Source organism: Dendrobates tinctorius, unplaced genomic scaffold (assembly GCF_039654945.1).
Source record: "Dendrobates tinctorius isolate UK_male_01 unplaced genomic scaffold, ASM3965494v1 ptg000250l, whole genome shotgun sequence".
NCBI lineage: Eukaryota > Metazoa > Chordata > Amphibia > Anura > Dendrobatidae > Dendrobates > Dendrobates tinctorius.
The window spans coordinates 20,114,164-20,258,342 of record NW_027361917.1 but is presented as its reverse complement, the minus strand read 5'-3'; the positions used below and the strand labels follow the sequence as shown (position 1 = coordinate 20,258,342).

Here is a 144,179-nt window from a genome sequence, read left to right as displayed (position 1 = left end):
TTTTTTTCCCCACTGTAAGTATCATGAGATAAGCCTAGCCTGTGTATGTAAGCTCACCATATCTGATACTTTGTCATTGCATCTAAGTTAATGAAAACGTTTAGGACTCCACTCTTTCCAGCTTATCCAAGCCTGTGATGTGTGATATTGTGTCTACTGAGCCTATGGTGTACATTTGTACGCAATAACTGACGACTTTGTCTGTAAGGCTACTTTCACACATCCGGTGTGTGGGGTCCGGCGGCGTGCGGCGAAAAGCCGGGCCGCCGGATCCAGCCTGCAGCCGTGAGACCGGATGTGTGTGCGGTGTCTGATACGGCTCGGACGTGATTTAAAGGAGCCGCAGGAGGAGGTGGACAGAGGCAGCCGCTGAGAGAGACAGCTGCTGAAAGGGAGGTGAGGAGAGGAGAGGAGAGGAGAGAGACATGTGGGGTTAACACTCAGTGTCCAGGCGAGAGAATCTCTCTCTCTTGCCGGGCACTTGTGGGGTTAACCCCACAGAGAGATCTCTCTCTCTCACCCAGACACTGTGAGTGTTAACCCCACAAGTGCCCGGCGAGAGAGATCGCTCACAAGTGTCCGGGTGACAGAGAGAGATCTCTCTCGCCGGGCACTTATGGGGTTAACATTCACAGAGTCCGGGCATGCGCTGTGGAAAAAGCCGGTCCGGCACTGACAAAAAACGTTGCAGAGAACGTTTTTCGCAGATGCCGGACGGCTAATATTTGCCGTGTCCGGCAACAACCGGACACGACGCATAACCATCCGGCACAATGCGGCGACCATGAAAGCTTATGGGACAAAACCAGATCTGGTGCTGGATCCGGTTATGAAAAATTTCGCCGCATTGTGCCGGATTACAAAAACCGGATGTGTGAAAGAGGCCTAACGCACAGCATTTTTAAGAAGTCGGTGAAGCCTAGCAGAAGGGGTGGAAGAGTTGTGAACAGTTCAGAATTTCCAGGATAATATGTAAAAATAGGTTACTTTTTTCTCCTGTCTGTGAAAAAAAATTTGATGTATCCAGTGTTTTGCTTTTAAGCTGGAAAAGCTTATCCAAATTACTGATAGTAATTATCCTTTCACAGTAAACAGTGAATGCAGTTAAGATCTTCCTATCAGAATTATACATCTTAGATATGTATCACTTGATGTATCAAAATCTTAATGAGTACTGTGTTTTTCGGACTACAAGAAGCAATGGACCACAAGACACACCCCAAATTTTGGGGTGGAAAATAGCAAAAAAAAGATTTTTATATCTGAATTTAAGGTATCTTACCTGAGGGCCGGTGGTGGTAGAGTGGGGTCACAGGAGGCATGGTCCCTTCCTCAGGAAACCGGCGGTGGCAGAAGTGGGGCAATGCTGCAGTCCCAGGGTATCCCAGCATTGCGATGCTGCAGATCTGGTGTCGGCAGTGAGGCAGAGAAGAGTGCATTGCTTGGAGCAGGATGCCAGTGGCTGAAATGTGGCGATGCTGCGGCCTGGTGTTCACGGTGAGCAGAGCCCTCGGCTTCAGGAAAATGGCCACTGAGATCTCAATCTGCGCATGTGTGGTGTAACGAATGGAAGCGGAGACAGAGATGGTGAAGTTCACAATCGTTTTTTATTTTTAAAGTGGAACCTCGGGACCACGGTCCGGGGGGCTCCGAAGGGGGCGTGACTAGTGAGCCCCGGGTACCCATAGTAAAGTCCCTCAGACAGGACCAGAAAGGAATACCCGGAGGACACAGGTGCTACCTCCAGTTAGACCCCGGACACGTGGCAGCTGTCCCAGCGGGACCAAAAGAGATAACAGAAACAATAGCAGAGTCCATAATGAGGTGGGTCCTGGATCCGGGTAGTTGGTAGATAGCAGGCTCCAGTAACCTTGTCACAGTCCATGGACTCGGAAGGCTGTTGGCGGAACGAGATGGCTTTTGCACAGATAATTGCAGAGATAGCCAGGGTTATCAGGATACTGATAATCTGTGGAGACAGATAGTATGAGAGAATGCATAGAGACTGCATCAGGCACAGAACCGGATGTAGCAATGATAGATACTCATTGCTCCGACGCTCTCCCTATGGAGGAGAGACCAGAAACAGCAGCCAGTGCGCTGCCATTGGATAATTACCAGATTTGAAAAATGCACACTGTCCCTTTAAGAAGCCAGGGGAACGCATGCGCGTGCTCTGATAGTTTTGCCTGGAGACCTGCTGGCCGGACGCCAGGAGCTGGAGCTGGAGGAGGGGGAGGGAACAGGACGCCGAGGAGCAGCAAGGAGCAGGCAAGGAGAACGCTGCTGTACAGGGACACCGTGCAGGGCATCTAGGTAAGTGGCCTGAACAGGGTGCAGAGCCAGCACGAGGACCGGGTGTAACATGTGTCCTCCGGTGGCCATTTTCCTGAAGCAGAAGGCCGTTGAGATCTCAATCTGCGTAAGTGCGGCCTCCAGCGGTCATTTTCCTGAAGCCTACAGCCTCAGGAAAATGGAGCTCTTGAGGCCCAGCTGAGATCTCAATCCACGCATGCGCCTTCTCCGGCGGCCCACGGCTTCAGGAAGATGGCCGCAGGAAAACCAATGATGCACTCCGCACTGCTCACCGCCGACACCGAGCTTCAGCATCGCCACACTTCTGAGGAAGGGACACTGCTACACCACTGCCCAAACCTGCCTGGTAAGCCTGTGTTCAGACTTTAAGACGCACCCCCCATTTTCCTCAAATTTTTTGGGGAAAAAGAGCGTCTTATAGTATGAAAAATATGGTAATTATGGTTTTTGTGTGTTCATTAAAAAAAAATGTTGGCTGTGCAGAAATCCTAAAAAACAAACAAGTTAGCACCTCAGAGACAGGGCCACACATACCCATATACAATTACTGTACAAAAATGCCAGAAAGCAAAAAAGTGGGGGAAATAAGTATTTAATGCAAACTAATTGTGTAAAAATTATACAATGTGATTTCTGGAAAAAAATTTTAAGATTCTGTTTCTCACAGTTGAAGTCTACCTACGATAAAAATTACAGACCTCCCCATTCTTTGTAGGTGGGAAAACGTGCCATACTGGCAGTGTATCAAATACTTATTTTCCCCACTGTATATTATACAGCAAATGTTTGCCAGTCTATTGCTGGCTGAAATTTGTAATTCGGGAACACCTATCCAGAGGTATGGTCTCCTAATAAATTAGATGGATCGTACACCAACATGCTTTTTTATGAAGACTGACACAAAGTCCTCTAGCTTTAATAAACATCCTGCTATGTATTTAATCAGATCACATGAGACACAGTACTGCTGAGTTGCCTACATGGTCACCATATCAGTCTCTGACTATATATCCAAGACAAAAGTGGGACTCATGGCTGAAGAGGATAGAACTCCATTCCAGCCTCCATTACCATCTTGCTCTGCACTATGATAGCTTTAGGAGACATGAGGTTAATGGAGCACATGTCTGGCTTGTAGCCCATTGTTGTGCAAACATCTTCGGACTTCTTGTATAGATACAATTTGAGCCTTCAGGCTTGGTTTATGGCCTCTAATTTCATTTGCAGTACAAAAGGGATCACTATGTGCCATTCTTCTAATCTGAGGAGACCAAGGGCTTCATATGGTAATGTCACACTGACTATGTAAAACATCTCCATATAGGATTAGATAATCCCATTAATTTAAATGTTAAGACAGCATATTTATGTGATTAGGCCAATCAGTAATCAGCTCAATATCACATGCATTATATATCTTAACCCCTTAGTGACAGAGCCTATTTTTTAAATTCTGACCAATGTCACTTTATGTGGTGATAACTCTGGAACGCTTCAACAAATCCCATTGATTTTTAGACTGTTTTTTTGTGGCACATTATAATTTATGATAATGGTAAATTTAGGTCGATAAATGTTGTGTTTATTTATAAAAAGTCAGAAATTTGACAAAAATGTAAAAAAAAATTGCAATTTTCAAAAGTTGAATGATTATCCCTTTAATCCAAATAGTCATATCACACAAAAACATTAATAAATAACATTTCCCTTATGCCTGCTTTACATCAGCAACATTTTTAAAATGCTAGTTTATTTTATTAGCGTTTTTAGGAGGTTTAATATTGTAGCAGCAATTTTTCATTTTTTCGAGGAAATGTACAAAATTTATTTTTTTGGAGGGAAAAATCCAGGTTTGAAGTGACTTTGGGGATTATATATATATTGGACGATCCCAAATGTGATACCATTTTAAAAACAGCACACTGCTGTCAAATAGTTTATTAACCCTTCAGGTGATTTTCAGGAATTAATGCAAAGTGGTAAAGCCAGAATGAAAAAGCGTTTGTTTACCACCTAAATGTCGCTAACTTCTGAACTGACTCTAAAGGTACTGTCACACTTAGCGATGTACCAGCGATCCCGACCAGCGATATGACGCGGTCAGGATCGCTGGTACATCGCTAAGTGGTCGCTAGTGAGCTGCCACATAGGCAGATCTCACTAGCGACATCGCTGGGGACGGGGGTCACTACTTACCTGTCACACCAGGCGATCCTGCGTCCTCCCGCCCGGCTCCACGCGTCGCTCGTCCTCACAGCAGGAAGCGCCACAGGAAGCTGACGACGAGAAACGGTCCTGGACGTTCTCGCGCGATCAGCGATAACCAGCGGGGGAGCCGGTCGTAGGTAAGTATCAGACACAGAGATATCGCTAGCAATATCGCTATAACGTCACAAGTCATGATCTCGGTGTGTCAATTAGATTAAAGCAGAAGCCCCCACAATCTATTAACCATTTATTAGATGTTGTCACTTTTGACAGCAGCAACTAAGGGGCTAAACAGATCTGAATGGTGCGAACACTGATCGTTTGTGATACAGCAGGTTGTCAGCTATAATGTACAGCTATCAGCTTCTGGATTGTCACCTGTGTGGGGATGCTATTCTCTTATATCTCAGGTCAGTAAACAGATGTATTGGCTGTCATTAAGGGGTCAATGTGTGTGCAGAATTTAAACAAAAATGGAGGTACATACAGTTTACATGATTTGTATTATACAGAAAAGTAGAGACTACAACGTGCACAGTAATTGGTGTGTGTTTCTAGATACGAGGAGGACATTACAAATATCAAAATAATGACTGTCACTTCCAAACAGAAAGTCAAATGTGAACAGGTGCAAGTTAAGAGAGCACCTATATATGCAACTAACAAATTAAAACTGCACTCTGTTAAACGCTATGGTATGCAGACATTGTATATATGAAATTGGAATTGCATTACTGCTATAGAAAAGTTAAATTCAGGTACATCGCGCATAAACTGGCCAATTCATGTGAGCCCAAAAGTCAATGACAAGGCGACTCCCTATACTGGGAGCCTAACATAGTATGATACCTCTCCCAGGCTAACAGAGTCTTTAACAGAGTGCAGCTTTAAGTTTCTTGCTACTAGTGATGAGGGAACGTGCTCAGATATGGGGTTATCAGAGCATGCTGGGTGCTGATCGAGTATCTTCGACATGCTCAAAAAGTATGTTCCGCGTTCCCGCGGCTGCATGTTTCTTGGCTGTTCGACAGTCACAACACATGCAGGGATTCCGTTTGTAAGACAATCCCTCCATGTGCTGAGGCTGTTGAACAGTCACAAGACATGCAGCCACAGGGACTCGAACATAATATTCGAGCACGCTGATGTCACTCGGTTAGCACTCGAGCATGCTCCAATAGCACCTCATCTGTGCACATTGGCTTATACTATTAGTTACATATAGAGTGGCTCTCTTAGCTTGCACCTGTTCACATTTGACTTTGGAAGTGACGGGGAGTCTTTTGATAATAGTAATACAAGCTTTCTGAATGAGAACTCCACCCATCAGCCTATGGTGGTTTTAAATAGAGCTTGATCCTACCTGCCCATATAATAGTACAGGAAAAATATATATCTTTCTACCGTGTTAGCCATAAACCCCTTCTTGACCGGAGGTATTTTCATTTTTGCGTTTTCTTTTTTTGCTCCCTTCTTCCCAGAGCCATAACTTTTTTATTTTTTGGTCAATATGGCCATGTGAGGGCTCGTGCTTTGTGAGACAAGTTGTAGTTTTGAACGACACCATTGGTTTTAACATATCGTGTACTGGAAAACGGGAAACAAATTCCAAGTGTGGTGAAGCTGCAAAAAAAGTGCAATTCCGCAGTTGTTTTTACCATATTCACTAACTGCTAAACTGACCTGCCATTATCATTTTCCAGATCATTACGAGTTCACAGACATCAAACATGTTTAGGTTCTTTTTTGTTTAAGTGGTAAAAAAAAGTCTAAACTTTGGTATTAAAAAAAAAAGCAATATTCCGAGACCTGTAGTGTCTCCACTTTTCATGATCATGGGTTGGGTGAGGGCTTTTTTTTGCGCACGGAGCAGACTTTTTTAATACCATTTTGGTGCAGATATGATCTTTTCACCACCCTTTATTGCATTTTATTGCAATGTAGCGACAACCAAAAAAAAACGTAATTCTGGCTTTTTTTTATTGTTTTATTTTGAATGGGGCAAAAGGGGGGTGATTTGAACTTTAATTTTTTTTTTTTTTGCATGCTTCAATAGTCTCCATGGGAGACTATAAGCTGCAGCTGTCTGATCGCCTTTGCTACACACAGGCGATGATCAGATCGGGATTCCACACGCGGCAGATAGAGGCATATGTCAGCTGTTCAAAACAGCTGACGTGTCGGAAAAGATGTGGGCTCTCTGCCGGAGTTCACGTCAAAGGGAGGAATTCTGACATGGGCGTATTATTACGCCCGTCAGGAAGGGGTTTAAAGGTATCAACCACTGAGGACGCTCAAACTGTGCAAATGTTAATCATTTTCATATAACTGTAGGTTTGTAGCCCAGGAGAGGCATCATGTCAGGTCAGAGTCCGAAAAGAAGGCGTCGCCTTGTCATTGGCTGTTGGGCACATATGAATTGGCTAATTTAAGCATTTTTTTAAACTTATTTTCTATAGCAGTGATGCAATTCCAATTTCACATGTTCAGTGTGCACATATTATAGCGTTTCATCAGAGTGCAGCTTTAGTTTGTTAGTTATATATGAGGGACTACTTCTGTTACTACTCAGGTGATGACTATGTGGTTATGCAGATAGATGACACATGGCATCAGTAGTGCAGAGCAGAGTTTGACATTTCACCACTGATGCCACAGTATGAGGCGGGGGTACAAGGACGCTGCTCACAGAAGGGCCTGGAGTGGACATCCACAAGTTGTTGCCTGGATCACACTTCCGTTTTTTAAAATCCGCCTAAATCCGTCGATTTCCGTTAAAAAACGGATCTGTCATTTTTTTCGAGGATCCGTTTTTTGTCCCATAGACTTCCATTAGCGGCTACCGTGGATCTGTCAAAAAAACGGATCCGCTTGCATCCGTTTGCGGCAAAACGGAAACGGATCTGTTTTTTCACACTTTGACGAATGCATGCGGATGCCAAAAAAACGGATGTGTGAAACAGGGCTAAGGCTGGTTTAACACTTGCCATATTTTTGCTGGCCATTTTTGTGGCGCTAATAGATTTCTATGGGGCCGCAAAATCGGGGAGCAAAAATTTGTAACTAGTAGGAGATTCGTGCTCCGTATGGCCGTATTTGTGGCCGTGAAAAAATATTGAGCTTGCTCAATATTTTTCATGGCTTACGGACACGGCCGCAATGCATTTCAATGGTACCGCAAAAACGTTTGCTTGTTTTTGCGGTGCACCGTATTTGCGGATTGCCGTTTATTCCCCTGCTATTTGCTATAACAGGGAAAAATGGCGATCCGTGAAGGTTTTCTTTGACCCGTTTTTGCGGGATACCGCAGAAATAACGGCCATACGGCCCACAAAAAAGGACCGCAAAAAACATGGCAAGTGTAAAACCAGCCTAAGAGAAGGAGAGTTGTAGAAGCTGCTGTCATTTTAAGTTGCCATGAAAAATTATGAAACACGGTGTGAAGAATATGGGAGGGATTAATGGAAACTTACAATCCTCCTTCAGCACGGGTAGCTGTAACAGGTGGTCCAGCCACACCAGCTAGTATCCAAGTTCATACAAGATGACCTCCTGAGGAGCACTTGCTGTGTAACTGATTTATCCAGTCAGAGCAGGAATTTCATAGAGATTTCAGATGAATATTGAGTTATCATACATCCTAGACACACCGGTGACATTTTCGAGATCTATGGAACGGGCTGAACGTCTTCCAGGGTCTTGATCTGTTCTATCACTCAAGGGTAGGGAGTACACAGAATTGCTAGTAGAAGCCAGGTAGCAAAACCACGTTTGGTCTCCAAGCAAAATAGGGGCCCGGCTGGATCCGCTGGCGTTGGAACTGCCACCCTATGACCTTACATTGACAAGTTATGATCGTTCATAGACTTTGGGAGTTTTGGCTTACAACACCCAGGGAAACAGGATAAGGCCCTTCCTGGGGTTAGAACAGGCAGTAACCCAACCAAGGGGTTAAATGCTTGTGCAAAGCCATGTGAACTCTCTCTCTCTCTTTGTCATGCTTGATGTTCACATCTAAAGGGGGGCCAAGTCCTTTAACATGGTGAAAGGAACTGAATTAGCTGGCAGCCCATGCCTTCATGTGGTCCAGCTCACATGATCAAACATCAAACTGGTAATTGACAGGATTCAGCTGCTTATAACTTATGTATCACCTGTATCTGCATATCTGACCATTGTATATGTATAACCATTGTGTATATAGTGAATTGTCTAGTGTGCCCTTAAGACAATTAAATATATCATTGAACCTTGGGCTGCTCTTTTATCTCAATCCACAAGTCCATGTTCTGCTTTATGCTACTGGGGCTGGTTTCTGGCCAGATATAATCCTGTTAACGGACTGGGCTTATATCGGACGAGGAACCGATGGCAGGCCGACCGGGCTGATAAGGTTCTGTTAAACTGCGGCTAGTGAAAGTAGCCTCTTAGGGTTGTGAGTGTGGTGCCACATCAGCAGCTGCGTGGACCACATCCTCGCACTCCCCATGCCTCCCTGGGCCGTGTGGACAGGGGAATGTGTGTGTAAACTGTGCCAAGATGACCTTACGTGGCGCCAGGGATGCAGAACGTCCCGTTGGTGTAAGGGAGTAAACTGGACCACGTGATCCCTCCGACATAATAGTGACGTGCAGGTTCGTCACATGGGGTCGCAGCGGTGAGATTCTACGTGATCTCTCCGGTGTCATCAATCACACATGGGACCGGCATAGCAAATCAGAGTTTGTCACTGCAAGCGGATTCTACAGTGCTGTGCAAATTAATTGGGACAAAGCTTTTTTTTTTTCAAGTAAAATCGTAAGTTGGTTACCAGTCAGTGATTCAAACCAGTAGTAACTGCTTTGAACAGGCACTCACACCTGTTCAAAGCAGTTAAAACTGGTTTGAATCACTGACTGGTAACCAACTTACGATTTTACTTAAAAAAAAAAAAAAAAAAAAAAAAAAGCTTTGTCCCAATTAATTTGCACAGCACTGTATGTGTCCTACTCCTCTGCTAACTCACAGGATAGTAGAGACAGCAGCCAGCCTGCCCTAAGCAGTGGGACCTTGAGCTAAATTGTGAGATCTTAATATTTAGAAGTGAGAGCATGTTAAGATCTGGGGAGTGACTTAGAACAGAAACTTTTTCCACAAAGTCAGATTTGCATGCCATGCAAGCAGACATGGCAGAATATGTAAATAATTTTGTGTAATATTTTTAAAAAATTAATTGTATTTAAAGTTTCTCTTTATTTACCTAAATTAATAAAAAAAACAAAATGGGGTTGTAAACTAATGCTACTGATGTATGTTTATTTTCCATCACATGGATAACTGCAAGAAACTGATATTTGGAACTTGATGAAGCCAAAATGTTTAGGTTCAGACAATACATTAATCTCGAGCTTTCATCACATAAAATTGTTTTATTTTAAACATGTGACAAAAGGAGAGCAAAAGAATAAAAAATGAAAAAAAAAATCCTAATAAAAAAAATCTACAAAAGTACATATTAGATGAGACACACTTTGTCAAGGTCATTCCAAACCAACGGTGGGTTATGGCATATAGGTTATATCATAATATGATCCTGTATTGAGACAAGGCCAGTCTCAAATATAGAGCATGTTCTATGACCCCCAATTACATGTCTCACTACTGCTGCTTTACAGCAGTGAAGTCAGTGGAGTGTTTAAAATAAACAGATTAAGTTAGCAATACTGACATCTAGTGGAAAATAAAGGAATTTGTTGGAAATATAATGTTGACTATAAAATATGATCTGACAATTCTCGGCTCTCAGAATCACATTTTGCTTACTATAGGCTAACATGAGAATTTGGAGACATCTGGATAGGGGCAAGTATCTGTGCTTTAGCATATTAGGAAAGTGGTCAAAATATGAGAGACAGAGTGAGAGAGAATTGTTCAGCCAATTTACATATTATAGCATGGAAACTAAAATCAACCGTCAGTACAAATACAAGAAGCCTGAACGTCACTTCAAACAGAACAAGTGCCAACTAAGGGCCCCGTCACACATAGCGATGCACCAGCGATCCCGACAACGATATGACCTTGTTAGGATTGCTGGTGTGTCGCTACATGATCGCTGGTGAGCTGCCAAACAGGCAGCTTCACCAGCAATCAGCACCAGCGACAGGAGGGTAACAAGCGACGCACGTCGCTTAGTTACCCACTGTGTACCTTAGTTACCAGCGAGCTGGTGCAGGGAGCTGGTAACCAAGGTACACATCGGGTTTCTAAGCGGCACGCGGCACTTAGAAACCCGATGTGTACCTTGGTTACCAGCTCCCTGCACCAGGGCGCTGGTAACTAAGGTACACAGTGGGTAACTAAGGGCTGCGCGCCGCTTAGAAACCTGATGTGTACCTTGATTATCAGCTCCCTGCACAAGCGCGCTGGTAACTAAGGTACACATCGGGTTTCTAAGCGCTGCGCGCCGCTTAGAAACCCGGCATTTACCTTAGTTACCAGCGCGCTGATCGCTGGTCTCCCGCCTGCCACACGCAGCGATGCGTGCTGGCCAGTGGGAAACCAGCGATCAAAAAAATGTCCTGGCCATTCCAGGACGATCAGCAATAACCGGCAGGGGGGCGGTCGCTGGTAAGTGTCACGCACAGCGATCTCGCTGGTGAGATCGCTGTTGCGTCACAAAACTTGTGACTCAGCAGCGATATCGCTAGCAAGATCGCTATGTGTGACGGGGGCTTAAGAGTAGACATCTCCTTACATAACTAACAAAGCTGCACTCTGTAATGCTACAGTATGTTACCAAGAAATATATGACATTAGAATTGCATTACTGCTCAAGATAATAGAAACAAATGAACTTTTTTTCCCTATTTTTAGAGCAGTAATGCAATTCCAATTTCATATATTTTATGCTTACATGCTATAGCATTACAGAGTGCAGCTTTGTTAGTTAAAATCACCGATTAGTCTCCGAAAGGAAATCTGAATCAAGGTAAATTAATTGCTTGCAGATCTATGAGACTAAAAACCATACAAAACTGTGGTATGTGCTGTACCAGAGCAAGTATAACATCTGCCTGGATACAGCCGCATTCACTGCAGTTGGTGTGAATAATAAAAATCATATTTTATTTTTCACACAAAATAAGCTCAGCTTTACGACAAACAGATAGAAATATAAACAAAGATTTATACAGGGAGAAACACAAAAACAGAACCCTGCTGCCCTATGTACAGGATGATGTTGAACTTGCAACTAGAATTATATCCAGTAGCTGTTGACCATGTGCGCCAAACTTCTGTTTAACTCTTCCATGTAAAGATCAGCACTTAGCAGATTGTATTCCTTTTGACTGCTGAGATTGACAGAAACCGGTCTCAGGATATGGGAGTGCTGCTTAAGGTTGCAGACCATCAACTGGATTTATAAAGAGAAAATTGCACATCCCAATTTCTTGGATAAAAAGATTCAAATTTTACTCCAGCTTGATTAAAAGAACAGCATACCACAGTACTGCATAAACACTATAAAAAAAGCACTGACACGTTTCTACATGCCAGAAATATGTCACATGTTCTGTTGGGCCATTTTGGTGTTGATTTCCTGGAGCTTCTCCCGGATGTCTACACTGACGAAGAGTGTCCGAACACAAGGTTATCTATTTTAACATGAGAATGAGAAAAAAAGTGGGCAAGCAGCCCTAGCGAGATCACCAACCACCACCGAAGCAGGGAACTGGAGTCCAGACCTGGACATGCAGTAACAAAAAGATGACGGCGTTCCAGCTTCTAAAAGAATTACTTTATTTGTAGAAAAAATAAAAACTTGACAGGCAGGTGTACTCCTCAATAGTATAATGGATGCGTTAGCACAGCATAGGGTAAGCAGCAACGCGTTTCGACCCTACAGTGGGTCTTTATCACAGCTGAATACTAATGATTACCCATAATACTTATAGCTTTGTAGGACCAATGAATTTGTCTTTACTTGTCACATGATCTATTCCAAAAGGTCCTGAATCGACAGAATATATATTGCGGCAAATACTATAGTAATCTATATATGCAACCATTATATTGAGAAAAATGAAAATAAAATAAATATAATTAAATAAGACAGACAATATAATAAAAACAAGAATAACCTAATAATGGTACATAATTTCATTTCTTTTATTTAAGCCCTTCATATGTCTAGTGCCCAAATTGAAGATCCAAAATGCCTCCCTGGTAAGGAGGCATCTTTTGGTATCTTCTCCCCGTTTTGGGTTTTTTAAATGTACAAATATACAAAATTTGCTGCAATGAGTGTAATTTAATTTATATAGGTTGCACTACTAGACAATTGAAAGTATGTCTCTCTGAACACCTTCGTGACATAGAAAATAATAATGTAGAAATTAGGAATATATCCATGGCCTCAAGGCATTTTATTACTCATCATCAAGGCGATTTAAAATCCTTGCAAATTTCTGGTATTGAGCATTTAAAAAACCCAAAACGGTGAGGAGATACCAAAAGATGCCTCCTTACCAGGGAGGCATTTTGGATCTTCAATTTGGGCACTAGACATCTGAAGGGCTTAAATAAAAGAAATGAAATTATGTACCATTATTAGGTTATTCTTGTTTTTATTATATTGTCTGTCTTATTTAATTATATTTATTTTATTTTCATTTTTCTCAATATAATGGTTGCATATATAGATTACTATAGTATTTGCCGCAATATATATTCTGTCGAATCAGGACCTTTTGGAACAGATCATGTGACAAGTAAAGACAAATTCAATGGTCCTACAAAGCTATAAGTATTATGGGTAATCATTAGTATTCAGCTGTGATAAAACACCACTGTAGGGTCGAAACGCGTTGCTGCTTACCCTATGCTGTGCTAACGCATCCATTATACTACTGAGACGTTATGTATGTAGGTCTCCAATATAATCAAACCTTTGTTGAATAGAATACACATTGGACACACACAATAACACTACTGCCCTCCACAAAGATAGGGGCAGAAGGGGTTAGATGGGGACCTAGAGGGCCTCATTCATTTCTCACACTGCGCTGATAAAATCAGAGCTGATTGGTTCCTATGGACTACGTGGAATCCATCCCTCTCAAAAAATGGGCTAATTTTTATTGCAATCAAGAAATCGTGTTTGAGATATACACTAGTAACAATTTCATAAATTTCAAATAGCAGCCCCGGTGCTTAGAAACCAGGAATGCCTGGTGCAGTATGGCGGTGCGACGCCCTTACAGGCAGATGTCGCACCGCAATACTGCACCAGGCATTCCTGGTTTCCAAGCACAAGGGCTGCTATTTGAAATATAATAATAATCATAATAAAAATAATATTTATTTTTATATAGCGCTAACATATTCCGCAGCGCTTTACAGTTTGTACATATTTTCATCACTGTCCCTGATGGGGCTCACAATCTAAATTCCCTATCAGTATGTCTTTGGAGTGTGGGAGGAAACCAGAGTGCCCGGAGGAAACCCACGCAAACACGGGGAGAACATACAAACTCCTTGCAGATGTTGTCCTTGGTGGGATTCGAACCCAGGACTCCAGCTAACCACTGAGCCACCGTGCTGCCCAAATTTAATTAACTGGAGTCTAATCTTCAGACATTTATGAAATTATATGTTACTAGTGTTGATGAAGGTCATCTAGACCGAAACGTTATATATTGATACACTATTTCTTGATTGCAATAAAAATTAGCGCATTTTTTGAGCGTGCCAGATTCCACATATTTTATATTGTAAGGGCTGGAACCCCATGCATGCACCTCCTCCTTTTTGTCTAATGAGTGCAGTTCTTTTTTCTAATTTGGTTCCCATGAACAACAAAGACAGCTTTGATGGGGCGTGGCTATGTAGCCAAGGAAGGAGGCACACAGAGAGCTCCTGAAAATCCTGCTTACATCCTGCGTCTGTGGCCTCATAATTGCAACGCACCTGTCAGCATTCGTGACATCTGGATGCCGGGGACCCCGGTGGACCCCGCTGGGAGACGTGAGGTAGCTCTGGTGAGCTGAAAGCCGGGGGGGCCGGAGCGGGCGGCAGGGCCTGCACGGGGCGGTGGCCATCTTAAGACGCGCGCTCTATCAGTAAGAGCTGCGGCGTCCAGCTTCCATTGCCACAATGCTACTGGACGGTGACTCACGTCCTGAGGACACAAGGGACTCGCGGTGAGTTCCCTGAAAAATTGGGCCCTGCGTTCCTCCCTTTCATTAATAGATTAACTGTGCCGCTGGCGCTACTTCTGTGGGGACTTCTGTACCCCCCACTGCTGCTGTCTCTGCGGGGGCTGTAGTCTCTATCCCCCCCCGGCTGTGACAAACCTCGCTGCTGCAGCACCAGACACTGCCCTTCCTGATCCATGTGACTCCACCCCTACATAGGAGTTGCTTCTGTGATATATCTCTTTTTACAAGCCCTGCTGTGCATATAATTGGGGGAAAGTCCCCAGAGCCTGCACCTCTGGTTGTCCTGTGGCGCTGCACTGTCACTGAATATGAGTCGATCTAAAGGATCAGCTGCAGCAGAAAAATTAAAAGAATATGCCAGACCCAACCCCTCTGAAAGTGTACGGGTTCCCAAAAATAATCCTTCACAAGCTCAGCGAAAAAGCCGTCCCCCTGGGGGCGAGGAGGAGAATGAGCAGGAAGAACTGACCCTCAAACAGGCGTCTGAACAGCTAATGCAAGCCATCTCCTTAACCAGGACTTCTCTGACGGAGAAGATAGAAGACATGTACACTGAGGTGGGGCGACTCCGACACGACATGCAAGCTATGCGAGGACACATTACGGAAGTAGAGACGAGAGTATCCCAGGTAGAAGACACCATCGCACCTATGGAGGTCAAGTTGACAAAGGTGGCAGGCTCTATGAACGCCTGGAAGCATTGGACTTCCGGAGCGTTCAGAGGGTCAACATCCTGAGCAATTTCTGGAAGGCTGGCTTAAGGCCTCTCTGGGGGATGAATTTTCTCCAGTATTCGCCGTTGAAAGAGCGCATAGGGTTCCTACAAAACCCCTTCCTCCGGGAGCCCCACCTAGACCTTTCTTGACGCGTCTCCTCAACTGTAAAGACAGAGACACCATTCTGCGTCTCACACGGCAAAAGGAGATTTTTGTGTACTCACCGTAAAATCTCTTTCTCTTAGCCTTTAATTGGGGGACACAGAACCTTGGGTGTTATGCTGCTGTCCACTAGGAGGCGACACTATGCATAATCTGAAAAAGATTAACTTTGGCTCCTCCTCTGCAGTATACACCCCTGGACGGCGTCAGCCTTCTCCAGTTTTGTGCCAAAGCATAAGGAGGAACGTAACCAAATAACATAACCATGCCTGTAAGAAGGCTACTATGTACGAGCTCAAAGAACAATATGAGAACTCAACAGGAAACAACGGCCCGTAAGGGCAACAGGGTGGGAGCTGTGTCCCCCAATTAAAGGCTAAGAGAAAGATTTTACGGTGAGTACACAAAAATCTCCTTTACTCTGTCGCCTAATTGGGGGACACAGAACCTTGGGACGTCCCAAAGCAGTCCCTGGGTGGGAAGCAGTGGACGAATATTGTGCTGACAGTCCCCTAGACTTGGGGTACTGCCGCCTGCAGAACCAGTCTACCCAGGCTCGCATCCGCTGAGGACTGGGTATGAACACTGTAGTGTTTCGTAAACGTGTGTAGGCTAGTCCAAGTGGCCGCCTTGCACACTTGTTGTGCCGAAGCCTGGTGCCGAATGGCCCAGGAGGCCCCTACTGCCCGTGTAGAGTGTGCCGTGATACTGGCCGGAAGAGGGGAACTGTTAAGTCGGTAGGCCTCATGTATGGTGGACTTGATCCACCTGGCAAGGGTAGCCTTGGAAGCCGGCAACCCCTTGCGACTACCTTCCGGAAGAATGAAGAGGGAATCAGATTTCCGGAAAGGTGCAGTCCTGGACACGTAAATCCGCAATGCTCTGACGAGGTCAAGCGTATGCAGAGCCTTCTCCACTCTATGGACCGGAACCGGGCAAAGGGAAGGCAGTGAAATCTCTTCATTAAGGTGAAATTTGGACACAACCTTCGGAAGGAAGGATGGTACCGTGCGGAGAACCAGCTTGTCCTGGTGAAAGGCTAGGAAAGGTCGTCTGCAGGAAAGTGCTGACAATTCCGACACTCTGCGTAACGAGGTGATAGCCACTAGAAAAACCACTTTCTGAGACAGAATGGAGAGTGGAACTCCTCTAAGAGGTTTGAAGGGTGGAGCTTGCAATGCTGTCAGGACCAGATTGAGGTCCCACGTATCCAGCGGACGTTTGTAGGGAGGAACCAATCGGGAAACTCCCTGGATGAAAGTCCTTACTTGCGGTTTAATAGCAATGCGCTTTTGAAAAAGGACTGAAAGCGCCGACACCTGACTCTTAAGCGAACTTAAGGATAGCTTGGCATCTAGGCCCGATTGAAGAAAACCTAGTACCTTCGGGAGGGAATAAGGGAGTGGGACTTCTCCGTGAGATTCGCACCAAGAAAAGAAAGCTCTCCAGGTACGATAATAGAGCTTGGCGGAGGCAGGCTTCCTTGCCCTGATCATAGTTGCAATGACGGCCGGTAAAAAACCTGCCTGGGTTAGAATCCAGGTTTCAAGGGCCATGCCGTCAAATTGAGAGCCCCTGAATTCTGGTGGAAGAACGGACCTTGAGACAGAAGGTCGTGACGGTCGGGCAGACGCCAGGGGGCGTCTGCCGTAAGTTGGACGATGTCGGCGTACCAAGTACGTCTGGGCCAGTCTGGCGCGATGAGGATGGTCGGAACTCCCTCTTGCTTGATCTTCCTCACGACCCTGGCGATTAGGGGGAGGGGTGGAAAAATGTACAGGAGTCGAAACTGGGACCAGTCCTGGACCAGGGCATCCGCTCCGAGCGACCGCGGGTCGTGTGTCCTGGCCATGAAATTGGGAACCTTGGTATTGAGATGGGATGCCATTAGGTCCACATCCGGGGTTCCCCAGCGTTGACAGATCTGGTAAAAAAATCTCGGGATGGAGAGACCACTCCCCCGAGTCCATTCCTTGCCTGCTGAGGAAGTCAGCTTCCCAGTTTTCCACACCCGGAATGTGTACCGCAGAAAGTACCGACCTTGTGTCTTCCGCCCAGCGGAGGATATGTGCCACTTCTCTCATCGCCTGGGCGCTGCGGGTCCCGCCTTGGTGGTTCACGTATGCCACAGCATACTGTATCCGTATGTGCGAGGCTGCAAGCAAGTGATGAAATGCTCTCAGTGCCAAGAGAATGGCCCTGATTTCCAGAACATTGATAGGCAATGTCACTTCCCTCGGTGACCACTTGCCCTGTGATGTAGGTGCACCGCTCCCCAGCCTGTCAGGCTTGCATCGGTAGTCAGGATCTTCCATTGTCCTGAGAGGAATGGCTTCCCTCGTGTAAGCGAGTTTGGTTTGAGCCACCAATGCAGGGACCTCCTGGTTGATGACTTCAACCTGAACTCCCTGTCGAGGGAGAAGGGGTTCCTGTCCCAAGATCTGAGTATGGCTAGTTGAAGGACCCTGAGGTGAAACTGGGCAAATGGCACTGCCTCTATTGCTGCTGCCATCCTGCCGAGGATTCTCATGGCAAACCGGAGAGATCGAGGAGGACTGCGAAGGAGTGTGTGAACTCCCAGACGGATGGCCAGTGTCTTGTCCTTGGGAAGGAGCACCAGGCCCCTGGCGGTGTCGAATACCATACCCAGGAATGTTAGAGTCCGAGTTGGGATGGTCGACGATTTCTGTAGGTTGACTAGCCATCCCAGGCGACTCAGAGTGTCTAGAGTGATTGAGACACTGACCTCGCAGTCTTTGAAAGTGGGAGACTTGACGAGGAGGTCGTCCAGGTACAGGACGACTAGGATGCCTCTTGAGTGCAGGACGTCCATGGTGGCCGCCATGACTTTGGTGAACGTTCTTGGAGCCGTGGTGAGTCCGAACGGAAGGGCGACAAACTGGTAGTGGTTTTGGTTGACCGCGAACCTGAGAAACCTTTGGTGGGCGGGAGCAATTGGTATGTGGAGATAGACATACAGGATGCGTATGGAGGCGAGGTATTCTCCCTGCTCCATGGATGCAATGATGGACCGGAGGGACTCCATGCGGAAATGACGGACCCGTACGTAATTGTTGAGCTGTTTTAGGTCCAGTATGGGTCGGACGCTGCCTCCTTTCTTGGGGACTACGAACAAATTTGAGTAGAATCCTCGGAATCTCTCGTTCGCGGGAACCGGCACCACAACTCCTGATTGAAGGAGAGAGGAAACCGCTTGGTGGAAAACACGAGCCTTTTCTGGTGGAGTTGGAGGAACAGAAAGGAAGAACCGGTTCGGTGGAACGGAAGTGAACTCTATCTTGTATCCGGAAGACACTATTTCCCTGACCCACCTGTCTTCTGTAATAGGCAGCCAGACTTGCTGAAAGAGTAAAAGTCGGCCGCCTACTGGTGGGGTGTCTTCCGGAGGTCTCGAGTCATGATGAAGTGAAGTTCTGAGGTTTTCCTCCCTTGGGTTTCGCTTGGCCTGCTTTCGACTGCCAAGCCCTGTCCGGTCGCTGCTGCGTCCGTGGGTTGTCTCTGCGTGGAGAACGGTTGCGGTTTTGCACTGGGCGCGAAACGGACCAGCCCGAGGAATTCCGAAAGGATCGGAATCGCGTCTGGTTTCTTCGTTTAAACGTGCGTTTCGGTTTTAGTTGAGGGAGAGGGGTACTCTTACCCCCAGTGGCATTGGCTATCATGGTGTCCAACTTTTCGCCGAAAAGTCTTCCAGTAAAATACGTAAGTCGCGTGAGGGACTTCTTTGAGGCCGCATCCGCTTTCCATTCTCGCAGCCAGAGGATGCGTCGGATCGTGATGGCGTTTGATGCTATTCCCGCTACACCTCTGGCGGAATCCAGGGCTGCCTGAATCATGTAGTCTGCTACCACTGCCATCTGGACCGCTTGGTCCGAGAGTTCAGGATTTGAAGCCTGAAGACCCTCCTGTAGTTTTTTGGCCGAAGCCAGGATGGCCTTGGCTGCCCAAACTGAAGTAAACGCAGGGCCCAGAGAGGCGCCTGCCGCTTCGAAAATAGAACGAGCCATGCGTTCTACTTGCCGGTCTGCTGCGTCCCTGAGGGTTGAGCTATCCGGCAGAGAGAGTAAAGTCTGCGCTGCTAGCCTAGAAACCGGAGGGTCCACTTCAGGTGGATCTGTCCATTGTTTGGTGTCTTTCTGTGGGAAGGGGTACTTCGCTTCCAAATATTTGCGATTAGCGAATTTTTTGTCAGGCTGCGCAAACTGTTTGGTAAGTATTTTCTCAAACTCATCGTGATTAGGGAAGACCTTAGGTGGTTTTTGAACACTTTCGAAGCAAATCCTATGTTTTGGGACTTCCGGGGGCGACTCTGGAATTTTTAGCACCCGATGAATGGCAGAAATTATGTCCTCAACTAGCGCTGTATTGCTAGGGGGAGAAGGTACCACGGACCTGACCGTTTCATTATCTGAGTCGGAGTCACAGATGCCCTCCGAATCCTGTGCCTCGCTAAGGTGATCCCTGGAGGGCGACCTGGGGCGGGGGTCTTCTGTGGTGGGGGATCCCTGTGGTAAACTGCACTGTCTGTCTGTGGCAGGGGACTGCCCAGGAGACCTGGAATGACGCTGTCTCTCCCTAGAGGGGGACGACCTTGTGCTATAGTGCGACTCAGGTGATCGAGATCTGTGGGTCCGCTTACGTCTGTGAGAGGCGGAAGCAGCATGTTCCTGAGACAAGCTGTCCGTTTGCTGTGTACCGTCCATAGCCAGGGCCCGACTCTGCAGAGCTTGCAGTAATGTAGCAGTTAGGTTGTCTATGGACTGTGACATAGACTGAGACATCTGAGTTGCCCATTCCGGCGTGGCCTGTGACACTGAAGCGTCAGTAGGGACTCCCTGGGGTTCTGACCCAGAGTTCTGGATACAGTCCCGGCAGTGCGGATACGTGCTGCCACTAGGGAGCGTGGCTTTGCAGGCTGTGCAGAATGCATAGAAACATTCCTGCCTGGTTCTCTTCCTTGAGCCCGGCATAGTGCACAGAGGCCGGCTATAAGGGATCGTACAGGGGTGGCTACGCAGAGGGAACCCACAGAAAGCCTTATAGGAAGTATAGATTCACAGCTGAGTAATGAGAACCCAGCTGTGAGCTTACCCCACCGGTGTGCCCCTAGGTCCAGCGCCGACAGATCCAAGTTCTGTGCCCCCCAGAGACCGCTGTGATGCTCCTCTCCTGGATCTCATCCAGAAAAAATGGCCACCGGGGCTCTGAGGAGAGGGAGGAGGGGGCGGAGAGCTGAAAAGGGCGCGCTGGGCTGTGTAAAAACGCACCCTTTCTGCCTCAATCCGCCCCTTCTATGACACTCCAGTGTGTCATTTTGGTCATCCGGGGGCGGGCCGGGGGCGGGGAAAAGGCGGCGGCTTCAGCTAGGCCAAAGCCGCGGCCTAAATTTGAAGCCTGATGCCCAGGGGGGGGCGGATTTGTACCAGACCCCCCCAGAATGGTCGACTGGATAGCGGTGGGGGTAGCAGGAGTAGCGGTTTTTGTATGGGGGGCCCCTGAAGCGCTATGGAGCCGCTGCTGCTGCAGAGACAGGAGCGCAGAAAAAGCCCTGTCTCTGATGTGCCATCCAGTCTGCACCCTCCCCCGGCCCCAACAGGATCCCTCAGCCAGCCTGGGGTCCCTGGAAGCTGCGAAATGCTGCCTGATCTCCGACCCTACCTGAGGCGTCTTAACCTAATACCCCCTGCGGGGGATTAGGGAGGGTGCGTCTGTCACCGTCAGGGGGTCTTCATCCTCGCCTCAACCTCAACCCAGACCCCTTAAAGGGGTTGGGGAAGGAGGGGGGTCTCGACCTCGAACCAGGACCCGAGGGACTGGGGAGGGAGCGACATGGGGAAAAACCACCTCGACCTCAACCGGGTACCCCTAATAGGGGACCGAGGAGGGAGCCATGCCGGGAGTATCGATGGAGACCCACTTTTCTTCATCTGTATTTCCGTGAAAAAAAAGGAAAAAAAACGGAAGAAAAAAGGTGTGCCTCCTTGCGACACTAAGCAAAAACTGGAGAAGGCTGACGCCGTCCAGGGGTGTATACTGCAGAGGAGGAGCCAAAGTTAATCTTTTTCAGATTATGCATAGTGTCGCCTCCTAGTGGACAGCAGCATAACACCCAAGGTTCTGTGTCCCCCAATTAGGCGACAGAGTAAAAGCCCCATCAAATTTGATAATGCTGTGATTTCCATTTTCCCGGATTTTTCCATGGAACTTCAGAAGCAAAGGGCACAATTCATCGAAATTAAGAGGCGGCTCAGAGAGAGGAACATCGTGTATTCCATGATCTACCCGGCCCGTCTCCGGGTTGTACACGGGGGCTCATCTGTTTTTTACGGATCCAGCGGAGGCGACTGAGTGGCTGTGGTCCCATGGGGGATCCCCTGCAAAGAAATCCTAATGTACTCGCTGCCAGTTTGAATCCTTCAATAAGAGGCCCACTTGGGGCTTCCTCGGCGGGTATCCAGTTTAACAGCAATACCGGACACTGAGTTCAGTGATGGTATCCCCTTATTCTTTTTTCAATAGGGGCGTGGGACTCTGCTCCTATACTACGGGACTAATGTTTTGTTTTTTTTCTTTAATAGTTTCAGTTTTAATAGTTTTTTAGGTAGTAGTCGCAGTCAGTGGCAACCCTGTCTTGTGTGTGATGTTTCCAATCTCTGCTCGGGTACTAGCATACGCCATACTCGGACTGACAAAAATGGGGTCTGAAAAAATATGTATGACCTGGAATGTTAGGGGCATTAAGACCCCCCGAAAGAAAATCAGGGTATTCTCGCAGATCAGGCAATGCTGTCCACACATTGTGGCCTTGGTGGAGACGCACCTGACCAGGGATACTGCTGTGTGTGTGCAGAAACCGTGGGCACAATGGTATATCCACTCATTTCATACCAGTTATTCAAGGGGGGTCTCGCTATTGATACACAAGGACGTTAGATGGGAGGCCAGGGAGGCTCGAAGGGATCCTGAGGGACGTTTTGTATTTGTGCATGCACTTATTAATTCCAGACAATATGTTATTCTATGTATTTACAACCCCCCTCCAGCCAATATGTCTATTCTCCAGAAGGCGATGGGTTTCGCCCTGAACTATCCAGACGCAGATGTAATATGCATGGGGGATTTCAACCAGGTCATGAATAACCGTCTTGACAGGCTGAGACTGAGTGATGAAGGGCAGGGGGAGTCTCTCCCACAGGTTATATCCCAACTATCGCGGTTCATGGAGTGCAGTGGATGGCTGGATTTATGGAGAATGCGACATCCCGAGAAGAGGGAATATACTTACCATTCATCCACTAAGCACTCCTTGTCACGTATAGATTACATATTTGGATCTAGTGGTCTAGTAACATGGGTAGATAGTATAGAACATGGCAGTAGGGGGATTTCCGATCATAGCCCTGTCGTTCTTAAACTTAAATATGAACCACTCCACAACAAGATGGCTTGGAAATTAAACCCTTTTTGGCTGAAATTGATAGAATCACCCGATCGATCGTTCTATCAATTACATTGCTTCATTTCGTCCCACCCTGAACCTCGGAATGTTAACTTATTTTGGGATGCCCTTAAGGCATATTTGAGGGGCTGCTTATCCTCTACGATCTCTTATATAAAATGGGTGACATCGAGGGAGGATGATGAGGTGGAGCAGCGATTGAGAGACTCGGAGGCCACTTACATATCTGGTCAGACTAGTGGCAATAGGGTGGAGTGGCTGGCTGCTCAAAGATTATATACTCAACACAGACACCAGGTCCAATCGTAAATTATTTTTTGCCCGTCAATCTTATTTTGAGCTGGGGAACCAGGCAAGTAAATTCTTGGCCTATTTGGTACGTCAGCACAACACTACTAACACAATATTACAGATCAGTAGCTCAGATGGTACTCTGGTGTCTTCAACTGAAGAAATACTGAGCTGCTTCCATAACTATTATAGATCACTGTACAACTCTAGAAGTGATGTTGATAGTCAGGGGTGTTTGGAATACCTGTCGGATATCACATTTCCCACTCTGGAGCCCTTCCCAGCGGACCTTTATGGATGCTAAATTTACTATGGAGGAAATAGAGAATGCCATAACGGACATGGCATCTGGGAAGGCCCCTGGACCTGATGGGTTTCCCATTGAATTATATAGGAAATTAGCGCCTCTGTTGTTGATGGTGTTCCAAGGGATTTGGGAGGGAGGGTCTATGCCAGAGTCCTTCTATGAAGCTAACATAATAGTACTTAAAAAAGAGGGGAAGGACCCATTAGACTGTGGATCTTATCGTCCCATATCATTAGTGAATGTGGACTATATGATTTTTACGAAAATTTTGGCTACCAGGTTGAATTCGATTATATTAGAACTTATACATCCTGATCAAACTGGCTTTATGCCTGGTAAAAGCACTTCTATTAATTTTAGACGAGTCTTCGGTGGTCCAATATAGCTCCCTGGTACCAGATAATCAATGGGCATTGGCATCGCTGGATGCGGCCAAGGCTTTTGACTCCCTTGAGTGGCCCATCCTATGTGCATGTTTACAGAAATATGGGTTTGGCGACAGGTTTATAAAATGGGTTAGTACATTATATATGAAACCTAAGGCTCGTGTCATTGTAAATAGTTCTGAGTCCTTTTCATTACATAGGGGAACCCGTCAGGGTTGTCCCCCTTCTCCGGCCCTTTTTTCCCTGGCGATCGAGGCAACTCAGCTACTCTCTTCAGCACAGTGCTGTGGTAGTACCCCGATCCTTCTTTGCAAATTTGAACTCTCAAATTACATCTTTTATATGGGGAAAAGCTAGGCCCAAACTCAGGCTGTCCACTCTGCAAAGACCAAAAAGAGAAGGTGGGGCAGCGCTACCAGTCGTATTTCTATATTATCTGGCCGGACAGTCCAAAGCCATATGCAAGTGGATGCCTGATGATCACCTCCCTAACTCTGAAAGCCACTTGTTCCACGTCGCACGAGTTAGCTGTCCGCTGGGCTTCTTAGAATTGGAAAAAATAAATGTCCACCGTTTGCTGCCCCTGCTTTGCCTGGCACGATCAGTGTGGAGGCAGATTAAGAGAGTAATTGGATTTGGATACATAGTGGCTGAAATGCCCCTGTGGAATAATGGTTATTGCTTGAACACCCGTCTGCCGAGTTCTGGACTCAACACAATGTTTCCTCGGTATGCAATTTGCACGATCATGGAACCTTGGTGTCTTTTGAACAATTACAGGTCAAATGTAACGTCCCAAGATCCCAATTTTTCCGTTATCTACAATTGAGGTCGGCCTTTCAATCACACATGAGAAATATGGGGGTAAACAAAGCTATATCGTCTCTGCCCTTGATAGGCATCCTTAAATCGCAAGGTCCCCAGGGATCTCATCTCCACTTTGTACACATATATGCTATCGGTAGGGGCGGAATTCGCCATAAGCTCGGTTAAAGGGAAGTGGGAGAGGCTCATCCCCGATGCACAGGGAGAGGAATGGGGAGAAATTCTGGAATCTCCGATCGGGGTGTCTCCGTCTATCAATAACAGAATGACACAATTATATATTATAAATCAATCATATCTGACCCCGACCCGACTATTCAGAATGGGCAGATTCCAATCATCGGAATGCTTGAGATGTCACTCATTGGATGCAGACTTTATACACATGATTTGGCAATGCCCTATTATTGCACAATATTGTAAGGAGGTGACGTCATTATTAACTTCCCTGGTACAAGCTCCGGTTCCTCTTGAGCCGCTGGTTTGCCTGTTTGGGGTGTGGGATGATGAATCTTGGGGTCATTATATCGGGATTTTTTTACGGGAAATGTTATTTATGGCACGAAAGGTTCTGGCACTGCGTTGGATGGGGAGCTCATGTCCCTCCCTCAGGATTTGGATCGAATTGGTGAATGCGGTTATTCCATATGAGCGTACGCTGTATCAAAATAGAGGGTGCCCGGGCAAATTCTAAAAGATCTGGGAGAGGTGGAATTCCTCTCACCTTACCTTGTCGGAGGGAGACATCGCATAATAATTGGCTAATTATGTAGAACTAGGCTGCGAACTGGTAGTTATAGTTTGGTTTAGGAAGTTAAAAAGACTTTATTGATCGAATAACAATATAAAAGCTTGCATGGTTTACCTGACACTACATTTTATTCCATGTGTAAACTGACATATGCATTTTGTTTTATATCAATACTGTGGAAAGTGTATATGCTTTATGCAATGCTTATCACAAATAAATGTGTATGTTGTTTGTCTTGTTTATGGTTAATAAACGAATTTAAAAAAATAAAAAGACAGTTTTGATGAGTAGGAGCCAATAAGCGTTATCCTGCATGACCCACGTAAAGGAAACATGCCTCTTTTTTGTGTCCCATCCTATGTAATCAGTACAATGAAGAATGGTCTACAATTGTGCAATCATAATTTACAACATCCCAAACTGTAAAGTAGTAATTCATTCTTTAATACTCATGGACTGTTACAAAATACAAATAGAATTTACCGTATATAAAATCTTCTTTGTAGCACTTCTAGCAAATACGTTTCCATGTACAGTATTTAAGTGTCCAACAGTTTTTCCCATACAGTAAATCTTTATCACTATTGATAATAGCCAACGCGAAAAACAAAGTGGCTCCGAGTTGGGTCCAGCTACATTTGTAGTGCATTAAACCGTCTGCGTAGTTGAACAATTTTTATTAGATTAATCTTTAACACTATTATCAAAAATTGGACAAACATTTTTAATGGATTTTGAAAAATTCTATAGTTGCAGGCAATTTGAAATACATTAGTTAACTATTTATTGTGAAATTATTGTTATTTATAAAATGCACTTTAAAAGAAAAAGGGGTATGACTGGAGGCAGGTCTTGTCCACATAGTGCCATTTCTTATGCCTTTTGGGGTGGCTTCAAAACGGTAAAGTATAAATCCCTCCTTTATGTTTTTTCCTCTTTTATGGATCCACCGATAGTATTGGCTTAAAAATTGTATCACCAACTATACTGTGTGAATTTAGCTGGACTGAATAGTCCCATATTGGGGTGAACTGAAGATCAAAAGAAAATGTGACAATAACAAGTGGTCAATAAGGCACAAAGTAGATTTTCCAAATTGTAGGAAAATACTCTAGAAATTAACAGAATAGAAAAAGTTTGCTGTTTGTCTATAATTGCCAGGTTCTGCAAACTTTTGTAGCCAGATTTACCAATGATCTAATCTGTACGGGTGCCTCCTGACTGTCTGGATAGGGTATGTGGTTTTCAACATGTAGATAAGCTGCTAATACACGTAGAAATAAGCATGCATTTGTGTTTAACAGCTTTATCAAGTGTATGACCTTCTGGAACGTCATAGACTAGTACTGGAGGGGTTTTTAATATATAATATAAATGTGATAAAACATATCTGGAATTTTTTTCTTCTGCAGCCTGCCTGTATTACAATACACTGCAAGCTGCTCAATTCCATGTAGTTTCAAACCAGACAGTGCGCATTCACTCTGTCATGTCAGTCTCTGTTCCTTCTCACTCCAGAGCTCTCATTCAGGCTAAAATCTGATTTGAGATTATATAATTATATTGGAGCTTAGATAAGCATTTAGGAGAGGAGACTGCTATCAGGACTGAATCTGACTGGAACAGAGTAGCTTGCAGGATATTGTAATACATGCCGGCTTGAAAAAAAAAAATTAACAAAAAAATATATATTTTCTGTCTTCCTGTACATGATGGCACCTAAATTAATCAAGCCAGCTATGAACCTTCACTGTGCCCATCTTGGGTGCCAGCAGAATTTGCGGATTGCACACACTTATGATCAACCACAAATAACTATTACATTTTAGCTTCTCAATTTGAAATTCCAGTTTTTGCATCTCAGTTGGGTTGAATTAAGCATAAAAAAATATATGAATGTATACACTCTTAAATACATGTAGTAACAAGATGTACTCGAGGATGCGTCCCAATAAAATAAGCAGTTTAGGAACCTCAAAGACGACACAGGTATTAAAAATTGAATTCCAGTAGAAAATAACCATCTGCAAGGAAAATAATCCTGTTCTCAGGTATGGCAAATGTTTAAGCAGCATTTGGTAAAGTCCACGTACAGTTTACTTAGTGTAAAAAGTTCTGCTATTTCTCAGAGTCATAGCTAAGAATGGGACCAAGCCATTTTTCAACTTCTTCCACTGATAAATGTTTCCTGTGTGAGTAATCTTCAACCTAAAACAAATGAAGAATACATGTGATTGTTCAAGAATTAAATAATGTTCGAGATTAGCAATTCCCAGATTGCCAAGAGGAAGAAATACTTGTGAATAAGAGGACCAACCTCTATTAATAAGGAATAACTTAACAGAAAGGACATATAAGTGACATGGCTATTTTAAAGAGCTAGTCCGGGACTTTAACACTGACGGTAGTTGGAGGATGTGAAGTAACCGGCCACTTTACAGGCAGTGGAGCTGTGCTGTGCAACTCCATAACTGAGAAGTTCCAGCCGACACGAAGAGGTGATCGGCTGGGGGTGTCATGTGCCACACACCCACAAATCAGACATTAGACTATCTTTAGGATATGTCCTCATCAATGCTAAAGACCTGGACAACTACTTTAAGTAGTTCTTTGTTTAGTATGTGGAGTTCAATTTCAAGCAGTAGCAAAGAGACATGAGAAATGTAGAATGCAGCAAAGCAGATTAGCAGAGATACAAAACCTACCAACCATGACTGACCTCACCCCTATAAAGCAGTAAATATATAAAATACTAGATTATGATCCTTTTTAAAGCAAAACCTGTAACAAATCAAGGCTACCAACTCTATTCTGCACTGCACTATATTCAGCCCTAAAGTCTCCTATCCCACAGAAAAGGATCAGGTCATCAGGTTTCTTTTGTAATAGAAATCAATTAATTCAAACACAGGTATTCACAAACATATTGTATGAAAAGATTAGTTCAAGTCCCCAGCCACAGTGGCTTTTGCATGGAAAACAATGTAGGAACATATGATTATTAGTGATGAGCGAACATGCCCAATTAGGGTGTTATCCGAGCATGCTTTAGTGCTAACCAGGAGTCTTCAGCGTGCTCGAATAATATGTTTGAGCCCCTGCAGCCGCAACACATGTAGTGACTGCTTAAACAGGAAATCCCTGTATGTGAACAGCCGTGAGATGTGCAGGGGACGCAAACATATTTTTAAAGTACGCCGAAGACGCTCGGTTAGCACAAGAGAGAGAGCTCGAATAACATCTTACCCGAGCAAGCTTGCTAATCATTTATCATTATAAGTAGCACAATATATGCATTTCCAGCATACCTGATCTTTAGAAATTTTTCCAACTGCAAAATATTTTGACATTGGACTAGAAAAAATCAACCCGGACACTGCGGCAGCCGGCGACATTGCCAGTGATTCCGTCAACTTTATTCCTATATGGACAAGATACAAAGGGTTTTATTACACAATTCAAAAATACATTAAATATAAAAAAAGAAAACATTAAAAAGCAAATATACAATTACGGTAAATTATTTGCTCAACAGTTAATAAGATATAGGGTAGTGCGTAAATCTGATCACAACTTTTTGCAAATATAGTTACAATAAAATTAATATGTACATACAATTAAAATTTGTTCTACTTTTTAACCCCTTCATGACCTGAGCTTTTTTCGGCTTTGCGTTTTCCGCTCCCCTTCTTTCCAGAGCCATAACTTTATTTTTCAGTCAATATGGCCATGTGAGGGCTTAATTTTTGCGGGATGAGTTATACTTTTGAACGATACCATTGGTTTTACCATGTCGTGTAACAGAAAATGGGAAAAAAATTCCAAGAGTGGTGAAATTGCAAAAAAAAAAAAATGCAATAAAAAAAATTGCGTCATTTTCCGAGACCTGTAGCGTCTCAATTTTTCGTCATCTCGGGTTGGGTGAGGGCTTATTTTTTGCAGTTTTTAAATTATACCATTATTGTGCAAATACGATCTTTTGATCGCCCGTTATTGCATTTTAATGCAATGTCACGGCGACCGAAAAAACCCGAAATTCTGGCGTTTTGATTTTTTTACTCGCTACGCCGTTGAGCGAACAGGTTACTCCTTTTATTATTGATAGATCAGGCTGTCTATGTTTGATTTTATTTTTATTGTTTTATTTTGAATGGGGCGAAAGGGGGGTGATTTGAACTTTTATATTTTTTTTTATTGTTTTTCATATTTAACAACTTTTTTTTGTTACTTTTGGCATGCTTCAAAAGCCTCCATGGGAGGCTAGAAGCTGCCACAACTTGATCGGCTCTGCTACATAGAGGCGATGCTCAGATTTCCTCTATGTAGCTGAATTGCAGACTTGCTATGAGTGCCGACCACAGGGTGGTGCTCACAGGAATCCAGCATCAACAACAATAGAGGTCTCAAGGAGACCTCTGGTTGTCATGCAGACACATCAGTGACCTGCGTTCACGTGACGCAGGTCACCGATGTGCGTCTTTCCGGCCGAATGGCCGGAAACGCTTGTTAAATGCCGCTGTCAAGAGTTTGACAGCGGCATTTAACTAGTTAATAGCCATGGGCAGATAGCAATTCCGCCCGCGGCTATTGCGGGCACATGTCAGCTGCTCAAAACAGCTGACATGTCCCGACTTTGAGGTGGGCTCACCAACGGAGCCCACATCAAAGCGATGGATACTGACATTGGCGTAATAGTACATCTGATGTCAGTAAGGGGTTAATGAAACAGCCTTAATATAGAAGCAATTTATGCCCTTAACTCGTCTCAGCTAGTCGAATGGTAGAATTCAGACAAAGTTATTAACTGAATATAAAAAAAAAAATCTTATCAAGTGATTAGGACAGGCTGCATAGTCACATCCAGGTGGCCAGCAGCGGTGCTGTACAGGAAAATATTATTGAAATAATGGGGTCTTGGAGATCGGATCTCCACTGATCATATACTAGTAGCATTGCATGGTGTTATGCCATCAGAAAATGAAATGGGAAACATTTGCCTCTGTGCAAAACACTCATATCCAAAAACGGCAGCACCTGTTGCCTCCTCTATGTCTGCCAGCTTCCACATGGTGGTTTTCTCTGTGTGATCAGGCTGGCTGGGATATCCTGGAGCTGGGCGAATGCCTTCATAGCGAATCCTGCGCAGGTCAGCAACATTCAGGGCCTCCTCACTGCAGTAACCCCATAAGTCCTTCCTTATTCTTTCGTGGATTTCTTCAGCGAACGCCTTGTTAAATTAAATGGAGAGAATATTCTCTGAGCATGGAAAAAAATGACATTACCAAGTGCAGACTGATGAACCAAGAACAGGAGTCTCATACATACAGTATGTAAAGAGGCTGAAAGACGCCATAATATTTCCTGCCAGCTGAGCGCACCTACCATCATCCCACACAGGACCAGATTAAACATGGCCCAGAGCAGCCAACGTGATCAGGGAGCCACCAAGACACAACATAGGCGTGACCCCAAAACTGCCCACAGGTGTACCTCGGCTAGTCTGTCTCCAAGGGCTTTCACCATGATACTGTTGTAGTCATCTCCTTTATTCTGATAACCTTTGCTAAGGTCTTCCACTCCAAAAATGGCAACCGCAAATATACCAAGGTAGTCACGCACTCCAGATTTCAGAGGGGCTATAAAGTCAGACAGGCAGTAGTAGGGGTCTGTAGATGCAGAGTCTTTCTCAGCCTGAAGAATACAAAACATGAGGTTGGAATTTGCTCTCCATAATTTTACACCTAAGAGCAGGCAAACTGCTTGACATATATCAAATCTGTACCCATTTTGAAGGACATATTTTATAGCTTAGCTTTTATTAATTTCATGTTGGGAAGGGAATGCCATTGTCTTTTGTACCTCTATTCTATTTTTTACAATGCATGTACCATAAGCCTGAAGCAGCAATCCTTTGATCCCTTTTAAAGGAGCTTTAGTATGTCCGGTATTCCAACATTAATGTGACAAGCAGCTCATTAGGCCGTACTACTGGCCAACAGAGGCCTAACAAAGGCTTCCAGACAGATGGGATGGCAGGCCTCGGGGCCATTTTAAGGCCCTTGTGGCCCATGATAACATATTGTATCTCTGTAATTGGGCTGCACAGTGATGATAGCCTGACAGAAGGAGTCCTCTCCCTCTGAGATGCCACTATTGGTTGTGGCATCTAAAGGGTTACACTGCAGTGTTCAAGGATATTTCCAATTCCTTCAGTTGACACATAAAGATGTGTACTGCAACTGCATTGATAGTTAGGCCATGTTCATATGTTCAGTATTTTACATCAGTATTTGTCAGACAAAATCAGGAGAGGAACAATCAGAGGAAAAGTAGAATAGAAACACGAGAACCAGTGAATACATTGAGAGCGGAGTTGATGGAATACCTTTATAACCTGATGTATTCTTCGACAGTGATTAGGAATAAGAATGATAGTTGTGGCACACGTCAACGTAAAATCCTAGCTATGCACTGCTGTTAATAAGTGCACCCGCTATTCGGCCCCTCCAAGGCACAGACATTAAGATACAGGCATGGAGAATAAGTCCATCTCAGGTGCCTTGTGCCTCCTTCACGTTTCGCACACCAAGGATATAGTGTGCATTTCCATTGACAAAGGTGAGGCAGGACACATTCAGCCACTTTCTCCAGATACATTGTACAAAATAAATAAATTACCTGTTGCCTCAGGCCATAAAAAGTTGCGATAGGTGAAGAAGAATGCGGGTCCTGCTCCTCCGAATATAACAAAATGTCATCTTGCACACTCTGAGCTGGCCAGATGCCGACAATCCCTCGGGCCCGAAATTTTTTTTGTCGTATTAGGACTTCTAGCAATTTTTGTGCATCATCATAAACTTTTTTTGCTTCTTCCCCTTAAATAAAAGTTAATGGTGAGAAATGATGGTTTTCCCCAGGAAGGGTTCCAGTATTTAGTTATGGTTGGTTTAGGTCAAAGTGCTATGCTTATACGTCTGTACAGGATGTGACGACAGCGAGATACATATTGATTACCGACCCTACAAACACTACACACAGAAGCCATAAGGGAAAGAGAGGGCCATTAAGGTCTCCGCTATTTCAACAGGACAACAACTGAAATCAAGGGTGCAAAGTGGTTGCCCACACAAATAGGAATTTGGCTTTGCATGAAAATAAGCTACAGATTGTTAAATTCACCCTTCTATAGAAGGAACAGAATTTTGCACCTTGGAGTATCCATCACCAGACTGGGGCAGCACTTTTCATTTAATGGAAGAGCGGACAATTTCAGATTGGTGATATTACTAAATATCTCTGGAGCACTGGGGGTCCCACAGACCAGAACTGCAGCGATCAGCACATTTTACCCTATCCAGGGGGCTAACTGGATTTTGTTTTGTAGGTGAGGGGGGAAATAACTTCAGCCAAACTCAAAGTCTGTGCATATCATCATCTGCAACAACAGAGTTAAATGTATTTTTTTGCAGTTTGTTTTTCTTTCTTACCAACTGTTTTATCATTAAAGATTTTTGGAAATCCTCTGTTGGGGTATTTTCCTCGGAGCTGCCACACATCAAAGAAAGGCTTCCAGTCAATATACTGAGAAAGCTTCTCCAGGTCATAGTTTTGGAACACCCGTGTGCCTAAAAATTTTGGTTTTACTAGGTAAAAAAAAATAAAATCAAAAAAGGTTAAAAACTAGGAAATCATTAACACACAGTTAAAAGGGCTGCATTAGTTTATAAAGGTTTGTGACAACACAAAGCAAAAAGATTTGGCCAATTACAGAATGCCAATGACTAAAGATACTCCAAATCCTTTTTTTTTTAACTAACAAATAAGTAAAAAGGCTTTTATATTCTCCTTGCATTAATTCACCTACAATGTAGAGAAATCAATGACAAGCCTAACATTTACATTGGTGATCTGAGGGTGACTTGTACGTAAACCAGACCTTTAAATGGAAATGCTGTGCAATCTATGGCAATCATGTGAAATTCAGCAAATTAATGTTAATGTTTAGATTCGTGTGACAAGATATAGTTTGCATTTGATTACTTAACACCGACATATTCTGGGCTTAGGAGACAAGGAGGTGATCCGAATCAGTGACAGCCTTCTAGGTAGAAGTGTGTAAAAAAAGGGATCGCTGTCAATTGCAAATCCTGCAAACCCATATCTAGTTTGTGGATTTTACATTTAGTAAATACAAGAAAACCTAATATGCTCAATAGTAAACCAACCAATAAACCATGCACAATTTTTGTGCTTTTCTAATAGTATAATCATATTCCAATAATATGTTTTATCTTTGGCGAAGAATATGAGGTAATCTCACCGGGAACTGGATGAGAATGCCAGTCAATATGGAACCCCTTCTCTCTCGCTTTCTGTAGAGGCAGATATCTCCTTTCCTAGAACATGATAAAAATACATATTTCTTTTTCTTCTTTCACAAGGAGAACACTTCTGGTAAATTAAGGCTAGTTTCACACTAGCGTTACAGGGCGCAGCGCACGGCCGCCGCTAAGCTCCACCCCCGGCCGCGCCCCTTCGGTAAGCTCCTCCTCTGATTGCACGACGCTGCATGCGATCAGCGTCCCCTATATTTAGCGTTGGGTACGCTGGTCCACTTTTGCCTGCGCATCCGCCCTTTTGGCGCTGCGCCGACGTGCGCCAAACGGACTGTGCTGCATTTTTGTGCACTCAGCGCAGCGCCAAGTGCGGATGCGCCGGCAAAAGTGTGCCAGCGCGCAACCAGCGTACCCAAACGCTAAATATAGGGTATGCTGATCGCATGCAGCGTCATGCGATCAGAGGAGGAGCTGACCGGAAGGGGCGCGGCTGGGGGCGGAGCTTAGCGGCGGCCATGCGCTGCACCCTGTAACGCTAGTGTGAAACTAGCCTAATATTTTTTATAATAAATAGCTGAGCAATACTACAGGAGACAAAAAAGGGAATACGTGCTTATTCAGAACACACACGTGTGTGTACGTACATATATACACACACATACATACGATTATGAAGTGCAGGTGGCAGGTTTAGCAGATACATCTTTACCAATTATATGGGAGCCATATAAAACATCTGAGATAGAGCATATTTATGGCAGTCCGTGTGGGTAAGAACTTCTTTCCTGTGTCTTACAATTTGGAGTTGGGGGCGGAGCAGCAATGCCAGATTTCGCCAGACTGCTTCTTAATGGTCAGGTAAAGTGCTCATAAATCCTTCTGCCTGGTCGAGAGAGCGGTGGAGCTTTCACCCTACAGAGCAATAATCTGTACAAGCAGTACAGGAGAGCAGGGGAAGCTGAACATTACGTTTAGCTTTCTGTGATAGCGACTGAGAACTGCACAGTTAACTCAATCCCTGGCCGGAAATAATCTGTAATATCAGTGTATGATCTCCTAGGTTCGTACATGTTTGGATGTAAAGTACAGAAGAATGAAGATCCTTTCACCATTTGGTGAGTGCTACCAGGGCTGTGGAGTCAGTAAGCCAAACCTGCGACTCCGACTCAGTCTCAGACTCCCACATATATTACTTATATTTAAGTGAAAAATATATTGTAGTACAATGTGAACATCAGACATTTAATCATTTTTATGATACAATAATCAAGATATTTAGATAGAACATAATATATATTTATTGGAATACAACTTTAGAACACAAAAAACTAATAAATTGTAAATCTATCTATCTATATATATACACACACACACACACACACAATGTAATAAACTATGTAAGTGGCAAAAAACAGTTTTCAACAAAAACATACTAAACATTTGTGCAGTCTATGAATTTGTTCTAAGAAATAGAATTGCCTCCATCAGATCCTCCTTCATAGATGACCTCAAATCTGACCTAATAATTTTAAGGCTAGAGAACAACCCCTCTACACTAACTTGGGTTGGAGGCAAAGCCGTAACCACATAGGCAACATCTCTAACAATTTCCGGGTATAAAGGAATTGCCTCATGCACAGTCAGTTTTGATGAACGGTTGAATTTTTCTATTTCTTTGAGAGCAAGTGAAACATTTTGCTGAAATATGGTCAATCTGCTTGCTATAGGAGACGGAATGAAATCTTTTTCCTTGAGGCAACGCTTTGCCTGCTCCATGTCATCCAAATACATGTCAAAGTCATCTGATGAGGATCAAGATATGGCAGCAGTAGCACTGTCAGGACCCAAGTCCTCTTGCGCCTGGCAGTCCTCCTGTAGGCCACTCATCCTAACTGTTACCTCAGTCAGAGCTTATTTTCCTTTCGTAAGCTGTTGATCATCAAGCAGTATATGATGACTTGGGTCCACATAAACAGCTGCCAGAAAAATTTTACTTTCCAATAGCTGTGTCTCTCTCTGTTTCATTGAAGCAGAAATGCCATCTGCGATTAAACCTCCTCTTTGGGACAGGCAAAATAGCAAGTTCTTCCACTCCCTTGTGAAAATGCCAGGAATTAAATCCTCAGCTTGTAAATTTTTAGTCACAGTAAATGGGTGATTAAGCAATTCCTTCAATTCAGCCACCTGTGTCCATTGACCTTCATTTAGGGTTACCTGAGGGTTCGCCATATCTACAAGAAACGGTTTTATTTCAAGCAATCGCTCAATCATTAAATAAGTGCTGCCCCACCGAGTGGCATGATTGACAATTGCCCCTTTCCCAGCACGCCTCTTCAAGATGGAATCAATTTTAGGGGTTCTGGCAGCAATAACCAATTTCCTCACTTTTCCAATCAGATTTCCAGCATGTCCCTCTTGCAGACTATCTCTTATTGCCAGCTGCGTGTGCACAACACAGCGCATGTGATGAATATGAAAGTGTTTTGAAGCAGCTTCAACAAGATCATCTACTTCTACAGTATAATTTTGCTGTTCTTCTGTTGTAATATCTGTTGTTCCTCAGTTACATGAACAGCACTGTGGCCTTCCATCTCAAACATACTGAATCTTAAATTTTCTTCTAGCTGTTGTTCATTACTCTCATTCATCAGTGTAATTGTACTTATGTTTGAAGCATTGTCCGTTACAATAGCAAGGACCTGTTCTTTTTTGAGTTCGTAATCTTGCAGAACTTTTTCCACTAAGGCCTAGAGAAACTGGCTGCTGTGATGAGCTTTAGCATCTTTTGCTGCCAGTGTCTTGGTAACAATTTCTTTGTTGTCACAAACATATCGAACATTGATGGCAAAATAGTTCACTCTGTGACGTGTGCAAGCATCCATTTTAAGAAACATGAAGTATCTTTTGAGAGTCTTTTTAAGATCTTCCTTTTGTTTAAGAGCTTCTTCAATCACTAATTTTCTAATACTTTCTCTATCCAGAGAAACACCAATGGATGGATAGATAGAGCAGATTTCTAATCGGCTTTTGCTATTGAAAACATTATCTATGAGCTCAAAAACCTTTCAGGTGATGCAGTTTTTTAATAAGCTGATCTGCTTTTGCAGCTGAAAACCGTATCCTCAAAAAAGCAGCAAAACGCTGTGTGAGTGTAGACTTAGATCAGGAATAGAACAGCCATTTATAGGACATTTCATAACTTTCCCAAATTCCTATGAAAAAATATTCAGCACATTCTGCACTGAACTACTGTAACCAATTTATTATATATTTTAGGAGTCGGTCCATTTTATACCGACTCCACCAAAATGAGCACCGACTCCACGACTCCAACTCCACAGCCCTGAGTGCTACATTATTTTTTCTGTACTTGGTTAGCTTGGACTTGTCTGTTAGTGAATGCAAAGCATGGTGTGTACAGGTGCAAACAGAGTAGCCATCTCTAGACATAACTAACAAATAAAGTTGCTGTATGTAGCCCTACAGCGTGTAAACATGAAATATATGAAATATGAATTGCATTACTGTTATAGATACCGTATATACTCGTGTATAAGCCGAGATTTTCAGCCCATTTTTTGGGGTCGAAAGTCCCCCTCTCAGTTTATACACAAGTCATACCTGGGGGTCGGCGTGGGAGGGGGAGCAGGGGTGTCACAGATCCTACTTACCCCCCCCCCGGCGCGGTCTCTGCAGCCGCCCCCCGCTTCTCCATGGTCTCCCCTCCTTCAGCGGTCATGTGATATCGCTCATTAAACTCATGAATATGTGCATATTCATGAGTGTAATGAGCGATATCATGTGACCGCTGAAGGCAAGAAGGGAGACCATGGAGAAGCGGGGCTGCAGAGACCGTGCCAGGAGGGGGTAAGTATAGCAATATTCACCTGTCCCTGGTCCATCGCTGCTCACCGCTATCTGCTGCGTCCTGTCAGTGACGTTTAGCCAGCAGAGGGCACGATGACGTGGTTAGTGCGCGCCGTGCCCTCTGCTGCCTGAACGTCACTGATAGACGACGTGACAGACAGCGTTGAGCAGCAATGGACTGGGAGACAGGTGAATATCTCAGGTGCTGGGTCCTGAGCAGGAGAGGTGAGTATGGCATTATTTTTTTTTTGCAGCAGCATATGGGAGCAGCATATGGGGGCATATTCTATGGAGCAGCATATGGGGGCATATTCTATGGGGCAGCATATGAGGGCATAGTCTATGAGGCATAAACTGTGTTCCAAATTATTATGCAAAAAGAGTTTAGGAGTGATAAGGTTAGAATTTTTTTGTCATTTAAACTCATTGATGGTGATGTGTGTCAGGGCTCTTTATATCACTGAAAGCAATTGCAGATACCTGTGCAAATTAGTTTGGCAGGTGTGTCCAAATAAAGGCAAGACTATTTAAGAAGGCTGTTCCACATTATTAAGCAGCCTACATTTTTTGCCAAAATGGGAAAGAAAAAGGATGTGTCTGCTGCTGAGAAGCAACAAATTGTGGAGTATTTAGGTCAAGGCATGACTACAATCAACATTGCCAAGACACTTCACCGTGATCATCGCACAATCAAGAAGTATGCAGCTGGTTCCCAGCACACACGTGTGCGTGCTGATAAGGAAAAATTGAGGACTCTTTCCAACAGGCAATTGCATCAGGTTAAAAGAGCAGCTGCAAAAATGCCTTATCATAGCAGCAGACAAGTTTTTGAAGCTGCTGGTGCCTCCAACGTCCCCCGAACAACAAGATGCAGGGTCCTTCAGAGGTTTGCAGCTGTGCGTAAGCCATCCTGTCGACCACCTCTATCCACTGCACACAAGCAGAAACGACTCCAGTGGGCCAAACGATACATGAAGACTGACTTCCAAACTGTTTTGTTCACCGATGAGTGCCGTGCAACGCTCGATGGGCCAGATGGATGGAGTAGAGGATGGCTGGTTGATGGACACCCCATGAAAACACGGCTAAGGCTCCAACAAGGAGGAGGTGGAGTAATGTTTTGGGCTGGAATCATGGCGAGAGAGATTGTCGGCCCCTTTAGCATCCCTGAAGGGGTAAAGATAAACTCCATAATCTATGTGGAGTTTCTAAAACAGCACTTCCTGCCATGGTTCAAGAGGAAGAACCGTGCTTTCCGCAGCAAGATCATTTTCATGCATGATAATGCACCGTCTCATGCTGCAAATAACACATCTGCATCTCTGGCTGCTATGGGCATAAAAGAGGACAAACTTATGGTGTGGCCACCATCTTCCCCTGACCTCAACCCCATTGAGAACCTCTGGAGCATCATCAAAAGGAGTGTCTATGATGGCAGGAGGCAGTTCACATCTAAGCAACAGCTCTGGGAGGGTATTCTGTCCACATGCAAAACAATTGAAGCACAAACCATCCAAAAACTGACAAATTCAATGGACGAGAGAGTTCAGAAGCTTCTTTCGAACAAGGGGTCCTATGTGCAAATGTAACATCACCTAGAATAAAGTTTTGACTTGAAAACTGTTTGATTTCATTTTGTAATAAGTTGATAATGCTTATAATTTCACAATTGACCATTTTTTTGTTCAAAAAAAAAAATAAAAAGGTTGAAAACTCTGCTGTGCATAATAATTTGGAACATGCATTTTGAGGGTTTCTTATTTTTAAAAATATACTGTTTTCATAGGCAGTTTGTGCAAAAACATTGCAATTATACTAGAATATTAGATGACTGGAAAATAACAATGACTGCAATTCATATAGGTAATTTAGAGAAAATATGAGGAAATAATTTTTGCATAATAATTTGGAACACAGTGTAGTCTATGGGGCAGCATATGGAGGCATATTCTATGGAGCAGCATATGGGGGCATAATCTATGGAGCAGCATATGGGGGCATATTCTATGGAGCAGCATATGGGGGCATAATCTATGGAGCATCATATGGGGCATAATCTATGGAGCGTCTTATGGTGGGCATAATCTATGGAGCATCTTATAGGGGGCATAATCTATGGAGCACTATATGGGGTATATTATTCTATGGAGCATCTTATAGGGGCATTATTAACCTTTGTGCAGCATTATATGGGGTGTATTTTGTATGGAGCATCTTATGGGGCCCATCATGAACTGTATGGAGCATTATATGGGGCTCTTGATTCAATATGGATATTCAAAAACATTTAACCTACTGATGTCTCAATTAATTTTACTTTTATTGGTATCTACTGTATTTTCCGCTTTGTAAGACGCACTTTTTTCCCCAAGTTGGGGTGCGTCTAACAAAGAGGATATACATTACCGGGTGTAGGCCGCAGGGGTGTCCGGCTGTCCGTCGGCGCTGTGGGTGTCTCCGGGTGCCCAGCGGTGTCTCCGGTTTCAATCCCGGGGCTCTGGCGACATTTTGCGACAGGCCAGAGCCCCGAGACTCCGGCGACATTTTGCGACAGGCCAGAAAATGGCGGCCGCCGCCAGGGGCGGCGCATGCGCTGATGGTGATCTCGGGACAGATTTCGCTGAAATCTCATCTCTCGAGATCTCAGTCCCGAGATCACCATCAGCGCACGCGCCGCCCCCGGCGGCGGCCGCCATATTGCCGGAGCCCAAAACAGAGGGAACCGAGAGGGAGCCCCGGGGCTCTGGCCTGTCGCAAAATGTCGCCAGAGCCCCGGGATTGGAACCGGAGACACCGCTGGGCAAGTGGAGACACGGATGGGCACCCGGAGACACCCACAGCGCCGACGGACACCCGGTAAATGTGGGCAGAGCCCCAGGCTGCTGCACAGACCCCCCTGGCAGCAGCGCAAGCCCCCCCTGGTAGCAGCATGAGCCCCCCCGGCAGCAGCGCAAGCCCCCCTGGTAGCAGCGCAAGCCCCCCCTGGCAGCAGTACAGCCCCCCTGGCAGCAGCACGAGCCCCCCCTGGCAGCAGCACGAGCCCCCCCTGGCAGCAGCACGAGCCCCCCCTGGCAGCAGCACGAGCCCCCCCTGGCAGCAGCACGAGCCCCCCCTGGCAGCAGCACGAGCCCCCCCTGGCAGCAGCACGAGCCCCCCCTGGCAGCAGCACGAGCCCCCCCTGGCAGCAGCGCGAGCCCCCCCTGGCAACAGCGCGAGCCCCCCCTGGCAACAGCGCGAGCCCCCCTGGCAGCAGCGCGAGCCCCCCTGGCAGCAGCGCGAGCCCCCCTGGTAGCAGCACGAGCCCCCCTGGCAGCAAAATGCACATCGGAGCACCATCTCATCCCTTCCTGCGGCCTGCAGTATCACTCCACTCCTGCCTCCTCCAGCAGCGACCCTGGGACCCCACTTCACCGCAGCCACCACCCCCGGTAAGCAATAAGACACGTGGATTATAAGAGGCACCACCATTTTATTAAAAAAAAATCTTTTTTCCTCAAAATTTGTGGTGCGTCTTATAATCCGGAGCGTCTTATAAAGCGAAAAATACGGTATTTTTATTTTTGAAATTTACCAGTAGCTGCTGCATTTTCCACCCTAGGCTTATACATGAGTCAATAAGTTTTCCCAGTTTTTTGTGGAAAAATTAGGGGGGTCGGCTTATACATGGGTCGGCTTATACACGAGTATATACGGTAATAGGAAAAAAATAGACACTTTTCTGTTTGGAAAAGACAGTATTTTATTTATATATATAGGCTCTCAAACTGAGCACTCCACCCACCAGCCTGTGGTGGTTTTAATTGCAGCAGGGTCCTTCCTACCCACATAAATGCAGGCTTCAGCCTCTAGGAGAGGATTCACATTAGGATAGGGAGATCGCCTTGTCATTGGCTGTTGGGCCTACATGAATTGGCCAAATGATGTGTTAAGTATCTCAGTTTTTTCCTATTATTTACAGCAGTAATGCTATTCAAATATCCTATATTTTATGTTTACATGCTATAGCGCTACAGAGTGCAACTTTATTTGCTAAAAATGAATGTAAAACATCACCACTATTTGTGTTACTCCTATTAGCCCTAGCACATGGCGTGATTCCCTGCTGTTTTGTCTGTATACTCTCTTTTGCTTCCTCCCCTGCCCAGGAGCTGTAGTATGATCAGACCATGTCCCTGCACAGTAAGGCACAAACCAGTATACAGTACAAAGCAGGGGCACATTTATAAGATTATCTCAACACAGCACAACATTTTTTTTTAAACAGATCTAATTGTGGAAATTATCATTCAAAAATCTATTAAGTAAAATGTTGATTAAAATTAATTTGCTCTTGGGAAAACCCCTTCGAGTGAATTTCCTTCAGTCACCCATATAGATCTAAACAAGATGGGGTGATAGGGGGTTGTTTGTCATCAGACAATTAGTGGCTGTGAAAATAAATAAGAACAGCTGACTATTTTACCAGTTCCTTGGTGGAAACGTTTAGTAAGTAGTTCAACTTGTCCAGGGGACAGCAAATGGAGACGAGGCCCTCCACCAACTTCCTCACCAAACCCCAAATAAGGGTAATAAGACTACATTCACAGATTATATATGAAGGAGCCAGTATGTGCCAAGCACCTTCAGTAGGTGGGCAGAATTAATGGATTTAGGAAGTAAAGGAGAGTCCAGGTATCTTACCAATGTATGAGTAGTTTGAGTTGCGTTTCTTCCATGCACAGTGCAGATAGAGGATTTACTTGCTCGGTCCCATATAGTAATCTATATTTATGTAGATATATTTACAGCAAAAGCCTGTTCCTATTTATCTATGGCAAAGAGGGGTGAATGTCGAAGGGGAGAGTAGTGTGTAATAGGCCAATCCCCTGAAGAAGTGTAGTTCAAGGGTGAGGGCCTCAACCATGTCCACTAATCTAAAAATTCTCATTGAGGACCAGAGACAGACCATTGTAGCCATCATGTGAAATATAACGTGGAACTACCGTGAGGTGCACAAGTAGGTTACCCAAACCAACGTGAATAATAAAAAAAACTTGGCACTCAACTTTTGGATATCTTTGCTCAAAAGATTTTTATTTTGGCTGTCTGTAAATGTTTTGGTCTGACATAGACCTTCATCAGTCTGCGACAAACTATTGGACAGAGTAAATACAAGGCAAGTCCTGATACAGTCCAATATGAAAGTAATCCATATAAACTAAATTTATACAAAAAAAAGTGTACAATCCATAGTGGCACAATACATAGATATTGTGACATAATATGGGAGGAGGCAAGGGGGTAAGAGGAATGGGATACCTACCCGACTGCTGTGGTGAAGAGGAAGATTTGGGAGTACAAAGTACTGGATTGGCCCCTATTATAGTTAACGGAAAAGAGTAGGTTATATGGCAGAGATATTATGTGAGGTGAGGATCACCAAGTGTCCGGTGACTATCAAAAAATATAATAAGTGAGGTCATAGGTGATATTCAGATAGAAGGAAAACTACCTGTATCAAATGAATGATAGCGTACTGTAGTCCAGCAAATATATACACAATAAATGAGATGCTGTAGTGAGAAAATTGCCATATAACCTACTCTTTTCCGTTAGGTCAGAGAGGCCCGGCGCCTGCGCACTGCAGTACTTTACTCTGCCCTCAACAGGGCAAATCCGTGTGCCTGCGCAGGAGCCACGACAGAAGCAAGGAAGAGGACGTCATCGCATGAAGATGAGAGGCGCTGGACCGCGCCACCCATCGAACCGGAACGCCCCCCCCCCGGGTGAGTATAATCTCACTTGTTTTTCTTATCTTTCAGGTTACATCAGGGGCCTTATCTACAGCATTACAGAATGCTGTAGATAAGCACCTAATGGCGGTGGCCGGAGCTTATATGTGAAAAATGAGGTGACAGGTTCCCTTTAAGAGTTCTGGCTCCTACAGACAAGTTAGATGCTCCCAATCAACTTGTTACCTGCATTAAAGACAGCTGTCTTACATAGTCACCTTTATAAAAGACTCCTGTCCACAGACTCAATCAGTCAGACTCTAACCTCTACAACATGTGCAAGACCAAAGAGCTTTATAAGGATGTCAGGGACAAGATCATAGACCTGCACAAAGCTGGAATGGGCTACAAAACCATAAGTAAGACGCTGGGTGATAAGGAGACAACTGTTGGTGCAATAGTAAGAAAATAGAAGAAATATAAAATGACTGTTAATCAACATCGATTTTGGCACCATGCAAAATCTCACCTCGTGGGGTATCCTTGATCATGAGGAAGGTGAGAGATCAGCCTAAAACTACACAGGGGGAACTTGTTAATGATCTCAAGGCAGCTGGGACCACAGTCACCAAGAAAACCATTGGCAACAACACATTACGCTGTAAAGGTTTAAAATCCTGCAGTGCCCGCAAGGTCCCCCTGCTCAAGAAGGCACATGTGCAGGCCCGTATGAAGTTTGCCGATGAACACCTGGATGATTCTGTGAGTGATTGGGAGAATGTGCTGTGGTCAGATGAAACAAAAATTGATATCTTTGGCATTAACTCAACTCGCCGTGTTTGGAGGAAGAGAAATGCTGACTACGACCCAAAAAACACCATCTCCACTGTCAAGCATGGAGGTGGAAACATTATGCTTTGGGGGTGTATCTCTGTTAAGGGAACAGGACTACTTCACCGCATCAATGAGAGACTGGATGGAGCCATGTACCGTACATTCCCTCCTCCAAGACATTAAAAATGGGTCGTGGGTGCGTCTTCCAGCAAGACAATGACCAAAAACATACAGCCAAGGCAACATGGAGTGGCTCTAAAAGAAGCAAATTAAGGTCATGGAGTGGCCTAGCCAGTCTCCAGACCTTAATCCCATAGAAAACTTATGGAGGGAGTTGAAGCTAGGAGTTGCCAAGCAACAACCTCAAAATCTTAATGATTTAGAGATGATCGGCAAAGAGGAGTGGACCAAAATTCCTCATCAACTCCAAAAAAGGTCTGACTGCTGTGCTTGCCAACAAGGGTTTTGCCACCAAGTATTAAGTCTGGTTTGCCAGAGGGATCAAATGCTTATTTCACACTGCAAAATGTATAAAGTATATAAATTTATTTGCAATGTGATTTTCTGTTTTTTATTTTTGATATTCTATATCTCAATGTTAAAATTAACCTACCCTTAAAATTATAGATTGTTCATGTCTTTGTCAGTGGGCAAACTTACAAAATCAGTAAGGGATCAAATAGTTATTTCCCCAACTGTATATGCTGCATGAGCCCCACACAGCCTCTCTATTTATATACTGCATGAGCCCCACACAGCCTGTCTATACAGTATATACTGCATGAGCCCCACACAGCTTCCCTATATATACTGCATGAGCCCCACACAGCCTCCCTTATGTACTGCATGAGCCCCACACAGCCTCCCTGTATACTATGAGCCCCACACAGCCTCCCCACATACTGCACAAGCCCCACACAGCCTCCTCTTGTGCAGCATGATGCCCCCATTGCCTCCCCATGTGCAGCATGACGCCCCCATTGCCTCCCAATGTGCAGCACGACACCCCATAGCCTCCCCATGTGCAGCACAACTCCCCCATAGCCTCCCCATGTGTAGCACGACACCCCCATAGCCTCCCCATGTGCAGCACAACGCCCCCATAGCCTTCCCATGTGTAGCATGATGCCCCCATAGTCTCCCTTTGTACAGCACAACACCCCCATAGCCTCCCCATGTGCAGAACGACGCCCCCATAGCCTCCTCCACCAAAGAAGTCAGTGCAGATGGAGACAGCGAGCCGGCATGCACGGTGCGGCCCATGGACCTCTGTTTTCCTGCATCTCAGCTGTCTCAGTCCGCGGGCCGGACTGAGACAGCCAAAGAGCCAGATGTGGCCCACAGGCCACACTTTGCCCAGGTCTGACGTAGAGTACCAAATAATTTACATAAAACTACCACGAAAAAATGAACTAACGCCAACATCTACTTTAGACAATGGGTATGAATCCTTACTTCTATTACCACTATGGAATAATGCTTTTTCTACCCTAGAACAACAAGAAAGGAGTGGAATACCTTTATGCCTCAACTGCCTTACATCACCAGGGAAGTTTGCATTTATGGAAACTCTTTCTATTTTCCTTTGTCTAAAACCTGGGGTGCGTCTTATAGCCCTTTGTACAAATATACCGTAGTTATTTCCAGACAACTGCAACGTGTATTCACAACATTCTCTGTAAGATTCAGTTTACAAACAATGAACAGCAGAGATTACTAGATATTAAAAGAAAGATTTGGGCTACAGTTTATATGCCTACCTTTAAAGAGTCGTAGTGATCTTGGCGAATGTCTTCATATTCTTCTGCTATTTCTTCTACAAAGTCAACCTTAGAGTTCTCATCCAGCAGCTGGGAACACTGAGCAAATGAACATAAACCGTGAACATTTCTCTCTGGATTGTAAATAAATGACAATATTCAGATTTATGCTGAAGCAATGGTGTTTACATTGTAACTAGCCCAAGTCTAGACATAGAACTCCTCTTAGTACCAAATGTTTTGTACTAGTCCAAGGGTTAAAAGGGACAAATGGGACAAAAGAGGAATTTACACAAATAGGAACATCACTGCACAATTTATACATACTGGTAAGCAGGATACAGTGATCCCCAGTAACATACCCACAGCAATGTGCAGACAATGGGATATCTGTTAATTCATTTTTTCAAATAACATTTTTGTCTTTTTTTCTGTGATGACACAATATGGAACTTACAACCACAACACTTTGGGAAGCATCCAAACAGTGGATTACCGGGGCGCTGTAACGTGGAGCTATTTTCACAGCAGTGTGTGTCCTGCAAAATTATAGCAATATACATAAGCAGTTACAAGAAAACACATATAAATAAAATAAAGTACATATTTTATAACATATCAATGTTCATTAAAGTCCCACGATTACAGTAACTAAAAAGTAATATTAAAAAAAAAAAAAAAAGAAAAAACACATACCGGGATGTAGTAGCACCCCCAATCAATAGTGGAAGCTTTATTGAGAGGCGTTCCATTTCTTTGGCAACAAAGATCATTTCATCCAGGGAAGGGGTGATAAGGCCAGACAAACCAATTATATCTGCAGGAGAGACAGTAATCGCTGTACTGTTAACCCATAAGGCCCTGCACACACCTATACTTCACCATATAAAGAAAAGAAACATGGCTAATGCAATTGTCTTCATCTACTAATAGGAATCTTAGGTTCAAGACCGGCTTGAAGTAAATTTCCACATTTCAACCTCATCCTGGTCCTCCATCCAGTTATATGCTCCCCCATCCCATCTGTGCTGTTGCTGTTTAATACATACAAAAAAAATCCCACAACAAACACTCCTACTAACCCTTCACCCGCTCCTCTGAAGCGTGTCAACTGCATTAAATAGTTAAGTAATATGGTGCTGGAGTCAGCGCATAATGCGCTATCTGGCACCATTTTGTTGATGATACAGCATACGAAGTTTAAAAAAAAAAAGTTGAAGCCTACAAAACGGTTTACTTACCAGCCTTGTTTTCAATGGCGGATTGCAGAATTTTATCACATGGAGTCATGACACCGAGGTCGATAACCCTTGAAGTCAAGTGCAAAGACCAAATCACAATTTACAATGAGTATATAAACACAAAAAAAAAAAAAAACAGATTACACATACATCAATGACTGCTGTAGTCAGAGATCTCCCAATAACTCGCAGCTTAACAATGAATTATGGAAGCTACAAAAGAGGAAGTCAGAACCCAACCCACTAAGGGAGGGAGCCATTTACTATTAAAAATCTGACAGCTGCACTTACACTACATAAGGCTGGTTTCACACTAGCGTTTATTCCATGCAGCGCACGGCGCCGCTAAGCCCCGCCCCCTGCCGACTCCCTGCCCGCCCCATCCGGTCATCGCCGCCTACTATCGCACATAGGGTGTGCAGATCGCATGCGTCCATCTTTAGCATAGGGTGCGCAGATCATGCCCTGGCTGTGCGCCAGTAGGATTTTGGCGTGGGCTGCGCACTTTTGAAGGTGCGCCCGTGTGCGCCGAATGCAGCATGTTGCATTTTGGTGCGCTCGGCGCACCTTCAAAAGTGCGCAGCGCACGCTAAAATCCTACTAGCGCACGGCCAGCGCACGATCTGCGCACCCTATGCTAAAGATAGGGTGCGCAGATCGCATGCGTCCATGTGCGATAGTGGGTGGTGATGACCGGATGGGGCGGGCAGGGAGCCGGCAGAGGGCGGGGCTTAGCGGCGCCGTGCGCTGCATGGAATAAACGCTAGTGTGAAACTAGCCTAAGGCCCAAATAAAATCTTGATATAAAAAAGTTAAACACTTAAAGAATTTTAAACTACCGTATTTACCTGGATGTATCATGTATTTCATAACTACATACCTGAAATTGTTGCAGCCAAGCACCACACCAACAATATTCTTGCCAATGTCATGTACATCTCCTTTAACTGTAGCTATTACAATGGTTCCATGGTATGGATCCTACAAATAGCCCAAAAAAGAGCAACATTTGGTTTATATAGCATTGATATACTGAGACAAATGAGATCCACTAGATGCATAATTATAGAAGAAAAGGAGTCATTGCTTAAAATGGCAACAAAAAAACCCACTCCAAAACATGTAGAATTACAAGAGGAAGTAAAAAAGAGTTATCTGCTTAAACATAATAATTTATTCATACATAGCGTATAAAGTATACATAAAGTTCATAAAGGTAGAAGGATTGTAGATAGGTAACCCGGCAGTACAAGCCCAATATCCATGATTGATAGACACCTATAACAGCATGAGACATAGTCCACATATAATAAACAGAATGGTCACGAGTAATCATATAAGTATAACAATAAATACATAGTATACAGGCTCAATCCCATAAATAGAAGTGCAAACTGCACTGTTAACATGGAAGAAAACCGTCCCCAATGTGCGTTTCGAGTGTTCAGTATATTGCTTCCTCAGGGGGTCCAGAATACTAAACCATCTGATAGGACCTTACGTATTTTCTGCATCCAATCAAGTGATCAGAACGGCAACTAATGAGATTAAGGTGGGCGGCACATGCGTGCCTAGCTGCATGCACCCACTAATTGTCACCTGTGCCATCAAGGTAGCTTGGCACATGTGTGGGAGCGAGGACGCGTCACCAGGGCCATGACCATGTAGCTATTGCAATGGTTCCTTGGTATGGATTCTAAAAATATTCCATAAACTCTTATCACTGGATAGCACTACATATTTTTGGTAGCTGGGTGGTGTGCTATGGGAGAAAAACTCACGTCATCAACTGTATTTCCAGTCACAGCTTTCATCTCTTCCCGCTCCTTCTCCATGAAGGGAATCAGATATCCTACTGACTTCTTCATAACTCGAGCAGACTTTATCACCTTTACCAAGAAACAAAAAAAGTAAAACATTTAAAAAATAAAAAGGGACACAACACACATAATCAAGCCCAATGGTTAAACGGAGCAAAACGAAGTGGATGTGATCCCTGAAGGACAAGTAGCACAGCACAACCCAGGTAAGTCTGGCTCTATCTTATATACATGGCCTGTCCTTAGAATAGGTTACCAATCAGACGGATGGAATTCCATCACTGGGCACCCCTTCTATCAGAGTGGCAGTCCCAACAAAGGCTGGATGTGTATAGTGCACTAATCAGCTGATGCAGAGCTGGAAAGACTAGTCGTAGTGTATGGAGCAGAACAACACCGCTCGGTCTCACTTTGCAGTGGCTGCTTCCAGGTACTGCAGATCAGTTTCTCTGATTTGCAGGAGCCAGCAGTGACAGATCGATGGTGTTCTGCTCCGTACACTCATCACATGATGAAGGATCTCATGACTGGCACGACAGCAAACTTATGAAGATCAGCTTGTTGCTGGGCATCACAGGAGACCCTGATTTTTGCCAAATCCTATAAAACTGCAGTAAAGAATCACTGAAAAATAAAGTAAAAACAAGGACAAAAGGAATTAAAAATTTGAATCACACTTTCTTCTTTACCCGTAAAAATAAATAAAAAAAAAAAAAAAAGATTGTAAAAATAAACATAAGTGGTATCGCCGTGGCCGTAAAAGTCTAATCTCTTAATTACCCGATCATTAAACGCTACAAAGAGGAAAAACAAATCCAAAATACCAGGATTCCACCTTTTTTTTTTCGTTGCCACAATGCACTAAAAAAATTTCAATAAGCCCCAATCAAAATATCCCTATTAACCCCAAAATTGCATCATTAGAAACATCTGCTTGTCCTTCAAAACACAAGCACTTGCACAGCCCCATCGACAAAAAAATAAAAACGTTACGGATCTCAGAAAATGGTGACAAAAGCAAAAAAAACAATTCCAAGCACGGTGAAATTGCAAAAAAAAAAAAAAAAAACCCACTTTTTTTTTTTTTTTGAATGGCATTCATTGTACTGTAAAAGAAAATCCCTGGAAATATGATTTTGGCAATTTCTATCTATTGTGTACAGACTTGCTTTAATCCTTAGATTACAAATAGTACCATAAGGAGTAATAAGTTTTCTATAATTTTCTACAATACCTGTGGTAAAAACATCTTTCCAGCTCCAAACAACTGTCCAACAACTTTCATGCCATTCATGAGAGGCCCTTCAATAATGTGGAGGGGTCTTGGATACCTTTCTTTATTGGCTCTTGCCTCTTCTGTGTCTTCAATTACATGTTTTTCAATTCCCTAAAAAATAAAAGTACGGATATAGCATGACCGAACACTAGAACAAAAATGTATAATGCAAGATGTGAATGTGCACTACTACAGAAGGCAATTCTCATCAGCAGTACGGCAGTGCCAACAAGCTACCTGAGCAAAGCGATGGCCTGTCCCTACTTTCGTCAGTATACTAGGAGACTTCCGGTAGGTCTCAGCCTCACTTTTCATAGATACAACACATACCCACTAAAATCTATGGAACTATTCACATGTCTGCAAAAAAATAAACATCCATTTTTGATCTGACTCACTGCTCAAAATTACCCATACAAGCTCATGGGTCTGTATCAATCACACCTTACAGTATGAAATTGTGTGCTGTCCACGATTAACATTGCAATGAACAGGAGTAGTGTGTAATTCATTTACCGCATATTTTTACTTTCAGTGCAAAAAACTCACTCCAGAAGTTCACTGTGGATCTCTGAATGATCCAATGTTGTCCTAAATGACTAATGATGATAAATATAATCCACCTGTGTGTAATCAAGTCTCTGTATAAATGCACCTGCTCTGTGATAGTCTCAGGGTTCTGTTTGAAGCAGAGAGCATCATGAAGACCAAGGAACACAACAGGCAGGTCCGTGATACTGATGTGGAGAAGTTTAAAGCCAGATTTGGATACAAAATGATTTCCAAAACTTTAAACATCCCAAGGAGCACTGTGCAAGTGATCATATTGAAATGGAAGGAGTATCATACCACTGCAAATCTACCAAGACCCGGCTGTCCCTCTAAACTTTCATCTCAAACAAGGAGAAGACTGGTCAGAGATGCAGCCAAGAGGCCCATGATCACTTTGGATGAACTGCGGAGATCTACAGCTGAAGTGGGACAGTCTGTCCATAGGACAACAATCAGTCGTACACTGCACAAATCTGGCCTTTAATGTATGAGTGGCAAGAAGAAAGCCATTTCTCAAAGATATCCATAAAATAGGGATTTTTGTGTACTCACCGTAAAATCATTTTCTCCGAGCCAATCATTGGGGGACACAGAGACAGTGGGTGTTATGCTGCTGGCCACTAGGAGGACACCAAGTAAACCAGAAAAAAAAGTTAGGTCCTCCCCTGCAGTATACACCCTCTCGCTGGCTGAGATTTCTCCAGTTCGGTGAGAAAAGCATTAGGAGCATAAACAGTCAACAATAACCATAACTATGTCAAAGCCTAAGAATGCTACAGTGAGCCAATAGGCTAAACAGGGTGGGTGCTGTTTCCCCCCAATGATTGGCTCGGAGAAAAGGATTTTACGGTGAGTACACAAAAATCCCTCTCTCTCCTACGCCTCATTGGGGGACACAGACAGTGGGACGTCCTAATACAGTCCGTGGGTGGGGAGCATACATCTGCTAATACCCCATGTACCACTGAGTCAACACTGAGGTACTGCCGATTGCAGGATGCGTCTGCCGAGCGCTGCATCCGCAGAGGCCTGAGAATGAATTGGGCAATGTTTGTAAAGGTATGCAGGCTGGACCAAGTCGCAGCCTTGCGGACAGGCCTGAGAATGAATTTGGTAATGTTTTGTAAAAGTATGCAGACTGGACCAAGTCGCAGCCTTGCAGACCTGTTCTGCCGAGGCCTAGTGCCGAATGGCCCAAGAGGCGCCCACTGACCGGGTAGAGTGAGCCTTAATCCCCGCTGGGACAGGCAAATCCACCAGGCTAGCATTGCTTTTGACGCGGCTTGACCCTTCCTATGCCCCTCTGGAAGCATGAACAGGGCATCTGACTTGTTGGAGCCGTCCGCGAGATGTACCGTCTCAGCGCCCTAACCACATCCAGGGTGTGGAGGGCCTTCTCAAAGCGATGGACTGGCGCCGGACAAAAGGCAGGCAAAACAATTTCCTTGTTGAGATGGAAAGAGGAGACGACCTTGGGCAGGAAGGACGGGGACGTCCTGAGAACTACCTTGTCCTGATGAGAACTCAGGAGCGGAGAACGGCAGAACAGGGATGCCCATTCCGAAACTCGTCTGATTGACGTAATTTCCACTAGAAAGACCACCTTCCAAGAGAGGACGGTCAGTGACACGTCCTGCAGCGGCTCGAAAGGAGCCTCCTGTACGGCCCCGAGAACCAGGTTAAGGTCCCATGATTCCAATGGCCTTCTATAAGGAGGCGCCACATGGGAAACTCTCTGAATGAACGTCTTGACCTGAAGTTTGGTGTCAATTTTGCATCGAAAAGCACTGACAAAGCCGAAATTTGGTCCTTGAGCGAGCTAAGCGCGAGGTGATCAACCATGATCCTTGCACCATGAAAACAAGGTTTTCCAGGTGCCGCGATAGATGTGCACGGACACAGGCTTCCTAGCACTAATCATGGTGGAAATCATGTCGTGAGAGAACCCACCCTGTGCTAAAATCCAGGATTCAACAGCCACGCCGTCGAAGACAGGGCCCCGGAGTTCTGGTGGTAAATCGGGCCCTGCAAGAGTAGATCCATGAAATCTGGAAGTCGCCAGGGGACGTCGGTAACTAGTTGTATTAGTTCTGCATACCATGCTCGGCGGGGCCAGTCTGGCGCGACTAGGATCACTGGTACTCCCTCTGCTCTGATCTTCTTGATGACCCTCGGAAGCAAGGGAAGAGGGGGGAAGATGTACGGGAGCCGGAACCGGTGCCATAGCAGAACTAGGGTGTCCTCTCTGATGGCGCATGGATCGGGCAATGAACCGAGGAACCTTGTTGTTTAGTCGTGAGGCCATGAGATCCACATCCGGATTCCCCAACAATGACAAATCTGCTGAAAGACTTCTGGCTGAAGAGACCACTCTCCCGAGGCAATGCCTTGGCGACTGAGAAAATCTGCCACCCAATTTTCTACGCCCGGGATGTGGATTGCTGAGATGGGCGAATGGTTGGTCTCGGTCCAATGGAGGATGTGACTCACTTCGTGCATGGCCATCCTGTTCCGGCCGTGGCGTTGTCGGATTGGATCCTGATGGGGTGACCTGCGAGGAGATGGTGGAAACTCCGTAGAGCTAATCTGATCGCTCCTAACTCCAAAATGTTGATGGGAGACGTGACTCTCGGGATGACCAATGACCCTGTGCCGTGTGGTGATGAAAGACCGCACCCCAGCCGAGAAGACTTGCATCGGTGTTTACTACCAACCATCTTTCTGAGAAAAAAGACCTCCTTTGATTCAGGGAGGACCTCAGTGTCCACCACCTGAGGGCTTGCCTGACCCGCAGGGACAGAAGGAACCGATGGTCCAGGGAGAATGGGTTCTTGTCCCAAGCTAACAGCAACGCATGTTGTAAGGGACGGAGGTGGAACTGTGCAATTGGAACTGCTTCCATCGCTGCCACCATCTTTCTATGCCTATTGTAAGGCTTGGGTCTTTTCTGGAGGGAGAATGACCAACCCGCGGGAAGTGTCCAAGATCATTCCTAAAAAGGAAATCTGCTGATCCGGTTTTGGGAAAGACCCTTCGAAGTTTATCTTCCACCCCAGGCGAGAAAGTGTATTTACTGTTATATCCACTGATTCCTCGCAGGCTGGAAGGGACGGACCCTTGATAAGCAAGTCGTCCAGATACGGTAACACAACCACTCCCTGAGAGTGGAGAATGGCTATGACAGCCACCATGACCTTGGTAAAGACCCTGGGGGCGGTGGCGAGTCCGAAGGGCAAGAAACTGGAAGTGTTCCTCGTGAATTGCAAAACGCAGGAACTGCTGTTGGGACGGGCAGATCGGAATGTGAAGGTAAGCGTCCTTGATGTCGATGGATGCTAGGAACTCTCCATTTTACATGGAAGCGACAACTGATCGGAGAGATTCCATTCAGAATCGCCGTACCTTGACAAACTGAGTTAACAGTTTGAGATCCAGAATGGAACCACAAAAAGGTTTGAATAAAATCCCTTGAACCTCTCGTGATGAGGGACCGGAATGATGACTCCGTCCCTTAGCAGAGCCTGAACAGCCCAAAGGAAGGCTCTTGTCTTTCTCTTGGGGGGGAGAGGAAAGGAAAAAACAGAGTTGGAGGGGGAGAAGCAAATTTTATCTTGTATCCGGAGGACACCAGCTCCCTGACCCACTTGTCGTGGACAACCGCGAGCCAGGTGTGGCTGAAGGAAAGTAGGCAACCGCCAACTTTGTCGGTGTCCGCCGAATACCGCAACAAGTCATAGGATAGATCTATGAGACCTGGCTCCCCTAGATCTAGAAGCCCTAGGCCTGGGTTTCCAAAAGCGGTTAGGTCTGTATGAGACCCAGGAGCCTCTGTCTCCGCGCGGGGACCGACCTGATCCGGAAGAAAAGGTAGAGGAGGACCAACCGGAATTATTGCGAAAAGATCGAAAACGCGTCGGCTGTTGGTTGCGAAACGGCCAAACAGCCTTTTGTTGAGGAAAGAATTTACTTTTTCCCGTTTGAAAGGGGAGAGAAGTCAACGATCTTTTAGATGTGGCATCCGCACGCCAGCCGCAGAGCCATAGGGCTCTTCTAATGGAGAACGCATTAGCGGCAGTCTGAGCCGCGCAATTGGCAACATCAAAAAAAGCGCCTTCTACAAAGTCCGCTGCATGAATTATCTGCCTGGCGACAGTGGTTGCCTCCAGAGGAAGATTGGTGCCCTGGAAGGAAGTAATCAAGACTTCTGCCCAAGCGGCCATTGCCTTAGTGACCCAAATTGCCGCGAAAGATGGAAAAAACCGCTGCTCCTGAAGCTTCAAAAAACGGAACGGGCAAGGTAGTCAATTTGAGGATTGGAGGGGTTTCTGACTGAGGAACCCTCAGAAACAGGACGTTTTAGAAGCAAGAGCAATACAGGCGGGTCCACCGGAGGGGACTGTAAGCAATCCTCCATTAGGTCTGGATCTAAAGGGTATTTAGCCCGAGTAGACTTTTGCCCTGTGAACCGTTTATGTGGCCGATCCCTATGTTTCTGGATGGCTGGTAAATAACCTGCGCACACGCTTGGTTTTCTTAAACGAGATAGGGTGTGCTGGAGCGGGAATATTTTCCCCATCCAACTTCAGAATCCTGTTGACTGATTCTATAAGAGAATCAAGCGACTCTTGATCAGTTGGAGGATTCTGAGGGGCTGACGTGCTCGCTGTGAACCTCAGGAGAGGGAGAGCGAGAGACAGGAGTCACCGATGTTGAGGCGCGAACGTGCCTAGGGGACGCGTCATGGGTCCGCTTTCTAGAGACCTGACCATCCCTTGAATGAGTATGGCCCCTGCTGGTGGACGGTTCCCGGCCGACGCCAGAGCCTTCCTCGGGGGGTAAGGACACCTGGCTTAAAAAGAGTCCTCCCGGAGGGAGAATAAAGCCTGGGTCAGAGACTCCACAGACAGGGAAGCAGCCCACTCAGGGATACTAAACGCAGGAGGCATGTCAGCAGCGGCGGCAAGGGGCGCAGTCCGTGCATAACGGATTAGTCTGTGCACTTGGTAAGGCAGACTTGCAAGTGGTACACACGGTAAAAAACGCAGTGTGCTTCTTAACAGCCCGTTTAGCCTCCTTAGATTGAGACAAAGCGCTCCAGAAAGGGCTAACAGCAGAGTCTGTCTGCAGCTGCAGGGAATGTGCCGGGAAGGGGTTAAGCTTTAATCTGAGGGCAGATTCAGCTTACCCACGGTCCTGTGCTGTGTCCCCCGGGAGGAAAGCAGTGGCCCTGTGGTGTCACCTGGCATCCGGCTGTCCAGAGCAGGCATAGCGCTCCTGAAAGGGTTAACGGCAGCTGAGGTAAAATACATGGCCCCCGAGATTAGAATTGCGTGTCGGAAGATCCAGGGCCTAAATTTCTGGCCTCCCTGCGGTAAGCGCCGTGCGGGGGGGCGCGGCCAGGCGCCAGTGTACCACCGCTGACGCTAAGTCAGTACCTCTCCCGGGGGCAAGGACCCGACCCCATACCTCCACTCCTGTGCTCAGGCAGGTCGCGCGGTCAAGGGTCTTCCAGCTGCAGGTCTTAAAGGGGGTATGGCTCAATCGATCCACCCTGTGGTAGGGGGATGGAGAGCTCTGGAGCTGATTGCGGACATCCGAAAAATGCTGCTCAAGTCCTTCTCCCTGCACTCCTGTGCTTCGTCCTGTTGCGCTTGCCCTCGTATCCGTGGCCGACTGTAAAAGGAACCATCGTCAGAGGAATCATCCCCATTCGTCGCAGGAAAGTGTACGAGGAGGTATACTCCGCGTGCTTGCCTGTTGGTTCGGGGGAGAGTGGGCCGCAGAAAGGAACCGTTGCCCCCTTCACTCCATTAATTAAAAAATAAAAATTTACAGAAAATTCAAAAATAAAATTAAAACGGTGGGGTCTGAATCCAGACCCAAGTGCCTCCTATAGACAACTAAGCAAGAACTGGAGAAATCCCAGCTAGCGAGAGGGTGTATACTGCAGGGGAGGATCTAACTTTTTTTCTGGTTTAACACCCACTGTCTCTGTGTCCCCCAATGAGGCGTAGGAGAAAAGTGTCGTTTAAAGTTTGCAACAAGCCACCTAGGAGACACACCAAACATGTGGAAGAAGGTGCTCTGGTCAGATGAAACCAAAATCGAACTTTTTGGCAACAATGCCAAACGATATGTTTGGCGTAAAGGCAACACAGCTCATCACCCTGAACACACCATCCCCACTGTCAAACATGGTGGTGGCAGCTTCATGGTTTAGGCTAGTTTTACACTAGCGTTAGGAGGCGCAGCGCACGACCGCTGTGCAGCTCCGCCCCCTGCCGTGCCCCCTCCGGTCAGCTCCTCCTATGGGCGCATGACGCTGCATGAGACCTGCGCACCCTATCTTTAGCATTGGGTACGCAGGCCTTGCGCTGGTATGCTTTTGGTGGCGCTCCGACGTGCACCAAACGCACCGTGTTGCATTTTGGTGCGCTCGTCGCACCGTCAAAAGGGAGCATGCGCCGCCAAAAGCATACCAGCGCTCGGCCTGCGTACCCAATGCTAAAGATAGGGTACGCAGGTCACATGCAGCATCATGCGCCCATAGGAGGAGCTGACCGGAGGGGGCGCGGCAGGGGGCAGAGCTGCACGGCTGCAGTGCACTGCTCCTCCTAACGCTAGTGTGAAACTAGCCTTAGGCCTGCTTTTCTTCAGCAGGGACAGGGAAGATGGTTAAAATTGATGGGAAGATGGATGGAGCCAAATACAGGACCATTCTTGAAGAAAACCTGTTGGAGTCTGCAAAAGACCTGAGACTGTGACGGAGATTTGTCTTCCAACAAGACAATGATCCCAAACATAAAGCAAAATCTACAATAGAATGGTTCACAAATAAAACGTATCCAGGTGTTAGAATGGCCAAGTCAAAGTCCAGACCTGAATCCAATCGAGATTCTGAGGAAAACTGCTGTTTACAAATGATCAAGAATTTCAGTCTCTCGATGTACAAAACTGATAGACATACCCCAAGCGACTTGCAGCTGTAATCACAGCAAAAGGTGGCGCAACAAAGTACTAAGTTAAAGGGGCCGAATAATATTGCACGCCCCACTTTTTAGTTTTTGAATTTCCACAAAAATTTAAAATAACCAATAAATTTCGTTCAACTTCACAATTGTGTCCCACTTGTTGTTGATTCTTCACCAAAAATTTACATTTTGTATCTTTATGTTTGAAGAATGATATGTGGGAAACATGGATTTTTGTGAGTACTCACCGTAAAATCCTTTTCTCCGAGACGCTCATTGGGGGACACAGAGACTGTGGGTGTATGCTACTGCCATCTGGAGGCTGACATTAGGTATACAAAAAACAAGTTAGCTCCTCCTCCGCCACATACACCCTCGCCCCGGTACCAGGCGGAAACCAGTTTAGTGCAAAAAGCAGTAGGAGGACATAAACATAATTTTAACCTTATGCCAAACATATGTCTGAAAAAGGACCACCCTACCTTAAACAAGGAATTATATTAATTAAACGAAAGCCACCTGGCTATTAGGGTGGGTGCTGTGTCCCCCAATGAGCGTCTCGGAGAAAAGGATTTTACGGTGAGTACTCACAAAAATCCATGTTTCTCCTTCGTCTCACTGGGGGACACAGACTGTGGGACGTCCTAAAGCAGTCCCTGGGTGGGAAGACAACTCACCGCTCCAAGCCGCATGCCCTCCTGTCTAAAGGTGTGCCACTGCTGCCTGGAGAATTTTCCTACCCAGGCTCGCATCAGACGAAGCCTGAGTATGCACATTGTAGTGCTTACAAAAAGTGTGCAGGCTGGACCAGGTTGCTGCCTTGCATACCTGCTCTGCCGAAGCCTGGTGCCGAAGCGCCCAAGAGGCGCCCACTGCCCGAGTAGAGTGCGCCCCTATTCCTGTAGGAACCGGCGTGCCTCTAAGACGGTAAGCCTCCTGAATAGTTAAGCGAATCCATCTGGCTATGGTTGACCATGACGCTGCGAGCCCCTTCCTGCGCCCTTCAGGGATCACAAACAGCGAGTCTGTCTGGCGGAAAGGTGCTGTCCTTGACACATACCTCCTGAGAGCTCTTACCAGGTCCAACGTGTGGAGCGCTCTCTCCACTCTGTGAACTGGTGCCGGACAAAACGAAGGCAGAACAATGTCCTCAATATGGAAAGAGGACACGACCTTCGGCAAAAAAGGCGGCGGCGGTCTAAGGACTACCTTATCCTTAAAAAAAAGTATAAAATGGAGCCCTACAAGACAATGCCCCCAACTCAGAGACCCGCCTAATGGAAGTTATGGCTACCAGGAATACCACCTTCCTGGAGAGATATGCCAACGAAACCTCCTGTAATGGCTCAAACGGGGCCTCCTGCAGGACACTCAGTAGCAGATTCAGGTCCCAGGCCTCCAAGGGTGCCCTAAAGGGGGGTACCAAATGAGAAACCCCTTGAATGAACGTCCTGACCTGCATGATGGTAGCGATCTTCCGCTGAAAAAGGACCGACAAGGCAGATATCTGCCTCTTAAGGGAACTCGGAGCCAACCCTGCGTCTAGGCCGGACTGGAGAAAGGCCAGGATGTTGGGGACCGACAAGGATAATGGCGCCACTCCGTGTTCTCGACACCACTGAAAGAAAACCCTCCAAGTGTTATGATAGATTCTCGCCGAGGCCGGTTTCCTGGCGCTAACCATTGTAGCCACCACATCACGCCCGAACCCCGCCTGGGTCAGAACCCAAGATTCAACGGCCACGCCGTCAAACACAGGGCCCCTAAGTTCGGGTGGCAGATCGGCCCCTGAGACAGCAAGTCTGGACGTTCTGGTAGCCGCCAGGGTACGTCTGCGAGGAGCTGCACCAGATCCGCATACCATGCCCGACGGGGCCAATCTGGGGCCAGCAGAATAGCCGGAACCCCCTCGGTCTTGATCTTTCTGATGACCCTCGGGAGAAGTGGCAGCGGGGGAAACAAGTACGGGAGCCGAAACTGGTTCCATGGCAGGACCAGCGCATCTACTGCGATTGCTCGTGGGTCCCGAGACCGGGCGACAAACACGCCCACCTTGGCGTTTTCCCTGGAGGCCATCAGGTCCACGTCTGGAGTCCCCCACCGCTGGCATATTTGCTGAAAGACATCGGGGTGCAGAGACCATTCCCCGGCCGCGATCCCCTGCCGGCTTAGGAAATCTGCTGCCCAATTTTCCACGCCTGGTATGTGAACTGCTGAGATCATCAAGTGGTTCCTCTCGGCCCAGCGGAATACATGCTGTATCTCGCGCATGGTTGCCCTGCTGCGCGTGCCTCCCTGGTGATTCATGTATGCTACTGCCGTGGCGTTGTCTGACTGAATCCCGACCGGGCGCCCTGCCAGCAAGTGCTGAAACTGCTGCAGTGCCAAACGCACTGCTCGAATCTCCAACAAGTTGATAGGGAGAAGCGCCTCTTGAGGCGACCATTGTCCCTGGGCCGTGTGGTGGCGGAAGATTGCCACCCAACCGAAAAGACTCGCATCGGTCGTGATCACTAACCACTGATCCGGGGGAAAGGGCCTCCCCTGACGGAGAGAGGAGTCGCACGTCCACCATTGAAGCGCCCTTCGGACCTGAGAGGACAACCTGCACTGATGATCGAGCGAGAACGGACTTTTGTCCCATGTCGCTAAGAGAGCATGCTGCAGGGGACGGAGATGAAATTGAGCAAACGGAATTGCTTCCATCGCCGCCACCATCTTCTCTAGAAGCTCATCCCAAACCGGATAGTGTGGGGCCCCGCCTGTTGAAGGGTTCGAACTCCCTGCCGAAGTGCCCGAGCCTTGTCCTGAGGGAGAATCACCAACCCTCGGGAAGTATCGAAAATCATCCCTAGAAACAGAATCCTCTGGGCTGGAGTAAGGGATGATTTCTTCCCGTTGACCAACCATCCTAGGCGAGCTAGGGTATCCAGAGTGATGCTGACATTCTCCTCGCAAGCTCGAAAGGACGGACCCTTTACCAGGAGGTCGTCCAGGTACGGCAAAACCACTATGCCCCGAGAATGTAGAGTGGCCATAACGACCTCCATCACTTTCGTGAATATCCTGGGAGCCGTGGCCAACCCGAAAGGTAGGGCCACAAACTGGAAATGTCGCCCATCGATTGCGAACCGCAGGAATTTTTGATGCGGGGGAAAAATAGGGATGTGCAGGTAGGCATCCTGGATATCGATGGAGGCCAAATAATCTCCCTGCTCCATGGACGATATGACCGACCGGAGAGATTCCATGCGGAAATGCCTGACCCTGATGAACCTGTTCAGGAGCTTTAAGTCCAGAACCGGTCTTACTGTTCCATCCTTCTTGGGTACCACGAACAGGTTGGAATAAAAACCCTGGGTTTTTTCGCCCTCTGGTACGGGGACAATGACCTCGTTGCGCTGCAGCACCTCGATGGCCTCTAGCAAAGCCTGTGCCCGAACTTCCGTCTTGGGAAGCCGAGAAAGAAAAAAACTTTTTGGCGGATCCCTGATGAATTCTATTTTGTACCCGGAAGACACTAATTCTGCCACCCATGCGTCGCGCGCCACTGCGACCCAGACGTGGCAGAACCTGAGCAGACGTCCGCCTACCCTGCTGTCCCCGGGTACTGGATGTTTCGAGTCATTTTGTTGAGGTCCTCTGAGACCTGGCCCCCCTTGATCTGGGCGGCCGGCCCCGCATCCTGCCCAAGGGGTTGGCCTTGTACGTAACCTGACGCTCTTTGTCTTGGCCATAGCGAGCTGGGACGGAGGTACCGACCGCTGCCATCCACCCTGGGGTACGAAATGCTCGAAAGCGCGCCTGCGGTTGACGAAACAGCACTTTACTCCTCTGTTGTGGAAGAAAGCTGCTTTTCCCCCCCGTGGCGTCTGAAATAAGCTTATCCAATTTCTCCCCAAATAACCGGTCCCCCTGAAAGGGAAGAGAAGTCAACGATTTTTTAGAGATTGAATCAGCCCGCCAGAGCCTTAACCATAAGGCTCTCCTAATGGCGATTGCGTTTGCCGCCGCTAGTGCTGCGCCATTAGCCGCATCTAAAGATGCACTAATTAAATAGTCCCCTGCCATTGCGATCTGACTTGCTATCTCGCCTACTTCTGTCGGCAACTTTCTATCCTGCAGGATCTTGTTTAAAGAATCCGACCATGACATCATGGCCTTGGCTACCCATGTCGCTGCAAAAGAAGGAAAGAGTGCTGATCCTGATGCCTCATACAACGAGCGGGCTAACCCCTCTATGAGCCGATCCGTGGGGTCCTTAATGGCGGAACCACTGTGAACTGACAACAGGGATCTTGAGGCTAGGCGAGACACTGGGGGATCCACTACCGGGGATTACGCCCATTTTTTACAGAGTTCTGATGCGAACGGATACCTCGCTTCTAGCGTTTTTTGTCCCGAAAAACGCTTATCTGGACGTTCCCTGTGCCGCTGCACAATGTCCTCGAACTCAGGATGAGTGCTAAACACTCTATGTGGTCTCCTGGCCTTTTTAAAAGACACCTTATGACCTGCAGCTGGGGAGACATCATCCTCAATCCCCAGAGTCTGATTGACAGCTTCAATAAGACTGTCTACCGTCTCCCGACACCCCGGTATATCCAGGTTCAAGGATTCTTCTACGTCGTCACCTGAACTCTGCTCGCTCCCGGAAAAAGGTGACGGTGAGCGTGATGCCACACTCGCGGATGCTGACGCACCGGAGGGGCCTGGAGACACAGTATGGGTTCTTTTCCTGTGCGTCTGCCTAGAGAGTGTGCGGCCCCTGCAGGCCGGAGGCTCCTGTGAGGCGGACGACTCCTCCCAAACAAGCGAGCCGTCGTCTCTACCCCTATCCGGGGCCTGAAGGGTCTCAATCGCCTTCGTAAGTGAAACCATGGACCGAGACAGTGATAACGCCCATTCCGGGGGAAACAAGACCCCGGGGCTCTGTCGCAGGGGAGGGCTCCTGGGCGCGTTCGGAGTCGCAGGCTTCACACAATTTGATAGTCTGTGCTCGTGGGAACATAACCCCACAGGAAACGCATGCAGCATAAAGGAATGTGTGCGTTTTCCCTTTTCCAGACATAATGCCGCTTACTCCTATCACAAGTTAAAGGGGAAAGGAGGAGGAGGAGGGTAACCCTTAAATGTACCCGCGCATTTCCAGGACGGGGTCGCACTTACCCTGCTTCTGTGTGCCCCCCTTCCAGCGTGACTCCTTGCCTCTGGGTAGGTCGCCCGCGTCTGTTTCCAGATGCGGCCTACCCTGCTCTGAAGCCGGGGCCTTGATTTAAACCAGCGCCCGCCCTAGGCCTGGGGGGCGGCGCCGGATATGATGTCACGCTGGGGGCGGCGCCGGCTGTGACGCCGGCCGTGACGTCACGCCGGGGGCGGCGCCAGATAGGACGCGGGAGAGGAAAACGTGGAGGAACACTCGCACGTGGTCGCCCGTTGCTGGTTTGGGGAAATCGGATCCTTTCAATAGGATGCGTTGCCCCTGTCTTATCTTCATAAAATAACAAACACGGAAAAAATAGATGTCTGGGGAAAAGTCCCAGAGATGTCCCTCGGTGCGGGAAAGGATACGCGGAGCGATGCTCAACGCGTGCTCGCCCGTTGTTGGTTTGGGGAGATCGGACCCTTTCTATAGGATCCGTCGCCCCTGTCTCCTCTTCATAGCGAGAGAACCGAAAAGGAATAAAAAAAAAAAAATAGTCTGGAGAACTCCAGACTGCGTGTGCCTCCAAAGACACTAAGCAAAAAACTGGTTTCCACCCGGCGAGGGTGTATGTGGCGGAGGAGGAGCTAACTTGTTTATTGTATACCTAGTGTCAGCCTCCAGACGGCAGTAGCATACACCCACAGTCTCTGTGTCCCCCAATGAGACGAAGGAGAAAAAGGTTGAAAAGTTTCAGGGGGACGAACACTTTCGCAAAGCACTGTAATACAACAAAATGGTGCGGCAATAATTGATAATAATCAAAAACAACCTATTCGAATAATGTGGTGATTTTCCTGCCTGTGCAGTTTTTGATCACATTATGGCTGAGTTTTGGCCGTGGCATATGATCCTACTCTCAGTGCATATAAATCACCATGTGCTAACGTGTAAACTAATTGTATTGCCGCTTATTTGCATATTTAAAATTACATGCATTTACCTTGACTAGAGCATATTCTAGTCTCTCTTCCACAGATCCACTTCTCCACTCATCAGTCTGGATCACTTTCTTACCACCAGTAGCTGTGGTCTTAACATGATAAAAAAAAAAAAAAAAGTATAGAAAAATGAAATACAGAATATCCGATGAAATCATACATTTTGTTGTTTTTGACGTCACGGTTTTTAAACGTGATATATGTGGCTTTTCATGCATTTAACAAGAAAAAATAAAGATATGGACATAGTACATTTTATTGCAATTTGTGATAGAACCCCATTCTTGGTTATGTGACATATTAATGCTAGGAGGATATTCACATGTGTATTAGTGACAATAATAATAATAATAATAATAATAAGCTTGTCATCACTCAGCTTGTGCCTATGGTCAGCAAAAAACACTGACTATTTTCTTCATGCATCCTGTATGTAGTTATGAGACAAGATATTTTTGTGCCTTGCATGAGGCACACGGAGGTACAATAAGGACCTACAGATTTATATGGATGTTGTATTATGGATCGTTACATCATGAAAATAGTATAGTGCAGGACACCTGAGACAGCCTTTACATTAAGAGGTATTCCCACCTCCCTCAGTCATGACTGATCTAGCAACACCTGTGTACATGAGGCATCCAGGGTGGTAGAAAGCTGTGCTACACTGCATGGAGGATGGCTCCTACATAAGTGAACAGGAGTTACACAACAGCCCACTCCACGGTCTGCATCATCTTGACCATCAAGCACACAATCAGTAATAGCTGCGGGTTTGACACTGCGTACATCCGCAGCGTCAACCCTGCAGCGGCCAGATGTTCCAGCATAGTGGATGTGATATTAAGAAATCCCACACCCACTATGTGTCCAGACACACCAGCGGTGACGGACACATGGCGCATCTCTCCAGAACACAGCATTTCAATTTCTCCTGCTGACACACTAGTCTCCGTAAAAGAAATTGCATCAATAGAATGTATTGGACGTGGTGAATCCGCACAGTTCAGTGATCACATGCAGATTTTCCTGCGTTCAATAGACGGCAGCACTTTGGACACAGTGATCATGTGCTGTGTCCAAAGCGCTGCCACCACCGGATCGTGTGCACCCGGCCTTAGATTTCAGAATGCAAAGTTGCAGTGGAGCAACCTCATACCCTTAAAGTGGGCAGTTCGATCAACTAAGAAAAGAGGCCCCGTGTATCTGTAATGTTCCTCTTTGTAGCAAAAGTCAGCTCCGAATTTCCGATTCTGGGATTGCAGCAGAAAAAGCAAGATTTTGCAAAGAGCAGTAACATTACAAAGCGGTGACCATTAGGCTATGATCCCACCATGAGATTTTAGTGCGTTTTTGATACTGCAGAATTTTTGCACCTATGTAAAATTAGGTCAGTTGCGTGTTTTTTTGTGTGTTTTTAATGCGGTGCTTGGGACCTTTTTTGTTCATGGGCGCCATTTAGAAGATGTACCCGCTTTTGATTCTGCCTACTCTCTTAAATAAAAAGGCCAGCCCTTGCCTGTTGATAAGAGATCTTTGATATAACTTCAGAACATAAGAGATATTTATTTACTGCTCATTACAAACCTGTGCATATTTTAAAAGCTTATCTGTTGCTTCGGGATCCTTATTCCAAATGAGATGTTCACACAGCTGGAGTAATTCTTTATCAATGTCATCATAGACAGGAAGATTTCCCGCATTTACGATCCCCATGTCCATGCCAATCTACAGATGACAAACAACAATACAACAATGCATCATTCCGCAGTGTAAAGGGCCTTTCACACATAGCAAGATCGCTAGCGATATTGCTAAAGCGTCACCGATTTTGCGAACTCCCCCCACTGGATATCGCTGATCGCGCTCGAATGTCCTGGGCCATTTTTTCCTCATTGGCGTCCCGCTGGTGCCGACTAGCGACGCATGGACGCAGGTGGAAGTCGTCATCATCATCGCTGCGGTTTGACGGGTAACAGCGACTGCCGACTGATCGCTTATCACTGCTGCGTCGCCGGTGAGATCTGCCTGTTGGCAGCTCACTAGCGACCATTTAGCGATGCACCAGCAATCCTGACTAAGTCGTATCGTTGTCGGGATCGCTGGTGCATGCATCGCTAAATGTAACGGGACCCTAAGGCTGGAGTCACACATAGCGACTCAACAGCGATCCTGACAACGATGTCAATGTGTCAGGATCGTTATGTGATCGCTGGTGAGCTGTCAGACAGCTTCACCAGCGATCAGCACAGCGATCCCTGCATCAGCGAGCTGGTAACTAACATACACATCTGGTATCTAAGGGACGCACGTCCCTTGGATACCCGATATGTATGTTAGTTACCAGCTGATCGCTGGTTTCCCGCATGTCACACGTAGCGATGCGTGGTGGCCAGCAGGAGACCAGCGACCAAAAAAAAGTCCTGGCCTTTCCTGCAGGGGGGCCGGTCGCTGATCGCTGTCCCACACAGAGATCTCGCTGGTGAGATCGCTGTTGTGTCACAAAAATTGCTATGTGTGACGGGGCCTTAAGACATGAGGCCATTGTGTCTTTGTGATTTACTTATGCAACTACACATTTGGTTGAAACCCTGGAAAATAAGCTACAAAAATGTAGATTGCTCTGAAGTTAATGAGAGAGCTTCACAAGTCATGAATAGCAGAATTTTAGTATTTATGAAATTGGTGATTTGCTTTCCTATTTGTTGCTAGAAAGAGACTGTAGGGTAGAATAGGAGTCGGCATTTAATGGGATGTAAAAAGTAACAGCATGTGTTCCTATAAGTTGTTATGCCATATGCAAAAAATAAGTAAAATACACTAAATGTATTGTGTGTTTTGATATGTCAAAATACATTCCTGCTGAAGTTTCAGGCAACAAGACCCTCGCCTAATGTTAAAATGAACGGTCATGACATTATGTAAGTATATTTATTGTGCAAACACTGAGATGATACCACAAATAATAATCCCAAAATACAACAGATCCAAAATCACATATCATATGTATGGGATTGAAGACTTCTAATTAAATCCTTACCTTAATAGCATGATAGAGAAATACTGAATGCATGGATTCTCTAATGGCATCCATACCTCGGAATGAGAAAGAAAGGTTGGATAGGCCGCCACTGACCTTTGCGCCTTTTAGTGTTTCCTTATAAAGAACAAAATCATTTGTAATAATTACCAATACTAAATTACAGGGACAGTGCCAGTCACACTCTTTAATGGCCATTTACAAAGTTTCTTCTTTAAAAGTTTTCCCTTAAAGGTGTTATTTTTAAATACATACGTGTGCTATGCGGTTTCATAAATCTGCATTCATAAATGTACATTGTCAAATACCATTTGATAGGTTAATCATGGAAATGTATCTGTAAAAATCAGATGCCATGTGGATGTATTGTGTGGGATCCAATTTTTTTTCTTTATGCACCCATTAACTTGAATTGGCGAGTCTCAGAAGAGTATAGTGCATGAAGCAATTTCTTTCCTCACGAACAGTCGTACATAGAGAAAAGGTCACCTGGACAGTCCCATTGAATAACATGAGTCAATGTGCTGTGCGTGTGCGATCCGATCAAACATCAGACAGTACACAACCGATTTATAAGCTCGTCTGCATGAACTTAGGCTACTTTCACACTTGCGTTTTTTTGCGCTGCGTGCGCAGTGCAAACGCGCATAAAAACGCATCATGCGGTTTTTAATGCGTTTTCTTTTTTTTTGCGCTGCCGTGCGCATGACCATGCACACGTCAGCGCTCCCATAGACTTTAATGGGTTTTGGGTGAATTTTGTGCGCATGCGGTTTTTTGAAACAGGTTCGGACGCACACTACAAAAAAAGTATGCGCATACAAACACGTACAAACGCATGACTATGCACACCCATGTTAAGTATAGGGAAAAAAATGCATGCGCATGTCTGCGCAAAAACTCAGCGCAAAAAAATGCAAGTGTGAAACCAGCCTTAGACCCAGTACGGCAAATAACACAAATATCAATAAAGGACAGGGTTCACATAACCCACTGAATATTTAGTGTTGGTTGCTACTTACCTTTATTGTTTTGGTGGCTTCAATAAAGTGAATGGCATACTTATCATGCTCCTCCATGCCAGTGCCAATAGTTAAGATATTTGGATCAAATATGATATCATTGGGGTTAAATTTCAATTTATTAAGCAAGAGGTTGTAGGCTCTTGTGCAAATGCTGACTTTTGTTTCTGCATCTGTAGCCTATATGAATGGAAATTATACACACATTAACAGTACATTTAACAGGGGCTGGCTCAGGTTCAAAAATGCGTAAAATTGCAGAAGTTCCTTCTTCACCTCTCACTTCCTAAAACTCAAATGTAGACAAAACCCAACTCCTCATCTTTCCTCCATCTCACGTATCTTCCCTACCTCATCTATCTATTATGGTAAATGGCATCATGCTCTCTCCCGCACCTGAATTCCGCTGCCTCAGAGTAACTCAACTCTGCCCTGTCCTTCAAACCACACATCCAAACTCTTGCTAACTCCTGTCGCCTCCAACTCAAAAATATTTCCAGAATCCATCCCCTTCCACAGCCCTTAATCTACTAAAACCCTTGCGCATGTCCTCATCATCTCCTGCCTTGATTACTGCAACACCCTCCTCTGTAGCCTCCCCGCCAACTCTCTTGCACCACTCCAGTCTGTCCTCAACTCTGCTACCCGACTAATCCACCTCTCTCCTCGCTACTCCCTTGTTTCTCCCCTCTGCAAATCCCTCCACTGGCTCCCAATTCCCCAATTAATCCAGTTCAAACTACTAACACTGACCTACAAACCATCCACAACCTCTCCCCTCCCTATATCTCTGAACTAATCTCCCAATATCTTCCCTCATATAATCTTCCAATCCTCCCAAGACCTCCTACTCTCCTCCACACAACCGCCTCCAAGATTTCTCCCGAATATCCCCCATCCTCTCGAATTCCACGCTTCAAGACGTCCGATTATCCACCAACCCCAGATCCTTCAGACAGAACATGAAAATGCATCTCTTCAGGAAAGCTTACAGCCTGCAATAACCATTCTGCCGCATCACCACCACCAGAGCGGCTGCACCCCCGACCTTCTGTCTCTTCCCCATTATCCCGTAGAATGCAAGTCTGCAAGGACAGGGTCCTCTCCCCTCTGTACCAGTCTGTCATTGTAAATTTGTTTACTGTAAATGATATCTATAACTTTGTATGTAACCCCTTCTCATGTACAGCACCATGGAATTAACGGCGCTATATAAATAAATAAATAATAATAATAACAATAAAGTAGTGTTTGTAAAAAACAGCAACTTTGAAATCTACCTTTTAGTAAGAGTCCCTTTTGTTCTCAATAACAAATAATTTTTAATTCTATAGCGTATTGCTTGTTGAGCACGTTATTGACCACCTTTGTAGTTTATAAGAGGTGGCTGGTTTCCTAGGCAAGGAGCGCGCGCTTGCAAGCTATTTGCTATAGAAGCACAAGTCAGTCAGATAGCCAGGTGCACTCAGCTTTAGGGTCACCGTGTTCTTCCAATGCATCAGACAAATTTGCTTTGGTTTGCAGCACTGGAAAGTGGGATGTTTGGGCTCAGCTGTGCTTCTAGAACGGTCAATCTTCTGAAGCGCACCACTCCTGGCACACAGGAAGCCTGGACACTGAGGAGCAATGCACTACTGAAGATAGGGACTTGAGACAGCAGCTTTACTTTGTTAAGAAGTTATACAACTAAACCACTAATGTAAATACCATTCCAATTTTCCAGAAGATTCATGAGTGATGTTACAATTCTTACATGCAAAATAGCATGTGAATAGTGTTCTGAATATGTAACGTCCCTTTTCTGCTTGTAATGCAGCTATATATAAGATAGCAGTGGGCCAAGTAAACGCACTGCCAACCCAATCAGGTGTCAGGTTTTACAATCTTATTTCCTCAGCCCAGAACTACCTTCAAGCGCATCCATTGTGAACAGAACCTGACAACATCTATCTAATAAATATGGCCCTACACAGGCATGCAATATATATGGTCACATTCAGAAACGGACCACAGAAGAAAACATACCTGCCCAACTTCATCAAAAGCCATGATGACCACCGCCGCGCCAAACTGTTTTATCATCTTGGCTTTTGCCAGAAAGTCTTCTTCTCCCTCTTTCAGACTGATGCTGTTCACTATACATTTTCCTTGGCAGCATTTCAGCCCAGCCTTAATCACATCAAAGTTGGAGGAATCAATACACAGCGGTACCTGTGAGGTTAAATATACATTAAAATATTTTATAGCACATCTTTTCTTAAAATAATGAGGCTGCCTGATGTATGCATTACACCCGATTATAAAAATACAGCACAATGAGAGGTTTACCTTCGCAATATCTGGCTCAGACGCAATGTAATTACAGAACCGCGCCATGGCTCTGGGGCCGTCCAGCATGCCGTCATCCATATTAATGTCAAGGACTTGCGCACCCATCTCTACTTGCGCTTTTGCGACTGTAAGTGCTTCCTGTTAGGACAACATATCAGATTTAACATGGTTAAAAAGACAGTGGCAGTAGGGTTTCACCAGCAGACATGACAGTGCACAGCATATCCATGTAATATGATAGAGTCTTCCAGCATTGCTCCCAGTACAGTCCTATACGCGTCAGATAGAAAAAGAAATAGGAAGCTGCCCTAAACACGGGTACTCCACTCTAAATCATTTTTTCACAATTGTAAGAGGAACCTTCCATAGTATTAGATTGTAAGGCCATATTCAGACAACAGTTTTTGTTGTTGATGTGCAAAATGTAAAACACAGCCCAATGGAAGCCTATTTGGAAGTGTACATAAGTGATATTTTTTAAGTATGTGTAGGGGAAAAAAATGCAGCATGCAATATTTTGGTTGCAGTTCCTGCAGCCATTCATGATGTGCACAAGCACACAACTGCGGACGCTACTGCGCCATTTAATACAATGACCGTCTGTCTCCGCCTTACACTCTTCACAGCAACAACTGCAAAAAAAAGTACTCAATGCATAAGAACAGTGCTAAATAGTGGTACCCTGCTGCATCCACACAAGAAATCTAAAATAATACTGACAAAGTAAAAATACAATGCGTTAATCTATACAACTTACCTCATAATTTCCCGCCATAATGAGCTTGGCAAATCTTCTCGAACCGGCCACATTACACCGCTCCCCAATATTAACAAAGTTTGTATACGGCCCTATTCTAAATGGTTCCAAACCTGGTCAAAAGATAATCAAACCCAATTTATGTTACAGATGATATTTCTGAAGACATTCCTGAAACAAAATACTACACTACATTCAGAGGATTAATGTTGCATTACAGCAAAATAGTTTTTGCTCATATATTATTTCACCAGCAATAACCTAGCTATGACATTTATTTCATCATAGTACAGTTGCATCAATTCAATTTTCCATTATATATTCTGAAATACAGTGTCAAACAGCGCTACTTGCCTCCTGCTTGTAATAGTTGGTAGGGAGAAACCTATTACAAGCAAGAGGCAAGGGAAACCCATTACATATGGCACACTGACAATCTGCAGTGCGAGTTTGAGGACAACAATTCTTTTTTACCAATGATTTACAACCATCACTATTACATAGAACTCAAAGCAGAGCAAGTACAAATGAGAATTTACCCCCTCTGCAAAGTTAAAAGCATCTTGGGAAATGTACATTAGGGTAAGATACCAGAGGGAAAGGAAAAAAATCAACATGGCAAAATTAGCACACCGAAAAAGGTATAATATAATGTAAATAATAGTTCAATGCAAAAAAAAATGCTGGCATATTGTTTTAGGTCCTTTCACAACTATAAACACCATTTAATTTTTAGACCACAATGTTTGTTATGAATAATCTAGTTTTATATCTTAAAGATTAATGGGACACTGAGGTCTCCCATATTGCCTGCTACTCTTTGCTGTTAAATGGGTAAAAAAAACCCTTTTTAATATTAATTGTAAATCAAAATTGAATATACTTGATAACATACTTTTGTTATGATAGGTGCCCTGGTTACCCAATTTCAATGCCAGTCTGTTAGACAGACATCTTCCTTTAAGTTCATCACTAGTCACATGCCAACACAGGGAGGAAAAGATGTGCTGGAATGAACCCAGTAGTAGAGACAGAGCGGAAATCATGTTGTAATGAAAGGTGATCACCGTGTTTAATGAATTTATATTAAAACATTTTGCCAGATTTTTATCTGATTGCACAATATTTCTCAACCAAATAACATTACAGGACCCACAATGCTAGAACCATATAATGTGCAAGTCATTAGACCAGCCTGAGCACAGTGCAAGTAATCCAACATACATGGTGGGTACTGTCTGATGTAAATGTATCAAAAGATGAGGATATAAGCTCTACACTATGGGCCCAACAGTTTGGTGCATATCACTATAGCAGTGTAGGGTCATTATACTGTGTGGAGTAATAACTTTTGATTGGAATGACCAACTGTGCTGCATTCTACCAGCACAAAGTGTTTATATGGCGCTTGTGTAATTATGGTAAATAATAAGGAGATTTTTGTGTACTCACCGTAAAATCTCTTTCTCTTAGCCTCTAATTGGGGGACACAGAACCATGGGGGTTATGCTGCTGTCCACTAGGAGGCGACACTATGCATAATCTGAAAAAGATTAACTTTGGCTCCTCCTCTGCAGCATACACCCCTGGACGGCGTCAGCCTTCTCCAGTTTTGTGCCAAAGCATTAGGAGGAACGTAACCAAATAACATAACCATGCCTGTAAGAAGGCTACTATGTACGAGCTCAAAGAACAATGAGAACTCAACCGTAAACAACGGCCCATAAGGGCAACAGGGTGGGAGCTGTGTCCCCCAATTAGAGGCTAAGAGAAAGAGATTTTACGGTGAGTACACAAAAATCTCCTTTACTCTGTCGCCTCATTGGGGGACACAGAACCATGGGACGTCCCAAAGCAGTCCCTGGGTGGGAAGCAATGGACGAATATTGTGCTAGCAGGTCCCTAAATTTGGGGCACTGCCGCCTGCAGAACCAGTCTACCCAGGCTCGCATCCGCTGAGGACTGGGTATGAACACTGTAGTGTTTCGTAAATGTGTGTAGGCTAGTCCAAGTGGCCGCCTTACACACTTGTTGTGCCGAAGCCTGATGCCGAATGGCCCAGGAGGCCCCTACTGCCCGTGTAGAGTGTGCCGTGATACCGGCCGGAAGAGGGGAACTGTTAAGTCGGTAGGCCTCATGTATGGTGGACTTGATCCACCTGGCAAGGGTAGCCTTGGAAGCCGGCAGTCCCTTGCGACTATCTTCCGGAAGAATGAAGAGGGAATCAGACTTCCGGAAAGGTGCAGTCCTGGACACGTAAATCCGCAATGCTCTGACGAGGTCAAGCGTATGCAGAGCCTTCTCCACTCTATGAACCGGAACCGGGCAAAGGGATGGCAGTGAAATCTCCTCATTGAGGTGAAAGGTGGACACAACCTTCGGAAGGAAGGATGGTACTGTGCGGAGAACCACCTTGTCCTGGTGAAAGGCTAGGAAAGGCCGTCTGCAGGAAATTCCGACACTCTGCGTAACGAGGTGATCGCCACTAGAAAAACCACTTTCTGAGACAGAATGGAGAGTGGAACTCCTCTAAGAGGTTTGAAGGGTGGAGCTTGCAATGCTGTCAGGACCAGATTGAGGTCCCACGTATCCAGCGGACGTTTGTAGGGAGGAACCAATCGGGAAACTCCCTGGATGAAAGTCCTTACTTGCGGTTTAATAGCAATGCGCTTTTGAAAAAGGACTGAAAGCGCCGACACCTGACTCTTAAGCGAGCTTAAGGATAACTTGGCGTCTAGGCCCGATTGAAGAAAACCTAGTACCTTCGGGAGGGAATAAGGGAGTGGGACTTCTCCATGAGATTCGCACCAAGAAAAGAAAGCTCTCCAGGTACGATAATAGAGCTTGGCGGAGGCAGGCTTCCTTGCCCTGATCATAGTTGCAATGACTGCCAGTGAAAAACCTGCCTGGGTTAGAATCCAGGTTTCAAGGGCCATGCCGTCAAATTGAGAGCCCCTGAATTCTGGTGGAAGAATGGATCTTGAGACAGAAGGTCGTGACGGTCGGGTAGACGCCAGGGGGCGTCTGCCGTAAGTTGGACGATGTCGGCGTACCATGTACGTCTGGGCCAGTCTGGCGCAATGAGGATGGTCGGAACTCCCTCTTGCTTCTTCCTCACGACCCTGGAGATTAGGGGGAGGGGTGGAAAAATGTACAGGAGTCAGAACTGGGACCAGTCCTGGACCAGGGCATCCGCTCCGAGCGACCGCGGGTCGTGTGTCCTGGCCATGAAATTGGGGACCTTGGTATTGAGATGGGATGCCATTAGGTCCACCTCCGGGGTTCCCCAGCCTTGACAGATCTGGTAAAAAATCTCGGGATGGAGAGACCACTCTCCCGAGTCCATTCCTTGCCTGCTGAGGAAGTCGGCTTCCCAGTTTTCTACACCCGGAATGTGGACCGCAGAAAGTACTGACCTCGTGTCTTCCGCCCAGCGGAGGATATGTGCCACTTCTCTCATCGCCTGGGCGCTGCGGGTCCCGCCTTGGTGATTCACGTATGCCACAGCCGTGGCATTGTCCGACTGTATCCGTATGTGCGAGGCTGCAAGCAAGTGATGAAACATGGATTTTTGTGAGTACTCACCGTAAAATCCTTTTCTCCGAGACGCTCATTGGGGGACACAGAGACTGTGGGTGTGTGCTACTGCCGTCTGGAGGCTGACACTAGGCATACAAAAAACAAGTTAGCTCTTCCTCCACTGCATACACCCTCGCCCCTATAGCGGGCGGAAACCAGTTTAGTGCAAAACCAGTAGGAGGACATACAAAAATTAGCCTTAATGCAATAAATCATATGTCTGAAAAAATGGATCACCCTGTCTTAAATAAGAAAATATGTTAAATAATAAGTATGAGCCAACCGGCTATCAGGGTTGGTGCTGTGTCCCCCAATGAGCGTCTCGGAGAAAAGGATTTTACGGTGAGTACTCACAAAAATCCATGTTTCTCCTTCGTCTCATTGGGGGACACAGAGACTGTGGGACGTCCTAAAGCAGTCCCTGGGTGGGATAACACTCACCGATCCAAGCCGCATGCTTTCCTGTTTAAAGGTGTGCCACTGCTGCTTGGAGAATTCTTCTGCCCAGGCTGGCATCTGACGAAGCCTGAGTATGCACACTGTAATGTTTACAAAAAGTGTGCAGGCTGGCCCAGGTTGCTGCCTTGCATACCTGTTCTGCCGAAGCCTGGTGCCGAAGCGCCCACGAGGCGCCCACTGCCCGAGTAGAGTGCGCCCTTACTCCAGCTGGAACTGGCGTGCCTCTAATACGGTAAGCCTCCTGAATGGTTAGGCGAATCCATCTGGCTATGGTTGACCGTGAGGCTGTGAGGCCCTTCCTGCGCCCTTCGGGGATCACAAACAACGAATCCGTCTGGCGGAAAGGTGCTGTCCTCGACACGTATCTCCTGAGAGCTCTTACCAGATCCAATGTGTGGAGCGCCTTTTCCACCCTGTGAACTGGCGCTGGACAGAAAGAAGGCAGCACAATGTCCTCATTAATATGGAACGAGGACACCACCTTTGGTAAAAAAGGTGGCGGAGGCCTAAGGACTACCTTGTCCTTAAAAAAGGTCAGGAAAGGGGCTCTACAAGATAACGCCCCCAACTCCGATACTCGCCTAATGGATGTTATGGCTACCAGGAACACAACCTTTCTGGATAGATATGCCAATGAAACATCCTGTAGTGGCTCAAACGGAGCCTCCTGTAGTACAGACAGGACCAGATTAAGATCCCAGGCCTCCAATGGTGCTCTGAAGGGAGGTACTAAATGAACGACCCCCTGCAGGAACGTTTTGACCTGCAAATTGGTAGCGATCTTTCGCTGAAACAGGACCGACAGGGCCGATATCTGTCTTCTAAGGGAACTTGGCGCCAAACCTGTGTCTAGGCCAGACTGAAGGAAAGCCAGTATGTTGGGCACAGAGAAGGACAATGGCGGAACCCCGTGTTCCCGACACCACTGGAAGAAAACCTTCCAAGTGCTATAATAGATCCTTGCCGAGGCTGGCTTTCAGGCCCTTACCATTGTCGTGACTACCTCGCGCCCAAACCCCGCCTGGGTCAGCACCCAAGATTCAATGGCCACGCCGTCAAACGCAGGGCCCCTAAGTTCGGGTGGCAGATCGGTCCCTGGGACAGTAAATCTGGTCGTTCCGGTAGCCGCCATGGTACGTCTGCGATGAGCTGTACCAGATCCGCGTACCATGCCCGTCGGGGCCAATCCGGGGCCAGCAGAATTGCCGGAACCCCCTCTGTCTTGATCTTCCTGATAACCCTGGGGAGAAGTGGCAGCGGCGGGAACAAGTATGGGAGCCGAAATTGGTTCCAGGGTATCACCAATGCGTCCGCTGCGACTGCTTGCGGATCCTGAGACCGGGCGACAAACACGCCCACTTTGGCGTTCTTCCTGGAGGCCATCAAGTCCACGTCTGGTGTTCCCCAGCGCTGGCAAATCTGCTGGAACACCTCGGGATGTAGTGACCACTCCCCGGCCGTGATGTCCTGGCGGCTTAGGAAATCCGCTGCCCAATTCTCGACGCCTGGAATGTAAACCGCTGAGATCATCGAGTGGCTCCTCTCGGCCCAGCGGAGCACATGTCCCACCTCGCGCATGGCTGCCCTGCTGCGTGTGCCCCCCTGGTGATTCACGTACGCCACTGCTGTGGCGTTGTCCGACTGAATCCGAATCGGGTATCCTGCTAGCACGTGTTGGAACTGCTGCAAGGCCAACCGTATTGCTCGAATCTCCAACAGATTGATAGGGAGACGAGCTTCCTGAGGCGACCACTGCCCCTGTGCCGTGTGGTGGCGGAAGATTGCCCCCCAACCGGAGAGACTCGCATCGGTCGTGATCACTAACCAATGATCCGGAGGAAAGGGCTTTCCCTGCAGAAGCGACCGATCGCGTGTCCACCATTGAAGAGTCTGTCGGACCTGAGAGGACAACCTGCACGGGTGATCGAGTGAGATCGGGCTCCTGTCCCAAGCCGCTAACAGGGCATGCTGCAGGGGGCGGAGATGAAACTGAGCAAACGGGATTGCTTCCATCGCTGCCACCATCCTGCCCAGGACACCCATCCCGAATCGGATAGTATGGAGGCCTGGCTGTTGAAGTCTTCGAGCTCCCTGTCGGAGTGCCCGAGCCTTGTCCTGAGGGAGAATTACCAATCCCTGGGAGGTATCGAATATCATCCCTAGGAAAACAATCCTCTGGGCCGGCGTGAGGAATGATTTCTTCCTGTTGATCATCCATCCTAGACGAGACAAGGTATCTAGTGTGATGGTGACACTCTCCTCGCACGCTGGACGGGACGGGCCCTTTACCAGAAGGTCGTCCAGGTATGGCAACACCACAATGCCCCGGGAATGAAGAGTGGCCATGGCGACCGCCATCACCTTCGTGAATATTCTGGGGACCGTGGCCAAACCGAAAGGCAGCGCCACAAACTGGAAGTGCCGTCTCTCGACCGCAAACCGTAGGAATCTCTGATGCGGGGGAAAAATAGGGATGTGTAAATAAGCATCCTGAACATCGATTGAGGCCAGGTATTCTCCCTTCTCCATGGAGGATATAACCGACCGGAGGGACTCCATGCGAAAATGCCTGACCCTGATGAACCTGTTTAGTAGCTTTAGGTCGAGAACCGGCCTTACCGCTCCATCCTTTTTGGGCACTGCGAACAGGTTGGAATAAAACCCTTGGGTTCTTTCGCTCCTTGGCACCGGAACGATGACCCCTTTGTGCTGCAGCACTTCGATGGCCCCCCCGTAATGCCTCTGCCCGAGACCTTGACTTGGGAAGCCGGGAGGGAAAAAATCGTGTTGGCGGACGCTTTATAAACTCTATCTTGTACCCGGAAGATATCAGCTCCGTCACCCATGCGTCGCGTGCCACCGCAGCCCATATGTGACAGAACCGGCGCAGACGACCGCCAATCCTGCTGTCCTCGGGTACCGCACTTCTCGAGTCATTTTGTAGAGGGCCTCTGGGACCTGGCCCCCCTTGATCTGGGCGGACGCCCTCGCATCCTACCCAGCGGGTTGGTCCTGTAGGTGACCTGACGCTCTTTGTCATGGTTATAGCGCGCAGGAGTGGGGGTACTGGCCGTTGCCGTCCACGCGGGGGCGCGAAATGCCCGAAAACGCGCCTGAGGCTGACGAAATGGCGTCCTTGTTTTCTGTTGTGGGAGAAAACTACTTTTACCTCCTGTTGCGTCCGAAATGAGTCTATCCAATTCTTCCCCAAATAGTCGGTTACCCTGAAAGGGCAGGGAAGTCAAGGATTTTTTAGACACCGAATCAGCCCGCCACAGCCTTAACCACAAGGCTCTCCTAATGGCGATTGCGTTTGCTGCTGCAAGTGCTGCGCTATTAGCTGCATCCAAGGATGCATTAATTAGATAGTCACCCGCCATTGCGATCTGACTTGTTATCTCGGCCACCTCTGCTGGCAACTCCCTATCCTGCAGGATCTCATTTAAAGAGTCCGACCAGGACATCATGGCTTTGGCTACCCATGTTGCCGCAAAGGAAAGGAAGAGTGCTGACCCTGATGCTTCGTACACCGAGCGCGCTAATCCCTCTATGAGCCGATCCGTGGGGTCCTTGATGGCCGAACCACTAGGCACTGATAACAGGGATCTTGAGGCCAGGCGGGATACCGGGGGATCCACCGCCGGAGACTCTGCCCATTTTTTACAGAGCTCTGGCGCAAATGGATATCTTGATCCTAGCGTCTTCTGTCCCGAAAAACGCTTGTCTGGCCGTTCCCGGTGCCGCTGCACTATATCCTCGAACTCAGGATGAGTGCTGAACACTCTCCGCGGCTTCCGGGCCTTTTTAAAAGACACCTTATGCCCTGCGGTTAGGGTGACCTCATCATCAATACCCAGAGTCTGGTTGACAGCCTCAATGAGACTGTCCACCGTCTCCCGGCACCCTGGGGTGTCCAGGTCCAAGGATTCTTCCACATCCTCTACTGAGCTCTGCTCGCTCCCTGAAAGGGGTGACGGCGAGCGTGATGCCACACTTGCAGATGCTGAAGCACCGGAGGGGCCTGGCGACACAGTATGGGTTCTCTTCCTATGTGCCTGCCTAGAGAGAGTGCGGCCCCTGCAGGCCGGCGGCTCATGTGAGGAGGCAGAACCCTCCCAACCAGGCGAGCCGTCATCTCTACCCCTATCCGGGGCCTGAAGGGTCTCAATTGCCTTTGTTAATGATACCATAGACCGAGAGAGGGATACCGCCCACTCTGGGGGTTCCGGACCCCTGGGCTCTGCTGCGGGGGAGGGCTCCTGGGCGCGTTCGGTGTCACAGGTTTCACATAATTTACTGGTCTGCGCTCGTGGGAATCTAACCCCACAGGAAACGCATGCGGCATAGAAGGATGTGTGCGCTTTACCTTTTCCAGACATACTGCTGGAAAAGGCCAGAAAAAAAATAAATAAATAAATGGATAAATAGATTCTCCTATATATATATATATATATATATATATATATATATATATATATATATATATATATATATATATATATATATATATATATATATATATATATATATATATATAAAGTCCTTTCCTGGCTCCTGCCGTGGGAGGCCCCTCCAGCTGCGTTGGTGGCGGTCTCCGGGGACTGCCGCGCTTTGTGCGGTAAGCTCCTGTGGCCTACCCCGGACTGCCGTCGGGGACTCCATTTTATCCGGCGCCCGCCCTGCCAGAAGGGGGGCGGCGCCGGAAGTGACGCCGACGGACGCCGCGCTGAGGGCGGGACTTCCGCCTGCTGACCAGGCCGGAGCCGCGGCCTAAATTCCGATACCCCCCGCCCCGGATCCTACGCCGATACCGGGGATGGGGGGCGCCGAAGCGACGCCGCCTAAGACGCGGCCGGAGCGCTGCCGCCCACTTCCGCCCGCGGCCTAGGCCGAAGCCGTGGGCTAAATTAATTGCGCTACCCACCTGGGGTCCAAATGCCGGGCCCCAGCGACGTCCTCTCCTCCACCTCCTGTGCAGCCACTGCCCGCTCTGCCCCAGGTATTGGGGGTTTGGGGGGGGGGGGGTTTGGGGGGGGGTGACCTCTGCTGGCCTCTGCTGGCCTCTGCGCCCAGGGCCCTCCGCACCTGCTAGTCTCCTTCTTGGACGGTGCAGGCGCCCTAACTCCGTCTGCCCTGTAGGGCGAGGAGAGGGACCGTCCGCCGCCGTGCAGCACCGCCGTCAAGCGTTGGTGGAGCAGTGGGGGCGCACAGACTAGTCTTGTGCCCGTGTGCAAGCCCATGGTTTCCATACCTAGGGGTGGACAGGGCTAAGTCTGGCATAGTGTCCCACGTCGCGGGAGAGGAGACGTGGAGGGACTCTCGCACGTAGTCGCCCATTGCTGGTTTGGGGAAATCGGATCCTTTCTATAGGATGCGTTGCCCCTTCTCGTCTTCAAAAAATAACAAACACGAAAAATAGATGTCTGGGGAAAAGTCCCAGAGGTGTCCCTCGGTGCGGGAAAGGATACGCGGAGCGATGCTCAATGCGTGCTCGCCCGTTGATGGTTTGGGGAGATCGGACCCTTTCTATAGGGTCCGTCGCCCCTATCTCCTTTTCATAGTGAGAACCGAAAAAAGAAACCTAGTCTGGAGAAACCAGACTGCGTGTGCCTCCCAAAGACACTAAGCAAAAAACTGGTTTCCGCCCGCTATAGGGGCGAGGGTGTATGCGGTGGAGGAGGAGCTAACTTGTTTTTTGTATGCCTAGTGTCAGCCTCCAGACGGCAGTAGCACACACCCACAGTCTCTGTGTCCCCCAATGAGACGAAGGAGAAAGGCTCTCAGTGCCAAGAGGATGGCCCTGATTTCCAGAACATTGATGGGCAATGTCGCTTCCCTCGGTGACCACTTGCCCTGTGCCCTGTGATGTAAGTGCACCGCCCCCCCAGCCTGTCAGGCTTGCATCGGTAGTCAGGATCTTCCATTGTCCTGAAAGAAAGGGCTTCCTTCGTGTAAGCGAGGTTGGTCTGAGCCACCAATGCAGGGACCTCCTGGTTGATGACATCAACCTGAACTCCCTGTCGAGGGAGAAGGGGTTCCTGTCCCAAGATCTGAGTATGGCTAGTTGAAGGACCCTGAGGTGAAACTGGGCAAATGGCACTGCCTCTATTGCTGCTGCCATCCGGCCGAGGACTCCCATGGCAAACCGGAGAGATCGAGGAGGACTGCGAAGGAGTGTACGAACTCTCAGACGGATGGCCAGTGACTTGTCCTTGGGAAGGAGTACCAGGCCCCTGGAGGTGTCGAATACCATTCCCAGGAACGTTACGAGACCGACTTGGGATAGTCGACGATTTCTGTAGGTTGACTAGCCATCCCAGGCGACTCAGAGTGTCTAGTGTGATTGAGACACTGACCTCGCAGTCTTTGAAAGTGGGAGACTTGATGAGGTCGTCCAGGTACGGGACGACTAGAATGCCTCTTGAGTGCAGAACGTCCATGGTGGCCGCCATGACTTTGGTGAACGTTCTTGGAGCCGTGGCGAGTCCGAACGGAAGGGCGACAAACTGATAGTGGTTTTGGTTGACCACGAACCTGAGAAACCTTTGGTGGGCGGGAGCAATTGGTATGTGCAGATACGCGTCCTGTATGTCTATGGAGGCGAGGTATTCTCCCTGCTCCATGGATGCAATGATGGACCGGAGGGACTCCATGCGGAAATGATGGACCCGTACGTAATTGTTGAGCTGTTTTAGGTCCAGTATGGGTCGGACGCTGCCTCCTTTCTTGGGGACTACGAACAGATTTGAGTAGAACCCTCGGAATCTCTTGTTCGCGGGAACCGGCACCACAACTCCTGCTTGAAGGAGAGAGGAGACCGCTTGGTGGAAAGCACGAGACTTGTCTGGTGGTGTTGGAGGAATAGAAAGGAAGAACCGGTTCGGTGGAGCAGAAGTGAACTCTATCTTGTATCCGGAAGACACTATTTCCCTGACCCACCTGTCTTCTGTAATAGGCAGCCAGACCTGCTGGAAGAGTAAAAGTCGGCCGCCTACTGGTGGAGTGTCTTCCGGAGTTCGTGAGTCATGATGAAGCGAAGTTCTGAGGTTTTCCTCCCTTGGGTTTCGCTTGGCCTGCTTTCGACTGCCAAGACCTGTCCGGTCGCTGCTGCGTCCGTGGGTTGTCCCTGCGTGGAGAGCGGTTACGGTTTTGCGCTGGGCGCGAGACGGACCAGCCCGAGGAATTTCGAAAGGATCGGAATCGCGTCTGGTTTCTTCGTTTAAACGTGCGTTTCGGGTTTTATTGAGGGAGAGAGGTACTCTTACCCCCAGTGGCATTGGCTATCATGGTGTCCAACTTTTCGCCGAAAAATCTTCCAGTAAAATACGGAAGTCGCGTGAGGGACTTCTTTGAGGCCGCATCCGCTTTCCATTCTCGCAGCCAGAGGATGCGTCGGATCGTGATGGCGTTTGATGCTATTCCCGCTACACCTCTTGCGGAATCCAGGGCTGCATGAAGCATGTAGTCTGCTACAACTGCTATCTGGACCGCATGGTCCGAGAGCTCAGGATTTGAAGCTTGAAGACCCTCCTGTAGTTTTTTGGCCCAAGCCAGGATGGCCTTGGCCGCCCAAACTGAAGCAAACGCAGGGCCCAGAGAGGTGCCTGCCGCTTCGAAAATAGAACGAGCCATGCGTTCTACTTGCCGGTCTGCTGCGTCCCTGAGGGTTGAGCTATCTGGCAGAGAGAGTAAAGTCTGCGCTGCTAGCCTAGAAACCGGGGGGTCCACTTCGGGTGGATCTGTCCATTGTTTGGTGCCTTTCTGTGGGAAGGGGTACTTCGCTTCCAAATATTTGCGATTAGCAAATTTTTTCTCAGGCTGCGCAAACTGTTTGGTAAGAATTTTCTCAAACTCATGGTGATTAGGGAAGACCTTAGGTGGTTTCTGAACACTTTCGAAGCAAATCCTATGTTCTGGGACTTCCGTGGCCGACTCTGGAATTTTTAGCACCCGATGAATGGCCGAGATTATGTCCTCAACTAGCGCCGTATTGCTAGGGGGAGAAAGTACCACGGACCTCTCCGTTTCGTTATCTGAGTCGGAGTCACAGATGCCCTCCGAATCTGCCTTGCTAAGGTGATCCCTGGAGGGCGACCTGGGGCGGGGGCCTTCCGTGGTGGGGGAACCCTGTGGTAAATTGCACTGTCTGTCTGTGGGAGGGGACTGCCTAGGAGACCTGGAATGACGGTGTCTCTCCCTGGGGGAGGACGACCTTGTGCTATAGGGCGACTCAGGTGATCGAGACCTGTGGGTCCGCTTACGACTGAGAGTCGGAAGCAGCATGTTCCTGAGACAAGCTGTCCGTTTGCTGTGTAACGTCCATAGCCGGGGCCCGACTCTGCAGAGCTTGCAGCAATGTGGCAGTTAGGTTGTCTATGGACTGTGTCATAGACTGAGACAACTGAGTTGCCCATTCCGGCGTGGCCTCTGACACTGAAGCGTCAGTAGGGACTCCCTGGGGTTCTGACCCAGAGTTCTGGATGCAGTCCCGGCAGTGCGGATACGTGCTGCGACTAGGTAGCGTGGCTTTGCAGGCTGTGCAGAATGCATAGAAACATTCCTGCCTGGTTCTCTTCCTTGAGCCCGGCATAGTGCACAGAGGCTGGCTATCAGGGATCGTACAGGGGTGGCTACGCAGAGGGAACCCACAGAGAGCCTTATAGGAAGTATGGATTCACAGCTGAGTAATGAGAACCCAGCTGTGAGCTTACCCCACCGGTGTGCCCCTAGGTCCAGCGCCGACAGATCCCAGTTCTGTGCCCCCCGGAGACTGCTGTGATGCTCCTCTCCTAGATCTCATCCAAAAAAAAGATGGCCACCGGGACGCTGAGGAGAGGGAGGAGGGGGCGGAGAGCTGAAAAGGGCGCGCTGGGCTCGTAAAAACGCGCCCTTTCTGCCTCAATCCGCCCCTTCTATGACACTCCAGCGTGTCATTTTAGTCATCCGGGGGGCGAGGAAAAGGCGGCGGCTTCGGCTAGGCCGAAGCCACGGTCTAAATTAGAGGCCTGATGCCCAGGAGGGCTCCAGGGTGGCGCAGTAGTCCGGGGGGGGGGGCGGATTTGTACCAGACCCCCCCAGAATGGTCGACTGGATAGCGGTGGGGGTAGCAGGGGAAGCGGCTCTTGTATGGGGGGCCCCTGGAGCGCTATGGAGCCGCTGCTGCTGCAGAGACAGAGACGCAGAAAAGCCCTGTCTCTGCTGTGCCATGCCAGTCCGCACCCTCCCCCGGCCCCAACAGGATCCCTCAGCTGGTCTGGGGTCCCTGGAAGCAGCGGAATGGTGCCTATTCTCCAACCCTACCTGAGGCGTCTCAACCTAATGCCCCCTGTGGGGGATTAGGGAGGGTGCGTCTGTCACCGTCAGGGGTTCTTCATCCTCACCTCAACCTCAACCCAGACCCCAAAGGGGTTGGGGAAGGAGGGGTGTCTCAACTTCGCACCAGTACCCAAGGGACTGGGGAAGGAGCGACATGGGGAATAGCCGTCTCCACTTCAACTGGGCACCCCTAAAAAGGGGGCCAAGGAAGGAGCCATACCGGGAGTCTCGATGGAGACCCACTTTTCTTCATCTGTATTTCCGGACGAAAAAAGGAAAAAAACGGAAGAAAAAAAGGTGTGCCTCCTTGCGACACTAAGCAAAAACTGGAGAAGGCTGACGCCGTCCAGGGGTGTATGCTGCAGAGGAGGAGCCAAAGTTAATCTTTTTCAGATTATGCATAGTGTCGCCTCCTAGTGGACAGCAGCATAACACCCATGGTTCTGTGTCCCCCAATGAGGCGACAGAGTAAATCTGATTATGTGAATGATGTGAATGGCCTTCTAACCATGCAGCTTTTTATTTCTAGAACTACGAACATAAAAAAAATAAGTGAGCAAGATAGATCTACAACTATGTGCTCTGCTAACTCAGCAACCACTGAAGACAATTCAAGTCCCACAGTTAATGTTTCCCTACATAGTAAATAGAAACGTCATGTCAGAAGACAGGTTCTGTGAATAGTGAGTATATTGTGTACATACCAGAAAGCAGCATGTAGCCATCAAACACAACGGAAGGAGGAACTCGCGGTTTGCAATGTTTCACTGCTTCTGCAATTTCCCTGATGAAGCAGGAATACAAAATGCACATTATTACTATAATAAAGAAAGGTTTCAAAGTAAAAATAGATTATCTACAGCAGGGGTCCAGAACATTTCTTACCTTGGTAGTGATGTTCAGCTCTGAAAGATGGTTACAAGCCACATTTTATGGGTAGACGTTGTAGAAACCACTGTGTGCCTCTTTAAGATTATAATTCCCCAAGTAACCCCTTGCAAAGTAATATTTCTGAAAATACCCCCTCAAAGTAATAAGGCCCCGAGTACCGTATTATAAAGTACTTATACCAGAGTGCCACATTATAACACAATAATGCCCCAAGGGTCACCTCATAAAATGATAGTCACCCAAGTTCCACCTTCTAAAATAGCAATACTCCGAATAGCCCCCTTAAAAAGTAATAATGCTACAAGTTGCTTCTTTTAAATTAGTAATGCCCTGAGTGCTCATTATCCCAAAATAATCCAATAAGAAAAACTTAAACAAGTAGTCATGACTAGTGATGAGTGAGTATACTCGTTGTTCGGGTTTTCCCGAGCATGCTCAGGTGTTCTCTGAGTATTTTGGCGTGCTCGGAGATTTCGTTTTTGTCGAAACAGCTGCATGGTTTGCGGCTGCTGGACAGGCTGAATACATGTGGGGATTCCCTAACAAACAGGCATTCCACACATGTATTCAGGCTGTCTAGCAGCCGCAAATCATGCAGATGTGTCGACAAAAACGAAATCTCCGTGCATGCCAAAATACTCAGAGTACACCTGAGCATGCTCGGGAAAACCCGAACAACGAGTATACTCGCTCATCACTAGTCACTATGACCTAAGTAATAATGCCCAAGTTCTCATAAGCAATAATGTCTCTGACGTATTTTCTATAGCTGAGAGTGGCACCCACCTGAGCAGGCAGTCGTGAACCCTACATGTGGCTCACGAGCAACCGGTTGAGAACCCCTGATCTATAGTGTTACCTGATCAGTCTCAAAATATATATATGCACAAGCACTCGCCAATAGTCTCTTCTGCTCAGTATGAACTGTGCCCAGATGGGGTTACAATATCACACTTTCCCCAGAGAGTAGACACAGTTACTAATTTCTCAAAGTCCAGTTGAGGACATAAAACAGAGTGCATTTACTGAACATACATTTCAGTAGGCCAACATTTTGGATTTTAAAATCATTTTTCAAGCTGGTGTTATAAACTATCTTAAATCTACTGTGATAATGACTTTTGGGTTTTTATTAGCTGTAAACCATCATTAACAGAAATAAACACTTGAAACAAATCTCTCTGTAATGACTCTATATAATGTACGAGTTTCAATTTTTGTATTGAAGAACTGAATTAGGGGGAGATTTTTGGTACTTACCGTAAAATCTCTTTCTTGGAGCCTTCATTGGGGGACACAGGTTACCATGGGGTGTATGCTGCTGTCGCTAGGACACTGACACTATGCAAATAAGAAAAAGTTAGCTCCTCCCCAGCAGTATACACCCACCGACAGGCCCAAATTACCTTAGTTGGTGCAAAAGCAGTATGAGGAGCTACTATAAGAACTCAACCGTAAGAACTCAACCTATGTACCAAAACAATGGCCCATTGGCCAACATGGTACAACATTAAGCGAGGGTGCTGTGTCCCCCAATGAAGGCTCCAAGAAAGATTTTACAGTAAGTACCAAAAATCCCCCTTTCTTTCTCGCTTCATTGGGGGACACAGGTTACCATGGGACGTCCAAAAGCAGTCCCAAGGGTGGGAAAGAAATGCTGAGAGAAGGGTACTTAGGTCGGCTGGTGGGAGACCGCCGCCTGCAGTATCTTCCTACCCAAGCCTGTATCAGCAGAGGCGTGAGCATCAACCTTGTAAAATCTCATGAAGGTATGGAGTGACTACCAGGTAGCAGCCTTGCAAACTTGCAAGGCCGAAGCTTGGTGACGAACGGCCCAGGAAGCTCCTACGGATCGGGTAAAGAGAGCCCTCACTCCCGGAGGAGGCCGTTTGTCCTGGACGCGGTATGCCTCCAGAACCGATGAACGAATACATCGAGCGATGGTGGTTTTGGAGGCTGGAAACCCTTTCCGACGACCCTCAAACACGACAAACAGGGAATCGGACTGACGGAAGGGAGAAGTCCTAGCAAGGTAGATTCGAATTGCCCTGACCAAGTCAAACTTGTGAAGGGATCTCACCAAGGGATGAGCTGGAGAGAGACACAGAGAGGGGAGGACGATGTCCTCATTGATGTGAAAGGCAGAGACTACGTTTGGCAGAAAGGCAGGAACTGGTCTGAGGACCACCTTATCCAGGTGCAAAACTAGGAAAGGAGAATGGCAGGATAATGCTGCCAACTCTGAGACCCTGCTGAAAGAGGATGGAAAAGGAAATATCCTGAATCAGCTCGAAAGGCGCCCGCTGGGCGCCTAAAACAAGAATCAGATTCCATGGTAGATCGGAGACTGGTAAACAGGCGCTATGTGAGCGACGCCCTGAAGAAAGGTCTTCACCTGGGGAAGAGAAGCCAGATCCCTTTGAAAGAGGATAGCCAGAGCGGACACCTGACCCTTTAAGGTACTGAATCGAGACCCGTCTGCAGAAAAACCCAGAACGGAGGGAAGACAAAAGGTCACAGGAAACAAACTGTTGACCTCACACCACCGAAGGAACAGTTTCCAACATCTGTGATAGATGCGTGATGACTCTGGCTTCCTTGCCTTAATCATGGTCTGGATGACTTTGTGAGAAAAAAACCTGCGTCCCTCAGGACAGCGCCTCAAGGGCCATGCCATTAAATTCAGAGACCGAGAAATCGGGTGGAAGAGAGGCCCCTGTGATAGAAGGTCTGGACGGTCTGGAAGCCTCCAGGGGACGTCCGAGAGCATGATCACTACCTCCACATACCAGGCCCTCCGTGGCCAATCTGGAGCTACTAACAGAACGGGGACCCCCTTCTGCTTTTATTCTTTTTACGATTCTTGGGATCAGGGGAAGAGGTGGGAACAGATAAGGCATGCAAAACTGGGACCACTGGATCACATGTGCGTCGCAACCGACGGCCATCAGATCCCGAGACCTGGCTACGTACCAGGGAACCTTGTGGTTTGTTCGAAACGCCATGAGGTCGACATCCGGAACGTCCCACCTCAAACAAATTTGGTGGAAGACGGCGGGGTTGAGAGACCACTCACCTAACACGAGCTCCTGACGGCTCAGGAAATCGGCCTCCTCATTGTCCACCCCTGGAATGTGGACGGCTGATATGGCGAGAAAATGGCTTTCCGCCCAACGCAGAATCTTTGCCACCTCCAGCATGATCTGCTGCTGCGAGTTCTGCATTAGGCCGGTTTCACATTTGCGCTTTATAGCGCAGCGACGGCCTGCGCACGGCCGCCGCTAAGTCCCTCCCCCTCCCAGCTCCCTGCCCGCCCCATCCGATCATCGCCGCCTACTAGCGCACATGGACGCTTGCGATCTGCGCACCCTATCTTTAGCATAGGGTGCACAGATCGTGCGCTAGCAGGATTTTGCCGTGCGCTGCGCACTTTTGAAGGTACGCATGTTGCATTTCGGCGCGCACGGCAAAATCCTGCTAGCGCATGGCCAGCGCACGATCTGCGCACCCTATGCTAAAGATAGGGTGCGCAGATCGCAAGCGTCCATGTGCGCTAGTAGGCGGCGATGACCGGATGGGGCGGGCAGGGAGCCGGGAGGGGGCGGGAGGGAGCCGGGAGGGGGCGGGGCTTAGCGGCGACCGTGCGTAGGCCGTCGCTGCGCTATAAAGCGCAAATGTGAAACCGGCCTAAGTGATTATGTACGCCACGGCCGTGGCGTTGTCCGACTGAATGCGGACCGGTTCCCCCGCGAGGATGGACTGCAAGCGGAACAGGGAAAGAAAGATTGCCCTGATCTCCAAGAGATTGATTGGGAGAAGAGCTATCTCAGCGGCCCAGTGCATCCCAGTGGCCCTGTGGTGTGAGATGGAGAAATACCGCTCCCCAACCCAGGAGACTGGCATCAGTGGTGATGACCTGCCATCGAATGGGAAGGATCTCCCGCGTAGGACCGAGGTGGGAAGCGTCCACCAGGTTAGGGATTGCCTCACCTTGAGAGGCAGAAGCACTGGGCGGTCCAGGGAGATCGTTTTCTTGTGCCAAGCAGACCGGAGGGCCAGCTGGAGAGGGCGGGAGTGGAACTGGGCATACAGCCCTGCTTCCATGGAGGCAATCATCTTCCCCAGGACTCTAAAGCAGAGCTGAAGGGGAAGAGGGACCGGGCGCTTTAGAGCTTTGATCCCCTGCCGGAGGAACAAAAACTTCTCCTTTGGAAGGAAGACTCGAGCTTGGATGGAGTCGATTTCCATGCCCAGGAACGAGACGCTGAGTTGGGATGAGGGTCGACTTCTCTTTGCTGATTATCCAGCCGAGACGGCGCAGCGTGTCCAGAGTGATCTGGAGGCTGTGATCGCAGTCTTGGGGAGATGGACCCTTGACTAGGAGATAGTCGAGATAAGGGATTATCAGAATCCCCTTGGAACGGAAAATGGCCATGACCATCGCCAAGATCTTCGTGAAGACCCTGGGGGCGGACGCCAGAGCCGTGATTTGGCAATGGCACTCATGTATGGCAAACCGGAGGAACCTCCGATGCTGCACACAAATATGAACGTGCAAATAAGCGTCCTGAATGTCCACAGAGCAAAGATATTCCCCCGGCTCCATGGAGGCAATCACCGAGTGCAAGGACTCCATTCGAAAATGGCGAACCCGAAGGTGGTGATTTAACCGCTTGAGGTCCAAGATCAGGCGAAGGGAACCGTCCTTTTTTGGGACTACGAAAAGGTTTGAATAGAACCCGGAAAACCGTTCGTGGTGAGGAACGGGTACAATTACTCCTGAGCTTAGGGAGGGAAGAGACAGCCTGGGAAAACCCAGGGGCATGAGAGGGCTGTCTTAGCAGACGAGAAAGGAAGAAACGTCCTTTTGGGGCGAAATTCTATCTTGTAGCCTGATGTGACAATCTCCCTGATTCAGGCATCGTCGACCGCCGCCCACCAAGTTTCCTCAAAGAGAAGAAGCCAGCCTCCCACAGTGGAAAAATTCTCAAGAGGGGGTGACCCGTCATCTTGAGGAAAATCTGTGGCCCCGAGAGCCGGAGGGCTTAAAGGGGAGGTTCCTAGACCTCTATCGAGGGGCAGGTTCGAAGGAGGGTCTTCTTCTTACCCCTTGTGCGAAAGGACGGTCGTGTTGGGAGGATCCGCCTGAGGAAGAGAAAGGTCGAAAGGGCCGAAAAGGCCGGGGGCCCCATTTGTTGAGGGACGTGTTGGCCTGGATTGAGACAGAGAAGTACTTTTGCCCCCGGTGGCATCCGAAATGATCTGGGTCCAGCTTGGCTCCAAAGAGCCTGGAGCCTTGGAATGGAAGGCCAGTGAGATTTTTTGGAAGCTGGATCTGCGTACCACGCCTTCAACCAAGGGATGCGGCGAATAGCAATAATGTTGCTGTTTGCTTTTGCTGAGCAAGCAGCAGCATCCAGGGAGGCATGCAACCGGTATTTACCCACATGGGCAATCTGGTCTGCCAAATCTGCTAGCTCTTCTGCCGGAGCTGCCGCCACAATGCCTCGACGAAGTATCTTGGCCGAGGCAGATATTGCTTTCGCCTCCCATAAGGAGGCAAAGTCTGGGCAGAAGGAACACCTGATGCCTCAAAGGCTAATCTGGCAAGAGCCTCAATCTGTCTTTCCGTAGCATCCTTGAGAGACACTGCATCAGGAATGGACAGGACTGTGTGGGATGCTAAGCGTGAGACCGGCGGGTCCACCTTAGGAGATTCAGACCATTTGCTGACAAGATCTGAATTAAATGGGTAAAGGATGTCAAGCCATTTTCTTCCCGGGATGTTCCCAGTGTCTAGAGTTATTGACCTCAAACTTGTTGTGAAAAGGATTGGTCCTGAGCAGTAGCATTTTCCTCTTTTATTTCGAGGGTTTGAACGATAGCCGAAATGAGGCTATCTACCATGTCCTGCGTTCCAGAGGTCCAATATGCATCAGAGCCAGACTCCGACAGAGAGGCTACATCTGACCCAACGTCCGCCTCCAAGGAGGGGGAACAGGCAGAGAGGAGCACCCTTGGTGCTGCCGAATCCGAAGAGGAGCTAGACAGAGTCCGCTTCCTAGACCTTTCTCCTGATCGGTCCCTGTGAAGGTCGTGTTCCGGTGCGTGCGAATCACCATGTGAGGTGTTCGGAGCACTGGTGGCAGCAGAGAGATGCGGCATACGTTACCAGCGACTGTGATATTTTGGTGAGGTCTGAGACCGACTGAGACATAGCAAAGGTCAGACCTGAGACCGACAGGGACAAGGCAACAGCCCACTCCAGAGGGGGGGTGTGCTCTCATCCCAGGCATTAGAGTTCTCCTGAGGGGCAGACATACTGGAATGATGGGCAGAAGAGCGACGGATGGCCTGAAGCCTACTTCTCTTACAGTGGGCACAAGAGAAGTGAACCACCATAGGATTGTAACCAGAGGCCCCTGTGAGGTTAGGCACAGATAGAGCCTGTGCGACAGAGCAGCAGGATGCCGGGAGGTGATATTGCTGAGGGGAGCTGATAAGAAGCAAGCAGCCAGAGAATGAGAGAAGGCAAAGCCTACCTGATACCCGGCGCGTATACAGCTGAAGAGTGCAGGTAGCTGTCCCCGCCAATGTACGGCGCAGGGATGTGGGCGCTGCATCACTGACGACGCTGCAGGGGCTTCGGCTGCCAAGATGGGAGTGGATCCCCGTGGCCACGAGACGCGCTGAGGAAAGCGGTGGGTTAACATGCAGGGCAGACAGGGTAGTAAGGGAATCCCTGTAATACGTCCGTCGGCCCGGGCGCGCAGTAAAGGGGGCGTGCCCGGCCGCCAATGGTGAAACTTGTGTCCTGATAGGCAGAGTTGCCTTGAGGGGGCGTGACAGCCTGAAAGTGGGCCCAATGCCAGCGCTGGGAGAAACACGCAGGCCAGGGGGCGTGCCCGGCGCTGGAAATGAAAGCAGCGCAGTGATTGGCTGCAGAAGGGCGTGACCGGGACAAGGAACGCGCCGAAGATGAGAGCAGGGATCTAAGGCGCCAGGCGGGGGAGTGTCCAAGAGCCATGGGGCGTGACCTAGGCGCAACACAGCCGAGGCAAGACGAAGCCTTAAAACGGCGGAGACCGCTCACAAGTGAAGCAAAAGAAGGACTCGAAATTTGAAAACCAGAAGCCCTGGCGAGGGAGAGAGCAGGGACCTACCAGCTGCAATCGGTGAGTAGTGCTGTTGCTGCCGCTGTCACCGGGGGGGAATTGTACTACTTGCTAAGGCCGCTTTCACACTTCAGGCTTTCGGTATCCGGCATGGGGCGGCAAAAAACCGGACTACCAGATCCGGCCGCATACGCAGACACCGTATCCTTCTTTCTGCCGGATATATTCCTGGCAGAGAAGGTTTCCGGGCATGCGCAGTGCGAAAAACCGGTCCGGCGTTGGGAAAAAACGTTGCATGCAACGTTTTTTCCAGACGCCGGACCGGCTATTTTCTCCGGATCCGGAAAAAACCGGACGCGCCGCATTGCCATCCGGCGCAATGCAGCAGCAATGAAACAGCACGGGGAAAAAGCCGGATCTGGTCGCAACAGGCGCCGGATCCGGCAGTCCGGTTTTTCGCCGCACCATGCCGGATACCGAAAGCCTGAAGTGTGAAAGCGGCCTAAGAGAGTCCAGCTCCACTTCTCTTCACATCTGAGGATCGCGTCAGGATCCCTCGGGAGAGGGTCCTGGGATGAAGATCCTCCTTCCCGAACAATCTCCGGACGGTGCAGAAGACGGCGTCACCCCTTAGGAATAAGGGGGAAGGCCACCACCGGTGACCACCGTCTTCCTCTCAGCCCTCTCCGAGGAGAGGGGTGAGGAGGGGATAAGGCAAGAACTGGCCACCGAGAGTCACCCTGAAACACCCTAAAAGGGGGACAGGGGACAAAGTCCTGCCAGCGGGTCCGAGAGTGGGCGATGTGGGTGACACCACAATGCTCTCTCAGTCGCTTAAATGTGGGAAAACAGGGTGAGAATTCTGCACCCTGTTAGCCGACGAGCTGTATCTGAAAAATAAAGGTGAAATGATTAATAAACACACACAAAAACTGTAAGGAAAAACAACTGCGGATCTGGTGTTAGATCCAGGTCCGCCTCCTTCAGACACTAAGCAAAAACTGGAGTAATTTGGGCCTGTCAGTGGGTGTATACTGTAGGGGAGGAGCAAACTTTCTTATTTGCATAGTGTCAGCCTCCTAGCGACAGCAGCATACACCCCATGGTAAACTGTGTCCCCCAATGAAGCAAGAAAGAAAAATTAATTTTGCTGATATTCTAATTTTGTGAGAAGCACCGTATATATCTATATATACGAACACATCAAGTCTGACCATGTTTTTGCCTTTGTCAGCACTTAAGTAGCAATGTTTCTACTTGTGAAGAGGCATAAGGAAACTTACAGGTCATGCACTACTCTTCTGGGAATTTAAATATGCAAATAGTCTCTTGAGAGAGGAAGAGGACAAATTCAGGTGCCACCTATTGGGGTTAGGAATCCTCAAAGTCAATATAGACTCTTTAACAAACCTTAGAACATGACTTAGGATAAAAGCCAATCAGACACTCCATTTGCAGACACATGTTTTGAGGTTTTCGCCTCTCATTTGTGCAAAGCAGGTCTGATTTGACTGGGTGGGAGGCATCTAACTAGGATTTTAAGGGAAAATGTTTCGAATTGTAAAGTGTGGCCAGTTGGCGTATATAGCATTTTCATTACTTATCCTAAGGGCGCAATCAGACAGCCGTATAAGTGAGACCAATCTGAACGTGACAGCTGCACAGGAATATATGAAGTTGTCATGCTCGGGTCAGGAGAGCCCCTGGTCAATCCGTGCACTGCGGCCCGATTTAGACGGCCATCTGACTGCTCCCTATGTCATATGGCATGGCTCGTTAAAGGTTCGATATTGACTTTTAGCATTGCTACCCCCAATAGGTTGCGTTAGAGTTCCTGTCCTTTTCCTCTCTGAAGTGGCCATTTGAATGCAGAATGTTTAGGTTTCGGTTTATATATAATACCTGATGTGTGCTGGAGTAGTTCCACAGCAGCCACCAACAATGTTGACCAAACCATCCATGGCAAAGTCCTGAAAATAACATTTATATTTATAAATTAAGTGAATGGGAAAAAAATTATTTAAAAATAGTGAAAGTCAAATAATTTCTTTATTTTGTTTCCCCATGTGGCAGAATTGAATATTAAAGAAAAAAAAAATCACGAAAACAAAAAGACAGCTCTACTATTTCAAAGGAAACTAACACTTCCAAACATTTTTACTCCATGACAATAGGTGGAAACATACTGCACATGAGGGGAGAACTATCAACGACAAAGCCGGTTACCTTTATGTGTTTGGCCGTCACTTCTGGAGTTTCATCATAACCACCAAAAGTGTTTGGGAGACCTAAAAACATTGAAAGATAAAAAAAAAAAAAAAAAAAACCCCATCAATATTTTATTTAAAAAAAGCCTATTAATTTAATATTTAGACTAAATGTCCTTTTATTTTCCATACACCATTAGTACACAACTTTGTAATATATCTCAGAGAAATTTGCCTTTCTCCTCCTGCTCTGATCTTTCATTCTCAATTCATGGGCAAAATCTGTCTTTAGTGAACACAGCTGTTCCCATTACTGAGATAGATAGGAGATCACTTTGCTTTCCTCTCTTTTCTCAGTAACGGGAAAGTCTCTTTACGGACAACAGATTTTACTCAAGAATTGTGAGTGAAAGACCTATATAGGAGGTGAATGAAAGAAGCAGATTTCTCTGAGAAGATACATTACAATGTTGCTTATTTTAATGTGTACTATTGATTTATGGAATAAAAATTAAAATGATGGTTAGTCTTTAATGTACACTAATAATATACAAAAGATGGGGATGTATTAAACGTTTGGAGTCCCAGCGATAATATTTTAAATACTTTGGTCAAGAGAAAAATGCATTTAGTGGAAAAATTCCTTAAAGGTAATCTGTCAGTTTTTTTGCGGTGTAATCTGATGGCAGCGTAATACATTGCAAGAAAGCCTGATTCCAGCAATGTTTTATGGACGCCTGGTGCAGTTTTCATAGAATTCCCATTTGTTCTGCCGTTGGTCAGAAAGCTTAGCTGTGTACAGCCCTGCCAACACACCTGTCATTGTCATTTCGGATTCTAATCAAAAACCACATCAGAAGTGCAAACATGGCCCGAGGGCCAATAAGCATGGCCTGAGGGCTAAAGGTACTGTCACACTTAGAGATGCACCAGTGATCCCAACCAGCGATATGACGCGGTCAGGATCGCTGGTGCATCGCTAAGTGGTCGCTAGTGAGCTGCCACACAGGCAGATCTCACTAGCGACGGGGGTCGCTACTTACCTGTCACACCAGGCGATCCTGCGTCCTCCCGCCCGGCACCACGCGTCGCTCGTCGTCACAGCAGGAAGCGCCGCAGGAAGCTGACGACGAGAAACAGTCCAGCCTGTTCTCGCGCGATCAGCGATAAGCAGCGGGGGAGCGGGTTGTAGGTATCAGACACAGCGATATCGCTAGCAATATCGCTATAACGTCACAAGTTGCTAGCGAAATCTTATTGTGACATGCCCTTAAATAAAAAATGCTATCATTGCATTCACATTTACCAATTCTGTATGCATAAACTGCTCACCTGCATTTGGATAACAGATAATATGGGACGTTGTGCATTTCCCGATGGCTTCAATGAAGGGTCTCATTTCAACAGCTCCCAATGCACAGTTCAAGCCAATGCTTAAAAGAGAAAGACAAAGAAATCTTGTTTCTGAAGGTTGTTAATTCAAGAGCAATACTTTCCATCTGTTTAATAATGATCAATGACATTTGTTTCTTTCAGACAGACAATTTTTTTTTTTAAAGTGCAAACATGGTATTGAATTTGCTTGCAAACAGCTAAGGAGTGGGTCACAATATTCCACTTTAGGAAAGTAATATCATGCAATAATAATAAAATCTTTATTTTTATATAGCGCTAACATATTCTGCAGCGCTTTACAGTTTGCACATATGCAAAAACATTACTCAGAACGTTAGTCTTGGGGGATGTACAACTGGTCCTTCAGGACATTTTCTGCCAATGTAACCCTAAAAAAGTCCCACATCAGTATTACCCAATACCACTGTACAAATGTATAGGGTGTGTGCATCAATCTTTAAATGAGTATTTTGGCAAGAGGTGGTATCAGCTCAATGGGTCTACTGGACATGGACATCACTGCAAATCAACAAATGCTGTCATTAACAGTACCATTGACTGCAGAAGATACCGGGCCAGTTCACATTAACTTGAGGATGTGACAGCAAAAATCACTCATCTAAACTGGTCCTGAGACATACTGGTAAGTAGAATTAATTTGCGCACACGTCCTACAATCACACATTGACTTTGCATGAATGACCAGAGATCACAATATTGTAAATATTGGAACATGAATGTGGTAAGGTTGTGATCCACAAGTCGACAGGAATCCATATCTGCTGGACCTGTGCAACCTGAGCCCGGGAACTTGAGGGTCACAATGCAACTACCATTACATTCATTGTGTTATGATGCTCAAAGTGCAGCCCAAGCTAGACACTGTGATTGTAGAATCTATTACCTGTTCCACACGGATGCTGCAGAAATTAGGACATTTTGTGACTGACATAACATGAAAACTTAAGGTAATGTTACAAACCTCACTCTGATATTCGCAGTTCCATGCCATGCTTAACCAGAGTACAAAGTACCTCAATTCTACTGAACATCTTTAGGATGCTGTTAGCCTTTCTTGGAAACATGAGTGGACATTATGTGACTTGCGCCAGAAAAAAAAACTTTTTTTAATTTTGTAAAAACATTTACATCCCCTTTATGCGCTTTGCTCTAAATTAATTAAAAGAAAAGAATTTGAAAAAGAAAGAAATCCCTGTAAGATCCAGAATGTAGTAAATATTAAAGTACAAATAAAGGTTTTCTTACCACAGCGGCTCAGCGTGAGACACACTAACTACAAATGCTTCTCCCGTTTGACCAGAAAGAGTTCGTCCACTTTTATCTACAATGGTCCCTGAAACCTACAAAAATTGGTAATAAAAACAAGACAAAGCAGAAAGGTTTAACCCCTTAGTGACCAAGCCAATTTGACCTTAACAGTGGACAAAGGTTTGTTTGGTTTTTTTTCATGATTGCAAATAATTTTATTTATTATTTATTATTAATTATTATTTATATTCACTGAATAACGGCGATCAAGTGATCGGGGACCAGAAAATTCAGCCCTGATCTATTTCTTCAGGGTCTCAGCAACCCCCGGTAGCCAAGACCCTGGAGATTTTCCAACTCTGGGGGGGGGGGCGCTGAAGCCTTATTCCCGAAACAGCAATGAGATAAGTAATAAGGCCCCTCTCACTCTGTGTGACTTCACACTTATGAATTTCCCCAGTTCAGAAAACAGTATACTCAAGGGCAGTGTGGACTAATTGGCGGCTGCAGTCGCATGCTGGCAGCTTTTAAACAAAAACTTGCAGCAGCTGCAGGAAAATCAGTGGAAGAAAGAAGAGGTGAATGTAGTTTATCGTTTTCTCAGTAATTGGAAATTTTAATGCACAATTTACTGCATTATGTATAGAATGATGACAGCTCTATAATGTGCACTTAGACATACAGTGGCATGTAAAAGTTTGGACACCTCTGGTCAAAATTACTGTTATTGTGAACAGTTAAGCAAGTTGAAGATGAAATAATCACTAAAAGGGATAAAGTTAAACGTTGACACATTACCTTTGTACTTTAGGCAAAAAAAAAAAAAAATTATAGTCTTTTTTTAAATTTTAAAAATTACAATAAGGAAAAACGTCGAATGTGAAAAGTTTGGGAACCCTTCACGGTTATTACCTGATAGAATCTCCTTTTGCAAGTATCACAGCTTGTAAACGCTTTTTGTAGTCAGTCTTTCAATTCTTCTTTGAGGGATTTTCATCCATTCCTCCTTGGAAAATTCTTCCAGCTCTGAGATTTCTGGATCGTCTCGCATGCACTGCTAATTTGAGGTCTAGCCACAGATTTTCAATGAAGTTCAGATCAGGGGACTGTGAGGGCCATGGTAAAGCCCTTCAGATTGCGCCTTTTGAGGATGTTGACATTTGTTTAGGATTGTTATTAGGGATGAGCGAATATGCTCTCTATACATATGCTGTGACTGCCACACAGACGCGACACATGCAGCTGCGGCACCGAACAGCTGATTATCGCGAGTGCTCCATGTATCCAGGTTCCCTATGCAGCTATTCGTTAAACGCTATAGCTATTCGGATAAGGACTTATTCGAAGCTATTCGCTCATCCCTAATCATTATCCATTTGTAGATGCCATCCTCTTTTCAACTTCAGCTTTTTTACAGATGGTGTTATGTCTCTGTCAAAAATTTGCTTTAATTTCATTGAATCCATTCTTCCTTCTACCCACGAAATGTTCCCTGTGCCGTTGGCTGCAACACAACCCCAAAGCATGAGTGATCTACCTACAAGCTTAATGGTTGTCGGATCGTTCTTTTGCTATAATTCTGTGCCCTTTCTTCTCCACACATACCTTTGGTCATTGTGACCAAAGAGTACTATTTTAATCTCACCAGTCCACAGGACTTGTTTCCAAAATGCATCAGGCTTGTTTAGATGTTCTTTGCAATACTTCTCACGTGGAATTTTAAGGTGAGGACACAGGAGAGGTTTTCTTCCATGAAGGCCAGATCTGTGAAAGTGTCTCTGAACAGTCCAAACTCCAGAGTCTGCTAAATCTTCCTGAAGGTCTTTTGCAGTCAGACAAGTGGGGGTTTTGATTTGCCCCTCTAGCAATCCTACAAGCAGCTCTCACTGAAATTTTGCTTGGTCTTTCAGACCTTCTCTTACCTTCCACTATTCCTGTTACCTGCCATTATTTATATTTGGAACTGAGGTAAGAACAACTTTAAAATGCATTGCCATCTTCTTATAGCATTCTCCTGTTTTGTAGGCCTCCACCTTTTTCATTTTTATAGTGCTAAGCAGCTGCTTAGACGAACCCATAACTGCTGTTTTGGGCACAAGGTTAGAGGAGGCTGGGTTTTTATAAAGCTAAGAAATTTGCATTACATATAATAATAAATTTTATTTCTATAGCGCTGACATATTCCGCAGCACTTTACATTTCAGATAGCCTTTCCTAACAATGATAGTGAACAAGACATAACCCTAACAGGCTAATTAAGGTCTGAAACGTTGGTCAAAGTTATCTAAGCACACAAATCTCCAAGGCTGCCCAAACTTTTCAATAGTCCCATTTCCCTTTATGTAATTTTTAAAATGTAAAAAATGACTATATATTTCTGTTCTAAAATACCAAGGACATGTGTTATCTTTAACTTTAATCATTTTATAGATCATTTAAACTTCAACTTGCTTTACTGTTCACATTAACAGCAATTTTGACCAGGAGTGCCCAAACTTTTACACAGTCTATATATCAGATATGTCTGAGAATGTGATGACATCCTTGCTGTAATACTCACAAAAATAGGTCTAGGCTTGTAGTCCTCTTCAAACAATTTCTGGATAGCAAATAGAGCGGCCTGTAGAAATAACAAGTGTAGTCATTTTCAGGCACACGCTTTGTCAGTCTGTAGTAATTTCAGTATGTTAAGTAAGGGACATATCAGTACAAAGCTCTGCAATCTCCTTAATTCCTAGCTGCTGGAGCAGCCGGCACTACTACTTGAGTGACAGCTGGTTAGTAGCGTCTGCTTGCTGCTGTGACAAGTGCGATCTCTAAGTGACAGAAAATGTGAAAAGAAATACTAAGGGTGTTTTTACATTCCGTTCTGGCACCCATTCGGTGGCCCCGTTGGGGCTTGCGTCTAGCAGATGTACCCTCCCGAAAATTAAGATTTTCGGTACCTACCGTAAAAATCTCTCTCGGAGTCTTCTTTGGAGGACACAGGAAACGATGGGTGTATGCTGCTATCACTAGGAGGTTGACACTATGCAAAAAAGTTAGCTCCTCCCCAGCAGTATATACCCACCAACTGACAGGAAGTTGATCAGTTAGTGAGAAAGCAGTAGGAGAGGCAACAAGTATACAACTATCATAACATAACCACAACGAACAATAAAATAGGGCGGGTGCTGTATCCCCCAATGAAGGCTCCGAGAAAGATTTTACAGTAGATAACCAAAATCTTCATTTCTCTATCGCTTCATTGGGGGACACAGGAAACTGTTGTGAATTCTCTTACTTCTGAGTCGGGCTCCCTCTGGTGGTTACTGTGACTACGTAGTGGAGCTGGCCGGATAGACAGAGGTCTGCCACCTGACGATGATGATTGGAAATCTGGGGTTACCGATTGGGAGTATTTAAGTGAGCAGGCTTCCCTCAATTGTTGCTGGTGATTAGTTCTTCCTGTGCAACTTGAGGTCTGCTGTCTCCTAACTGATCCTGCATTTTTCAGCTAAGTTGTTCATTTGCTAATCCTTTGCTTCGGATCTGGTTTTGCCTCTTTCTGCTTTGCTATGCGGTTTCAGTGTGCTCCCTGCTGGGGCTGTGCTGGACCCCGCTCAATAAGTTACCGCTTGTGTCAGTTTGTTCAGTCCCCTGTTATATTAGTCTCTTTTACTTTGCTGCCAGTTTACACCAGAATGCTGATATAGTGGGGGAGAGGTCGTGAGACCGCAGTGTTTTTGTACATCAGACGTGTTGGATTTTTTAGGGTTTTTTGCGTGATTGCAGACAGTCTCTTTCCTTTCCTATCCTATCTAGACAGTTTGGGACCCATCATTTGCTCAGTCTATTTTCTGCCTGTGTTTGTCCCTCATCTGGTCTCACCGACAATATATGTTTGGGGGCTATTTCTTTGGGGTTCTACTCCGGGGCAGTTTAGATTTCACTTTTCTTGCATTAGGCCTAGTTAGTTCTCCGGCTGTGTCGAGGCGTCTAGGGCATCGTAGGTATGCTCCACGGCTACTGTTGGTTGTGTTGTTAGGATTAGGGGTCTGCAAATCGCTAAGTGACCAACCTCTCTGGACTCCTGGTGGCCTAGCCTATTCCTGCCATCCTCCTCGGTGACCTGTTCATAACAGGAAACCATGTGACATCTAAAAGCAATCCCAAGGGTGGGTAAAGGTAGTACCGTCAAATCAGAGCTCGGGTCACTGCTGCTTGCAAGACCTTTCTACAGAGATTCGCATATGACTAAGCCTGCATGTAAACCTTGTAGAACTTGGCAAAGGTATGACAGGAAGACCATACAGCAGTCTAACAAATCTAGGAGACCAACGCCTGGCGGTGGGTGACAGGAGGTCCCCTCATTGAGCGAGAGGAGTGCGCGGTAACCTTTAGTCAGTAGGCTTCAGAATGGCAGAGCAAAACCTAGCAGGCCATGATGAATTGGAAACAGCCTCCCTTACGAGTACATTCTGGGATTAAGAACAGTGAATCTGTACATCCGATTGGTGCTGTCCACGGATCCAATCACCCGAGAACTCCAGACCCCAGCAGCACACTTCCACCGAATGTTTTTGGTGGACACCCATTCATCCGCATTCACACACTGGTCCGGACCTGAACATCTATTGCCACACACACGTTTGCCACAAGATGGTGAACTATTCACAGAACCGACAACAGAGGTGTCCCCCTGTGTCATCACCCTCACACCCCCACCATGCTCAGAAGGAACCACCACCTTCCTCTGACCCCTCCTCCTACGAGGACTCCGACACTCAGGGTTAGCATGTGGTGAGGGTTGCGACTTGCGCCTACTCCATGGCAGCACCTCTGCTGCCCCCACAGGAGAAAAAGGGGATGGTTGTAGAATGACGGCAGAGACAGTAGCCCCTGAGAAGCAGCCCTAACATGACTGTTCCCAGCTGACTACTTCCTTAGACCGCCAATCAATGACCGGGTTGTATCTTTTCAACCAAGGGAGGCCTAATACGATGGGTGTTGGCATTCCCCCCAAAACGTAGCATGACAGGGATTGTTCATGATGAGTCCCTATACGCAGATTTATATTATCCACGACTTGGGTCAACCTCCCCTAGCTAAGTGGGACAGAGTCAATGGCCTGGACGCTTAGGGGTTTCGCTAGCATCCTACACCTCAGGCCATGGGTCTGGACAAAGCGAGCATCTACCAGATTGACACCTACTTCACTGTCCACAAGCACCTGTATACCCTCAGTTACCCAGTCAACCACCACTTCTGCTGACAATGTACTCTGAAGGGAAAAAAATGGAGGAAATATGCACTCCCTGGTCGCCTACCTCCACACGACCAGAGGGACGCAGCTTCTTAGGTGGTACAGAAATTTTGGCGCGAGCTGGGCAGACACCGATGAAATGACCAGTCTGCCCAAAGCAAAAACATGCCCCCACACCACGACGAACCGCAGGCAACACCGCTTGGGAACCAACTCCTCCCACCTGCATGAGCTTGTCCGACTGCACCGGTGTGTCTTCCTCCCTAGCAAGGACTACAGGGGGCATATTGGCCAAACCCACAAAAAACTCGTCCACTGACCGAAGAGTTTCGAATCGTCCGGCAGGGAGAAGGCCCAGTATTGGGGATCACCCTTAGAAGGGATATTATAAATCCCACCCGTTGTTCCTCACTCCCTGATGAACGAGAGCGGAGCATGAAGTACAACTTGCAGGCCTCCTGAAAAACCAAAAATGTATCTCTGCCATCAGAAAACCTGTCTGGGAGAGATATCTTGGGTTCTGGTTGAGCCTGCACCTGAGGCCCCGAACCCCACCAACCGTTGCAGCTGCTGCTGCACCACTTCATCACGCAACACCCTACGCTCCTTAGTGAGGGTCTGAAGCAGTTGGAGAGTGAACATGTAAGGCCGGTTTCACATTAGCGCTTTTTCAGCTCACGCACGGCCGGGGGTAGCTCCGCCCCCGAGCCGGCTCTCTGCCCGGCGTGCCCGCCCCTTGCTTGTAGCGCCGCCTACTAGCGGACAGCGGCGCCTGCGATCGGCGCACCCTATCTTTAGCATAGGGTGCGCAGATCGTGCGCAGGCCATGCGTTAGTTGCGCTTTGACCTGCGCTGCGCACTTTTGACGGTGCGCTGTGCGCGCCAAAATCAAACTTTTCGGATTTTGGCGCGCACGGCGCACCGTCAAAAGTGCGCAGCGCAGGTCAAAGCGCAACTAGCGCACGGCCTGCGCACGATCTGCGCACCCTATGCTAAAGATAGGGTGCGCCGATCGCAGGCGCCGCTGTCCGCTAGTAGGCGGCGCTACAAGCAAGGGGCGGGCACGCCGGGCAGAGAGCCGGCTCGGGGGCGGAGCTACCCCCGGCCGTGCGTGCGCTGAAAAAGCGCTAATGTGAAACCGGCCTTATCCCTATAAAAACTCATTTATTATGTATTAATAAATATTAATATTAACAGGGTATGAAATTGCGGTGGACCTTTATGTCATGAGGTGGTAATTTTTTGTTTTCTATTGTATCTGGGATTATCTGCAAAAGCCGCAGGGCATTTTTACTATTCATCTCTGCACTATCTTTTTATTGTTTTCCTGCCTGTGATATTAGGGACTGGCAGGGCAGTTAGGGACAGCCTTCGCTGAGTGGGGGCGCAAAAAAAAAAAAATTATCGGGATTCCTAGGGTGCCATCCTCCACGGTTAGGAAGGTATCAGAAAGGCCTATTGTAGGGCATTGCAGCATCTCAGTTATGGTCTTTTAGTGTGGCATTTGCCACTGTTTCACTGGGAAATTGGTGTTTTTTTATATATTAATACATAATAAATGAGTTTTTATAGGGATTACATGTTCACTCTGTATATTATTAATTCCTACAATATTTGAGTGTATAAATAGGTCTGAAGCAGTTGGACAAAGGTCTGCATTTGGGCCATGGCTCACCAGAAAAAAATGGGAGGGTTGGTTATAATGTCACGAAGTGACTGGCCCTGTGTGACACGACCCAGCAATCGGTCGGTCACCAAACAAACAAGGGAACACCAGGGACACAATTACAACGGCGGGCCCTGCGATAGGGAACGGGGAAATTGATACCTCCTGCACTCTCCTTAGGCTGTGCCCTGGTCTATCCTGACGTCCCTATACGGCTTCTTTCAAACCGTCGCTGAGCAGGATACCTTACTTGCCCTGCACCTATCCCTCAGTAGGGAATTGGCAAGTGCGGACACTGGTCCCACTGCTGCACTAATACAATACTTTGCTGTGCGGTGCATTGCAGCAGAGAAAGCTAAGTAAGGCACTCGATCACAGCATTCAGCTGAAGCACCACTGCACCAGAAAGCTCCTTTCTTCAGCCCGGTTGGTTTCCAAAGGACCTGTATTACCAACAGTCAGCTGATACGCCAGGTGACCTTTTAAAGGATTGTGGGAGTGGTCACCACCTGCATCAGCAAACTGTCCAGCCATGTAATTACACCAGTGGCCACCGGGGGGGGAAAAACTGATGTTAACCCCCCCGATGGCCAGAAAGGAAAAAAGTTTGTGTGTGAGAATTCAGATCTGCCACAGATCCAGAAATGGATCGTGACAACATGCCTCTGAGGGAGCGAGTCCAACGTGATAAGATCGAGGATTTTTCCTTGGGTAGAAAGAAACTCTTGATCGTGCTGTGTCAAGCAGCATTCCCAGAAAAATCAATATGTTGGACCGGGACCGGAGACTATTTTGGGATGTTGAAAACTAGTTGTCCTGTCCCTGCAGCTGAAAAACAGCATGATGCTGCCATAGCCATGTTTCACTGTTGGGATTGTATTGGGCAGGTGATGAGCAGTGCCTGGTTTTCTCCAGGAAAGATATATATCTTTGTACCGTGTTAGCCAGTAGATAGAAGAATATTTAGAATTGAGAGTCCTCAGTGGTTTATACCTTTTAATGGCTAACTGAAAAGATGGTAACAAGTTGCAAGCTTTCGAGACTACGCAGGTCTCTTCATCAGGCTAGACTAATACAAAATCTTGGTTTTCTCCACACATACCGCTTAAAATTATCACCAAAAAGTTCTATCTTCGTCTCATCAGAACAGAGAATCTTATTTCTCATAGTCTGAGAGTCCTTCATGTGTTTTTTAGCAAACTCTATGCAGGCTTTCATATATCTTGCACTGAAGAGATGCTTCTATTGGGCCACTCTGCCAAAAAGGCCCGACTGGTGGAGGACTACAGTGATAGTTGACTTTGTGGAACTTTCTCACATCTCCATACTGCATCTATGGAGCTCTGCCACAGTGATCTTGGGGTTCTTCTTCACCTCTCTCACCAAGGCTCTTCTCCCACAATTGCTCAGTTTGGCTGGACGGCCAGGTCTAGGAAGACTTCTGGTGGTCCCAAACTTCTTTCATTTAAGGTTTATGGAGGCCACTGTGCTCTTAGGAACCTTCTGCAGAAGTTCTTTTGTAACCTTGGCCAGATCTGTGCCTTGCCACAATTCTGTCTCTGAGCTCCTTGGCCAGTTCCTTTGACCTCATGATTCTCATTTGGTCTGACATGCACTGTGAGGTCTTATATAGACAGGTGTGTGCTTTTAGAAATTAAGTCCTATCAGTTTAATTAAACACAGATTGACTCAAATGAAGGCGTAGAACCATCTCAAGGAGGATCACAAGGAAATGGACTGCATGTTACTTAAATATGAGTGTCTGAGCAAAGGGTCTGAATACTTATGACCATGTGATATTTCAGTTTTTCTTTTTTAATAAATTTGCAAAGATTTCTACATTCTACATGTTTTTTTTCAGTCAAGATGGGGTGCAGATTGTACATTAATGAGGAAAAAAAAAATGAACTTTTTTGGAATTCACCAAATGGCTGCAATGAAACAAAGAGTGAAGGAGGAGGAGGGGGGAGCTCTCCTGGACGGAATGAATTTGAAAGATATAGGCGGAGCGTCTGGCCCAAACACTGCAGTACAGCAGGTGGATATCTCCTCATGAAACTCAGTGGAACAAAAATATGATGCTGAGGAGTCAGGGTTAAGGAAAAAAAGGGTGCGGTGAGTTCCCGCGCTTCTGGAGATCAAGTCATGCTGTGGGGTATGAGGACGATGTGCGGGGAGCACAAGAAAACCTGCACAGCTGGCAAACTAAATCATGAGGGAGAGTACCGATCGCGGGAGTAGGCCTCAGAACCAGCCAGGGACTAAATTTAGAAAACTGTCCGTCGGGAGAGCAGGGTAGCATGGGGCCGCGGTTGGGCAATAACTGCATCACGATTTTACTTAAAAACATGGATTTTTGTGAGTACTCACCGTAAGATCCTTTTCTCCGAGACGCTCATTGGGGACACAGGTACTGTGGGTGTATGCTACCGCCATCTGGAGGCTGACACCAGGCAAACACCACAAGGTTAGCTCCTCCCCTGCCGTATACACCCTCACCCTGATTGCGGGCGGAAGCCAGTTTAGTGCAAAAGCAGTAGGAGAACAATAACAATCAGCCTTAATGCAGAAAACAATATGTCTGGCAAGGAAAAAACCACCCTGACATTCACAAAAGAAATACACATTAAATAAACAAGAGCCAACTTGGCTAACAGGGTGGGTGCTGTGTCCCCCAATGAGCGTCTCGGAAAAAGGATTTTACGGTGAGTACTCACAAAAATCCATGTTTCTCCTTCGTCTCATTGGGGGACACAGGTACTGTGGGACGTCCTAAAGCAGTCCCTGGGTGGGAGATTGACTCCCCAATCCAAGCTACATGCACCTCTTGTTTTAAGGTACTCCACCGCTGCTTGGAGAATCCTTCTACCCAGGCTTGCATCCGCCGAAGCATGGACATTGTAATGTTTAGTAAACGTGTGCAGGCTGGACCAGCTTGCTGCTTTGCATACCTGTTCCGCCGAAGCGCCCAAAAGGCGCCCACTGCTCGAGTAGAATGTGCTTTGATCCCTGATGGAGCCGGCGCACCTCTGATGCGATAGGCCTCCAGAGTTGTTAAACGGATCCATCTGGCTATGGTCGATCTTGAGGCAGCGAGTCCCTTCCTGCGCCCTTCAGGGAGCACGACCAGCATATCTGTCTGGCGAAAAGGTGCCGTCCGCGACACGTACCTCTTGAGTGCTCTCACCAGGTCTAAGGTGTGAAGAGCTTTCTCCACGAGATGCACCGGTGCCGGACAGAACGAGGGCAAGACAATATCCGCATTAATGTGGAATGAGGACACGACTTTCGGCAGAAAGGGGGGAGCTGGTCTAAGCACCACTTTATCCTTGTGGAAAATGAGAAAAGGAGCTCGGCAAGACAGCGCCGCCAACTCTGAAACTCGCCTAACGGAGGTAATGGCTACCAAAAATACCACCCTCCACGAGAGGAACCATAAGGAAATATCCTGTAGCGGCTCAAAAGGCGCTTCCTGCAGAACACTGAGAACCAGGTTAAGGTCCCAGGTGTTCATCGGCACCTTATTGGGAGGTACTAGATGAGAGACTCCCTGGATGAAAGTCTTTACCTGTATATTAGTAGCAATCTTTCGCTGGAAAAGGACGGACAACGCCGATATCTGTCTCCTAAGGGAGCTCGGGGCCAGCCCTGAATCTAGGCCTGATTGAAAAGCCAAGATGTTGGGAATAGAGAATGTCAGAGGCGAACGACCCCGCTCTCTGCACCAAGTGAAGAAAACTTTCCAGGTGTAGTGGTAGATTTTCGCCGAGGTCGGTTTCCTGGCGCTAACCATTGTAGCAACCACCTCACGCTCAAACCCTGCTTGAGTTAGAATCCAAGATTCAACGGCCATGCCGTCAAACACAGGGCCCCTGAGTTCGGGTGGATGATCAGGCCCAGGTGCAGTAGATCTGGGCATTCTGGCAGTCGCCATGGGACGTCGGTGAGCAGCCGCACAAGATCTGCGTACCACGCCCGACGGGGCCAGTCTGGTGCCAGCAGAATTGCTGGGACCCCCTCTGTTTTGATCCTCGGAAGCAATGGCAACGGGGGGAAACAGATATGGAAGGCGAAACTGGTTCCATGGTAGGACCAACGCATCCACCCCGAACACTTGTGGGTCTCGCGACCGAGCGACGAACACAGGCACCTTGGCGTTCCTTCTGGATGCCATCAGATCCACATCCGGTATCCCCCACCATTGGCAAATTTGCTGGAAGACCTCGGGGTGCAGGGCCCATTCCCCAGCCACGACCTCTTGTCGGCTGAGGAAGTCCGCTGCCCAATTTTCTATGCCTGGGATGTAGACTGCCGATATTACAGACTGGTTCTTCTCGGCCCAATGAAGCACACGTGCTATCTCGCGCATGGTTGCCCTGCTGCGCGTGCCCCCCTGATGATTTACATAAGTCACCACCGTGGCGTTGTCTGACTGTATCCGAATGGGCCGTCCTGCTAGGAGGTGCTGAAAATGCTGCAGCGCCTGCCAGATCAGTTGTATTTCCAACAAGTTGATCGGGAGACGAGCTTCCTGTTGCGACCACTGGCCTTAGCCGTGTGGTGGCGAAAAACTGCTCCCCAGCCGAGGAGACTGGCGTCGGTCGTGACCACTAGCCAGTGGTCTAGGAGAAACGGTTACCCATGAAGAAGGGAGAATCTGGTCGTCCACCACTCTAGTGATTGCCTGACCTGAGAGGACAGCCGGCACCGCTGATCGAGGGTGAACGGGTTCTTGTCCCATGCTGACAAGAGAGCGTGCTGTAGGGGTCGAAGATGAAATTGGGCAAACAGAATTGCTTCCATTGCTGCCACCATCTTCCCTAGTATCCTCATCCCAAACCGAATGGTGTGAGGGACCGGCTGCTGGAGCTTCTGGACTCCTTGCCAGAGAGCTAGGGCTTTGTTTCGAGGGAGAATTACCAACCCTTGGGAGGTATTGAAGATCATTCCCAGAAAAGCAATCCTCCGAGCAGGGACCAGAGATGATTTCTTCCTGTTGACCAACCAACCTAAGCGGGAGAGTGTATCCAGCGTAATGCTGACATTCTCCTTGTATGCCCGAAATGAGAGACCCTTCACCAAGAGGTCATCTAAGTATGGCAAAACGACTATGCCCCGCGAGTGTAAGACGGCCATTACGACTGCCATCACCTTTGTGAACACTCTGGGGGAGGTAGCTATTCCAAATGGGAGTGCTGCGAATTGAAAGTGTCGCCTATTGACGGCGAACCGAAGAAACTTTTGGTGCGAGGGAAAAATGGGAACGTGCAGGTAGGCATCCTGGATGTCAATCGAGGCTTAGTACTCTCCATGCTCCATGGCTGATATAACTGAGCGGAGAGATTCCATCCTGAAGTGTTTGACCCTGATGAACCTGTTTTAGGAGCTTCAGGTCCAAAACCGTCCTGACTGTCCCGTCCTTTTTGGGGACCGCGAACAGATTGGAATAAAAAACCCTGAGTTTTCTCGTGCTCTGGTACGGGAACAATGACTCCGTTGTTTTGGAGTGAATTGATGGCCTCTAGCAGCGCCTTTGCCCGGTGCTTCACCTTGGGAAGTCGGGAGAGAAAAAAAACGTGTTGGAGGGTACCTGATGAATTCTATTTTGTACCCTGAAGTCACCAGTTCCGCCACCCATAAGTCGTGTGCTACCTTGGCCCAGATATGATGAAAAAAGAGCAGGCGGCCCCCCACCCTGCTGATGTCGCCTACCAAGGCCTCCGAGTCATTTGGCTGAGGGTCTCTGGGCCCTGGCTCCTCTCGACCTCGGCTGACGAGCGTGCATCCTTCCCACCGGAATGGGTCTATATGAGACCTGTCGCTCCCTATCCTGGTTGGAGCGAGGTGGGCCGGCCGAACTGGCTGCTGCCATCCATCAGGTGTTGCGAAAGGCTCGAAAATGTGTCGGGACCTGGCGAAAAGGCTGTTTCACCTTTTGCTGCGGGAGGAAGCTGCTTTTTCCTCCTGTCACATTGGAGATGAGCTGACACAACTTCTCCCCGAACAGGCGGCCTCCCTGATAGGGCAAGGAAGTCAAGGACTTCTTGGAAATTGAATCGGCTCGCCAAGTCCTCAACCAGAGGGCTCTCCTAATGGCTACCATGTTAGCGGCTGCAAATGCCGCACAAATAGCCGCATCCAAAGAAGCATTAATTAAGTAGTCTCCAGCCATAGCAATCTGACTTGCGACCTCAGATACCTCCGCAGGTAGGCCTCTAACCTGCAAGGCCTTATTCAAAGACTCTGACCATGACATCATGGCTTTGGCTACCCACGTCGCCGCGAACGAGGGGGCGAGCGCCGACCCTGATGCCTCAAAAACTGATCGCGCCAAGCTCTCTATGAGCCGATCCGTGGGGTCCTTAATGGACGAGCCGCTAGGCACCAACACAAAGACTTCGAGGCAAGGCGTGACACTGGCGGGTCCACCACTGGGGATTCCGCCCACTTCTTACCCATTTGCCCCGGAACTCTGTATCTTGCCTCTATAGTCTTCTGGCCTGAGAAGCGCCTATCTGGGTGTTCTCTGTGGCGCTGCACTATGTCCTCAAATTCTGGGTGAGTGCCAAACACTCTATGTGGTTGCCTGGCCCGATTAAAGGCTACCTTATGGCCCGCGGCCAAGGTAGCACTATCTTCAATTCTCAGGGTCTGATTGACAGCTTCAATGAGGCTGTCCACTGTCTCCCGGCATCCCGGGGTATCGAGATCAAGTGGCTCGTCTGAGTCACGATCCAAACTCTGCCCGCTCCCTGGTGAAGGGGAGCGTGATGCTGAACTCCTCGATGCCGCAGCACAGGATAGACCGGGAGACCTCGTGCCGATTCGTTTCCTTCGCCCCTGTCTGGCATGGGAGCGGCCCCTGCAGGCCGAAGGTTCCTGTGAGGTGGAGGACCCCTCCCAGATAAGCGAGTCACTACCCTTGCCCCCCTTTGGGGCGTGAAGGGAATCGATCGCCTTTGTAAGCGAAGCCATAGACTGGGACAATGATAGCGCCCATTCCGGAGGATTCGGCTCTCTGGATTCGGTCGCCGGGGGAGGCTCCTGGGCGCGTTCGGAGTCGCAGGCCTCGCACAATTTGGCGCTCTGCGCTCGTGGAAACGGGGCCCTACAAGAAGTGCATGCAGCGTAGAGAAAAGTGTGCGTCTTCCCTTTCCCGGCCATATTGTGCCTGCCAGGCGTTTTATATATAAAAAAACCTTTTTTTACTTCAATGAGAGGTAGGGGTGGGGGAGGAGGAGCCCCCTTGGTGTTTAGCTGCCTCCGCAGCGAAGCTGCACTGACCTGACCTGCGTCCCCCGACTACGCGCCGCAGCCCCGACCTCCTCTGAGCCTCCGTGGGGCAAGCCGTCCTCTTCTCTGGTCGCGGCCTACCCCGCACTGAAGCCGGGGCCTGGATTTATCCGGCGGAAGTGACGCCGCGTGCCGAGGACGGTACTTCCGCCGCGGCCTAACACTGACCAAGGCCGGGGGCTAAATTTTTCACCACCGCCAGCGCGCGTCGCAGCGGCGGCGATGGTGGCGCGCCGCGGCGGTGATGACAGCGAAAGCGCCGCTACTCCTGGCTCCACTATGGAAACGAGGAGGGCCTCAGGGGAACGCACACCGCTGCCTGCTGCTGCCCAGAAGCCCCCTGTACGACCTGTACCTCCAAGTCCACTTCATTCAGACGACTCCAGGTAGGCCCTTCAGGGATCACGACCAACCAAAACAGGGAGCGGGGGGTGGTGTGGGGATCCTGGACGGTGCAGGCACCCTAACTCCATCCAGCCTCAGCCGAGGAGAGGGACCGTCCGCCTCCTTGCAGCACCTCCGTCTTGCGTTGGTGGAGCAGTGGGGGCAGCTCGGACCGTCTTGTGCCTCTGAATAGCCCATGGTTTCTGTACCTAGGGGTGGTCAGGGCTAAGTCAGGCATCATGTCCCAGGTCGCGGGAAAGGATACGTGGAGGGACACTCGCACGTGCTCGCCGTTGTTGGTTTGGGGAAATCGGACCCTTTCAATAGGATCCGTTGCCCCTGTCTCATCATCTTAGAAAAAGTAAAGAAAAGAAAAAAACAAACTAAAATAACAAATTCTGGGGAAATTACCCAGATTTGTCCCACGGTGCGGGAAAGGATACGTGGAGACGATACTCGACACGTGCTCGCCCGTTGATGGTTTGGGGAAATCTGACCCTTTCAATAGGATCCGTTGCCCCTGTCTAATCTTCATGGAAAAAAAGTCTGGAGAAAAAAGACCAGACGTGTGCCTCCATAGACACTAAGCAAAAAACTGGCATCCACCCGCAATCAGGGCGAGGGTGTATACGGCGGGGGAGGAGCTAACCTTGTGTTTGCCTAGTGTCAGCCTCCAGATGGCGGTAGCATACACCCACAGTACCTGTGTCCCCCAATGAGACGAAGGAGAAAAAACACCATATCACTATTGTGTTTAAGACTTATAGGGAGAGATACCTGTCCTGAAGGCCCTGGAATCCATCTTCGCAGAACGATAAGGAAGACAGCCATAAGACGTCCTGGAGGGATGGGCGGCTGGAGGGTACCTGGTCCCGGGGCTGTCTGTCGGGCGGCTTTAAAAGGTACCAATACCGTCTTCCCACCCTGCACGTCTGGCTCTGTAGAGAGCAGGCTAGGGTGTAGTGGCAAGGACCAGTCTGCATCTTCCTCCGTGCGGATGCCCCAAACACTCTTGATGTGTTAGGAGGTATGGGGTCCTGCCTGGTAGACACGAGAGGCTACAGTAGTGACACAATCCCACACTGCGCTCCCGGTCTCTAGGGGGGGAAAGCAGAGTGACAAGTTACACTCCGTCAGACGCTATATCTGGAAAAGAGATCATTAATAAACAACAAAACCTAAAGGTAGAAACAGGGCCGAGAGCCCTGTGTCCACCTCCTACTGACACCAAGCTAAAACTGATGAGTTTCCTGCCAGTTGGTGGGTATATACTGCGTGGAGGTGAAAACATTTTTTACATAGTGTCAACCTCCTAGTGGCAGCAACATATACCCATGGTTTCCTGTGTCCCCCAATGAAGCGGTAGAGAAATTAAGTACGTCAGAGTGCACGTTTGCTCTGCCAGCACCATTATAATCTACGGCACCATCGACGCATATATCCAAACCCCATTTTGAAGTGGTTTTGAACATAAGCCCTGACGGGGCCACCGAACAAGTGCCTGAACGCAATGTGAAGGCACCCTAAGGCATGTTTGGACTGCCTTTATTTACAGACTGCCTTGCAGATAACAATCCAATGATGTATTTCAGAAGAGGGGACGATGATGGTTGTTGTAGTCACCAGGTGCAAGCATGGCAGCAGTGCACTTTTGCTGCCTTGGAAAACTCCCTTTAAACTTTGGAAACCATTTTTCCTTTTATAGCCTAAATGTATGTAAAATGAAAAATGAACAAATTTTATAATAAGTGCTTATGAAAACTTGTTTCAACAGCTCCTATTCAGACCTACATGTCCCACAGGAATAGATCACAAAGTCCTTGCTAATCTACCAAATATACATAGGTGGCAATAAGCGACAGGTGAAAAGAAGTGTGACTGCAGGATGGGAACACAAGCAGTTTTTTATTTTAGATGGACAAAATGAAAAAAAAAAAAAAAAGGATGGGTGTAGCCCAAAAGCAGAAAATTTAGGAGTAATTTTAGGTTCCAGTGTCATTTACTTGAGATTGTTTCATGCAGATATACAATCAGCAAGTGACATTTCAGAATACAAAAATGCTAATGCAGAACATAGCAGCGTTATCGTTTTTCTGTCCACATGGCCATTTCACCTACTGCTCGAGATACAAGCAGATGAGGTGTATGGAACATACACAATATGGTATCTCGTGCACATTGGACACATTGCATCATCATGTACTCGGTGAAAGATTAGTTCAGAAGGTTTAACCATCCATATGGCTTATCTGCTCCATAGGAAAAATGAAGAAAAAAAAAAAACAGTCTGTAATGATTGAGTCCCTGTGGGTAGAGATAAGGGGAGGCGGGAAAAATAATAAATTACTGATAGGGGTTTGTTATAAGTCTCCAAAAATAATGGAAGCAACAGAGAATATCCTCATAAAGCAAATAGATGAAGCTGCGACTCAAGGAGAAGTCATTATTATGGGGGACTTCAACTACCCTGAAATACATTGGGGCACCAAAACCTGCAATTCCAGCAAAGGTTTTTGACAACTATGAGAGACAATTACCTTTCACAACTGGTTCAGGACCCAACAAGAGGGGGGGCACTGCTAGACCTAATATTAACCAACAGGCTAGACCGCATATCAAATGTAAGGGTTGGGGGTCACTTGGGTAACAGTGATCACAAATTAATAAGTTTTCATGTATCCTTTAATAAGATGTGTAGTAGAGGGGTTACAAGGACACTAAACTTCAGGAAAGCAAATTTCCAACGGATGAGAGATTATCTTGGTGGAATTAACTGGGACGATATCCTGAGACATAAAAATACACAAAGAAAATGGGAGACGTTTATTAGTATCCTGAATAGGACCTGTGCACAATATATACCGTATGGGAATAAACATGCGAGAAATAGGAAGAAACCACTATGGCTAAATAGAGCTGTAAGGGGCGCAATAAGGGACAAAAATAAAGCATTTAGCGAATTAAAGCAAATAGGTAGTGATGAGGCATTAACTAAATACAGAAGATTAAATAAATTCTGTAAAAAGCAAATCAAGACAGCAAAGACTGAGACAGAGACTCATTGCCAGAGAAAGTAAAAATAATCCCAAAATATTCTTTAACTACATAAATAGTAAGAAACTAAAAAATGATAGTGTTGGCCCCCTTAAAAATAGTCTGGGTGAAATGGTGGATGAGGATGAGGAAAAAGCCAATATGCTAAATGACTTTTTTTCAACAGTGTTTACACAAGAAAATCCCATGACGGATAACATGATCAGGGATAAAAATTCTCTGTTAAATGTCACCTGCTTAACCCAGCATGAAGTACGGCGGCGTCTAAAAATCACTAAAATTGACAAATCCCCAGGCCCGGATGGGATACACCCCCGAGTACTGCAGGAATTAAGCACAGTCATAGATAGACCATTATTTTTAATCTTTAAAGATTCTATAATAACAGGGTCTGTACCACAGGACTGGCGTATAGCAAATGTGGTGCCAATATTCAAAAAGGGGACAAAAACTGAACTTGGAAATTATAGGCCAGTAAGTTTAACCTCAACTGTGGGTAAAATCCTGGAGGGTTTTCTAAGAGATACTATACTGGAGTATCTGGAGAAGAATAACCTCATGACCCAATATCAACATGGGTTTACAAGGGACCGTTCCTGTCAGACTAATCTGATAAGCTTTTATGAAGAGGTAAGTTCCGGACTGGACCAAGGGAATGCAGTGGATGTGGTGTACATGGACTTTTCAAAAGCTTTTGATACGGTGCCACACAAAAGGTTGATACATAAAATGAGAACAATGGGGATAGGGGAAAATATGTGTAGGTGGGTTAAGAGCTGGCTCAGGGATAGAATACAAAGGGTGGTTATTAATGGAGCACACTCAGACTGGGTCACGGTTAGCAGTGGGGTACCACAGGGGTCAGTTTTGGGCCCGCTTCTTTTTAACATATTTATTAATGACCTTGTAGGGGGCATAGAGAGTAGAATTTCAATATTTGCAGATGACACTAAACTCTGCAAGTTAATCAATACAGAGGAGGACAATTTTATATTACAGGAGGATTTATGTAAACTAGAAGCTTGGGCTGATAAATGGCAAATGTGCTTTAATGGGGATAAATGTAAGGTCATGCACTTGGGTAGAACGAACAAGATGTATAATTATGTGCTTAATTGTAAAACACTGGGCAAAACAGTCACTGAAAAAGACCTGGGTGTATGGGTGGACGACAAACTCACATTTAGCGGCCAGTGTCAGGCAGCTGCTGCAAAGGCAAATAAAATAATGGGATGCATTAAAAGAGGCATAGATGCTCATGAGGAGAACATAATTTTACCTCTATATAAGTCACTAGTGCGACCACACTTAGAATACTGTGTACAGTTCTGGTCTCCGGTGTATAAGAAAGACATAGCTGAACTGGAGCGGGTGCAGAGAAGAGCGACCAAGGTTATTAGGGAACTAGGGGGTCTGCAATACCAAGACAGGTTATTACATTTGGGGTTATTTAGTTTGGAGAATCGAAGGCTTAGGGGTGATCTTATTACAATGTATAAATATATGCGGGGACAATACCAAGAGCTTTCTAATGATCTTTTTACTCTTAGACCTGTGACGGGGACAAGGGGGCATCCTCTACGTCTGGAGGAAAGAAGGTTTAAGCATACTCACAGACGCGGATTCTTTACTGTAAGAGCAGTGAGACTATGGAACTCTCTGCCATATCATGTTGTAATGAGTGATTCCCTACTAAAATTTAAGAAGGGACTGGATGCCTTTCTTGAAAAGTATAATATTACAGGGTATATACACTAGTTTCCTTAATATTGCGTTGATCCAGGGAGCAAGTCTGATTGCCGTATGTGGAGTCAGGAAGGAATTTTTTTCCCCAATGTGAAGCTTACTTGTTGCCACATGGGGTTTTTTTGCCTTCCTCTGGATCAACATGTTAGGGCAAGTTAGGATAGGATATGGGTTGAACTTGATGGACTTAAAGTCTCCCTTCAACCTTAATAACTATGTTACTATGTTACTATGATTTAAATGATTAGGACGTACACAGTAATCTTTATTTTGTAAACTTTTCGACAATTTCTATAAATACTGTATATACTCGTGTATAAGCCGAGATTTTCAGCCCATTTTTTGGGGGCTGAAAGTCCCCCTCTCGGCTTATACGCGAGTCATTTACCGGGGGGCGGGGGGGGTTCAGAGACCATACTCAACTCCTGGCACATCTCTGCAGCCCCTGCTTCTCCCTCTGCCATCTGCTTCCTGCGTTCAGCGGTCACGTGGTACTGCTCATTAAACTCATGAATATGTGCATATTTATGAGTTTAATGAGCGGTACCACATGACCAGCTGAATGCAGGAAGCAGACGACAGAGGGAGAAGCAGGGGCTGCCGCTGCAGAGAAGACTTTGTGCCAGGAGGGGTGAGTATGACAAGGACAGAGTAATATTCACCTGTCCCCGTTCCATTACTGTGCACCGCTGTGTCGGCAAAGGGTGCAATGACCTAGTCAGTGTGCGCCCTCTGCTGTCACTGCAGAGATCCGGGAGACACAGCGGTGGACAGCGATGGAACAGGGACCGGTAAATATCGCGAGTGCCGGGGGCTCAGGACACCGGTACCTGGCCCCCAGCGACGGAGAGGTGAGCATGTCTTTTTTTTTTATTGCAGCAGCAGCAAATAAGGGGCATTTATGGAGCATCTTATGGGGCAGCATTAACCCTTGTGCAGCAGCATATGGGGGGTATTTATGGAGCATCATTAACCCTTGTGCAGCAGCATATGGGGGGTATTTATGGAGCATCTTACGGGGCAGCATTAACCCTTGTGCAGCAACATATTATGGGGGGTATTTATGGAGCATCTTATGGGGCAGCATTAGCCCTTGTGCAGCAGCATATGGGGGGTATTTATGGAGCATCATTAACCCTTGTGCAGCAGCATATGGGGGGTATTTATGGAGCATCATTAACCCTTGTGCAGCAGCATATGGGGGGTATTTATGGAGCATCTTATGGGGCAGCATTAACCCTTGTGCAGCAGCATATTATGGGGGTATTTATGAAGCATCTTATGGGGCAGCATTAACCCTTGTGCAGCAGCATATTATGTGGGGTATTTATGGAGCATCTTATGGGGCAGCATATGGGGGATCATTAACTCTTGTGCAGCAGCATATGGGGGGTATTTATGGAGCATCATTAACTCTTGTGCAGCAGCATATTATGGGGTATTTATGGAGCATCTTATGGGGCAGCATTAACCCTTGTGCAGCAGCATATTATGTGGGGTATTTATGGAGCATCTTATGAGGCAGCATTAACCCTTGTGCAGCAGCATATGGGGGTATTTATGGAGCATCTTATGGGGCATTAACCCTTGTGCAGCAGCATATTATGGGGGGTATTTATGGAGCATCTTATGAGGCAGCACTAACCCTTGTGCAGCAGCATATGGGGGGTATTTATGGAGCACCCTATGGGGCAGCATTAACCCTTGTGCAGCAGCATATTATGGGGGGTATTTATGGAGCATCTTATGAGGCAGCATTAACCCCTGTGTAGCAGCATATGGGGGGTATTTATGGAGCATCTTATGGGGCAGCATTAACCCTTGTGCAGCAGCACATGGGGTGTATTTATGGAGCATCTTATGAGGCAGCATTAACCCTTGTGCAGCAGCATATGGGGGGTATTTATGGAGCATCTTATGAGGCAGCACTAACCCTTGTGCAGCAGCATATGGGGGGTATTTATGGAGCACCCTATGGGGCAGCATTAACCCTTGTGCAGCAGCATATTATGGGGGGTATTTATGGAGCATCTTATGAGGCAGCATTAACCCCTGTGTAGCAGCATATGGGGGGTATTTATGGAGCATCTTATGGGGCAGCATTAACCCTTGTGCAGCAGCACATGGGGTGTATTTATGGAGCATCTTATGAGGCAGCATTAACCCTTGTGCAGCAGCATATGGGGGGTATTTATGGAGCATCTTATGGGGCAGCATTAACCCTTGTGCAGCAGCACATGGGGTGTATTTATGGAGCATTTTCTTGGGCCAGCATTAATCCTTGTGCAGCAGCATATGGAGGGGGTTTATACACGGGTCGGCGTATACACGGTAAATGATTTCAGATTCTGCTATTTAAGCAAAACCAGGAGTGGAGCCTTAAGAGTATATAAAACACTTTTTTTTTATGATAAAAGAGCAGTAAATGGTAATGTAATCAGAGGACATGATGAATGGGCTTTCCTGCAATAAACATTAGTCACGAGAACTACTGATCATGACAACGGAGGTGCCAATTCCCGGCTCGCCCTCACCCAGACAGCTGCAGTGTTCCGCCCAGGATTTGCATAGAGCACAAGCGTAATCATCAATTAAAAAAACATGACAGTTTCATCCAAAACCTGGCATACATCTGTCCACAGGTTGTGAGCGATTTACTGCCTTGGAGTTAGGCTGCAATTCCAGATACAACCAAAGGACAGGTGCAGTGCGATATCTGGTAAGAAAAATAGATATGTGTTTCTAAAATTTAACAACCCCTTTAAAAGCAAAAGAAATTTTTGACAACACATCTCCTCCAATGGTCAGTTACGTATGTGTTTCACACTTACCTTGGCATTAGCCGTATCAAAAATAGTTTCCACCAATAAAATGTCAACTCCACCATCCAAAAGACCTTTTGCCTGTTCTGCATAAGCATCCACAAGTTCGTCAAAAGCTGGAAAGCAAAAGAAAGTATGGCGAACATTAGCCATATGGCGGGGAAAAGACCAATAAAATAAGAGGCCACTTACATGGACTCTAGGGCATAGGAGTACAGTATAAACTACACCATGGGTGAGACTTTGTACGCCATTTATAGTTCCGTTCTCTATATTTGTGATCTATGAAAAAGTAACACTATGCAGAGCTGGGAATACCACTGAATAATAGGTGTGGGGGTAGTCGCAAGCTTGGAAGTTATCCCCCGTCCATGGGATAAGCAAACTTCCCAATTGCTGGGAGTTCAACCACTAGGACCCCACCAAACTTGAGATTCAGGGCTCTAAAGAGCCCATGTGACTGGTGCGGAGTTCAATCTTGAGTACTGTCCCTCCACGCGTTCTTATAGGAGTGCTGAAGACCAGCCGAGCGCAGCACTTGGCTGTCTAAGAATACATGGCGGGACGGTGCACAGGACGGACCTCCACTCCAATCACACAGGGCTCTTCATCGCTCCAACGGATAAGAGTAAGCTTCCAAACCTTTAAGTCAAACTAACGTACTATGAATAAAAGACAATCATATTTAATCAAGTCACACAATATGAATACATAAACTTACTGATATTTCTGTAGTCAGGCCTTTCAACAGAAGGGGAAACAGAGAGGGTCTTATTTGTTGGCCCCATAGCTCCAGCCACAAACCTCTTTATTCCTGAAATGAAGAAAGCTTTACCAATTACCATAATCATCCTTAGTTAATTTAATAGATAAAAGTGATTGATCATCTTTATCAGTCCTATAGACAATGAAAGGAGCGCCCACCCTTCCATTAAACTATGGAACACAGGACCACAGTTCATACATTTATCACCTATCCTTCCATAGGACAACCCCTTTAACCAGTTCAGGACCCTGCCATTTTGCCCACTTCCTGGCCAGGTGAGGAAGGTAGGGAATAGATGGTGATAAAGCATCTCTGACTTCTCTATCGGGGAGTCTCGATGTGTCTGACATCCGGCTTCCCACTGCAGCAGCTGCTTAATCTTGTGCAGGTAGCTTACTCTACTATGACATTTTAGAACGTCACTGCAGAGACCACCTGGATGTTTAAGGGTCTGTTCTCACAGTCAGTAAACGCTGCGGGTTGGACGCTATGTACCTCCGCAGCATCCAACCCGCAGCGCCCAGATGTTACTGCATAGCGGATGGGATTTCATGAAATCACATGCCCACTATGCGTGCACCGACGCCCGCGGCTCACCCGCAGACACGGACATGAGGCGCGTATTTCCAGGCCACTTCATGTCAATTAATCTTGCAAAGACGCGAGTCTCCGCAAGATAAATCTCACCCATACAATCTACTGGATGCGGAATCATCTGCGTTCTATAGCCAGAAGTGCTTTGGACGCAACGGAAATGTGCTGTGTCTAAAGTGCTGCCGATTACTGACCATTTGAACGTAGCCTTAAGCCGATGGGCATTCAAGATCTGCTTAAGGAATCACTTATTTAGGGAACATCCACATTGGATGGATGAAAACACTGCAAGTTTCTTTGTTTGGAATTCGAGATAAAATATATGAAGAAGAATACAATACATTAAAGTGGGTGAGTTTTCTCTCATGCCAGCCAGCATTAAAAGCTATTCTTACAGGTTTTCCTGTAAATTACCTGGGATATGCAGATGTTAACACAAAATTAAAACAGTTTTAAATAAAAAAAAAAAGTCTTCTGCTCCAGTGGTAATGCTACCCTATTCACTGTCAGTCTTTGTGTCCTGGAGGCCAAAATGCAGAGACAGGCAGGGGAGCAAGATAGTTTTACCGTGTGAGGGAAAAAAAACAAAAAGCTGAACAACCAAATCTGCACAATTTTCTGTGGATTTTTCCTGCCAAAATTCCCTGCTTCCCCATACGTCATCATTGCTTTTTCTCAAACATATTTCAAGAGCCATACTTTTCTATTTAACCATTGATAAACTTGTCCAAGGGCTTGTTTATTTTTGCGCGAGAAGTTTTTTTTTGGATACTTTTCAAGTACATCTAACTTAATGTCTTAATTTTTAGCAATATTTTCAAAGAAGATTGAAAAAAAACGTTCTTTACAATTTCTTTTTGCCAGGTAGTATAAATAATATGCAAACTTGATATTCTACAAAGTATGGCTATACCAAATTTATAGGAAAAAAATAGTTAATTATTTTTGAAGGGAGAGACTTTATTCTTTTTTTTCATTAAACTTTACTAGTAATTTATTATTCTTCTGCCCCCTCCCCTACAAGCGTCTGATCGTCAATGTAATACTTTTTAATACAATAAAAGGGAATGCACTAAGCAGTAACATTAGATATAGCAAACAGATGTCACCAATGGGGTTGTCCATTATATTTAGCCACTCAGCTTAGAAACTGCCCTGTCATGGTTATCCGACATTCCCTGCTGGAAGAGGAAACAAGGAGACTGGAGAAGGAAATTGGTAATTATGTGGAGAAATGGCATGGACCAGATAGGTGAATGCGCATTTTTTGTGTTTTATACTAGCCCACATTGTTATTTAAAAAAAAAAAAAAAATGCCCCCAAAAGCATTGTACAACCCTTTTAAAGGTTGTAAGATCAGCATAAAATCGGAAGAATATGCGTAAATAAAAATGCATGACGATTCATTGAATCTAAAGCCGAAAGCTTAAACAACTGTTCGCAAAGATGAGAGATAACACTGTGCTGTGCACTTTCAGAATACCGTAACATAGCACAGGATGAGGGGTAACCCATGAAACGGTCGGAGCAGTACAAGCCTTACATTAATGACTGACCAACCATTTTTATGGTACTTTTGGATAGAACCCAAGTAATGTATCAGTCAAATCCACACCTGTCTCATGCGTCACATCATCTGCTGCTCTTCTTGCTACCTCTGCAGAGACCTTGTTCATTCGGTAGGCCTGGAAAATATAAAGACATCAGTTATGTCCTGGGTTAAGTACAATAAAGCAGTAGTGGATAAAAGGTAAGAAGTTATGCACTGTTCTTCTCAGAAATTACCCTGTAAAATAATACGTTCTAATGCTAGGATTTCTTTATCAAATCAACCCTACATATTTTGTTATTGTCCAATAAATCACAAGTTTTGAAGTATTTCAGAATTTACTAAGTATCACAGTTATCTATTGATATCACCAGTGTAAGATCTGCGCTCCGCTATTTATCAGGTCATCACAAAATAACGTTGTGGTTTTAGCAATCGCAAATTTGCAAGTGCCTCAGTTCGACAATGAACCGGTAAAAGTAAACTATAACTGGGCATGCATTATCACCATGGGGCCATTGACTTCGTGAACCAACTACAGTAATCAAATGTAATCAATAAGTAGTAGATTCTATTCGCTAATCACAGTCACTTGTTTGTAATCTGTTTACTCCAAACTTCATAATTTGTCAGACTGGGTTTTACGGACTGCAGCCGTGGGGTGTGCCACTCGTCAGACAATATGGTCGTATGTGCTGTCTGCACCTGTATTGGCTGAAAAAAAAAAAAATGTCCATTTGACTTAAGCTGCATTTTAGCACTGGCTAACTAATGGAGAAGGGAAGGACAAAATGTCATGTAAAATCTTTATTTTAATAATCTTTATTTTTATATAGCGCTAACATATTCCGCAGCGCTTTACAGTTTTGCACACACATTATCATCACTGTCCCCAATGGGGCTCACAATCTAAATTCCCTATTAGTATGTCTTTAGAATGTGGGAGGAAACCGGAGTACCCGGAGGAAACCCACGCAAACACGGGGAGAACATACAAACTCCTTGCAGATGTTGTCCTTGGTGGGATTCGAACCCAGGACCCCGCTAACCACTGAGCCACCGTGCCGCCCCGTAAAAGGTAAAGTTCCTGAGAAATCGGGAGATTTGTGCTGTCCAGCTGAAGCTACAGTAAAGGCACTATGAATACAAGGGGTCCTTACACGCTTTGCACAGTCCTCTCAGCCAACACTCCAATTCTCAGGAGTACTCGCTTGGCCGAGCGCTCCCATGTTCTCTGTGATTAGACACGTGACTGACACGTCAGCCAGCAGCTTATCTAGAAGGAGAACAATGGGTTCGGATGTCTTTATTCTAATGTGTATGGGGCCTAAAGACTGCTCCACCCTTAAAGGAGTGGAGATCAAAATATGGAAACGCCAGTTAACATATTTTCACTGGAAAACTGATTTATCACTTTATCCACAGAGTCGGCGCTAACTTATAGATCGGTTGAAGTCTATGTGCTGGGACCCCCACTGGCAGAACAGAGCTCTTATACTCATCACTATGGAGTGACAGTACACATGCTCGATGATTGCACCATTGATTTATTTTGGACTGCTGAACGCCATATCAACTTGATGGAGAATGAATGGAGTGATGGTAGAGCACGAGCACTGCTGCTTAATTCTAAAGGGGGATAAAAGTGTCATGTTCTGTCAATCGGTGGAGGTTGCAGAATTCAGACCCCCACAGATCTGTAAGTTCTCCCCTATCCTGTGCATTGATGAATGCATCTTTACCAGACAACCCCTGTAAGATAAGGTTAGATACCATGTGTAAACCTTTTGACAATGTCAACATTTAAAGGGAATCTGTCACCATTTTTTGGCTACCTCATCTGATAACATAATGTAGGAAGAGAATCCAACGATTTGTATTGTCAGGTGACATCAAGCCCACAGCTTAGTAGCGGAGAGGCATCTATAAGACACCTATCCATTACTAATCCTCTATTACATGGTAAGTAAAGACACAGCCAGAAGAAAGTCATATATTTGAAGAAAAAAAAAAAAAGACACACTTTTCCATTTGTATTTAAAAATAACAAACACAGTTATACTCACCTAATTCCACTTAATCCCTCGTCTCTAGTAATAAAACAAAAATAAAAACATCATCCCTCACCTGTCCGTCATTCTGACCCACACCGTAATCCATGTCTGGGGGTAAACAGTTTTCAACCTGGATGGTGCCAAGATCCACTGGTGATTGAGATGCTGCGAGTACAGCCTCAGTGACGTCATTGAGGTTACTGTCGGTCACTGAGTTCCCAGCCGGGCCAATGAACTTGATATCACCAGAAAATACAAAGGTGACATCAACCCCACAAATATGAACCCCACTTGCCACTGCTACAGGGAAAGTGGGAAGAGACGGGCAAAGTGTCAAAATTGGCACATCTAATAGATTTGCCAATTGGGGGCGGCTGCAGGCTACTATTTTTAGTCTGATGGGGGTCAATATTTTTTTTTTATTATTATTTATTTACAGCACAGGTGCTTGCTGATGAATACTTCCATCAGCCGCTCACTGTTATTATTGGCAGCAGTCATCGGCTGATGGGAACAATTGTCCCATCAGCCGACACCAGTGAACGGAGGTAAGCTTTATAACTCTGATACCGCGCAGCTGTCATTAGAGAGATTGGTTCTCTCACGTCTCCGTCCTCTAGTGAGCTCGGATATGGACCCTCTCCAGTTTGCCTACAGGCCGGGCATTGGTGTGGATGATGCCATTATCCACCTTCTAGATAGGACTCTCTCACCTGGAGAAACCTGGGAACAATGTGAGAATAATGTTCTTCGATTTCTCTAGTGCTTTTAACACCATACAGCCAGGTCTACTGAGAGACAAGCTGGGCCTTGTTGGTGTGGACCTCCAACTCTCCACCTGGATCCTTAACTACCTCACGAACCGACCTCAGTTTGTAAAGGTTCAGGACAGTGTGTCAGACACAGTGATCTGCAATACAGGGGCACCTCAAGGTACAGTTCTTGCCCCTTTTTCTCTTCACACTGTACACTGCGTATTTTAGGTGCAACTCATCTAGCTGCTACTTGCAGAAGTATTCTGATGACTGCAATAGTAGGCCTCATCACAGGAGGAGATGAAAGAGAGTACAGAGATACTTACCAAGCTTTTGTGGAGCGGTGTCAGAGGAACCACCTTAGGATTAATTCCAGGAAGACCAAGGAATTGGTGGTGGACTTTCGCAAGGGCAAAAATCCACCAGTAGTGGTGAACATTCAGGGAAATGACATTGAGATAGTCGACACCTATAAGTACCTTGGTGTGATCCTCAATAATAAGCTTGACTGGGCCCATCACTTGGATGCAGTGTACAGGAAGGGCCAAAGCAGGCTTAATCTGCTCAGAAGGCTGAGAGCCTTCGGAGTTAGAGGGGCACTCCTTGCATCCTTCTTCAACTCTGTTGTGGCATCAGTCATCTTCTTTGGTGTGGCGTGCTGGGGTAGTGGCATATCAACCAGGGACATGAATAGGCTGGACAAACTGATTAGAAGGGCCAGCTCTGTCCTGGGATGCCCCCTTGACCCAGTTCAGGAAGTAGGCGACAGGAGGATACTGGCCAAGGTGAGCAACATGGTGCAGAATGATTCCCATCCCATGCATGAGACTGTGACAAAGATGTGCAGTACTGTCAGTGACCGGCTACTTCATCCTAAATGTGAGAGGGAGCGCTATTGAAAGTCCTTCCTTCCTGCTGCAGTTAGGCTGTATAACCAGCACTGTCCAAAACGGAGAACGACCCAAACAGAGAACTGATAGATCCAAAGTTGTGACAGTCCGGTTACATTTTTTTTTTTTTTTCTTCGTATATGTACCTACCTACTGTCAATGTAATGCCTTTACGCATCTGTATCTGTACTTGTTCCTGCCTTGCTGCTGTAATGCTCTGAATTTCCCCATAGTGGGACGATTAAAGGATTATCTTATTTGACAGCGTGGGAACTGCAGATGTCTGACCGGAAGTGATAATTTTACCGCCGATCAGATGCACATGACAGCGCATGCAACAAACACCCGGTGTTCGGGGACCGAACCCGAACAGTAACCCGGACTTCCTGGTGAAGTCCATGTTCGGTGTCCATGCCCGAACAGTACATGTTCGGTACAGACACCAAACTTTACTGTTCGGGTTCGCCCATCTCTAGTGAACACATAACAACTGGAAACATTTTTAAATGTCAGTGGATGGGAAAAATGTCATGTCTGTATTATGGCATAGATCAGATGTATACGTCATTAAATTCTACAATGTATAACCTCTGCATAGAGTGTGAACGCACTCTTGCCTATAATAATGCAACTGGGTATTTGCAGAACTAAATTGTCAAAAATATCTGTGAAGTGTTAAATATTTACCTATGATAATTATTTCTAAGATGATAGAATAATTGTTTTCCAGTAACAATGTACAATGGAATCAGGGGCAGAAATGTGACTCCAGCTGCGGTACGAGCACATATTCACATAGATAACAAGGACTCTTACCATATGCTCAAGGCCATAGTCTGCCTGTGCGATACTCGTACTGCTGAATGTGTTAGTTTCCACGATATCTGCTCCACACTGTAAGTACTCCTACAAAAGAAACTTTGGTAAGAATCTTGTAGATATACAGAACAGACCAAAAGTTTGGACACACCTTCTCATTCAAAGAGTTTTCTTTATTTTCATGACTAAGAAAATTGTAGATTCACTCTGAAGGCATCAAAACTATGAATTAACACATGTGGAATTATATAATTAACAAACAAGTGTGAAACAACTGAAAATACTGTATGTCTTATATTCTAGGCTCTACAAAGTAGCCACCTTTTGCTTTGATTACTGCTTTGCACACTCTTGGCATTCTCTTGATGAGCTTCAAGAGGTAATCACTGGAAATGGTCTTCCAACAGTCTTGAAGGAGTTCCCAGAGATGCTTAACACTTGTTGGCCCTTTTGCCTTCACTCTGCGGTCCAGCAAACCCCAAACCATCTCGATAGGGTTCAGGTCTGGTGACTGTGGAGGCCATGTCATCTGGCGTAGCAGCCCATCACTCTCTTTCTTGGTCAAATAGCCCTTACACAGCCTGGAGGTGTGTTTGAGGTCATTGTCCTGTTGAAAAGTAAATGATGGTCCAACTAAACGCAAACTGGATCGAATAGCATGTAGCTGCAAGATGCTGTGGCAGCCATGCTGGTTCAGTATGCCTTCAACTTTGAATAAATCCCCAACAGTGTCACCATCAAAGCACCCCCACACCATCACACCTCCTCCTCCATGCTTCACGGTGGGAACCAGGCATGTAGAGCCCATCTTTTCACCTTTACTGCGTCGCACAAAGACACGATGGTTGGAACCAAAGATCTCAAATTTGGACTCCTCAGACCAAAGCACAGATTTCCACTGGTCTAATGTCCATTCCTTGTGTTCTTTAGCCCAAGCAAGTCTCTTCTGCTTGTTGCCTGTCCTTAGCAGTGGTTTTCTAGCAGCTATTTTACCATAAAGGCCTAATAATAATAATAATAATATTTATTTTTATATAGCGCTAACATATTCCGCAGCGCTTTACAGTTTGCACACATTTTCATCACTGTCCCCGATGGGGCTCACAATCTAAATTCCCTATCAGTATGTCTTTGGAGTGTGGGAGGAAACCGGAGTGCCCGGAGGAAACCCACGCAAACACGGGGAGAACATACAAACTCCTTGCAGATGTTGTCCTAGATGGGATTCGAAAGTCTCCTCTTAACAGTTGTTGTAGAGATGTGTCTGCTGCTAGAACTCTGTGTGGCATTGACCTGGTCTCTAATCTGAGCTGCTGTTAACCTGCGACTTCTGAGGCTGGTGACTCGGATGAACTTATCCTCCGCAGCAGAGGTGACTCTTAGTCTTCCTTTCCTGGGGCGGTCCTCATGTGAGCCAGTTTCTTTGTAGCGCTGGATGGTTTTTGCCACTGCACTTGGGGACACTTTCAAAGTTTTCCCAATTTTTCGGACTGACTGACCTTCATTTCCTAAAGTAATGATGGCCACTCGTTTTTCTTTACTTAGAATTTTTATTATGGCAAGAAAAAAGCAGCTAACAGTCTATTCAGTAGGACTATCAGCTGTGTATCCACTAGACTTCTGCACAACACAACTGATGGTCCCAACCCCATTTATATGGCAAGAAATCCCACTTATTAAACCTGACAGGGCACACCTGTGAAGTGAAAACCATTTCCGGTGACTAACTCTTGAAGCTCATCAAGAGAATGTCAAGAGTGTGCAAAGCAGTAATCAAAGCAAAAGGTGGCTACTTTCAAGAACCTAGAATATAAGACATATTTTCAGTTGTTTCACACCTTTTTTGTTAATTATATAATTCCACATGTGTTAATTCATAGTTTTGATGCCTTCAGAGTGAATCTACAATTTTCATAGTCATGAAAATAAAGAAAACTCTTTGAATGAGAAGGTGTGTCCAAACATTTGGTCTGTACTGTGTATATATTTCACTCTGCGTTCAGGCCACATCCAGTGGCTCTATCGGGGCTTACGTCTGAACCCCCACAAATTTAGATTCTTGTGTATGCTTTGACAGGGCAATAGACTATAATGATGCAGACAGAGTGAATGTACGCTCTGACGTGCATCATTTTTGGGCTCATATGCCTACTGAAGGCGGACAAGGAGCCACTGGACAGGTGTCCGAATGCAGTGTGAAAGCAATCTTACAGAGATAAAGAAATACCTTGTGAATTTCGTAGATTACGTCCTGTTGAGTGATGCTTAAAAGATCATTGTTGCCTTTTAACGATTTACAGTGGTCTACAAACTCCTGCCCCCTGAAGGACTCTTCTGACAGATTATGCTGCTGGATCATGGTGCCCATCCCTCCATCCAAGACCATGATCCGCTCCCGAAGGATTGATTCCAGTTCTTCATGAGTGTTGACTTGAGTGACAGCTGAAAATGATGAAAAATATATAGGCACAATTTACAAATAGAACTCTGTTCCTATCTTGCAACAAAACATATAAATAAGCATTTCCAACAACAGGGAGAATCCTTCCTGAGAATGGAAACAGTACAAGGGGCGGCACGGTGGCTCAGTGGTTAGCACTACAGCTTTGCAGAGCTTGGGGTCCTGGGTTCAAATCCCACCAAGGACAACATCTGCAGTTAGTTTGTATGTTGTCCCCGTGTTTGCGTGGGTTTCCTCCGGGTTCTCATATTTCCTACCACATTCCAAAGACAGAATGATGAGGAATGTAGATAGTGATGATGATGTCTGTAAAGCGCTGTGGAATTAATGGCGCTATATAAAATGAGTAAATAAATAAGTATAGTAAAGACTGACGCAATAAAATATGCTTTCGAAAGTCTGTTATTTATTATTATCCTGTGATTCTAGATCACTTTCCATGCAGATGACTTTTCTGGATCTATAATTCATTGCATGTAATATTACGCGGGTATTCGGCCCATTAAAAAGGTTCTAAAAATGTGTTTAAATGGGTTGAGCAAGATAAAATAAAAGTGTGCTTAAATAGTTATTCCCACCTCAGCCATTTATGGCTGCAGAAACCATATATTTATGGCTCTGGAAACCAGTAAGACGGCTGTGCAATGTGGTTTTAGCAATGAATGGGAATTAAATAAACAGCGCCGCTCGCCGTGCTAAGATGTTCCTCTCACTTATTCACTCCCCGTCTTGTTCTAATTGAGTGACAAGTGTGGGGAGAAGTCAGCCAGCGGCAGCACTGGACCCGGCAGCCACTTATGTTCTTCTCCCAAATATTCAGAGAAAAGTTTGAAGAACTGACTTCACCCGCTTCGCACTAGATTGACAGGTGTAAGGAATTCCAAAGTAAAAAGCTTTGGAAAAAAGTCACAATTTTGGAGCAACTCAAGACTGGGCTAAAATTGTGCGACTTTAGAAGTTTTCACGCCATTTTAATTCAACTCTGTCAATGAAGGTGAAGCTTGGGTGGGACAGGGCATGGAGAGCACTGCTAATCAAATTTATGAGGAGCAACAGAGTTCACTATGCCACCCACAAAGATTATTCCAGTAGGGACCAGAGTAGGATTTGTGGCGAACTGCATACAGCAGTGCAAGCCCCTCAGCCAACGCTCCTAATTCATAAAGTGACTTAGCAATTACCCTGTGTGTGGCTTAAATAAAAGACCCTGCGTGCCATATATAGGGGACCCTGCACACTAGATACAAGACCCAACGTACCATAAACACAGGACCCTGCACGCCATGTATAGAGTACCCTACATACAATATACATAAGACGTTGCATGCCATATATAGGGTACCCTGCACATACACAATATAGATAGATAGATAGATAGATAGATAGATAGATAGATAGATAGATAGAGAGAACCCTGCACGCTAGATGCAAGACCCTGTGCACCATATACAGGACCCAACATACCATATACATTGGACCCTGCACACTATATAAAGGACTCAGCGTGCAATATACAAGGGACCCTGCATGTCATATATGGGGGACCCAGCATACCATACACAGGACCCAGCGAACCACAGAGGCCTGTGGAGTTGGAGCCCATTTTGGTGGAGTCGGAGATGGAGATTTGGCTGACCGACTCCACAACCCTGGTATATACATGGGACCCTGCGTGTCATATATAGGGGACCCAGTGTAGCATATACACGGGACCCTGCATGTCATATATAGGGGACCCAGCGTTCCATACACACGGGACCCTGCGTGTCATATATATATATGGGACCCAGCGTGCCATATATATGGGACCCAGCGTGCCATACACACGGGTCCCTGCGTGTCATATATGTATGGGACCCAGCGTACCATACACACGGGTCCCTGCGTGTCATATATATATATATATATATATATATATATATATATATATATATATATATATATATGGGACCCAGCGTGCCATATATATGGGACCCAGCATACCATACACACGGGTCCCTGCGTGTCATATATGTATGGGACCCAGCGTACCATAGACACGGGTCCCTGCGTGTCATATATATATATGGGACCCAGCGTACCATACACACGGGTCCCTGCGTGTCATATATATATATATATATATATATATATATATATATATATATATATATATATATATATATATATATATATATATAGGACCCAGCGTACCATACACACGGGTCCCTGCGTGTCATATATATATATATATATATATATATATATATATATATATATATATATATGTATATATATATATATATAGGACCCAGCGTACCATACACACGGGACCTTGCGTGTCATATATATATGGTATATAAAGTGCTCTCAGTGAGAGAAACAAAATAGGAATCTTGTGGGTATGATACCTTTTAATGGCTAACAAATAATAGTGAATGTTGTTACAAAGCAAGCTTTCGGGACTGCTTATGTCCCTTCATCAGGCTGATATGACAAAATATTTGAAGAAACCTTATTTATATACAGTTTAAAGCACAACATTTCAATAAACAAACAATGAGCTTGAAGAGAGAATCCTTAATTAGGTAAGATCAGATAGGTAGTATGAAAAGTTCTGAAGATCAAAGGGCTACTTGGAGTACATAGCTCAGATATGGTAATGGGTCATAAAACCTTCTGACAAATTGAGTCCTGTGTGAATAGAATCAAAAATAGTAATGAATTTATGCTCCCACACTCTCCGATGTGTCTGTGATTTAAAATTGCCTTTTAAAATGACAACTTTCATATTACCTATGTTGTGTCCTGGACCACAGAAATGTTTTTTTTTTGTCTGTAATTGTATGACGATGAGACCTCATCCTTGCTCTCAGTCTCTGTCCTGTTTCTCCAACATACAGGCCACCCACAGGACATATATTGCATAGAATTAAATACACCACCATTGGAAGAGGAACATGTGAATGTCCCTGGGATCTTATAGTCCTGCTGTGTGTTGGGAATTTGGATTTTGTCTTTGGTCTCTATATGAATGCAGGTTTTGCATCTTCTCCCATTGCAACGATATTACCATATCTGAGCTATGTACTCCAAGTAGCCCTTTGATCTTCAGAACTTTTCATACTACCTATCTGATCTTACCTAATTAAGGATTCTCTCTTCAAGCTCATTGTTTGTTTATTGAAATGTTGTGCTTTAAACTGTATATAAATAAGGTTTCTTCAAATATTTTGTCATATCAGCCTGATGAAGGGACATAAGCAGTCCCGAAAGCTTGCTTTGTAACAACATTCACTATTATTTGTTAGCCATTAAAAGGTATCATACCCACAAGATTCCTATTTTGTTTCTCTCACTGAGAGCACTTTATATATTTTTTTCTACTGGCTAACACGGTACCAAACCACTTTTTTCGTTTTACATATATATATGGGACCCAGCGTACCATACACACGGGACCCTGCGTGTCATATATATATGGGACCCAGCGTACCATACACACGGGACCCTGCGTGTCATATATATATGGGACCCAGCGTACCATACACACGGGACCCTGCGTGTCATATATATATATATATATATATATATATATATATGGGACCCAGCGTACCATACACACGGGATCCTGCGTGTCATATATATAGGGGACCCTGCATGTCATATATATATAGGGGACCCAGCGTACCATACACACGGGACCCTGCGTGTCATATATATATGGGACCCAGCGTACCATACACACGGGACCCTGCGTGTCATATATATATATAGGGGACCCTGCATGTCATATATATATAGGGGACCCAGCGTACCATACACACGGGACCCTGCGTGTCATATATATATGGGACCCAGCGTACCATACACACGGGACCCTGCGTGTCATATATATATATAGGGGACCCTGCATGTCATATATATATAGGGGACCCAGCGTACCATACACACGGGACCCTGCGTGTCATATATATATGGGACCCAGCGTACCATACACACGGGACCCTGCGTGTCATATATATATATATGGGACCCTGCGTGTCATATATGTATGGGACCCAGCATGTCATATATATATATATATATATATATATAGGGGACCCAGCGTACCATACACACGGGACCCTGCGTGTCTTATATATATAGGGGACCCAGCGTACCATACACACGGGACCCTGCGTGTCATATATATATGGGACCCAGCGTACCATACACACGGGACCCTGCGTGTCATATATATATGGGACCCAGCGTACCATACACACGGGACCCTGCATGTCATATATATATATGGGACCCAGCGTACCATACACACGGGTCCCTGCGTGTCATATATATATATAGGGGACCCAGCGTACCATACACACAGGACCCTGCATGTCATATATATATATATATAGGGGACCCAGCGTACCATACACACGGGACCCTGCATGTCATATATATATATATAGGGGACCCAGCGTACCATACACACGGGACCCTGCGTGTCATATATATATGGGACCCAGCGTACCATACACACGGGTCCCTGCGTGTCATATATATATATATAGGGGACCCAGCGTACCATACACACGGGACCCTGCATGTCATATATATATATATATATAGGGGACCCAGCGTACCATACACACGGGACCCTGCATGTCATATATATATATATAGGGGACCCAGCGTACCATACACACGGGACCCTGCATGTCATATATATATATATATATATATATATATATAGGGGACCCAGCGTACCATACACACGGGACCCTGCATGTCATATATATATATATAGGGGACCCAGCGTACCATACACACGGGACCCTGCATGTCATATATATATATATATATAGGGGACCCAGCGTACCATACACACGGGACCCTGCATGTCATATATATATATATATATATAGGGGACCCAGCGTACCATACACACGGGACCCTGCATGTCATATATATATATATATATATAGGGGACCCAGCGTACCATACACACGGGACCCTGCATGTCATATATATATATATAGGGGACCCAGCGTACCATACACACGGGACCCTGCATGTCATATATATATATATATATATATATATAGGGGACCCAGCGTACCATACACACGGGACCCTGCATGTCATATATATATATATATATAGGGGACCCAGCGTACCATACACACGGGATCCTGCGTGTCATATATATAGGGGACCCTGCATTGGTTTCTGGCTCAGCACCGGTCAGATTACTGTAGTTTCCCTTTGTGCTGACGTTCGTACATCTCAGCCCTGTATCACTGAACTTTCCCCTGGACCCCATGCAGCCACAGCTCTGTGACATGTGCGCTCCGCCATTACCTGCAGCGCCGGGGTGCTGGATAGTGGGCGCCATGGCTCTTGTAAGCTGAAGCAGGAATAGCGGCGCTTGTCTCAGCACCGAACAGAGACACCGGAGAAGCGCGTCCTGACACGGAGTCCCGGCTCCGGTATCTGTGTCTGTAGCCAGCTGCTTCCTGTGCTGTGGGAGCTTACTGCGCATGCTCAGGGGGCCGCCTCATAGATGGCAATGAGATTCCTCAGCCGCCTCGTTAGGGACCCGAAAGGGACAAGTGATACTCAGCGAGGGGGGATTATATCGGGGTCACGGCGTTCAGCTTCTCAGTCCCAGTATAAATAACAACTCTCTCTACATGACAGGTCATGGAGGCAGGAAATAGTCCTGTGCCTCAGCTGCCTCTGCCCAGGAGGGCACCAGTCACTGCAGGCAAAATAACAAGTGCCAACTTATAGGAAGTAGTGTCTGTGCCCTGCCATTTATGCAGGACATGGTGCCAACGTGAGGCATGGGGAGAGTAACACCCCTTCAGCCAAGACTAATGCAGACCCCAAACTTTATGTCGTGTTTATGTGCTTTAATGAAAGCTTCCAAGCAAACATTGAGGCCGCAGTTGGACCGCAAATACAACACGGATGACCATCACATCGCAGCACACGGAGCGGCCGGCGGCTCTCCTGGCTCGAGCTGCACAGAAAAACACGCTGTCACGCTCAGGTTAGGACAGTCACCGGACAGTCTGTGCACGGCCATGTGATCACCGTCTGTGTTGTACAGCAATCTGACTGCGCCCCAAGGCCCCTAACTCATCAAAGTGTTTTTACCAAGTTTCTAGTGCAGGGGTCCCCAACCTGTAGCTCGGGAGTCACATGTGGCTCGCGGTCCCCTTGAATTGTGGCTCGCCGGTGACTGCCAGCTTGGTGATTTACCCCCAGGTCTAGCAAACAGGTATGAGGAGCAAATCTAAAAATGGTGAATTTTGTGAGTAGCCGTAAAAAGAAGAGAAGATCTGGATGCATATATTAGGGGTTTAGAGGTAAGTTCTAAAATTTCCTGGTAGACGGCTGCGTTGACTTTGGTCTTGCTAAAACACAGTGGACCTACACCAGCAGATGGCATGGCTCCCCAAACCATCACTGACTGTGGAAACTTCACACTAGACCTCAAGCAGCTTGGATTGTGTGCCTCTCCACTCTTCCTCCAGACTCTGGGACCTTGAGTTCTACATAAAATGCAAAATTTACTTTAATCTGAAAACAACTGCCGGAAAATAAGGAAATGTTCCAGCTTCTGGTAAAATTTTCAGAGTAATCTTTATTCCATCTGTGGCGCCCCTGAGGCTCAGTCGCCACAGAGGTACTGCACCTCCTCCTGTCAGATGTGGTGCCCCACCATCCAGGTAGGTTGGAGACTCCTAACCACGCTCCAACACTCGCACCCCACACAACAGAGTAGTTCAGCAAAGCCACATTGCGGCTCCCTGCTTTGAGTGTAGCAGAGCACCTTTGGTGGCTCCCTGCTTAGAACACTAAACGTGCTGGGAGGCGGGTGGAGTTAGAATACATAAAGAGCGTTAAGGTTTAGAATTACAGGTCAGTCTGGGAGAGGAAGCCACTCAGAGAGGAGTGAGGAAAGGAGATCCCTGGAAGAGGGATGGAGGAAGGAGGTGCTGCAGCAGACCTGAGTGACCTGGGTCTCCTGGCACGGGAAAGGAAAGAAGGAGAAAGACATTGAACTGAAACCTGATCTTCCATAAGAGAGAGAGATTAGAACGGAACGAAGGACTAAAAGGGAACAGAGAGGACGTGGGTTAGACGAAGAACCCTGCCTAGAAGTTCTAAGCGCAAGGCCGGGGCCCGATCCCCGAGGTTGTATGGACACTAATGGTTCTGCAGCAGACACCGGTGGAGTAGTGGGCTGTAAATGCACTACTCCCATCTAAGACTTGGGGGCACAACAGCAACTTGGATATTGAGCCGGGACTCAGGAGTAGGGAGTCCCCGAAGCAGGCTACAGCTGTCTGCCGTACAAGTAGAGTTCTTGGGAACATCTGTCAGGAGGCACTCCAGTGTAACTCAGTACTGGGAGTACTTCACACTTAAAGGCGCTATAGAGGAGACGTTCAGAAAGGCACATGTTGGCGGAGCGTTGGAAGGGAGTATTCCATCTTGCCTGGAGGTTGACTGAGTCCCTGACCCGGAGGACACGGCACGGAGGCAGGCACCTGTGTTTACTACAGACTGTGAGTAAAGCTTTGGAACTACAAGTCCTGGTGTCCTCTATTCATTCTTGCGCCAACGCATACAGCCACGCTACATCTGGGTACCGGCTTGTGCCTCTCCTCTTCCTCTACATCTACACTGCCCTGGGGCTACAGCTCCACCTGTGGGGAGCTTCACCATCTTGGCTGCAACACACCACCAGCCCCAGAGGATCTGCATGCAGCGTCGGCCTAACATCTCACTTGCCGAGCACCACAGGTGGCGTCACGAACTATTCATTCAAATCCTTACATTTCCCCATTGCTTGGGTGCCCAGGGCCACGGACCGGGTCCCCGCTGCTGTGACACATCCTGCTGATGCCGGCCCAGTACCCCACAGCCCTGGGAGGGTGACCCACATCAAAAAACAATTAAAAGCATAATAAACAGGAACAAGCGACGCATTTCAAACACGGTTTATCAAGCTTGATACTCTGTATAATATATGAGTTTCACTTTTTGTATTGAAGAACTGAAATAAATTAAATTTTTGATGATATTCTAATTTTGTGAGAAGCACCTGTAGATGTTTGCTTGCCCTTCATTGAACACAGGCTACTCCCCCTCTTATCAGAAGGTATTGGATAGAATAGCTGATATCCGCAAGATGTAACAGAACAGCCTTAGTGAATGCGAGATTGGGCAGATTTGAGACTGTGCTCCCTGGGACTATTTAATGGCCCAACGCCACAGTTTGGAGCATTTTGGTTTTTGAACAGTTTTCTTCATCCCTTCCCTATGTGGGTGTCTTGTCTTATTTAATGTTGTTTGTTGGGCTCTCCATGCATGTGTCGTACCTGTCACACAGCCGCGACACATGTAGCTGCGGAGCCGAACAGCTGATCAGCCGGTGCGATCCAGGTATCCGGGCTCCCTCTGCTGTTTATTCAGTAAGCGCTATAGCATGCCGAATAAGCAGGGACCCGAGCAAATTTGCTCAACTCTAGTCATTAACATGCAAACCATCTTGGGGGGTAAAGGGGTTAAAGCAGCACAGTACATACAGCAAAGCACACATTTAGCTCTTATAAAAGCACTGTTAGTATAATTGTTTAGCTTCAGCACCAGTATCAACGCTACAGGACTGATATGCAGGGGCGCACCTACCACGAGGCAAGATGAGCACTCTGCCTCAGGCGGCGGTGCGTCCCTGAAGAGAGGGGGCGGCGGCTGCTCGGGTTGCTCATAAATGGCTGTTCTGTGAGCACAGAACCTGTGATGAGGTCGCAGGAGGGGAGGAGTCAGGGGTCACATGATCAGGGGCCTCGATGTATGCAGGACTCTACTGTGCTGGTTGTCATGGTGCTGGATGAGAGGAAGTTTCTGTGTGGGGTCAAGAGGGATATACAGGGTGGATGTAGCAGAACTGTGTGTACGGGGTGTGCAGGGTGGAGCCGCGTGTGTACGGGGTGTGCGGAGCAGAACCGCGTGTGTGCGAGATGTGTGGAGTGGAACCGCATGTGTACGAGGACGATGTGTGCGGACCGGATCTGCCTGAGTACGAGGTATATGGAGTGGAGCCGCATGTGTATGTGGGGAAGGTGACTTGACGGACGGACTTGTCAGCAAGAAGAAGGGATGGTTTGTGCACTGTAGGCTTATGTTTATAATTACACTAGGGAAACAGCTGGGAAAAGTGCAGATTGAGTGCAGTATCTTGGGTTGACCACAAGATGACAGGGGAGAGTATGAGTTCAGGACTTGACAGCAGCTTATGGCTAGAGAAACCGTTGGTCATGGGGGGCGGAGTTATAGGGAATCGGGAAAGTTATAAATAGGACAGGAGGGTTCCAGAAAGTTCCAGTCCCGGGAGGAGCTCAAGAGGAGAAGAGTCTGTGACGAAGTGTGTGCTGTGTGGAGAGCTTAACTAAGGGGACTGAGGAGAAGGGAAGTCAGGGGGGTGGCCCCGACACGAAGAACCGCAGAACAGAACAGACGAGGCCCCGGGGGTACCAAATTGATGACCTTTGACCGGTGAAGTGCTGGGGGTGGAAAGCCTAGGGCAGCCCCAATAGTTGAGCCGTAAAGAAATGTCACTACGACTGAAGAGAAGTGCAGGTACCCGGGCCTGAATACGGAGAGCTGTGGAAGTGCTGCGGTGGATTGTTGAGGTTGTCAGGAAGACAGCCAATAAACTCGGACCTGTTGTACCTAAAATCTGCCTCCATCTCGTGTCTTTATCGTCTGTTCGCGGTGAGCAGGGGACCACCCCCAGTCCGGCCCACACTACTACATGTACAAGGTTTACGGACTGGAGCCATGTGTGTACGAGGTGTACTTAGCGTGGCTGCACGTGTACAAGGTGTACGGAGCAGAGCTGCATGTGTACGAGGCCTACGGAGTGGAGCCATGTGTGTAGTGAGTGGAGCCGTGCGTGTACGAAGTCGGTGTATGTTGGGGAGCATTCATACCTCCCAACAGTCCCGGATCCAATGGGACAGTCCCGATTTTAACAGTCTGACCCGCTGTCCTGGCCGGGAGCTTACCTTTCCCGCGGACACAGGAGTACACGGTGGAGTCCCTAGGAGCACTTTAAAACTCGCACGTGACGTTCCACGGGAAGTGACATGCTGGAAGCTGACTGAAAATGAGGTAATTTCGGAAGGAGATTGTGACGGAACCAGCGAAGCACTTCAGTGAATGCTTCAGATCCATCACCATGTCCTCCTCCGACAGTGCGGACAGCGGGATCGCCTTGGAATCGGGGATGCTGTCCATGTGAGCGGATCATGATATGTTCTGCACCAGAAGGCTCAGGTGGGCAATACAGTGGGAGCCAGGCTGCTATAGTATCTTTATAGAATCTTTCTTTCTCTCTCTCTGTTCTTTCTTTCCCTCCCTAATCTTTCTCTCTGTTTCTTTCTTTCCCCCCTCTCTCTCTGTTCTCTCTCTCCGTTCTTTCTTTCCCATCTTTCTTTCTCTCTGTTCTTCCTTTTTCTCTCTCTGTTCTTTCTTTCCCCTTTCTCTCTCTCTCTGTTCTTTCTTTCCCCTCTTTCTTTCGCTCTCTGTTCTTTCTTTCCTTCTCGCTCTCTCTTCTCTATTTCTTTCTCTTTTTCTTTTTTCTTTCTCTGTTATCTTTCTTTCCCTCAGTACCAGTCAGTGTGATCAGCAGTGCTAAATGGGTGTGATTGGGGCGTGGATATGGGTGTGACTAGTTGTGAATTGGGTGTGGTCAGGGGACGTGGCCTAAAATTTGCTGCGGGGGAAGAATGGAGCACAGGGCGGCAGAATGGAGCACGGGAAAAGATCATGGGGCAGGATTGGAGACAGATGGGGCAAGATGATGGGGCAGGATGGAGACAGATGGGTCAGGATCATGGGACATCACATAGGGGGAGAATGGATATGCATGAGGGCAGGATGGGAGAACATATGGCTGGAATCAGAAATTTGACCCCCCCGGGGGCCAGGATATACCGTAGGGGCTAATTAAGGGATTATCTGTGTAGAAAGTTGGATATTAAAACTTAACCTTTATTAGGTAAAATTGTAAAAAGCCAAATAAGTCAAACAACAAAAACAAAGCGGTACCACAGTGAAGGAAGTGCCCTATATCCAATGAACAGAAAAGGGTGGGGTTGTTAAAAAGGTACTACTGGCCTCTCAGATCCTCAATATTAGTCTGACCTGATAGCAAAATGACTATAGTTGCCCATAAGATGAATAGTATTTACTAGAGTTGAGCGACTTTTGGTTTTTTAGGGTCGAGTTTCGTTTCGTGAAACCCGACTTTTCCAAAAGTCGGGTCGAGCAAGATCGGCCGATTATAGGGAAAAGTCGGGGTCGTCCCGAAACACGAAACCCAATGTAAGTCAATGGGGAATAAAAGTCGGCAGTGAGAGGAGGACAGGAAACACACCAACAGTGCCCATTTGAATGCCAAAAGCATAAATTCTTGTTACTGAAGCTTGTCAACCTTAATTAACTTCATAATACAAGTTACGCACTGAAAAATGGGGGTTATTTGGCTAAAGTTGTGGGGGGGTAGGGCTGGCTCCAGGTTTTCATGTGCACTGGGCGAAAGAGCGCCCCTTTAACACATACCACAACTCATCATGCTCTGATACGGCAGAGAAATAGCGGTATAGTACAATGAAAAATACTTCACTTTTTACATCTCATGACGAGGCCCATCAATTTCTCCATACAGAATCATTGGTCCCATATAATGTTTGAAACAGTATATGATGAGCTCCACATAATGCTACAGTATATGTTGGTCCCCATGGATGAAGCTCCACTGTCTTATGGGCCCAAATAATGCTCCAAACATAATGGGCCCCATTTCTAATGCTCTAGTGTATAATGGGCCCTGTAAATGCTGCTCCAGTGTCTGATGTCCACCTTTGGAATGTTCCAGTGTATGGTGGGCCCCATCTATCATTCTCCAGAGTATAGTGCTCCGCAAAAATTGCTGTCCCAACATTGAAAACAATCAAATAAGTCTCCTCGCTAGGGAATCCCTGTACTAGTCTGGACTCCTCGTCGTCCCCATCTTCCATCTCACTGCACAGTATTTCAACCTTGCAAGTGCTGTGATCCTGAGCAAGCAGGGGGGGCCCACTCGTTGGCGACGGCACTGGCACAGGGCCCCTGATAGTACGGTGGTGTGTCTGATGGCGGGTGGGCCGAACCTGCACTTTCATCTGCAGCTTCCTCTTTGTCATCGTGTAAGATGGAACTGTATATGGGAAGGGTAACCTGAGTTTCATCAGGGTCAGATTCAGGCCGTGTAGCGTGCGAGGGGAATGTAGTGGTCTGGGTCAATGTACCAGCAGATTCATCGAGCAGTGGCTGGGCATCAGTGCACTTGTGTCGCCCCCAGGAGTACGGTCGCCACAGTGGCATTACCTTCCTCCTAGGGAGTGTGATGTCATGCTTGGGAGCAACGAAGGATCTCTCTAGCAGGTTAACTGATTGGGCGGCGTTATTCCCACGAGTCATGACCCTCCAAACAGCGTTCATGAAGGCAAAGTGTTTGTTTTACGTGGGCAGTATGGTTGCAAAGCTGAACCTTAAAGGAATGTCCAGAAGGGCACCACCAGTAGTGGAGCCTACAGTTAAATTCGACTCCACCTGGGAAACCTCAACCATGCCAGCTACAGAAAAGATGCACACATTGCAAGCTTAATTCCGTTAACGAACGAGACTCCGTCATGCCCGCGGTCCGAGTCCGGCTTACTAGAGGGACACGTGAGGCTCTGGCACATGAGATTGGCCAATAACTGGTGTGTCATGCCCTTACATGTCCGTGGCTGCATGTGCGCTACACTGAAAAGGCCAGCGTTTGTCGCTTACAGGTGCAGATAACCCGCTGAACAACGTTAGTGATGGGGATCACTGATTACAATTATTACCCGCGAACGATGATTTCCCAGTAAGTGCAGGTCAACCGCAGTTCCGGAATTAGGCCTAACCGTCATTCCTGAAAAAATGAAAAACTTACGTGTGCAAACCACAGGTGCTGTAGCTTGCTTAACAGCTCTTCAGCCGTTCTCACGCCCAGTATGGATTACACGTGATTGCACAAAGGTGAGAAAGGGTACCGTATCCCCAGATAACATGTATGGATAGCATAGTGTACACATTCAAAATATATGTCTATACATCAGGAGGCAGGCTCAGACGGTGTTAGGCCTAGTATGGCTTGCACGTGATTGCACAAAGGTGAGAAAGGGTACCGTATCCCCGGATAACATGTATGGATAGCGTACACATTCAAAATATATGTCTATACATCAGGAGGCAGGCTCAGACGGTGTTAGGCCCAGTATGGCTTGCACGTGATTGCACAAAGGTGAGAAAGGGTACCGTATCCCCGGATAACATGTATGAATAGCGTACACATTCAAAATATATGTCTATACATCAGGAGGCAGGCTCAGACGGTGTTAGGCCCAGCATGGCTTGCACGTGATTGCACAAAGGTGAGAAAGGGTACCGTATCCCCGGATAACATGTATGGATAGCGTACACATTCAAAATATATGTCTATACATCAGGAGGCAGGCTCAGACGGTGTTAGGCCCAGTATGGCTTGCACGTGATTGCACAAAGGTGAGAAAGGGTACCGTATCCCTGGATAACATGTATGGATAGCGTACACATTCAAAATATATGTCTATACATCAGGAGGCAGGCTCAGACGGTGTTAGGCCCAGTATGGCTTGCACGTGATTGCACAAAGGTGAGAAAGGGTACCGTATCCCCGGATAACTTGTATGGATAGCGTACACATTCAAAATATATGTCTATACATCAGGAGGCAGGCTCAGACGGTGTCAGGCACAGTATGGATTTGACTTCCCAGACTACACAGCGGAGGAGCAGGGAGAGGTAAAGATTGCAAATGCTGGGGCCCTGCCCAAGCAAGGGGGGCCCACTCGTGGGCGTCGGTACTGGCACTGGGCCCCTCTTTGTACGGCGGTGTGTCTGACGGCGGGTGTGCACCACCACCGTCAGAGACACTTGATTGCACTATGAGGGACCCTGTGCCAGTGCCCGCGCCCAAGAGTCGGCCTACCCACCTGTCCAGGGCAACGGCACTCGCACGGTGTTGTGCGCTAGGTGGTGACCCCGGCCATGGTGGGGGGGAGGCAGCACAGTTAGGGAGTTTTAGAAAGTGGCATATGTTGATGTTGGACATTCAGCTGATGCAAAAGGCGAAATAGGTCAAGTCCCAGGAAGAGGTGGACCAAAGCAAGCCATTTTTCTGTCACCCTATGTGTCATCAGGGGAAGGTGGGACAAAATCCTTGGAAACCCATGCATGGTTCATTTTAATGAAGGTTAGATCATCCACATTTTGGGTTGACAGACGGGTCCTTTTTTCTGTCAGGATTGATCCAGCTGCACTGAAGACTCTTTCCGATAGCACACTTGCAGCTGGGCAAGCGAGCTCCTGTAAGGCATATTGTGCCAATTCAGGCCAGGTGTCCAGTTTAGCGGCCCAATAGTCAAAGGGGAATGACCTGTGTGGGAGA

The 144,179-nt window shown here is 46.8% G+C and overlaps 1 protein-coding gene across 1 annotated transcript; it reads right to left on the bottom strand.

The window, feature by feature from the left end:
• Window positions 1-26,064: 26,064 nt before the first annotated feature.
• On the bottom strand, window positions 26,065-135,191 carry MTR (5-methyltetrahydrofolate-homocysteine methyltransferase). Its single transcript, XM_073557510.1, has 33 exons — window positions 134,960-135,191; window positions 129,398-129,612; window positions 127,168-127,257; window positions 122,719-122,788; window positions 120,465-120,557; window positions 119,753-119,859; window positions 100,094-100,153; window positions 97,531-97,625; window positions 96,202-96,302; window positions 94,889-94,950; window positions 94,565-94,632; window positions 85,361-85,440; window positions 71,304-71,416; window positions 70,544-70,684; window positions 70,241-70,426; window positions 68,216-68,395; window positions 67,194-67,310; window positions 65,741-65,881; window positions 64,156-64,245; window positions 50,445-50,597; window positions 49,172-49,279; window positions 48,271-48,371; window positions 47,391-47,458; window positions 46,846-46,966; window positions 46,607-46,688; window positions 46,150-46,248; window positions 33,962-34,037; window positions 33,129-33,284; window positions 32,320-32,516; window positions 31,132-31,332; window positions 30,676-30,868; window positions 28,950-29,062; window positions 26,065-27,849 (listed from the first exon to the last, which is right to left on the bottom strand). The coding sequence occupies exons 1-33, from the start codon at window positions 135,138-135,140 to the stop codon at window positions 27,760-27,762; spliced, it is 3,948 nt and encodes a 1,315-aa protein (XP_073413611.1). The 5' UTR covers window positions 135,141-135,191; the 3' UTR covers window positions 26,065-27,759.
• Between the last annotated feature and the right edge of the window lie 8,988 nt (window positions 135,192-144,179).

Excerpts from the sequence above, each read along its gene's own strand:
- MTR (XM_073557510.1), bottom strand. The coding sequence starts at position 135,140 with ATGCGCAGTAAGCTCCCACAGCACAGGAAGCAGCTGGCTACAGACACA. Across the intron at positions 71,417-85,360 it reads TGGCTACATGCTGCTTTCTG|GTTTGGAACCATTTAGAATA; the intron begins GTATGTACACAA and ends TCTTTTGACCAG. Across the intron at positions 47,459-48,270 it reads CTTGGCTGCAACAATTTCAG|GGTTATCGACCTCGGTGTCA; the intron begins GTATGTAGTTAT and ends CTTGACTTCAAG.